Source organism: Mytilus edulis, chromosome 6 (assembly GCF_963676685.1).
Source record: "Mytilus edulis chromosome 6, xbMytEdul2.2, whole genome shotgun sequence".
NCBI classification, from domain to species: domain Eukaryota; kingdom Metazoa; phylum Mollusca; class Bivalvia; order Mytilida; family Mytilidae; genus Mytilus; species Mytilus edulis.
Window position 1 is genome coordinate 14,922,046 of NC_092349.1, and position 144,179 is coordinate 15,066,224.

Sequence of the window (144,179 nt, forward strand, 5' to 3'; positions counted from 1 at the left end):
GAGCGTATGACCATTATATTCATATTAGTTTGAAATGACAGTAAATGTAAAGCAAATCACCTACAGTAATTACTCCAACTGAAGGTTGTCAATTGAGTACTACAATTCGACCGAATTATATATGTTTAATCGATGCATCAGTAGAACTATCTTTTATTATCTGGGGTTAAAAGGAAATTGTGTTAGTGGTATACTATGCCTAAAAGAGGGCATCTTTGTATATGAGGGTTTTCAAAAGGTGGTTTTCAATACATGACAGTTTACTCTTTTTTATATCAAAGGCCAATGTAGGAAGGTCAAGCCGGTATACAAATATTTCTTTGTGAAATGCTTAATAAAAAAATATAACTTTCAGTTATTAATGCAAACAAAGTCTAAATCATAATTGTCTGATGGCAAAGTCATCTTTTTCTCTTATGATAACCTGTTCCCATAAACAAATACACGTTACTAATTGTAAGCAATGACCATGTTGTAGACATATTTCATAATACGTTATTGTTAATTTCTGGTAGGCTTCTGGTCCAAACTTTCTAAACTTTTAAACTTTGTTTTATGTGCACACCGATACATGATTGCTAAAAAAGATTTCAAAGTTTTAAATCGTTCAAACTGTAATTCATGTATCTAAACGAATGCGTTCAATTTCACGTTGTATTACTTTCGTCTACTGTGACTTTTAATACTATCATTTTGTACTATTGCATGCGGAAAGCGTTGCATATCGATGAGGTTGATCTTACACGAAAGGTGCAAAGTTCTTAGTAGTCAATATCAGTATGGGGTACAATATTAAATGTAATATATTGTGATATAAAGTATATCTGTTTCTAATAAATTAATATTTGTTTTAGTTATTTACGTCTCAGCATATCATACAAATTATGTACAACCCAAATTGTTTCACCGATTAGGAATTTTAACAAACAATTACATAGTAAAGTAAATATACAAAGTTTAACAGGACAACCGAATAATATATGTCAGGTAAATGATTATTTATCACCTTAATACAAGAAGGTTTTACCCATGACAGAAGGCTGATATATGCTTCGCATCAAGGCGTATGTCAGAGTAGTAGCAGACTTAATATTGAATACTTTGAAACTTTTTAGGAAAAGAATAAGGACCTAAATTGCACTTAAATATGCATGTTAAATGTCAAAATTAGAAGTCTATCAGCATTACTTAAAGATAAAATTCTTGTTTATATAAATATTATTTTAAATATAAGATTTAAAGCATAATGTTAGATAGTTTGAACAAAATTAGGCCTTCTTCAACCCACCATTTTTTCCTTTAAAAATGCCCTGTACCAAGTCAGGAATATGGCCATTGTTATAATATAGTTCGTTTCTGTGTGTATTACATTATAACGTTGTGTCGTTTGTTTTCTCTTATTTTTGAGTGTAAATTCACATTGCGATAAGACGTGTCACGGGACTTGTCTATCCCAAATTCATGTATTTGGTTTTGATGTTATATATATATATGTTATATTTGTTATTCTCGTGGGATTTTGTCTATGTGTGATACATTTTAGTGTTATGTCGTTGTTCTCCTCTAATATTTAATGCGTTTTCCTCGGTTTTAGTTTGTTACCCCGATTTTGTTTTTTGTCCATGAATTTATGAGTTTTGAACAGCGGTATACTACTGTTGCCTTTATTGATCATTCTCTTTTCGAATTAATGAAACAACTTAAATGTGCTTTTCGTGATAGTCGTAATAACAATATAATTCCTTATTCCATGACATAGAATGAGACTTTCAACTTGCATGAGGCCAAAATCACCCACATTTTTTTTTGTGAAGGTCGTGTTACTCTTTATTTTGTAGAAGTCAGGTTTCCAATGATGTATTGTTGGTTGTACCCTTTTTCTTCTGTGCTGCAACTGTTCTGATTAATATTAATCAACTTAAATGTAGAAGAAAAACGACTCGTTTGATATCAGCAGTATTCGAAACTTTGTCATGCAAACACAATTTTAAGTTACGAATAACCTTACAAAGTTAATGAAATATGCATTTAATTACGTGCATCTTCAAAAATTAATCATTCTAGCTTACGCACATTCCATATTAAGGTTACGTGTACGTTCATCATCCAAATTTTTTCAAGATCTATATACTTTTGTTTTAAAGATGCATATACTTGGTTAGGTATGCTTTGATTTTTGCACTTCATCAAACTCAGCTCGAGAGTGCTAAACTTTGTTCCAGCTGAGAAGTAAGTATCGCGAGACGTGTCGACGTTTTGTCGCAGTTGCTCTTCACTCTGGTGTCTTGCCTTCGTCTCGGCAAAAAAATCAGACGCCGTAGCATATTGATTCGATGTTCCTGTCTGAACACTCAAATTTGGTGACTTATCCATGAGAAAGCCATGAACAGCTACGAAAGCAGCAAGCAAAGAAAAGAACTTATTCGCCATACTTGTTTTTATAAAGAACGCAGCAGGTTGTAACATATCGTTTATTGATTTGATGATAAATTGTAACTATTTATTAACATTATTGTTTGAACAAGTTATCAATATTTATTTAATTATTTAACTTCATGTCACAAGATTAAATCCCATTAAATGCCTAATAGGCTGATATGAATAAAAACTAATACCGTAAATACGACTTTTCACGTTGCAGTTTGTATGCATTTGTTTGGGCACCATTTGCTCTCTTTAAATTGGAAACTACCCTCAGTTTTTGGGTGGGCTCGTGCTGCTAAGTTCCGTGGTGTGGAACAGGAAAAAAGTCGGCATTAACCATAACCCTTTAAAGGGTTGACTTGGATCGTCACCCCTTCAATTCATTCCTAATCTGGTAGATAGCAACGACTGGTCGGGTTGAATAATAAATGAAATAACTTCGAAAAATAAAATTAAGCAAAGGTAAATAGACCAAAGTGGATTGACATCTATTAAAAACTTTAAAATAATTATAATGTTAATAAATGTATGTCTACGACGGTGCTTTCCTCATATAATTAGAAATCAATGTGATCATTTTCAGGATGAATGCTGAGCATATAGTTACAAGATAAATGTAATGCTTACAAGCAAACTATCTATCCAACTAAGTAAAAGTTTTTAGTCGAACTTCTGTCAAAATACTGCACTTTGAAGCGACTCTCACACAAATGAAGGTCAAGGTTGTGTACTAAGTTCAACATGTCGATCGATTTAATATTAATGTTAAATCGTTGCATCATCATATACTTGCAATTATTATCTTTGTTATAAACGTAAAATATGTGTGTGATATACTTTAATTAAGAGAGCATATTTATTTATCGAGATTTTTCCAAAATTTGTTTTTCAATACATCAAAAAATATTTATTCTTAATTCCAATGTGAGACGGTTAAGCACATATGATTTTTTTTCTTCTGAAATGTTTTCCTAAGATAGTTCATATTCAGTAATTAATTGGAAAACATTCTAATACATTATGGTTTATGACAAAGTCAAGATGTTGTCCTAATAATTGGGATCGAGCAGCCAATGAAAAAGGAAACATACATAACAGACACACAACACAACTAACTATTTACATATAAAAACAATTGGAAAGTTTACTAGAATTCCCACTAATTATAATTTGACTTAATTAATTATGTTACCTGCAGTACAATTAATAATATGATGTCATTCAGCTTCGACTTTATAACTGGACATTTACCACAGTCTCTATTATGACAAGAAACACAACAATATATTTCTATTTTTATTAATCACGGAGTTTTCTGAAACATATACTCTTTTCTTTCCGATATCATCTCCGGAGCCAAAGTTACCTTACAAAAGCAAAAAAAAAAACAACAAACACTTAGCTTATCATTCAACTGTAAATACTGTTTTAATAACGATGGCTGTTAACGCCGTTGTGTTTGTTATTCCTATAGGTTGCACTTTGTAAATACAGCTTTTTCTCAAACCACGCCTCTTTTGGGGAGATTTAGAATATTCATAGAAAATTAATTTTGTTTACATACTGGTTCCAAGTTGTGCTCTCTGTGTTCCATCTCATAGAGACATAACTTGGGAATGTTACCAGTAAATATACATGTGCATATGGTTTACATTGAAATTTGTGGTAACCCTTCATTCGAGGTAGGGGTAATTAAGTTAGGATGAGTTCCTCTGGGAAATTGCATCGTCAATAATAACAGCAATGTAACCTATATAGGGTGAAAAAAGAGAGCATTCAGAATTTAACCAAATTTGCTTTATCTCACAGATTTTAAAGAAAATAACTCAAATATGAAGTTTTATAAATATTTCATGAAGATTGATAGAATCCTGGGCCTTAGATATGATGACTCAGCATAAATTCACAGTTTACAGTATGCATAGTTTACAAGTCCTCCATACAAAATTAATTCATAATATTTGCATAATTGTAGGTTAAATTGTTAAGAAGTGCTTATATTTACTCTTCGCAGTCATTAAAACTCATCGATCCTTCCTGAATATAATTTATGGGGTGTTTGTGTCCTGTCGATAACCCAAAAGTATGCCGTAACACCTAAATCTGTTTTTTTGTCACCACTGCATTAAAATACAAGCTAGAAATACAAAAGTATCTCAACAAAACTAACAATAGTGTGTTCTATCCTAAATATGTACTAAATATTCCATATTGCTAGAAACAGCAGAATAATTTAGGAAATGTGATGCCCAATTGGGCAAAAAACATTGAAAATTGCCTAGATAATTTTAACAGATAATTTTACTTGTAAATGCTATGATTGTATGATTTTCAAGTTCTTGATATAGAAAACAATAATTATGCTTGGAAGTTATGCAATTATCAGATGTTAGAAGTCATCTCTATAACATTGTAAGTGAATTGTTTTTTTTTTTTGTTTTTTATCTCAGACTGGTATTTGCATACATACAACTATTGCAAAAATGGCTTTGTTTGAACACTTCTAGTATATTTATTAGGTAAATTGTGTCAGATATATGGTTACAGATGATACTGTTGTGACAAGAATTATAAATTGACCATTTGAGGTAGAACAAGTGAACTTTAATTGACAAACAGGCATACAGTAAGATGTGGACTGGACACAGAGGCAGGATTGGATATTTTATATAACCTTGAATGTTGTAATGATTGACTTCTAAGCATAATATGTATAGTATTGTGATATGCTTTCAATGTGTTATCAAAATAGTGTAAAACAGGTTCTAGACATTTTATATAAGAAAATATGCAAATAGGATAAGCTGGCAATAATTAAAGTCTTGTTTTCAAATTCTTTTAAAAATTGAAACAGGGGAGGGGTTTAAAATGTTCAATAAAAAGATTTAGTGCACATGTATATTTACTGGTAACATTCATATGGTAACATTACTATGCTGGAACTTGTTGCCTTTTGTTGGCTGTTGTTCGTGTGATTCTTTGTCAATTGTGTTCTCCAATTTATTTATATTGTAGTCCTGTGTTGTCATTTTGATGTTATATTTCACATGGCCATAAAAGTGCGAGGTTTGGCATGCCACAAAACCAGGTTCAACCCATCATTTTTTCCTTTAAAAATGCCCTGTACCAAGTCAGGAATATGGCCATTGTTATATTATAGTTCGTTTCTGTGTGTATTACATTATAACGTTGTGTAGTTTGTTTTCTCTTATTTTTGAGTGTAAATTCACATTGCGATAAGACGTGTCACGGTACTTGTCTATCCCAAATTCATGTATTTGGTTTTGATGTTATATATATATGTTATATTTGTTATTATCGTGGGATTTTGTTTATGTGTGTTACATTTTAGTGTTATGTCGTTGTTCTCCTCTTATATTTAATGCGTTTCCCTCAGTTTTAGTTTGTTACCCCGATTTTGTTTTTTGTCCATGGATTTATGAGTTTTGAACAGGGTATACTACTGTTGCCTTTATTTAGAGTATACACAGTGATTTCTTTCCGGCTATAATTCTGATAAATGAGTATTAAAGTGAGAAAAAATGCTTTTAGAGAGTTTCTATTTGAATAAATGTTTGTATAGGTTGCACTTTGTAAATACAGTAGTTTTTCAAACTACGCCTCTTTTGGGGAGATTCATAGAAAATTACTTTTGTTTACATACTGGTTCCCAGTTATGCTCTCGGTGTTCTATCTCATAGATAGGATAAGATTTTTTTCAAAACTTTATAGTAAAAGTGGAACAGGAGTTCCAATGGGAAATTGCATTGACAATATTTACAGCAATGCAACCTATAATGTGCTTGTATATTGATTTTGCTGAATGTATTAAAGGGTGTGTTCACTTTTGTTAATCTGCAAAAAGTAATTTACTTTGCAGTTCTAGCGGTTTCCACAATTTCTAATCTTGAGATTTGGTTCATCTATGTTGGATATATAAATACACAGCCATGTTCAGCCGAAATAAGGCCGTTGAAATGAATATTTCGTATGAAAATGAATGTATCGCTATCTGCATATCAGAAAAATATCTAATGAGCTCATATGTTGCCTGTTCTACGCTCAGATGTTTGACCTACATGTATTTCCTATCTTTTTTTCCTTTGGTAGTTAAAAAATTTCGCCCTTAGTTCCTGTCGACTTACTTTACAGAAAATTTTTAATTTTTATATGATCTTGTCTTGAAAATATTGGCAATATTTGCCAAGGAACCTTTACTATTAAACAATAAAGTCAGAACAAACATTGTGTAATATCCTAAATACGATTGAATGAGATCAGCAGTTACAGCTGTCTACTGTTATATAAAATACTCGGTATTAACAAGGAACCATACAACACCGATATGTGAAACTGTTTTAGAAAATTGTTCAATTGTTGCACTGCTTGGTCACATAAAGGCAACGAAACACCAAATATGCAGTACAGTAGGCAGAACGAAATGAGATTGCATTTATTAAAAATTGTTCAAAATTTTAAGAAATTTAATTAATTTGTTCAGTCATTATAGATACGGTTTTAAAAAAAATGTCCTTAGCTTTATTTCTAAAAATAATTTACTGCAGTGTTAGCTGATATGTATTCATTTTATTTTGATTATCGTTAATGATGACTGCAACCCACCATAAAGATAGAAAGACCCAGGAGTATACAACCAGACTTGATCATTTGGATTTAACTCCCGTGTGATAGTCACTGCACCAGTATGTTTTTCATTAGTATTACTATTTTGTGCGATGCATGTATCTGAAATAATAGTTCCATTCATATAAATATAGAAGTGAGCACCACTGCTTGATGACATTACAGAAGCGGATATAATGTACAGTCCTTCCTGTTCACATGTAAACTTTCCCGTGGTCCTGTAGGCTGCAAGGTTGGTTATACCAACACTGTACTGCACCTCGTAGAACTTCATTATGGTTCTGGTTACTGATCCTGACGACAAGGGATGAGAGGTTATGGCAACTGAAATATTTTTTTATAAAATTAATGCAATTACATCTAGTATTGAAATGTGAACTATTTCTAAACACTTTTTTCGAACTATAAATTATATATCTAGTTGATCCTTTGAAAGTGAAGTAAAATGAATAGTTGAATACAAAAGACGGAACATGTTAATTTAGCATCGAAAATGTTTTTTTTTTGGTGAGGAAGAGTGGCGAAAGATACCAGAGGGACATTCAAGCTCAAAGATCGAAAAAATAAACTGACACCGCCATAACGAAAAAAGAAAAGACAAACAGATAAATTTTAGTACACAAGACTGTGACACAAGATTGAAAATTGAAGACTGAGCAACACGAGGCAGATCACAAACTGAGGGTGATCTCATGTCTTTGGAAGGGTAAGTAGATCCTTCTACACATGTGACACCTGTCGTGCTGCTAATGTTACAAACCTGGTAAATAATCTAACTATCAGAATTGCGCTTAACTAATTATGACACTACACTTCGGATATGTTTATCAAATTCAATGAACAAACATTATTTCAAGAAAGTTGGAGAATATACATACCGCGACTTAGTTGACAGTTACAGAGCATTTATATTATCATCATTGTGAAACAATAAGAATTGACTGATTGGTTTTATTAAAAAGAAAAACATCCTCTTTCGAAGGTGATTTCCTCGGTTGGCATTCCTGTTTTTTGGTATTTAGGGTCGACTTCGAACTGATTAAATAGAAAAAAAAACAAGCTTTTTTGTCATCTCTGACAAAAATACCTTTAAGTTAATCAAATCCGCCTAAAAGGCATATTATATAGAAATTTCTATTTTCTGCCAGCGCTCGCAATATCAAAGTTTTTATTTTGCCGCTTTCTTTATAAAGAGATAATTTTGAATATTTTTCTTTAAAAAGTACTACAAAAATGTATATAATCAACACAAATAAAACATATCATAACAATTCGAATTAAAAACGAAAACAATAATAACAATGATTAATATTTGAGATCATACAATCTTTTAAAAATATTTCTCTTCTTTCTATGAAGGATTTGAAGCGTTTACTCGATTTTTTTATTTAACTGTCTAGCGCGCTTGCGCAGATACGTAAAACATTTTACCCGAGTAACATGTGTTAATCAAATTGAAATCGACCTACGAGTCACTGAACTTACGAGACAGTTGTCTTTTAATGAGGGTCAGACTATCAAATCCAAATAGTTTTGTGGTGAAGTTTCCAAAGCACATGAAACGTGATGCTAAACAAGTTTATCTTCACACTAAAAGTTGCGGAAATTGTTCATATTGGGAGAAGATAATACAACGTATAAAAAAGAAGTTTGACAACATGTATTGAGGCAAGCTCAAATAATCTCAGGAAAATGGAAAGTTGTAATTTATTTCCTGATACATACTATGCAGATATCTGTATAAAAAGGGATTTTTTTCTACTTATCTATTTAAAGAAGATAACAGTTATTCACTATCAAGTAAAGCAGTCAAAATTGTTTTGTTTTCAATAAAATTTTGTATCAAAATGTGTTCTTTTAAAAAAAAAAATACAGAAGCTATCCCTAGATTTAAACAGCCAGCATTTCGCTATTAACTCTATACATATAATTTTAAGCTACTGTTCTTGCAGTGATGTTAAATTTTAAATGTGGAAATGAAAACAAATAACTGACTATGTAGACTAACCTCTTTCTGCATTATTGTTTATCTGCTTCTGTACCATCATCAATGTCAAATTATCACGGATTTCCTTTGCGTCTATTCTAGTGATTATATCAGCTTCGGTCGAATTTTTACTCTGCTCAATTCTTAATAATTTTGGTTAGTTTTGGTTTCTAATTCTTTTAACTGGTTCCTTATATCAGCAGCTGTTGTATTTTGACGATGCTCAAGATTAAATAGTAGGCTACTAGTTTTTGTTTCAAATTCATTTAAATGGTTGCTTGTGTTCGTGGTAATTTTGTGTAGCGCCAGTTTTAAATCTTTTGTCATATTATGCAGCGCTAGAAAATCCCGACTTCGTGTACACTCGTTTAACGACAAAAATGTGTTTGAGCAGAAAAAGTCTGAACTGCTTGTTGCAAAGCTTGAATTTCCTGTAACGGTTTAATGTTTACAAGTTGTTTCAAGATTAAAACATCGTTGTTAATTTGATTCGTTTTGTTTTCTAATGTCACAAGTTGACTTTTTATCATATTGAACTCATTACTCACTCGCTGTAATTGAGTATAAAAGAATCTTGACTTGAACTGCTTTGATTTTCAGACTTTATTAATTTCTGCTCGAGAGAATCAAAATTGTATTGCTGTTTAGAGTCAGAACAGCAATAGAATTGTTTACAAACTGTCTTAAATGTTATTTTTTTTGGTGTCTCGCCACAGTCTCTTTTATAAATTCGGACGCTGTCACATATTGCTTTGATGTTACTGATTGACCACTTGTACTTCAAGAATTATCCAAGAGAAAGCAATTAGAATGTAAGTAAAAGAGAAATAACGTTAAAAACTGCATCGTCCAAATGTTTTTGTTAAAGAATTAAGTAGGCTCTAAAATCATGTACCTAGACTTAATGGAGATTTTTTTCATTTAAAAACGTCATTTGAAAAACAATAAACATATGAACAATATAATATATTCAGCGAATGTTTTTATTAGCAGTTTTCGAAAACAGAATTTAATCTTGTTTTAATTTTGTATAAGAAATAACCTTTTTTTTTCTTTTAAAACAAGATATTTGCTCTGGTAAGATAATATGAAATGTTTATTTTTGCGTTAAAACAAACGCTAATAAGTTTGTTTTATACAATTCAAATTTAAGGACATGATTTATATTCATTTAAAAAGTCAGAAATCACCAAGGAGATAATCAACCACTGGTACATCATTTACAAGTCGAGGAACAAAGACAACAATAAGAAAAATACCAATTAGATTCAACCCGCAAAACGTTACACATGATACATTATATTATTCAACTCACTGTTTTCAACCCGTATCTTGGCAATTATAGAAAACAAACATGTTATTTCATTCAGTCAGCAGTTGTTTTGAAAAGTAAAATTTAAAATTAGAACCATATAATATATGTTGTGTACAAGAAAGAGATGTAAGTTTGAACAAATTATAATTTGTACATCGTTTTAGCACAACTTATTGTTTTTTGACACCAAACGGGTTATACAAGTTTATCACCCAAAATGTATCAGTTTAATGTCTTAAATTCAAATTCACATACTTCAACTCAACATTTAGTGCTATTCTCATTTTCCTAAAACTTGAAATGAGGATACCTGAATGATTTAATTTATTGTTTTCTTTTTCTCCGTATACCAAAACCATGTCCATAAAAAGTCGTTTTGTGTTCTTGTAATGTTTTTTGTATCAATGTTCAGTTTTACAGTGTATTATGTAGTTGTGAAAATAAGAGATAGATATGCAAAATAAAAGACTGTGTGCTTGCATCATCCATTTATGTAAAGCGGTTCATAAAACACATATAAATTGTACAAAAAAAAAATATGTACAAATTATAATTTGTACTATAATTTGTAAAACACTACAATTTGTAGACAATATATATACATGTATGGTTGAAACTGAAACTATACCTTTTTAAATTTTGTATGTAACTACATGTCCTTGGTGTATTCCGTGTGCATGCAATATGTGTAAATGAAATCACGTGTGTCTATGTTGTGGTGTATTATGTATTTGTTTATCAAATATTGACTCTCAATGAAGTTGAATAGAATTGAATTGAATTAACAGGTCAAAATGTTAATGCCTTAGTAGGTCAAAAGACAACAAGTCAATGGACTGCTTAAATGCTTTTTTGCCAAAAATACAGTTTTTGTCCTCGAGGTCAAAGTTTAAGGTCAAATGCCTGTCACAATTTTACGGGACACATCACCACATGATGATACATTAACATGTCAAAGTGTAAATGGCTATATACAAAGACGAAGAATAAATGGTATGGTTGTGTTTCTTACAATAAATACATTAAGTTGTCCTTGGGGTCGAACTTGAAGGTCACAAAACGGTCATCATGATAAAAGACATTTAACCTCATGACGATGCACCTTCATTCCAAATATATAAGGACTAGATCAAAAGACAAAAAAAAATAATGGCAATTATGTATCTAGCAGAATGGAGTCTGCTCTTATTTATCGAGCCAGTTTTAGGATGCGTAATTTAAACTTAAATACGAAAAAAATCTAGTGGTTATTTTTTTATTATTTTTTTTGCAAGAATAACAGACTAATATACACTATAAATCTTCTTCAATTACAAGACCAATCACATTAACTTTTAGGAGCTGACCCTAATAACCCCTGTTTTGTTTTAATTCAGAATTGTTTTTTAATCTACAATTCGCCTAAGTTATCACTATAAACTATGCTATTATCAATTCGGGATTATTTCATTAAATATTCGAGTTGCAAACTCTTTAAACTTATAGCTCAAATCTTGTAGTCTAACTTAAGACATCATGTTTCTAAAACATCTTAACAGACATTTAATTTAATTCCCCTTATAATGACAAAATTGGATTCAGCGACCAAAATATAATTGATATTGTAATCTGATAATAACAGGCAGGCAGGAACAGAGACCTAGTGAGTATATACAAAACACAACACCACTAACTATAAACTTGTCAAAATAAATGTTCACTAGTCCACCCGATAATGATCATTGACTTCATTCATTCTGTTAGATAAAGTAAAATCAAAAATATGATGTCTCTCAGTTTGACCTTACAACTAGATATTTACCACAAGTTCTATAATGCCACGGAACACAACAATAGATGCAAATTCTTACACATTGTAGGGTTTGTTAAACAGATGTATAATATTTTTCTTCCCGATATCAACTCTGGGTTTTAAATGACCAGTTCTGGTTATTGTTTCTATACTTTAATGGCTCATTCGCTTTACAGAATGTATAACTGAATTAATGTGTGTTTAGAATCTTGCCAATCTGCAAAAGTCATTTGCTTCGCAATCCTTGCAGTAGCTCTCTTACTTATCATGAGCTATGGTTCGTCTGTAATAAATGTATGAATACACAGCCAAGTTCAATCGAATTGGGTAGTTAGAATAAGAAATTTCGTACAGAATGAATATATCCCTGTTTAACCCAGCTGCATTCTTCATGTATTTGCCTGTCCCAAGTTAGTAGCCTGTAATTCAGTGGTTGCCGTTCGTTGATGTGTAACATGTTTGTTTTTCGTTATTGTTTTGTACAAAAAATAGGACGTTAGTGTTTCGTTTGAATTGTTTTTCATTTGTCATTTCAAGGCCTTTTATAGCTGACTATGCAATATCGTGTTTGCTCATAGTTGAAGGCTGTATGGTGGCATACAGTTGTTTATTAATGTGTCATTTGTTTTCCTGTGGAGAGTTGTCTCATTCGCAAACATTCCACATCTTCTTTTTTTATATCACGTTTTCTGCATGCCAGAAAACTTTCATAGGGTCTCATGGGTTACCCTTTCTTAGCATTAATGTATGACTTATCTTTTTATCCTTTGCAAGATAAAGTATTCCGCTCTTCATCCCTGCCGAATGACTTCACAGAACAGTCTTCTTATTTCAATTTTTTATTTGATCATGTCCTAAAATTATTTGACATATTTGCACCTGAACCTTCGCCATTACACAATACATTGAGAGTAAACATTATGTAATATCATAATTAAGATTGACTGAGATGACCAGTAACAGTTTTCTACAGTTACATGTATATAAAATATTCGGTATAAATTATGAACCACAAAACGCAGACATTTCTGATTGATGATTATCAAATAGTCCAAATATTTCAATGTGAGGTTACAGAATAACAATGAAACTTCAAATTTGAGTACATTATGCAGAATAAAATAAGACATGTTCAAAATTATCAGAAAGAAAAATAAACTGTTCAGCTATTATGCATATTGATTCTAACAAACGTCACCACATGTATTTCTAAAAAAAAAGAATGAACTGTATAGTTTTTGTTGTTTAATGATGTGTTTCACTTAATTTTGATTATTGAAAATTTAGACCACAGGTCACCGTGAAAATACCAGGACCCAGAAGCATACAGCCAGACTTTGTCATTCAGATTTAACTTCCGGGTGACAGTTACTGCACCAGTGTGTACGTCATTATTTCTGTTTTGGCTGATATATGTTTCAGAAATATAATTCCCATTCAAACTTATAAAGTATATTGCACCACTGGTATACGACATCACAGAAGCTGATATAATGTAAAGTCCTTCATGTTCACATATAAACTTTCCCGTGGACTTGTAGGCTGCAAGGTTGGTAACACCTTCACTAAACTTTACATCGTCGAACTTCATTATGGTATCAGTTATTGTTTCGCTTGTCGATGAATGAGCTGTCATGGCAACTGAAATAATTCAAAAAATAAATGCAATAAGTATTGAAAAAGTGAACTGATTTTAAAAACCTTTGGCGAACTATATACTATATAACTTTTTTATCCTTCAAAGGTGAAGTAAAATGAATCGTTGGATATAAAAGACGAATATGGTGATTTAGAATTGAAATTGCCTTTAGAATTTCACTTTATTTTTTTAAAATGAATTTTGTCACTGAATTTTCTCAAAATCAATGAACGTACAGATATAAAATCAAAAAAAGTTAATGTCTATGCGTACCGTGACATACTTGGATTGTATTAAAATGTTTGCGATACAAATAGAATTGACTGATTATTTTAATTAAAAAACAATAGCCAACATCATCTTTCGATTCTGATTTGCACGAGAAATCATTTTGATATTTAGGTGTCACACAACATTTTTAGCCAAGGCGTTGTCAGTTTGATTTAGATTTATGAGTTTGACTGTCCCTTTGGTATCTTTCGTCCCTCTTTTAGATCCATGATTTCTGACCACTCTAATATAACCCACCTCGTATACTTCAACATATCAAAGATGAAAGTTAATCGAGATTAATGATTTATTTAGACATAATTACTAACTGGACGTGTGGGAACTATTCTTGTCAAGCAATCAAAATATGACTACAGGTATATACATGTAACTTAAAGAATCTGTTTACGTAGTGTTGTTAAGTATCAAATATTGTTTATGAAAAATAACACATTATTTGGTCTTACCTCTTTCTGCATTGTTGTTTATCTGCTTCTGAACTAATGTCATTGTCAAGTTATCGCTGGTTTCCTTTGCTTCCATTCTGGTTATTATATCAGCTACTGTCGAATTTTGACTCTGCTCAATTCTTGATAATTGTTTGTTAGTATTGGCTTCTAATTTCTTTAACTGGTTGCCTATATCCGCTTCTGTCGTATTTTGACGATGCTCAAGATTAGATAATTGGTTACTAGTTTTCGTTTCGGAATTTTTAAAATGGTTGCTTGTGTTCCAGGTTAGTTCGCTCAACGCTCGTTTCGAATCTATTGTCATATTATACAAAGCTAAAAAATCCTGACTTCGTGCGCGCTCGTTTACAGACAAAGAATGTGTTAGGGCAGAAACAGTTTGAACTGCTGTTTGCAGGGATTGAATTTCCTGTAAAGGTTTGATGCTTCCAAGTTGTTTCAAGATTAAAACATCGTTGCTTAATTGACTCGTTTTGTTTTGTACTGACACAAGTTGACTTTTCATCAAATTAAACTCAATATTCACTGGCTGTAATGCAGTATATTTGCGTTCTAATTCCGTATATTTGTGTTCAAGATCATTAAACTTTTGTTCTAAAGGATCTTGATTTGGACTGCTTTGATTTTCACACTTTATCAATTTCTGCTCCAGAGAATCAAACTTTTGTTGCAGTTGAGAAGTAAGAACAGAAAGAGCCTTGGTGACAAATTGTCTTAATTGTTCATTTTCCTGATGTCTCGCCATAGTCTCGTCTACAAGTTCTGACGCCGTCACATATTGATTTGATATTCCTGATTGACCGCTACTAATTGGTGTTTTATCCAAGAGAAAGCCATGAGCAGTAAGGAACAAGACGAAATAAGGCAAAAAAATCATCGCCTTACTAGTTTGACATAGATTTAAATCGAATATAATAGAACACTAGATCACACAACTATTTGATTTACTTAATGACAAATAATATTTGTTTAAATATGTTTAAATGTTTACGTAAGTTATCAATTACTACCAATATGATATTGCGTTGTATGTAGCTAGATTGAAAAGTAACCATTTGAATGACAAAAATTGAAAACTCAATCTTGAAAACATTCGTATTTCAAATTTTGTGTTGTACTGTTGAAAGTGTGATACCTTTCAAATAATGTCGTTTGATAGTGCAAACATAAAAAAATCCTTACTTATTACTACAAGTAAATGTATGTATACAATACAATATACACGTGCTGATTGTTCAACGTATACGTATGAAAAATTTACAATTAATAAGTACAATACACTAAATAAAGATTATTATTGGATGTTATAATAATAGAACAGTGAGAAGACGGTGTTATTAAGAAAATTACCTCCTTTACTAGGTAAAAGTAAGGGTTGTGGCGATTAAAATTCGTCATTGGCGAAGGAATTTTTCGAAAGAAATATATATAACGATTTATTTTCAACCATCTTGTCTGTCTACTTTTTTCTGTTTTCTCGCACTTTACCTGATCGGACAATACTCGGAATTCACCTTGAACTCGTTAAGATTTTGACAGAAAATCATTAGTCAGCTGATTGCTTTTTATAGCTATCGACAACAAAGGACTAATTAATGAAGGTGTTGATTGTATATTGTTTGACAAAATGATATGCTTTAATGGCGTCCGTCACATGTTACATAAAGGATGTATTTACAACTTTGCGACGCACGTGTTTGAAGCAAATTTTGTAAAGTCTCCTCTCCTTCTTTTAATGATAGTCAAGAAAAGAAATCTGTTATTATGACGAAAAATGTTCAAAAGCAAGAAAAATCTCTGATTAAAAACTTTATCCTTTGATTTTGATATAGATTATTGACTTCGTTTCAGTGACACACGTGTTTCAATCACAGTTTACTTCTCAAATTTTTCATTTGCAATGGTCCAGAAAAAAAAAATTGTCGTTATGAAGAAATATCTTCAAAAGGTTGGGAAATTTTTTTAATAACCCCTCGAGTGAGAGTAACCCATCAATGTACATGTACACCTTAAACGAGGGATCAATTTCTAGTGATAAAAACTTTTGTTTTGTTGTTAAAACCACTTCTTATTACAAAAGGGTACTTATTTTTATTTTGAAGAAACCTTCCCAAAGAACTGTACTTTTTTTCTGGTATTATATGGTTAAAACATGTCCAAGAATTTTGTTATATTCCGGGACTTATATATTTCTTTGTTTTTAAAAGAAAGTTGCCCCCTTCTTTTAAAATTTTTCAAAATTTAATAAATGTTCCCCCTTTTAAGTTAAAAATAAATTTCTTCTTTATAAAAAGTAATTGTTTATTTTTATTTGTTACTATGCAATGGCATTTATCACTTAATTTATTAGGGCATGGACATCACTTGGTTTTCAGTAGTAAAATTAAGTTTATTTAGAATTTAAAAAAATGGGATGTGTAATATTGTATCCGTCAAATATTGTTTTATATTATCATTCCTTCTTTGTTTAAAAAATTGGTTTGTATTAGAGGACACATCAGAGTACTAATGTTCAACAGATGACTCAAGATGAAATAGAATATAATTGTTCAATTGTGAACACTTATGTATCCTGTAATAACCATCTTTTAGAAGAAAAGAACATACATTACACTTGCGATATCATTATTCTACTATGGAATAGACCAGTCTATATCGGATCAACTGTTACATGTTATATGAAAGATAAACAGTACTCCAACTAATACATGCAAGTAACGGCTAGTCAACCCGACTTAGCACACACTTGTAACTCGAATAATATTGTACAAAATCGTAATATTTGTATAGATATATTTAACATTTATCTGTTTTAACCACTGTTTGAAATATTTATCAACGACCGTAAAGTATGTATTACAATTCATGCACAACACAAATGATACAGAGATTAGACAAAGCCCATAAACTGACCTGATAGATACTGAAGGTAGTCTATAAATATGTCCTCCTTTCTGGATACAATACTGTTAGTTAATAACAGCTTTACAACATTGAGTTATTAATATTGAGAGTACACAAATGAAAAAAATAACTTGCTTTTTTTAAGAAAAGAAAAAAACAGTTGATGGGGAATCAATTGAGATATTTGTTACTTAATTATATGGGGACGAAGTCCCCAACAACAGTAGAAAAATCAATAAAAAAAATTTGGAAAATTTTCATTGTACTAATGAAATCAAAATCGTTCAACTTTTTTTATGTCATGTTTTGAATTCCCGCATCTGCGCAGAAATCTACAATGTACTTCCTTTTTTCGGTCTCGTTTGTATGAAATTTTGAGTAAAATAAATATTCATCAGTCTAGTATAAAATAGGAAGGAACACAATACCAATTTCATTTTTAATAATTCCTTGATGTGAAAAAACGTTACCTGATGATAGCGTTTCTTTGTTTACATTTCATGTGACGTCATAACTTAAATAACGTCACAATTAAAATCCCTAACAACAGAACCAAAATCGGAAACGTTACGGTTTTTCCGTTTCCTTTTCTTAACATATATGTAAGTTACAAAAAAATTCATACAGACTTCGTCCCCATTTACAGGTTATGCCTGCCTCATATTATATATATCACGGAAATATTTTCATAATATGCCTTCTGTAATTGATTTGGAATACTCGTATACAGGTTAAAGTATTCTTATTTTAATAACAGATTTGTTTCTTACTATCAATGCGAGAGAAATCTCCGTTCCAATTGTTAATTATGGCCAGTTACATAGTTATCAAAGGTACCAGGATTAAAGTTTACATTTATGTTTGTAAGAATGAAATGTTATATATTTTTGACAAAATCAAATCGTTATCATTTATTATCTGTATGCTTTGTAGAGTAAATGTTCGACTTTTGTTATTAACAAGTCTAAGCGTATCAAGCAGGGACAAATAAAAGACAAATTGCCTATATGTGACGATTCGACTGTACAATATTATTGCTGTTCAATTCAAGATTAAGAAATATTTCATTTCAATGAACTTTTAGTTAAAGCGCATTGGTAATTTAAATCAAAAACAAAATATATAGTATAAACGATTTCGAAGTTTCCTATCATATCTGACAGTGAGTCAGTACATTTGATTTTTAAATGAATGATTTGTTTTAAATGTTTGTTATTGGCTATGAACTAGTTGTTTTAAAAGAACTGCTAGTTTTCGAAAATCTATATTAATTTTCTTTTTTCACTTTTTTATGGAGAGGGTTGGAGTGTAAAAAAAATCTGCAACATCAAGTTTCTGTTTTTGTTTTTGGTTAATGTTTTTGCTTTATATCAATGTGATAAAGTTAAGTCCTTTTCAACTATACTAACTTCTCAATATTCTGTATGTGCATATCCAATTTCTTATGGGTGTTGAAGGCGGAATGGTAATCTATAGATGTTAACGTCTATAAAATAGATTTTTTTGTTATGGAGAGTTGTCTCTACATGAACATTGAGATGACTTTATTTTTGCCGAAAGGTTTAGTAACGCATGTCCCAATGGTGGCGCATATGTAGTGCTATGACTGAAACTATACATCTAAGAATAGATCGATACACATGTTTAGCGTTTCAAAGACAATAACAATCAAAACAAAAGAGTAAACAAAGACTCACAGAACCAAGGGATATTTATATCAACAGTTATAAAAATAAAATTAAAAAAAAAAACACGTTACACGAAAGATTCATATGGAAAAATGACCCGAATAATTAAGTCTGTATATTCTGCTGATCTACAATTACTTCATTAACCTCACAAGTAGGAAAAACCGATTACGGGGAGGTACTGATTTATCCGGGTTACTAGAATTATTGATATCACATACAAGTATATACGATTGGATGTTTAGAATTACAGAATGATTGTTTTATCATGGAATCATTACATTAAAAATAGTGTTGTACAATCTAAAACTCTGTTGAATATCTTTCGTTTTGGCAATCATTCAATATCTAGAGAGAAGTCTAAAACGTTGACACAGTTTTTAGTTTTATTATCTCAGGTGAGATTTGTCATTAGAACCTGTGTGAGTATTATCCAAAAGCGACCTGTGCGACATGGACCCCAGAACCTGCAAAATAAACAGACATTGATGGGATGACTGCGGTGCAAAAAGCGTCCATCTAAAAGATGAAATAAATATTTAAAAGCAATAAAACAGGAACACAGATTTTATTATGAAACAGTAAATAACCAAATATCTACATCTCATTTTAAAAAAGCATACTCACTTCAGCATTTACATACATGATGACTGTTGCAAATCAAAGCATTTGTGTCAGTATACTTAGAATTGAACTTGTTATGTAACCCTTAACACATTTCAATTTTTTTAAAAGATGAAATCCTTTTTTTATATTTTTTTAAAAGGAGAAGGGTTTGTTCCACCGATAGGCATAGAATCATGATTTTTTTATTAGTTGTTAGTGGCTTTAAACTAGCTGTCAGATAGCTGCGAGTACTGTCAGATCTGTTCCTGCTGTCTTTTTGTTGTCGGAATGTATAAGTTAAATAAAGCAAAATTAATACTTTATTTCTATTAGAAAACAACCTCAAGGGTATTTAGTGTGCATTACTTTTTTGTAAGTTCTTCATAGAAAAGAATGTTTGTTCATACATTCCGTCAGTGCTTGTTTCGTTATTTTGAACATTTGGTGTAGATGGGACACCATTGGATGTGCTCGACATATTATATAGACCTATTTCTATGGTTAAACATTTTCCCTCCAGTTGACTTCATGGTATATTATGGGTTTTTTTTGTCTGCTAATAGATGCATGATTGCAATTGCATTCAGTTTTTTCCCCTATCAAACACTATTAAACTGAGGGAATTAAAACAAATGTTAATACTAGTATTAAGAAAGTTTTACCTGTTCCCCTGATATGAAATGTTGGGTTTGCGCCATTATTGTCTAGAGTAAAATTTTCAGTATGAATAACTGTATTTTGATGGAGTAATGTCAACTCGTAATCTCCTAAAAACCCTTTGGCATTTATAGTCGAAGCAACTGGGTGGACTTCATTGGTACGCCAGGTTTTATGAAACAGTTCTTGGTACTTCCTTCCTGCGGCATTTGGCTGTTAAAACAAGAACCACAAGATGAAAAAAAATTCAGAATGTAAATGAGGGACATATCAAAGAGACAACAACCGGACCAAAGCGCAGATATGGTACAGATTTGCAAGTGAGTTTACTTGCTAATTTTAAGTGAGTATGTGTAGAGTGTTGTTGGATATATTTAATATGATGCACTAGCTATTCCTTTGATCGGTTGGATTACAACGAGGGTATGGATAAAGATTACAGAAGAGAGAATACTGCACAACAAGAGCAGAATAAAGCGCTTAAAAATAGGGGGATTGAAGAACAAAGAAAAGGGGGTGCTAAAATATACAAAATAGAGAATTACAGGCAAAACAAATAAAGAATTGGGAAAACTAATCTAAACAAATAAATAGTTAAAGAAATTAGGGATCTCCACTAGATCATCAAACAAGCTAGGAACTTAATAAACTATCAATTTCTTCTTTAAATCCTGCTTTTCAGATGTAGTCATTGTATCCCTTTTTAATCTTAAGTTGCAAAACTCAGAATTACTTTTTTAATTACACTGTACAATAATTACTCTGGTTTAAGACCATTATACATTGTTGCTGATAATCTTACTGACCTAGTTGAAACAACTGAAGTTAAGATAAATTATGTTAAATAAGATAACAAGTTTGAGTGTAAAAACATTTAAATAATCTCTAGAAGAATTGAAATTTTAAAAATAAAATTTACTCACCACAATGTCGTTTGACGTTAAGGCTGCAGCATGATCATGTATCGACGAGTCTTGAAAACCCCAAAATACAATTCCTTGAATGGATGAATGACTGAAGTATAAAGTCAAGATGTCTTCCAAGACGGTCGCCTTTCTGTTTTCGTCTACCTCGTGAATTGTCAGTTCGGTAATCCAGAGTGGTAAATTAGCTTCAGCTATCTTATCTAACCGGTACTGTGACAAATAAATAATAATTTGAGAGGTTTAAAGTTGGATTACTAGAAGAACGTCACCTCAACACATTGTAGACATAGAAAAGGTTTCAGTAAGCATGAAATGTTATAATCAAATTTTGGAGTGTGGTTGATCGACAACCATCCTAATATACAGACACTTTTCCTTTGTTGAAGATCGAAAATTACCCTTTTTGTATTTCAATTTATTTCTTGTTTGTTTGTCTCGTCGGATTATACTCGATATGTTCTTATAGTCACGTCTGATCAATATATTATAAGCTTAAAAAAAACACAAGTACATTAATGACAACGGATACACCAGATAGATACACAAGAACCATGATTGTACATTTCATACACATCAAATTAATTGAAAAAAAGTTGTGATTTTAAAGTATGAAAATTGTACACACACATACGACAAAGTCAAGATGCATATACCTCGTGTTCCATGTGTCCAATGAATCAATGTTGTATTTGTTACCTTTATTTGCCCTTTATTTTCAACTCCAAATTTAAGAGTGTATCATAGTATGATATCAATCTGATTGTAATTCAAAACATTTTTATTAATAAAAAAAAACCTTAACCATAAACATACCTTCACCACGTCGATACTTTTTGGAACTGAATGAAAGTGACTCTGTACACCAAGTCCATAAATAGGTACACCAGAAGTTTTGAAAATTTTACCCTGGTTTCTATACGCCTGAATTAAAGACATTTTTGTTAACATGAAAGAGTACAAGACGAAATACATCAAAATTTCAGACCAATGCATGTATTTTTTGAAAATAGTATCAAATTTTAGGCAACGGTAACTTACATGTCATTAATCTTATACAGTCATTTATGTCAAATTTAAGGTGAAAAAACAACATTTTAGAAGTAAGATGAATTATTTATTCTAATGGTGTGAAATATGTTTGAACTCAGCTTCTGCATTTTGAATTTTTCCAATTCTTATCCGCAAGTTTTAAAGTTTTAAAATTTTCGTTTTCATTTTCTATGACTTCACATGTCATTGTTTTTCATCATACATTGTGTAATAAAATCACGGAACGCTAAATATTATTCGTTATGAAAACGTGGCGCTTGCTAAAAAAGGAAGCAGAAACTGATTACTTTTCATTGTTTTTGGGTTGGTTTTCATGATGAAACAATGTAAACTCATATTATCATATACTTAGACAAAAAACACATAATTTTTACTGTTTGATAATAGCATTAAATTTACGTAAATTCCATATTTTTCGAATTGGTGCTTAGTGGGCTGATATGAAAAGTTTATCACATGCTTCGATTGTTATCACATGCCTTTCCGTAACGTTAACGCATGGCATTCTGGTGATACTAGGCATATTCCGGAAACTACACCTCAATACTACGTTTTCAGTGAAAAATATTACAAAGTAGTGTACGAAACAATTATTTGGATACTGAAAAGTATATTGTGTAAAATAATAATAAAATATGAAAAATAAATAAAACATTAAATAAATGCATTTTTAAAAGTTTCAAACATAATTTAGAAAGTTGCTTTGGACATGTTGGAAAAGTTGACTTTTCTAAACAGTGTTCATTAATTATATTGTTGAATTATTTTACTTTGTCGATTCGTCCAGATCAATATGCTTTTCTTCTCTGTTGAGGTATATGATAGAAAGATTACATATCGAATGTACTAAATTTTGGGTCCGACGTCCGTGAACTTTTCACTCTTTGAACTTCTATTTGAAAACCACGGAAAAGGTTCAATATATGAATCTGTTACTTTTCGCCATTGTTGAAGCATATGATAAAAACATTATAACATGTCATTTTTAATATCGCATGTATCATCAGCCCTCGGTCAATATCAGCCCTCGAGCCATGCGGCTCTTTGGCTGATATTGAACTTGATATGGTTTGAGTGTTAATGAGACAATTCTCCATCTAGGTCACAATTTATACGAGGTATATATATGCAAGTACGTACTGTTGTCGCAGAAGAATCCATTACGACGTTAAATTCGTTCAAAAATAGTTTCATGTTTTTATCTTGTAATCGCATCCATTCAAACATTTTCATAGTAATGTTAGGATTAGACATGCGTTGTTCGTAGAAATCGCCGTGCAAATTCTCATTGTTTACGTCCCAGTGTTCAACTCTGAAAGGGAAAGTCCTTAAGTATACTAAATGGAATACTAATACATATGTATAAGTTGTTTAAAAAGAAAACTGTGTTTGCATGATATATCAAGGAGGTGTTGGATCGTTGAAAGTCGTACGGCAACTTATACATTACAAAAAATATATTAGCCAGCATCTACCATATCTAGTCTCTTTATTATATATTATTAGCAAAAGTATGGCACAGTTGTTCTTGTTTTCTTGACTAAAGCCTACGTTTGCATCTGTTTAATAATTGCCGAATTGCTAATTAATCAGAGATACGAAGACACTCATCAAAATATATTCAAGCAGATATAGACCGACAGATCGTTATTCATGTAAGTGTAATAATATGATTTCCGAATGGTGCTAGGGTGATCGACAGTATACAGTGCTTTTATTGTAAACACTAGATACCAGGCTGTTTCGACATTTATGGACAGACAAGCATCTTTCCTATCTAATATTCATCCCGTCTTTGCATCGTATATTAGGTTTGTAAGCATTATTTAAAAAATGAATAATTGGTGAAGATGAAAGGAGCAAAAAATATGTTTTTTTTAATGCGTTATTAATTGCATTGTTAATAGAAAAGAACTGTAATTATTTAAAAATATTTCAATGAAAAGCACACAATATTTTTTTATAATAATACCTGGAACCTAGTACCGGGAAACAGGATATTCTATTTGCAACTTTGTTAAAATGATACGTACTTTCCTGTGGTATGAAGCATCATTCCGTGAATTCTAGCATGCATGGCATTGTTCAGATCTGATGAAGTCATATTCAAAATCCATTTTGGACAATTATGTTGTACTCCCCAGAACATATTGTGACCTCTGACCTTCATTCTGAAAATGTCATACGCAAGTTACTTAGAGATTAAATGTACATTAACGATGCAAATGTACATTCAATAGTGTATGTTTAGAAAATACATTTAAAATAAATAACTCAGCATACAAATGGGATAATGTTTAAAGTGTAACATCGATGGTATTGTGGAGAATACGGAAGTTGATTGGTTGCACCCCTGGCCAGGATAAACCAAAAACTTGAAAATCTGTATTTGCATTTGCTGTCTCTCCACAAACCACGCAGTATTTAGAAAGAGCGAGCATTAGTCGACTCGATGTCAGAATGAAGAATCCGAGTTCGGTGATATGCACTCCTTTGTACTGTTACCTTGCTAAGTAGCACTTTAAAATGTTTACTAAGAGTGTCGCGGTCTAGTAAAACATTATCTATTTTATTCTAAATTTTAACTACGAATGACCTATGACGGATTTGACTGTCTTGTTAACGAGTTAATGGTCTAACATCTCGTCAAGCCTTTGGTGTCATATGTTCTTGTCTTTGTAAATAAGACGTGCACTATATATCAGCACGATTTTATACGTCTACTTGTAAATGTGGACCAGGATTTGTTTTCATTTCCGGAGCACCTGTAAATCATCCTAGTTTTTAGTGGGTACTTCTATATCGTCTGCTTTCTATGATAAGTTTCATACACTGTTTTTTATGTTTTTTCACCTTGACATTGTCAGTTTATTTTCGACTTATGATTTTGAGCGTCCCTTTGGTATTTGTCTCTCTCGTTTACCAATCACTAGAAAAATCAACTGGACCCATGTTGTGTTCACTTATCGCTACACTGACTTAGGTGTGAAGCTTTAGATAGAATTGGTAACCAGTTTACTTGCAATATTGCGCTACTGATAAATACTTCCTGTTCTTTGAGATAACAACGCACCGGATGTTGTATATATTTTTCGTCCTTTTCGGGAGGATCTTTTCAGTCTTCAACGTTTGTATTACCAATGGTATTTCAACGGTTAGGGTGGAGCTTACGTTTAAATTTGCTTAAGGACAGTCTATCTGAAGATGTGTGTGATAAGGATGATTGCCGTTATAAGTATTACCGATTTCTAATCACCTATCAGTATCAACAAAGGAATTTACAAAAGAATGACTGGACACTTCATTGATGAGTTTATCCTATAACACATATCTATAGATGGACTGTTTTTTTGTGAGCGAATCGGTTAAACCCCGCCAAGTCAAGTGAAATAAATCGAGTAATATTAGGTCTAAAATTTTCTAAGAATCTATGCTTCGATCATCGCTGAACGGAAATTAATCGTCGGAATTCGTATCTGCTGTGGTCAACATTTTACCGGTTTATATCGTTATATCAATGTTTACTCCTTTTGAAAAGTATCATATTATATTTTATTTAGCCTACCCTTTAGAACGGAGAAGGTTCAATGCTGGAATTCCTCTATTCCAGATTGGATGACCCTGTAATATATATTATTTTAAACTCAAATATAACAGGTATAAGGTACACACTATTTCGATGTGTAGTAATCAGATCCTTGGACCTAATTGTATTAACACATTCCAACTAGTATGACCCGGAATTTTCAAACCTTCATAAAATGAATTGCCTTTCAATTAATGAGGGGAAAATGAATAAAACAAACACAGTAAAACAAGTGTTGACAAAAATCCATAACCTTTCAGTAAGTATTTACATTATATGTTTAATGTCTGAGTACAGAAACCCTAAACGGTTTTTTTTTTTCATGGGCTGGACATTTTAAATATAAATATGTGCCTAATTCTGGTCGTGAAAATTTTCTTAGACGGATATAAGAAGACGTGGTATGAGTGCCAATGAGACAACACTTCGTCCAAGTCATAACTTGTAAAAGGTCAAATTTCATTAAATAATGTCTGTTCTCAGAGAGGATTATGTGGTGTGAACATAGCCATATTTGTCAATTCCTACTGATGAATCTGAACAATAGCTTAACCAATGAAATATAAGTAAAAAGATAACACTATGTATCTAAATAGAAAAGAACCAAAAGGAACATTTGATCGAAAAAAGTCCAGAAAGCTGCTGGCTTTTTTTTTAAATTTAATAAGATTATTTTCGATCATCTAACAATGATTCGGTGGTTGTTAATATGCGTAATTCGACCGACATGATTCGCGTTGACAAAATTAGCTAAAATGGTCTCTTTGTAAGTCAGAGAAAATAGATTTATCAGAAAATGAAAATGATTAATTAGACCTTTTTTATGTGTACTCCCCTTATAGTAATAGGGAAATTACAGCATTATTTGGCAACACAAACATCGGTAAAATCAATTCTATTGTGGGGTTACAAATATCAGACAAAGCTATCAAATGAAATATTTTCATGCGAAATAAAAGTATACTGTTACAGTTGTTTACCTGTGTAAACTCCATAAGCCTCCATTTCAGATTGTTTGCAATAGTAGCCCATTCAAAGTTGTTATACACGAAATCATGATACGCCTTTTGGTTCTGGTCCATCATAATATCTGCACGGACAGCCGTACCAAAGGCAAAACTACTCTTTACTTGTTTGATCTAATAAATGTACATGAAACAAAATTCCATATTACAGTAAAATGCATAGAATGTGTAGGTAATGGTATTATATTTGACTAGTTTGATAGCTGGCTAAACCGTGAAGTCATTATAGGTAAGGTATGCTACCCTCCATGAAGAGAAGATTAGTCCGACAAATAACCAATCTATCTGTTTTAAGGACTAGACTACTCCGATAGGAAAGTGGTATACTTAACCTTATAATGGTGAATGTACCTATACCTACACACTCAATGCATTTTTCTGTTATACTATTAACTTTAAGTTTTAGCGTTCCCCATCTATATTATTTACTCCCACATACATTTTGCTTTTCACGGCTCTGATGTATCATTTTCAAGATGAAAAGTTTCCGTTCTAGCTTATTCCAAACGTCTTAAGTTTGAATAAAAATTTAAAAAAAAACGTGTTAAGAACTCATTGTATTTAATAGTTATCCCTCAAGGACGCGTTATGTCAGTGTAAGATCACCTCGATGGCGGGAGGCCAGAGGGTGATCTAACACTAACACACCAAGTCCGAATGGGTTAATTATTTTACATCCCAGCTGTTTTTTCCAGCCGAAAAACCGTGTACAATTCATAAAATCGAGTTTAGAACGCCACAGAACCATTATAATATACTTTATATATAACTTTATGATCTGGGGTGATCTGGTAGGTGTGATCCGGCTCAGATCACCCCTGTTAGAACAAATTAGCTGGAATGTAATATTAGATATATGAGTATCAAATACATAGTTTTTGTTCAATTACAAAGTTTTGGCTTTTTGACATGATGATTATGATTCACGTATACTTACTTCAATCTTAAAATCACTTGTATCAGCATTGTCATGATTCTCAATCCTAAAATTGATAAAAACGGTCAAAAACTTAGTTTTCTTTTGTAGTTAACACAAATATACAAAAACATTGCATTGTATTTAATACCATTGGATTGACTTTATATGAATTTTAATTAATTCACATCTGCATTATGAGAGTAATGATCCTTATTAAAAATTAGATTAAAAAATCTGATTTGTTTTGGATTTTTTTTAGTTTTTATATTTTTGATTTTCTAAAATAATAAGGAGAACCCCAAAAAACAATCAAGATTAAATTTAGAGACAGATAAAACCTTAATAACATTGCAAAGAGACAAAGTGACTTTCATGACTTTGCAATTGATTTCAAACATTGTAAAAGACGATTTGGCACTTTTGTTCAGCCTTTGTGATCGTTCTAATAGCAAAATGGAGGTTAAGTATCGCTCAGGTAGATTAACTTTGTATATGTCGTGTACATTTTATTATTTTGTACAGGTTATTACTTGTACAAAAACATTGTATGAGTAATTACTTGTATGATGCCATCATACAAGTTATTACCTCTACAAATATAATTGTACCAGTAATTACTTGTACAATTTTTGTTGAGAAAAAGATAATAACTTGTACAACACAAAATTAAATCTCTGAGTTGTATGTGCTTGTACCTTTTGCTTTAAACAAAATTTTTCATTTAAACACCTTTCTTTGAGTTAGTAAGACTGCCAGTGGGATTGTTTTCTCAATTGTCCGTTACTTTTTTCTTTTACGGTTTCCTCGTGTTTATTTATTATTTGATTATTTTTGTCAGCCATCGACTTTAGTCGAAAAGGCGATACATAAAGATCCAACATTACGTCGTCGTCTGTGATTAAACATTTTGAAATTTTAATAACTGTCTTAAACAATGCTGGATTTCTACCAAACTTCGTCTTGTTTATGATCCAGAAGTAAATTTTGTAAAAATGAAATTCCTGTTTTTCCGTATTTTACTTATGAATTAGTTTTTCTGCCGGGAAACACTACATTTACTCTGTGGTTTAAGTGTTTAGAATTTTAATTACTTTCTTAAACATACCAAACTTGGACAAAAGTTCGTTTATGATCATAAGTTAGTATCCATAAGTAAATTTGTTAAAAGCACATTATTTTTTTCCGTATTTGACTTGTAAATGGACTTATCCTGGATTTTAACCAAACTTGGACAGAAGCTTCTTGCAATCAAAAGATAGGATCGAGAGGAATAATTTTGTTGATCTCTTTTACTCATTTTTGTTGAGCCTTCCATTAACAGAAAAAGTAGGCGAGAAACCACTGGGTTCCGTAGAAACCTTACATTTTTTTTTATCATAAAGCGTATCTATTTTTGAAATCTATATTTTTAAGTGTTTTTTTTTTTTTTGATTTTTTTTTCAAATTTGATTCTGTATGTAGTGGGATGTTTTTTTTTGTTGTTGTTGTATGGGATATACAAGTATCCGGCCACGTCCACTCTGTGTAGAATTTTTGATAGTATCCATCTGATGAGTTAATTTAGCCTCTTTCAACTGATTTTTATAGTTCGATCTTATGTTGCGATGTAACACCACTGTCCCAGGTATGTTGGAGGGTTGGGTTCCTGCTTACATGTTTAACCCCGCTAAATTGTGTATGTGCCTCTCCCAATCCTGTCATTCAATGGTTGTCGCTTGTCGGCGTGTTACCTATTTTTGTCGTTCATTTTTGTACATGAATAAGGCCGTTAGTTTTCTCGTTTGAATTGTTTTACATTTGCCATTTTGGGGTCTTGTAAAGCTGAATAAGCGGAATGGGTTTTGCTAATTGTTGAAGGCCGTGTGGTGATCTATAGTTTTAATTTCTGTGTCATTTGGGTTCTTAGGGAGAGTTCTCTCATATTGGCAATTACATCACATCTTCTTTTTTATTTTAGTATATTTTGAAATGTTAGAAGAATTCAGACACACAATGCACGCAGAGTAACAACATAACCTAGCATGAGACATTGAGCAAATCTAGCTTAACAGCTTGTTGCCACTTAAATAATGACTACATATTCAAAGTGACAAAATCGTTAAATTCAAAAATAAAACTTTTCTTCAATTTATTTTCAAAAATAAATCATGATAAAAAGATAATTGCATAATAATTGTCCATTGGAACTTAACCAAATAGATCAAAGTAGAAGCACATAAAACTCAAAGATATTGTGTTGTACAAGTTATTATCTTTTTCTCAATAAAAGCTGTACAAGTAATTACTGGTACAATTATATTTGCACAGGTAATAACTTGTATGATGGCATCATACAAGTAATTACTCATACAAAACTTTTGTACAAGTAATAACCTGTACAAAATAATAAAATGTACACGACATATATACGGATAAATAATGGTGTTTCGAAACTTTGACGATAACGCTGATTCAGTAAATTTCACCTGAAAGTCATTTTACAATTAGATATTGTTGTTTCCACGTGATTTCTTTATTCTGTACTTGGTTCATTCTGTAATCGGTATGTTATTCTTGAATTTCTTAAGTTATGCTTTATTCTTTTGAATGCCATTATTCACTATTCGTTTTCTTTTGACTGACTTTTCTCTATTCATTCTTTTGGCCATTATAATAATTCTTTATTCTAAAAATCGCATCCAGACATTCGTTCAGAGCCAATTTAGGTTTGCTGAAGCACAAAATGTTAATACCTGATTTGTTTCCTCTAATTTTCTCCGCTAACCTTTCACTTTTCCTTTCATAATTTTATTACATATATTTTTAAAACCCGTCAATGAAAATTTTATAAAATCCTAGTTATTTTTCATAGTTTTGAAAGAAAGAAGGTTCTAATTTTGAATGTAAAAAAGACTGGAGATAATCATTTATTATAACATTCTTTCGAAAAGTATTGTATTTCAAAACAAAGTAACACACATAAAAGTGTGAAACTGATCTAGTATCAAAACAATGTCTTCTACTTTTTCATTCTCATTTCCCATTTTCAATTTTCCAATTTCTATTCTCAATTTTATGGATAAAGTAGATCTTTGTTGTCACATGCTTTCACTTGTAGTTGATTCGTTTACCTAAAATAAGTTTTTCCTCCTTTCTGTGTTACTTCCAAATTTAAAATTTTGAATAATGAACATACTTAATGTTGAGAGGAGCTTTCCTGATTTTTTCAATCCTTGCTTGTGCTTCTGCTTTCCAGTTTGTGTTTGGTGTTATTTCTTGTAATGTTGCATCGTCCAGTAAATAGTTAGCACCAGCCTCGTTTATTTCAATATATATTGTTATACTGTTCACACCTAGGAATTTAAAATTATTTTTTTATTATGCAAATTTTGCCTATGTAAATTTTAAAATTGTTTGCATGCACATTGAACGACAAATTTATGTGACGTATCAAAAACAAATTCTGACGTCAGACACACAAATCAACAAATGTGTTTGTAGATAGATGTTTTTGTGTTCTGTTAAATTGTTCCTTTTAAAATTGTTATACGATGATGACTGATGTACCGATATTTTGACTATTTTATTTATTGTGTCTGTTTAGTTTACGCATCAGTGTAAATATAACGGAATTTGACGAGACTGTCATCAAAGTGAGAGGGTTAGCGCTATAAAACCAGGTTTAATCCACCATTTTCTACATTTCAAAATGCCTGTACCAAGTCAGGAATATGACAGTTCTTGTCCATTCGTTTTTGATGCGTTTTGTTATTTAATTTTGCCCTGTCATTATGGACTTTCCGAATTGATTTTCCTCTAAATTCAGTATTTTTGTGATCTTACTTTTTACCTAAATCGTCGGATTTTGTGAGCTACCATTCTACTTTGAAAAGGGGAGGGTTTTTGAATCAGAAAATTATTTTTGTTTATTTTTTCGACGCTATCAGTTCAAAATTTGCTCTATGATATAGGGGGAAAGTCTGAATTCAGAAACATTTGGTCATCTACTTGACCACAATATTTTTTCATAGAATTTTGGAACAAAATATTTATTTTAAGAAAAACATGTCCACCATCCCCCCCCCCCCCCCCCACCCCCACCCGTTGAAGTTAAGTGGTTATTTCCGTTTAAAAATAATTTGAAGGAAACACCAACTTTCAATGTTTTTATTGATGCATTTTATAATCGAAGGTCAAGGAATAAGTCAAATAAAGCTATAATCATTATAAAACAATGCATGGTATTGTGAAAAGTATAAACCACACATATATCATAGAATAATTCTTATATCATTTGCATATCTATAAATACTTGAATTGGATTGGTCAAGTAGAATTTTTCTCTTGGTTTACACTTCGATAAACCATGTTTCCGAAACTACTTTTGTAATCTATTCATGCGCGATACACATTCTTGCAGGGATACTGGGATTTTCAGAAAGTTGAGATTATAAGACAATTGCATAACAGTTGTTTCGATTCTAATGCATATATAACCAACAAAAAAAAAGAAATGAAATAAATACACTTAAGCTTCGAATATGTATAAAAATAAAATTTTAATAAAATTCCGGGAAATTTCACGAATGATTTGGCGAATTTACGTCATTGCAAAACACGACGTCATACGATTGAAAACTTTCAGACGGAAGAATATTTCGTTACTTGTACGCTTCAAATTTAGATAGTATCTAATTAAAATGAATTTTTTGAGGTAGGTGCTAGTTCATTTTAGAGTCTGTTGCATTTATCGAACATTTAAATTGTTAGAAAGACAAGATGGCGGCGTAATCCTTAGTTACGTACATATAGTAGCCATCAAAGTAATAATGTAAATTAATAAGCGCGTATGTTTGGCTGAAGAATTATAAGGATTAAACACATTTTTTCTAGAGGTTATTGATGTGTAAACCGGGACTTTTATTCAGTTTGTGAGTTAACCGCCCCGGTTTACACATCAATAACCTCTAGAAAAAATGTGTTTAATCCTATAATAAAAACGTAGCTAAAATGACATTCGCATAACATTCAATTATATTGACAACGATCTGTGACTATCCACTAGCAATCAAATGAGATATGTGTTAAAAATATAGGCCCCTATACGTATTTAATTACAAATAGCAATTACTAATATCTTAACTTTATGGAACACTTTTGAAATTCTGTTTATAAAAGTTTAAAAAATACTAAGACCTTTCTAGAGTAAACTCCAGTATGTCATTTAACATTCTGGTGTTACCCCTGTGACTAAAAGTAATTCATTTTTCAGAAGATGATCATTTGAATTTGCCATACCTTTTTAAAAGTTGATCATAATTTGGAATTTTCATTTAACTCGTTTTCGTTTCTTTCGAATTTAAATATTTACCATTCGGAACATGAAAATCTCCGCCTATTTCTTGATAACCAAAACTGACTTGTTGCATCGGTGAGTAACTTATTCTGACATAGTGAACGTGACCTACAATAGAACATATTATAGAGGTGTACAGCATATTATTGTAAGAACGATAACTCTTGGTGTTTTTGTTGTTTTTTTTTGTTTTGTTGTGTAAGTTCAAGAATTACAAAACCAGTCTGACTTGTCGTTTTTGTTTCACTCAAAATGATTTCCAGTAAAGGCATGATCTGAAATGCATCCGGGCAAAATACGAACGAAGTCTGTTGATTTTTTTTTATTATTATTAAGGGAGTTACTACAATGTGTACTGACTGTAGTTTTGACAGCCCTTTTTAAGATTAAACTAATTTTTTTTCATTAATAACTTTAGATATGAAGACTTTTTCAAAGAGTATGTTATAATTCAATTAAATTATTTTTTTGTATTTCTTGAACTTATACAAAGTCAATAAATAAAACGATAAGTTTCAAAAATGAAAACGAATTATACCATTTTCATTACTTGTTCCATTTAAAAAATTAAACCATAATTTGGAATTTTGAAGACATCATACATCATATGCATAAGAAGAAAAAATATCTATTTTTTATGTTCATTTTCATGTGAACTTTCTTTGATTCCTATACAATAATAATGTATAATTAATATGTGCCGTCCAGTGGCTAATATTACATAAATATAAAGTCAAAACATATAAATTTAAAATGAATATCATTCTGCTTTGTACTTGACCGAATTTGACACTGGACGTTATCCATCGAACACTCAGTCAATCAATTGTACTAGATCGACACTCTAGATGTTAAAACATGCTAGCCAATATGGTTATAGGTTGGTCCCCTCCGTAAAACATTCAGTATGCCTTCGGAATATACAAATATTGTCAAGAATTTCAATAACGGCCGGGTTTGATATGTCATCCAATCTAGTCACATGTTTTGCATCTCAGACACTAACTTTTGTTAAAACGTCTTTACGTGTGATAAGCGCAAAAGCAAAAATACAAACTTTTTTACGACAAAAGAGATGATTTCAGTTCATGATTTCATCGATAGATAGTTGCTGCTCATAAGGAAGCTATAAAACCAAGAGTTTCAAATGGTGAAGTTGAAATCATCCCTTCGTTAATTGTAAGGACGCTATCACAAGTTGGTTGGCCGTTACGGATATGTTCCTTATGTTGTAACTACAATCACGAATATGACTAACGGAATAAGAATATTTACCGGGTTTGTTATAACATGAACAAAACGACGGATGCCACATATGAAGCAGCATTTGCTTATTCGTCAGGAGAACCTGAGATCACCCCTTATTTTTTCATTGGGTTCGTGTTGCTTAGTCTAAGGTTTCTATGTGGTGTCTACTGTACTATCATTTGTCTGTTTGTCTTTTAATTTTAAGCCATGGCGTTGTCAGTTTATTTTCGATTTACGAGTTTGACTGTCCCTCTGCTATCTTTCGCCACCTCTTTAATAAGTTCGATGCAGCAGGGTCTCGAACTGTAGAATGCCTTCACTCAATGCTAGCTAGCAAGCTAACACGAGATCACCGAGCCCAATTTAAATCCCTAGAGGTCGCCTTTTTTAAATCTTAGAAAATGCTTACTGTTCACTGTATATTTGAACTTTACACTGATATGGTGATACATATGTCCTGGGACCAGGTTAACGAGTTTTAAGTGTACATTGAAGAAGTAATTATGATTTGGTTGTACTTGCACTGTCTGTTCAATTCCAGCCCATCCGGCTCGCCTGAAATATTCAGTATGCCACACTTATGATATACACACATGTATATTAACGGTACAACACTTATACCGATCTGATAAAGAAATTAAAAAAAAATGTTGGTTTTTTTATGATTTTTAAATTGTTTTGCAATTCGTTTACTTGCACATATATTGTTAAATTCAGTGAGATTGTTTTTATCTTTTCAGCTTGAAAGTCACTGTTTGTAGATCTCAAAATACTACTTATATCGGTACCTTTCGGCCTTGTCACCTAAACAATTATCAAAGAACTTAATTAGACTGATGATTTACAAATATCCACCTTGCCATAGCTCTGCAGTCAAGGTTGGATGTACATGGAAGAGCTCGGAGTTGACATTATTCTACCTTAACGGCATCAAATTTTTAACGATTGTTTAAAACTTAGGATGCACTAGCAAGTGGTTGTACTGTCAAACTTTTTTTTTCTGCCAGTGATTCTAAAATTTTTCTATAATTTTGATTTGATGATCGACCGGTCCTTTAGCAGCTAGTGCATACAGTGTACGTTAAGGGGGAGGAGTTTCATACATACTAGTATTGGCTTGAGGCAAGCAAATACGTCTTGTTTCTATCTGTTTTATATTCCTTATGTAATACATAGTTAGGCTGTTAGTGTTTCTCGCATGTTTTTTTTTTTTTTATCATTTCGGGTCTTTGCTGACTATGCGGTATGGGCTTTTTCTCATTGTCTATTTTTTTGTTTTGGCAAAGGTACGAAAATAATCAGTGCACGGTAATATTGTCATATACCAGTGATAATGAAATGAGGAATGTGTCAAAGAGACAACAAACCAACCAAAAAGTAGAAAACAGTCCAAGGCCACCAATGGGTTTTAAACACATTGGGGAAAAAGTAGTTTCCTGAAATCCTAAACAAATAACGTTTACCTAAATTTCTTAAATCAAAATAATGATAGCATGAAATGAAATACATATCGTATCATTTATGCAAATATATCATGAAGACTTCTTTCACATATTATTACTCCTCGGTCCCCCACAAATAAGTACTATATATAATAATTATGATAAAGTACAAATGTGTCACTTATAACAAGTTGTAAAGTATATAAAGCTATTCGTCAAAGCTAAGGGTGGGATTGAGCATACACTTTAAGTTGTTTAATTGATATACAAATTAAAACAGTACCTGTGAGAAATCATTATACTTTGCTTCCCATTCAAACTGTCATGCGATATACTGGCAGTGCAGCCATTACAGTGCCATGGGGCTACTGATGCACCCTCCATATTTGCATTTTGCACAATTTCTGCATGAGAAGCAGTGCATGCGATCGCTAAAATCAACAGAGTAAACATTGTATATATACTTAGCCTACAAATTGTGATCCAGATCCACAATAAATAGATAAGTAAGTTGTGTAAATGTGATATACATTAAATGTGTGCTTACTGTTATGGAATGCTTATCTGGGTTGAGAATATATGGTCATATAGGTACTACGTTGATTTTATAGTGTATACGCTCTTGTTTAAACTATGTAATTTTGCGTTTTTTAAATATTAAGGTAGCATTTACAATAATTTTCTTTTATTTGAGTCAATTTGACATCATATCAATAGAAACATGGACCTTAATATTACGCAAAATGCGGTTGAAAAGTTTTGTGCTGTCATTTTCTTTGAATGGTTAATTTCATACATCAAGTCCCAGGCTAATGCTCGGTTGATGTGATAAAGTTGCGTTTTATCATCAAATTTAAAACTTGGTAATTTGGAATTTTTTAAGGTTTTGATTTGTCGACAGAATTACCACATTTGTAAACTCCTTATAAACTGAATTTAAAATTGCGATCCCTTCGTTCTCAGTTCGTAATTGGGGAAAACAACACAAAAGTGATCGTAAAGCGTGTTAAGGGGCCTATTATTTTTATCTAGGAGAACAGGAAACTGGTCAACTTGCAGGGGGGGGGGGTCATTTTTTTTTATGTATGTGGAAAAAGGCCAACAAAGGAATCTAAAATCGCGTATAGCGTGTTAAGGCTGCACTATAACGATCGATCGATCCATGATAAAAAATAAAGGATTCAGCACAATTTTTCCTTTGTCATAAGAAATCCAAATCTTGACGCGTTGATATATGCAGTTGTAATAATGAGACACTAAGGGAGTTACCATTTGATTTTTAGGGGAGAGGGCTACAGAAAAATATTATGTCCTGCATCTTTTTTTACTCTATTCGGTCTTGCCTTTTTTATAACTTTATCCTGACATTTTTTACACTAAATGTCGTCAAGTTGCAGGTGCTCATCCTACCCATTTTTTGCCAAAAACGTCAGTCCTGCCTTTTTTAAAATTTCATTCTAGCCCCAACCCTTCCCCCTTTCCCTTCCCTCAAAAATAAATTGGTAGTTCGCTAACTATAACTGTGACGTTTTGAACGTTGTACACACAAAAAAAACACCATAAAAGATAAATACACTATGAGTTGCAAGTGCGTACATTGTATTACATAAAATTAGTATCAACTGATTAGATAAGTGATCAATATCTTGAACAAGCTGCAATCTTTTTCCTTGTTCCATACTAACCTAATTTCTAATATTAGGATCTTCAGGCGGATTTATTCGTAATCAAGTAAGTGTAAAAACTAATAGTTTTTGTTTCCTTTCTTGTTTTTATCTTTTTAATTTTTCCCTATATTACACATATAATATTTAAAAACTATTTGACCAACAAAACATGACCACGGTTTTTATGTGCGATCACAATTTTCAATCTCTTATTCAAATGACAAGAAGAGATATTCGTCGTTTTAGTAAATTTTTGTGTAGACCTTTAAAAAAAAGAAAATCACTTGGAAACACCCTTATATTGCCCACATTAAAAATTTTGAGTACGCCATAAAATGGCATTGAACGTAATAGTTGTCTGATTTTTTTGTCAGTATGAATTGAAGTCGTGTGGGTGAACTACCATTTCATTTTTCTCTGTGTTTGTATGTGTGATAGGGAGGAGGGGGTGCTAGTAAAAAACATATTCTTACTATTCAGTCCTGTCTTTTTTCATAAATTGTCATCCTGCTTTTGTTTTTTGCAAAGTGTGTCATTCTGGCTTTATTTTTTACTGAAAACTCCTGTCCTGTTTTTTGTTTCAAATATCACCCTAACGTATGCGTTATTGTGTACGTGACGTCTTGGTAAAATTCAGCAGTTATAAACAATAATTAATATAAATAACACATAGCTGAGAGAGTGCTAGAGGAGATTGTTACCCTCGAAAATCATTATCACCCTCGGCTTTGATTTAATGATTATATAACACCACATACAGAACATTGTGATGATATACTGTCTCTTATTAATAATAGATTCACTTAAATTTAATATATCCAAGTGAACTTGAAATTAAGGATACTACCGACACAGATAAATCTGCTTCATATTTAGACCCTTTCTCGAAATGACTACTGATGGTAGGTTGAATACTAAAATTGATGAAAAACGCGATGATTTTAATTTTCCCATGGTCAACTTTCCATTTCTTCTGTGTAGCAACATCCAAGCGGCACCAGCATATGGAGTATATGTGTCTGAATTGATACGTTACTATAGAGCTAGCTCAAAGGACGTTGATTTTTTTTTAACCAGGATTACTGCTTTCTCAAAAGTTGCTAAGACAGGGTTATGAATCAATCAAATTAAGGTCATCACTTTTTACGGTAGCCATTATGAGCTGATTTTCCATTATGACAAAAGTGTGTCAGAAATCATAACTGATACTCTTCCTCAGTCATGATAACCTTCCATCATTACCGAATTGAACAAAGAAATAACACGACGGGTGTCGTATACGGTGCAGGAAATGCTTACCCTTCCGGAGCACCTGATTTCACTTCCGGTTTTTAGTGGAGTTCATGTTGTTTCTTATTTATTATTTATAAGTGTTGATGTAAATGTCCTTTGGTTTTTTAGTCTTTGTTTACTCCTTGGTTTTGATTGTTATTGTCTTTCTCCATTTTATTATATAGAAATTCATTCCTTTTGTAAAAAAATCCACCATCACTGATGTCGACTATGGTCACTGTGCTCATGTTGTGTTGTACTGTGATTTTGGCAACTGCAGGTAAGTACAATAGCATAAGGATAACAGTTAAACCGAAGAGTTATAACAAAAATATATATATGTAAGGGCAACTTTATTCAAATGTCTTTTTTTACATTGGAAAATACCTGTACCAAGTTAGGAACATGACAGTTGTTGTCCATTTGTTTATTATGTTTTATCGTTTGATTTTGCCATTTGATTAGAAACTTTCCGTTTTGAATTTTTCTCGGAGTTCAGTATTTTTGTGAATTTACTTTTTGCAATGCATGAAGAATTGACAATCCTTTCTACTATTCTGTAACATATGCGATTTTAAATTCACAGAGAAAACAATGTTCCCCAATTCATCCAAAGTTTAAGTGTTAAAAGTTAGATTTCTGCTAATGTTACTTTTCTGTAGAGTATAATTCAAAGAAATGAAATAAAGAATTAGAACAGGGAATGTGTCAAATATATCCGACCAATGAGAAGAAAAACAGCCCATGGCCAAAAATAGAACATAGGGGTAAAATGCATATTTTTTCGATTATTTATTTTAAAGTTATGAATAGAGAAAATCTGAATAGAACAAAAAATGTTCAGCATAATGAGATTTACTAATTGGCCATACTAGTCATAACTGTAAGATATTTTTTTGTAGCAGCAATTGCCCATGAATGACTAATTGCACCATTTTTTTTTTATTGTTGCCTATTATCATAAGAACTATGGTATTTAAAGAAGCACATTTTCCCCTGTATGTCTTAAATGATTTAAATTGTAATAGTTAAATTAACACCCTGGATCACAAAAAAAAATATAAGCAAAGATGGAAATATCAAAAAGTATAAGTTCGCAGATATTGTTAGTAGACTGTGACGGTAACTCTTGAAAGATTTTCCTTGCTTGACGAATGTTTTACCCTCTTTTGCGTTTTGAGCAAAAACTTAAGAAGATAGAGAGAAACTAAATAAACAAAACACTGCTAAAAGATTCCTAGTACAAGATCAACAAAGCATCGATTTTTGTCATGAAGTCTATTTTGTCTACAATGTTGGAATATGGCATGTGTTTGATATGCACAAAGACCAACGTGAGCTACACAGGCCCTTTAGAGCCTCTAGTTTTTGTTTGACATAACTCTAATACTGAATTATTCACTTCCTCATTAATATATATCTAGGACAAACAATCAAGAAATTTGCAGAGTTGGAAAATGCAGCTGTTTGCATTGGATATACTGCATATTTCTTATGTGACATTAATGGAGACCCAATGCCTGATTATGATTGGTTTCATGATGGCGTGAAAATAAACAATACCATGCGTTTCAATATGAGACGAACTCCACAATATTCAAGGTAAATATTATAAGTAACATAGTGTGCTAATGTAGTAATGCTAGTAATCTATTACGATATATATGGGATTTACTGACCTCAAATATATCTTATTCGTCCGCTAGCACAATGTTCCACGAATGTATCTTATCGACTATCTGAACATATGGCAGTTTAAGACAAGTGGTTTATCGAAATGATCAAATCTTGAATATTTAGAATCTACTTCCATTGGTGTATACAGAAACAATTGCGTTCATCATCAATTTCTTAGTCTGTTGTAACCTTTCAGATTTTTCCTCAACACCATGTTGTTTATACCAAGGGATGTTACATCACAATATAGCTACTAACCGTGTTTTGAAACAAGTTACGTCTTCTAACCACATATGAAATAAACACGGTATAAACACGGTTGCTATTAACCAATCATATTCCTAGAAATGTAAATGAGGCAAGACAACTACAAATCCGAAGAATATCTTCCTCGACTCGATATACCAATATAACAGATTAAAATTAAGAACAGCAAGATACCCTTATTCTGTAAAGTTTACCATTTGTTCAGGTTATTTTCATTGTTTTGTAAACTCTTTATTTGTATTGAACCACATCGACTTGTGCAGAATTAACAGTGAAAAAAAAACATACTGCAAACAATTCAAATATAATTATAATTATCTTATATTAAAATAAGGAAATGTTGACTGATTGCTGAGACAAATCCGTAATGGGGCCATTCAGCGCAGTTCATAATTAAAACTAGAAATGTGTGCATCGTATTATTTTTTATTTTCTTAAAATGTGATAGAAATTCAATAATCTTTATGCTAATACTTTTTGTATGTATTTGTTCAATCATGTTACATATGCAGTCTTTATCATGTTTATAATAGGCTGAGGATAATTAATACGATAATGACAGATAGTGGAGAGTACATATGTAAGGCCTTTAATGCAGCTGGAGTTATAACAACGTCTGGTCAACTTCGTGTTAGAACAGGTACTTGTTTGTGAAGTTGTTGCCAATTAGTGCTTTTTAATATTATTAACATTTTACTGAGGTAGAAGGTCTGAAATTTTATACTAAAAAATTCAAATGTTCATGTTGAAGGTAAACTATATTCATATAATTTAATTTTGAAAATTACGCTTCTTCTGATTGGCTGACGTTGTTATGTTTATCACCTCATAGACATTATTTTGTCATGTGACCCTGACGTCATCAGCGTTTTTTCATTGTTTACTACGGTTTAAAATGAAATTTAGAATTAAATTATAAGAAATGACTGTAATACTTTGTCTGTGTATTCGAAATAACATAACAAATATTACAGTCATTCTTTAAATAATTATTTGATATAAAAACATTAGAGTAGTTTTGGAGTAATGATAACGACGAATTCGTAAAAAATAATCGTTCGCAGTTTACCTTCGGAAAGCTCTATACTTTAAGTGCAACTTAATTTTAGTAAGATAATTTCAAGAAATGTTTAGCATTCGTCAAAACCGAATGTAAAGGAATACATTCAATTTAAGTTGTTTAGATACAAACTCTTAAAAATACATGTTGATATTTGTGCTATAAATAATACTTTATTTGAATATTATCAATATCATGATGATTGATTTTAATCTTCCTTCAGATTGCTGATGCTATGAATTGGGAGAAAGTAAAGTTCCGCTTCCCTGATTAAGATTGTGACGACGACCACATGATAAATATTATAGCATAATAATTAGTATCTGTGATGAGTAGTCTTAGCAATGTTCTGGTATAAATTAAAGGAAAACAAATTCTTAAAAAAAACCAAAAAAACAAACAAACAATCAAAAAAACAAATACAAAAAAAAACAAAAAAAACCAACAAAAACAAAAACAGTAACTTGTTTCGAAATCTTAATGACATTGAATGAATATATGAGAAACACTTGAAACACACTTTCAAACGCTTTATATGCTATCATTGGAAATTAGTGATTTGTAACTATGCTACAAAGTTGGAAGCTTTATGATCAAAAGCGACATACACATAATAATGACATTCATGAAATGTCCACTTTGTCCGATGGAGTTGGATCCTTAGTTTCTTAAGGCAACGATGCGGTAGGTAGTATGTTATCCTTTGTGAAGGCAGACAGTATCAACAGTCCTCAATCAGTGGTATCGACCTAGACTCAGTGCTAATAAATTTATTAAACACTTTATGCATTTTGTGTGTTCAGAAGGTTTATATATATATAGATTCTACCACTGTGTTGAGTGTAATACGATCTTCATCATTTCGAGAGAGTTAAATGTTTTTATTCAAATTTCAAAACATGAGACTCGCTGAATGTTTTGAATGTTAAACATTTAACTGTCAAGAACGGGTATTGCACAATATTTGGTGATGAAATCTGTGTCTCTAACAATTTTCAGACGATATGCAGTCAATCTTCTTCCTTCTTTTCGAATGATCTGTAAAAAGGTGTGTTCTTTTTTTACGTCGACAGGCACGGTCATTCTTGATCATGACACCTCATTAGGAAATTCAGAGAAAAACAAGAAAATTTGACGTAATACTCGATTTTGACCGATGAAGAACTGAATAAAAACGAACCATGATGAAATTAAAATAATCGACAAGTCAGGACGTTGATAAATCGGCAAAAGAAAACGATAATAGTCCGTTGGAAGGGGACAATAAATGGCTGTCCCGTGTTGAGAGGATGCCATATCTCTTGAACGTAAAAGATACCTTGTAGATTTCGAAAGAGAGCAGGATAATGCCACTACAAGGCAGCACTCGCACCCGCAAAGTGGAAAGGGATAGATTTAAGTTGCAAAACTTGTTTACAAATCCACTGGAATAAATATGTTTAAACTAAATCGGCTAAAATAAGAAAAAAAATACATCCATTAGGAACGCTTAAACCTAAACATTTGAAATCTAATGTTAAGTAAATAAATAAAATAAGAAAACATCAAAATTGATTTTAATGAAAAACATGAAAACTTTCAAAAAACTAAAATAACATCACCCAAAATTTCATCAATGCAACTTTTTTTTAAGAATAAACCATTTCAAAATAAGGAGAATAATGCAAAAAACAATTAAATCAAGTTTGTGATTTTGAAAAGAGTAACAAACGGCAGAAGACTAAACATTAGTGCATAAAAGTAATGGTATTATTATTTGCATATAACGAATGATCCCGCTACAATTGTTTGCACTTGTCCTAACTTAGGAATCTGATGTACAGTGGTTGTCGTCTGTTTAAGTGGTTTATACGTGTTTTTCGTTTCTCGTTTCTCGTTTTTATGAAGATAAGAACGTTGATTTTCCTGTTTGAATGGTTTTACACTTGTAATTTTTAGGCCCTTTAAAGCTTACTGTTCGGTGTGAGTCAAGGCTCCATGTTAAGGACTGTACCTTAACTTATAATGATTTACGTTCATAAATTATTACTTGGAAGAAGAGTTTTCTCATTGGCACTCATAACACATCTTCCTATATCTGAATAGGCAAACAATCATACACCATTGAACTTTATCAAAATAAACTCATCATAGATATTATTTATAATTTGATATTTACGCCAGACGCGCGTTTCGTCTACACAAGACTTATCATCAGTGACGTTCAATTCGAAATATCTTAAAAAGACCAAATAAAGTACAGAGTTAAAGAGCATTGTGTTTGTTTTTGATTTACCAGTTTCCCTTTGGTATCTTTTTAAAAAAGCGGTATATTCTATCTTTTTCCTACATAAGACCTCAATGGTTGTAGAGAAATAAATAAGTAAACCATAGCTACAAATATGTTGGACTTTCTGTTGGTTACGAGGTTACAGAGCATTTAACAGGTCGAGAACTCTAGATTTCCTGACGTCAGAATATATTTGCATAGTAATTTCACAAACGCAAGGCCAATACGGCCTTGAAAAACTGACCAATCGACTCAATGAACTACAATGCATTGTTGGCTACTACGGATTGACTACAACTTGACCACACATGGAATTAGTGGAAAAACTGTCAACTAATAAAGTGTCTGGGACTTTCAAAATAAATTTGTTGTTCTGCGAATATGTTTATTGTAAAATACATGTATATAATATAATCCACAATTTGCATGCTCAGATTAAAAAAATATCGTTTACGGGCTTCACGATTCGACTTTCTTTTTTTGCTTTGTTGATTGATTGATTGTTGGTTGCTTAACGTCCAGTGGCAAATATTTCATGCATATTCAGGACGAGAACAAGTTCACAAAAAATACAATAGGTAGGTGGATACGATAGAGGCCATCTGGAATGATGGTCGGGGAAATTTGGACTGCCACTGGAAAATGAGGGTATATTGGATAGGGACAGAAATTTTGCCTTGCAACAGGCCACCTTCGGACCCCTCAAAGAGTTGTTGCAAGGGTTCTTAACGTGCAAAGAGCGTGGCACTCTCTTTACACGAGGCATCGGATGTAACGTCCCCCTTCTGACCGGACGTGACTGCGAACTTGATACATCCCGCACAGCCAAACGGACGCCCCACTTCGGCAAGCGTTTTACTGCCGGTCGGGAGAAGACCAAGTGACCATATTTCTATACCCCAGTCACCCTTGGGTTATTTTTTTTTTGCCTTGTAAAAGTAGTTGAACAAGTCTTTATTATGCATTGTATTTGTGAATAATTTCACGGCGTGTAACGGTGAAATTTTAGATAAATTGACCAATGTCTAGTATGATTAATTTTTGAGCTTTTTTAAACCTGTATAATGTCATTCGAAAAATATTTCTGCCTTAAAACATGAAAACGGACACTGAATCACTTCTATCTATACTGGATGTGTAAACTATTTTCATCAGGACCTCAACAAAAAATGATATACAGTATGCTAAAAATAAGTGTAATTAAAGCGGGGACGGTCAATAGCTTATAAAAAATTAGATATGGTTTGATTGCCAATGAGACAACTCTCCACAAGAGACCAAAATGACACAGAAATAAACAATTGTAGGTCACCGTAAGGCCTTCAAAAATGTGCAAATCTCATTCCGCATAGTCAGCTACATGTATATAGGCTCCGAAATAACAATGAAAAACCATTCAAACGAGAAAATTATTTATAAAAAAATTGAAAAATAAACGAAAAACAAATGTGTGACACATAAACAAACGACAACCACTGAATTACAGGCTCCTGACTTGGGACAGGCACTTACATTAACAATGTGGCGGGGTAAAACATCCCCCTTACCTGAGACAGTGGTTTAACAGTACAAAATAAGAAAGAACTATAAAAATCAGTTGAAAAACAGATGGACAAAAATGCATACTTTGTATAGTTTCATCCATCGATAATGTCCGTCTGTTGCTAATTTTATACCAACATATACTTCAGAGGTATTCTTATCGTTCGGTTGCTGTCCTATTGACGTAGGCACAATATCTCCAATTAATTATACCCTCTTGATCATAGTGGGTTCCATATTACCTTTTATTTTTTTTTCTCTAAAACTTGCCTTGTATATAGAAATAAGAATATGAGGTATGACTACCAAATGAGACATCTTTCCATCCAAGGCACAATCTAGTAAAGTAAGCAATTAAAGTTTTAATTCTAAAAAGTAAGCCATTAAGGGACCAACAATTACTTGTGTAAAACAATCCAAACAAAACAAAAAACACAAAAAAGGCCTAATTAAATATACTAAAGGAGAAAAAATGTAGCCAATAAACATAATGAATATAATAGCTTTATTTCCAACTCTGCAATGTTCACAAAACATATCAATGCTCCCCCCTTGTCGCACATAAAATGGATAACATCACGAACGGTTTTAATAAAATGTACCAGTCCGTTAAAAAAAATCCAATGTCACCATTAGAAAAAAATCGAACTTTGCAAAGACGAAAAACAAAAAGAAACTACAGTTGCTGCTTTACTACCCTCAGAACAAAAGGAACAGTTTGAAAGTCCCAAATACTGAAATATGTCAAAAATAAATTATACTTTTAGTTATCATTGTCAGACAAGAATTTAAAAATATCTTTTGCAGTTTAGATGAAAAATGATTGATAATATAGGTTTTGTCCATGTTTTGTTTTATACCCAATATGAAATATTACTCAGTGTTCTACAGACGTCAGTAAATATTTCATAATGAAAAACCGAACTTTCTGCAAGATGTTTGTATACAAAAATAAGGAGATGTGGTATGATTGCCAATGGGACAACTGTCCATTTAGACTAAAATGAAGTGGATGTTAGTAGTGATAGGCATCTGTAATGCCTTCAACATAAGAAACACCCATACCGTATAACCGGCTATATTTGGACCCGATTGTTGAATATTCGTTGTTGCTTCTTAATTTTTTTTAAAACAATTTGCACGACAATGCAACGACAACTACTCAATAGATCTTCCACGACAAAAAATAGTACGATCGGTTGTGACCGCGGCTTCATTACAGACAAAGGAATAAACATATTTTTTTCCTCGATTTAAATGACTTTTGAATCATAAAAGATGGTACAATATCATGAAATAAATTTTGTGAAAACTTAGAAAGTTTAGTGATCTCATCAGATATTTGACAAACTTTAAGTCTTCACCTTTTTACGAAAACAAAATTCAAGGATCATATATTTTTCTGTAAATATCTAACAGTATACAAAAGTTGCTGCCCTCATGAATATTAGCACCGGTTATTATCGACGGCTAACTTTATTAACTAGTTTGTTTGATGGGTAATAGTGTTTTTCACTGTTGTTTCGCTGCTGTCTGGTGGAAGAATACCTGAAATTGCCGTGTCATTATCAAACATGTTAATGGCTGTATATGGGGTAATTCAAACACTTGTTTCTTCGCATAGCAAACACTCTTGGTTAATCTGAGCATGGAACGAATACTTTATATCACGAACTATAAATGTTGATACAAAAAATGAAAAACTAAGCGAAATTGTTAATCCCGGATTGTACGAAAAAAGGTTATATTTCAGTAAATAACACGCGTGTTTGTTTTGTTGTAAACACATAGTATTCCATCATGCATTGTTACTCATTAAGTGGATTGGTCAAAAACATAAATTGCGTCACCCGTAAATAAACAATTACATGTGAGAGGACATGCTAATTCATGCATTTCCATATAAGGTAGTGGTCCCGACCTGTTTAAGGGAGTAAATGCTTTAAAAGTTAGCTGATTATTTAAATCACGTACTACTAATAAAGAGAAATTAAGCTTTTCGTTAATCAAAATTGGTGTTTGTCTTGATTTTTGATAGTTTAATCAACAGGTCAAAGTACATATTTTATCAAAATTTTATGAATTCAAATTTAAACAAGAAGTAATTGTAACAGGATGCTGTTACGAAGTCTCCCAAACAAAGCTCCCATAACTCGCCATTCATATGGTCCCATATTCATTTGATTTGATTTTTTGTCCCATACAAGAATATATATGGCTTAAGGGTGGGGATCTCCACCATTTACAAGTATTTAAACAGGAAGGGGTGGTGGTGACCCCCAGGTACTTTACGTACATTTCATTTGATTTGTTTTATATTGTCCCATACAAGAATATATATGGTTTAAAGGGGTTGATGATGTTAACCGTTTACAAGTTTTCAAACAAGAGGGGGTGGGGTGACCCCCTCAGGACTTCCCTTTTATTTCATTTCATTTGTTTTATTGTCCCCTACAAAAAAATATATGGTTTAGGGGTGGGGATGTTGATCGTTTACAAGTTTTCAAACAAGAGGGGCTGGGGTGACCCCCTCGGGACTTCCCTTTTATTTCATTTTATTTGTTTTATTGTCCCCTACAAGAATATATATGGTTTAGGGGTGGGGATCTGGACTGTTTACAAGATAATAGCACATTCTCAAATTGAACGGGGTAAGGGTAACCCCCAGGAACTCCCCTTTAATTTCATTTGATTAGTTTCATTGTCCCATACAAGAATATATATGGTTTAGGGGTGGGGATGTTGACCATGTACAAGTTTTCAAACAAGAGGGGTGGGCTGACCCCCTAGGAACTTCCCTTTTATATCATTTCATTTGTTTTATTGTCCCCTACAAGAATATATATGGTTTAAGGGTGGGGATCTGGACCGTTTACAAGATAATAGCACATTCTCAAATTGAACGGGGTGGGGATGACCCCCGGGGACTTCCCTTTAATTTCATTTGATTTGTTTTAACGTCCCTTTCAAGAATATATATGGTTTAGGGGTGGGGATTTTGACCGTTTACAAGTTTTCAAACAAGAGGGGGTGGGGTGACCCCCATCGGAACTTCCCTTTTATATCATTTCATTTGCTTTATTGTCCCCTACAAAAATATATATGGTTTAGGGGTGGGGATCTGGACCGTTTACAAGATAATAGCACATTCTCAAATTGAACGGGGTGGGGATGACCCCCAGGGACTTCCCTTTAATTTCATTTGATTTGTTTTATCGTTCCATTCAAGAATATATATGGTTTAGGGGTGGGGATCTGGACCGTTTACAAGATAAAAGCATATTCTCAAATTTAAGGGGGTGGGGATGACCCCCTAGGGACTCCCCCTATATTTCATGTGATTTGTTTTATTGTCCTATAATCATTTCTGAAGACTGCATGTGTCTATCACCTACAGTTTTCAAGTTATATTCATTTGAAAATTTTAGAAAATAAAATCCCATAGGGTTCTATAGTAAACCCCTCCCTCCTTTCTACCTCCCAAAATACCCCTTAATAGACCCAAATGCACAAACGAAAGATTGATGGCTCACATAGACATATTAGTCTACCATTCTATGAAATCCTAAGTAAATCTGACAAGCGGTTTTAGAGAAACGCTGCGGACAAGTTCATTTTTAAAAGTGGCGGAAGAAAAAGAAGAAAAAGAAGAAGAAGAAGAAGAAGAAGAAGAAGAAGAAGAAGAATAAAAATAATAAGAACTGAGCAAAAACAATAAGTCTCCAAACTTTGTTTGGGAGACTTAATTAGATATTACAAATATATATATTTGATTGTACATTTTCGGAACTGACTGAATGAACTAAAAGTGAAAAACCTAACGAAGAAAACATAGCAGTATTTATTCCACGTCGTATAGTTATCAAAAGTACCAGGATTATAATTTAGTACGCCAGACGCGCGTTTCGTCTACACAAGACCCAACAGTGACGCTCAAATCGAAACATCTATAACGTCAAACAAGTACAAAGTTAAAGAGCGTATAAGAGTTATACATTTGTTTTTGGAAGTGATAATATTTTTTATCGTAAAAAGGTTGGAACTTTTCCCCCAATTGTTTGTTTCAAACTGTTAACACTTTTTCCTGAGTGTGACGTGTAGAATTTGACTTATCACAAGTTTGCACTTGCTTGAGCAATAAGACAGGTGCCACATATTCAAAAAGATCTACTTACCTTTCCAGGGCAAATTCGATTTCAGACTTATCACCAGTTTACACTTACTTGAGCAACAAGGCAGGTGCCACACATTCAGAAGGATCTACTTTACTTTCAGGGCAAATTCGATTTCAGAATTTTAATTCGTGATTGTTTTTGTGTACTGTTATTTGTCTTTTGGTTTTAACGGCTTTTTCGTTTGGGTGTCTGTTTACTTACGGAATCATGAGTTTGAATGTCCTTTTAATATCTTTGGACACTCTTGGACAAAAAAGAGGCAAAAGATACCAGAGGGGTAGTCAGACTCATAGATCTAAAATAAACTGACAACACCATTGCTAAAAATTAAAAAAAAACATGATTCATAAAATCTCAACTTCGTTTGAACACTTTTGAAGTGAATACAAGGGAGTACGTTTGTAATACGATGATATCTACATTTGAAAACAATAATTTGCGAAGTCATAGTTAAACTAAAAAATTAAATTTGAAGTTTAATTAAATGATTAAATCATAGAACATGATAACGTTCTATATAAACTAAATAAATAGTTTGCTATGGCTAAGGCTTACATATATACTGTTGAAAATTGTTTTAAATTATTCCATAAGGTGAAATGCATTATACATGCAACAGTATTATACCGCTGTTCAATAGTCATAAATCTACTCAGCGAAATTAAAACCTTGACTCGAACAACAACATTCAACTATAAGAGGAAAAGTAACGGAAAAACAGAAACACTGAACTGTAACTTACCAAATACTAAAAGAGAATACAATATGGGATAATAAAACAAAAGGTTGTGTTTTGGATATGAACATATTTTTTATTAAAAAAAACTTGTTCATTAATGAAATCCTATTATAAAAACGATTATATACTTGTCAGCAAAAGAAACGATACACTTTTTTTTCAAATCAAAGATGAAGTCTTTTGTTTAAAGGACCGATATTGAAGTTAGTAATACTTAATGACCATGGAAATATAAATCAGTTTTGAAAAAAAAAATACTTTTGCTTTCATGACGTCATTTGGCGATTTTTTTTTTGCGTAAAAATTTACATAAAACGACAATTTTAAAATCATAAATTCCAACTAATGATGCCAATCTCTCAATTAAAGATAAAGACAATGTTTGCAATCAATTCTTTTTTAAAAATTATACAGTTTCTTCGTTTATTTGTAAAGTACACTTCGGCCCCACAAGAAATCGTAAATATGTATACATCATCAATTGATTTACCATAGACAGAATCTAAAGAACCATCGGTTATTTCATTGTTTGTACCCCAAAATGAAAGTAACGTCACGTCATTGGTTGAATTTCTATTGTTTATGACATGTTTAACCAATCACGATGTTTTGGTGAACACTTTTAAAAATATTACCAAGGATGCATTAGATTCTGAAACGGCGAATTATATATTATTAACAATTGACGTGCTTTGTTTTTAAAAAAAGCCGTAAATGTAACTAATTAAGATTTATTTGGTCAACCAGGCAAGATAATCATTGTTATAATATTTATACCTTAGGACTTAGATGGTTGGTTGTCTCATTGGCAATCATACCAAATATTCTCATTTACAAGACAAGGGCTATATAAGTTATATATATAATGTCTAAAATAACTACTAGCGTTAATCAGTTTGAAAATGTACTGATTATATTGACAACGATGTGTGAACAAAACAAACAAAAACAATAGGTAACAATGTCATAAATAGGGGTAAATAGTCTAATTCGGTAGGTCACATTCGTGAAAAGGGAACGGGATTGTAGTTACGACATACGGAACATATCTTATATCATCTGTGAAACGGATATTCCATAACGGTCAACCAACCTGGACGGAGTCCGTAAAATTTACAAAGTGATGATTTCAATTTCACCATTTGGAACTCTTTGTTTAAAAATGAAAATTCACACAATTTAGAAGCTGAAATCATCTCTATTGTCGTAAAGTTTTGTTTTCAACCGACCCTCATAGTCAATTTCTAGATATAAGTCATAATCAAATGGCAAAATCAAAAGCTCTAACACATCAAACGAATAGATAACAACTGTCATATTCCTGACTTGGCACAGGCATTTTTTATGTAGAAAATGGTGGATTGAACCTGGTTTTATAGCTAGCTAAACCTGTCACTTGTATGACAGTCTCATCAAATTGCATTACATTGCCAACGATGAGTGAACAAAACAAACAGACACAATAGGTACAAATGTCAAAAATAGGGGTACAGCAGTCAACATTGTGTTATCATCTTAATCACTATAAAAACAACAAATGTAACGAAGAAGCACAAAAAGACATACATCAAATTTAACATCCTCATTTTGCTTATATTATACGATTTTATTTATCTATGTAAAGTCCACCCATAAAGGATGGAAGACAGTTGTTATCTATCTGTTTGATGTGTTTGAACTTTTGATTCTCTTATTTGCCTAGAGCCTTTCTGTTAAGAATTTTCAATGGAGGTCTGTATTTTTTGATATTTTACTTTTTCGAATTTCTTAATCAATTACAATATCTAACAAAAAAAGTACACTTCTTCCTATTTTATTTAATCTCACATAACAGGTTTTTATATAAGTTATCATTCCTCAAATTACCCCTGCAAGAGAAAAAAGATTGTAATTACATTTACATGTATAGTATATCAACTATTGGTTGCTTTTTAATAACCTCAAAAATGATAGTACAATAGTTTAATGGAAAAAAAACATAGCGTACTTTATTACTTGGATAGAAGAATGACAAATGGGAGAAGTAGAACATTAATTGAATAAGTCAAATCAAGTCAATAAGCTTTGTCAGAATAAAATGTAATACAACTACAAAAATCAGATTATTGAAAAAGAAAGATACTAATCAAAGATCTTAAAAAAAGGATTTTCTTCTGTTTTATGCCTTACTCAAGTAATCATTATAGGATTACACACATTTTTTCTAGAGGTTATTGATGTGTAAACCTGGGCGATTAATTCACAAACTAAATAAAAGTCCAAAAGTCAAAGGACTTTTATGTTAAGTTTGGGAATAAGAGCCCCGGTTTACACATCAATAACCTATAGAATAAATGAGTGTTATCCTTATACGTGTTATAATTCTGAAACATGTGATATATAGTATTCGCGAATTTATTTAAAACATTGTTTTGTGTAATGGCTACTATAATGACCATAATATGCACAATGGATAGGTCGTAACTAAGGAGTTGACCACCATATTGGCTTTCTTAAATCCATAAATGTTCAATAAATGCAATAGAATATTTGATGAAATAGCATCTTTCTCAAAAAAAAATATTTTAATGAGATATTATCAGAGTTGGAAGCGTACAAGTAACGAAATAAGCTTTCCCTTAAAAGTTTTCATTCGTATGACGTCGTGTTTTGCCTTGATGTTAATTCGCTAGATTATTCATGAAATTTCGTGGAATTTTATTTAAATTTTGATTTTATACATTTATTAAGCTTGGATGTACTATTTCTGTTTTGATACAATATTTTTTGCATTAAAAAAAACGACTGTTATGTAGACTCTATTTGTTATTCAATCTCAATTTGCTAAAAAGTCCGGGATCCCTTCATATGTATCATCGCACATATATAGATCTCGAAAGTAGTTTCAGAAACATGGTTTATCGAAGTGTAAACGATGACAAAAATATTAATTCAAGTATTTATAGATATGCAAATCATATCAGAATAATTTAATAATAAACCGTGTACATTAGAATTTTTAGATGGAAATTACTACAACATATTCTACCTACAAAGAAACTTTTATGCAGGTGGAAAATTGTAAACAATAATTCTCGTAATTTTTGTACACAAGAAGCAGATTATGATCATTTCTTTATACTGTGTCCGTATTTAAACAAATTTTGGAATAAAATAAATGAAGTTTTAAAGAACAGTAAAATAACTTTTAAGATTAAACTAAGACACTTAGTATTTGGATATAAGACTTCTCAGGAAGAATATTTTGACTTAAACTATTTTTTAACAATTGTGGTTTTTTTCAATTTACAAAGCCTACTACATATCTGATCAAAAGACAAAAAACGTCAACGTTTTCTCAATTTTTTTCAATGAGTTCAATAGAAGAGTATGTTTGAAAATCAAAAGTAATGTTTTAGCAACTATTAGAAAACATATTAAGTGATATTATTTAATATATATATATGATGTAAAAATGTAATATGTAATTTACAACTAATCACTACCCTGAGTGATTAGTGGATTGTAACAGGGAACCTCAGGAGGAGCTTGAACTCCTGAATGATATTGTAGCAAGCCAATATTTGAAATAAATATGTATTTATGTTGTTAAAAAAACAAAACATTACAAGTTTTTAAAGAGAAATGTCTGATAAAAGTGGTATAAGCATATATACCATGTATACGTTATGAAAGTTTATTTTCTTGAAAATGCACAGTCACTTGATTGGAATGTAGTCAAGATGAGACATGTCCTTTGCTCTTCTTGGATTTAAAACAAATTTTACAACGTTACTACGGACTGCAGACCCGATGTTACAGAATCTAAATCAATTTGAAATATTTGAAAAAAAATCATGTTATAAATAGAATAAAAGCAAACCTTGGTCTTCCATTGTTGTTATACTTTCAGATAAAACATTCACATTTCTTCTTGTTTTAATCATTTTACATTCTAAAGGTATTGTCCAATGTTGTGCTCCGTTGGAAATGTATGTTATATTGTTGTTATATGTAATATAGCCATTTGAAATCTATTAAATGAAGAAAAACATTTACTTTGTTCATATGAATTTGTATAGATTTAAGGGGGTAGACCTTGATTCAGGGAGATAACTCTTTAAATTAGTTAAGGGTTTGTTAAAGTCAAGTTCATCAATGTATTTTAAGCATTTACCTGAAACAGATTGAAAATAATCTATGTAACCTAGAAGCTTAGCATATATTTTGAAAATGGTTGACACAAACGTACTGATGATTTTAAGAGTTATTTCCCTTAACCTAGGTCTACCTCCTTAACATAGACAGACGTCGATCCTACTACTCACGGCTAAAATATGTATTGGTTACCAAGCTATTGTTAATTTTGGTTTAATTGGGTTTCTTAACAAATGGCGAAATAAATATACATAAATATCTAATTCGTTTCAACCAGCTATGCTTCTAAAGGCTACGAATAGGTTCATGTACAATATTCATCAGATAACAATTGTTTCGAAGCAACAATCTCTAGTAACAATGCAAATCCGTTTTATGTAAGGCTTAAGCACATGACAAGCCAAAATATTTAAGACCACAACAAAAACAAGTGTCTATCGGTAGGGTTTTGCATATTTGTATAAAGTAATCAACTTGAAATATTCAATAGGAATGTATTATGTAGCATGTGTAAGTAAACACTTAATTAAATTGATCGCCACCCGTTAAGAGATACGTGTGCCTTCGGAGACTTCAAAGTCATACAAACTTGCTCAGCCTGCTGGTAGTTCAAATATTTCAATCATATTAAATATTTCCGTCCACCCAAAGTTTTGCCGTGTCCATCATATATGAATGACATTAGGGTTTCTTTTTATTGATTTCAACGTTTATGGTTGTGGTATATAGTCAATGTTTATTCATATGATCAATGTTTTATTCTGAAAAGTGTTCAAACCATATGCATACTTAGACATGTAAGACATAGCTACAATTACGAGTAAACTGCAAAATAAAACCTACACCCTACAAAGTATGAAACTAATTGCGTTAAATGTCTAAATTTGAATACATCAATTTTAAAACATTCTTGACCCATATATATTAATTAAAACAAAACAAAAAAATCTCCAAGAATTGAAACGGCACATAAATACATAATTATGTATTTGTGTATGATACTGTGGAATTATCTAATTATTTGTGTGGATACCTATTCTTGTGGATTAGAAATAATTATCTTTTCGAGGGTATGTACACATTTGGGAATTATCTATATTGATTAAATTCACAAAACTTGTTATGAATTATTATAAAACCACTATACGCTTTTTAAACATATACACCGACAAACAGATGTATACAAATGCAGATAGAAACACAGACGTAAGAAAAATTAGACTTAAAACAATCGTGTAACACATGGTTTAACCACATGCGTTTTTAAGGGTTTGTTCAATTACTTGAAATTACTTCATTCGTTGTTCAAAATATCGGAAAACGAATGTACAAGTCTGGTAAACCCTGACAGCATTCAAAAATTACAACTCATGTACTACAGAAAATCTGTTTTTTTTAAAATGAAGTCATTTTGTTTAATAACACACGAGTGTAGTTAAGACATAAATGTGTAATAGAGAGGCGAAAGATATAAAAACGAAGGAATATATAAACTCATAAGTAGAAAATAATAAACAGACAACGTCATGGCTATATAGAAAAATAAACCAAAACGAACATCAATAAAAACTGTAAAATATTTACCTTTTTTGTTGACCCACATCCTGTGTATTGCTGTCCAAACAAAAGTAAATCTCCGATGATCTGACCGTAACAATCAGGTCTATTTGATAACACAATATCTGAATAGTTTAATTGTTGATGTACCATTTGTAGTAATGTTATATTGATAGCTGCACCCCATCTGTCAGGTTCACAGTTTATGGTCACTGCGTCTCGTAAAGAATATGCTGCAAAAGGTCAAGGCAAAACAAACTGTCGTAATTTTCTGAGAAACGAATAAGTAACATGATACACATGGGAATATTTCATTTTTTTCGTTTTTTGTTGTTGTTTTTTTTATTTATTTTATCGGAACTTGCTTTTGATTCAATTATGAGCTTGCATATATTGTTTAACAATACCTATACTTGGAATAGCCCCTGCATAATAAAGATATATTAACAAATCGTGTATCTGTCTAAATCCATAATTAAACCTCAATCGTGTAAAGAATTAGCTTAAACATTTGTGATTTTGTATTTTTTAACAAAATGTTTAACAACAACATAAGACAAACTTACTTTTTGGAAGATGATGTGACTGATAATTATTTTATTTTCAAAGGTATATTGTACTAGCTGCCACATGTATTTTCGTTGTCAATTGATTTATGGTTTTGAAATAATGTGTACGCATCGAAAGTTATATCATATATAAACAAGAAGTGTCATGATTGCCAATGAGACAACTCTTCACAAGAGACCAAAATGACACAGTCATTAACAACTACAGATCCTCAGAACGGCCTTCAACAATGAGGAAAGACAATACCGCATAGTCATACTTATGAGATATGTATTATTTGTTTAGTATTATAATTTTTTGAAGCATCTACTCACGTGACCAATGCAGTTTGAATCCTCTAGCATTGCCTTGTCCATTGGTTTTAAACCTTATCCAAAATTCATCCGAAACAGCAGCAGCTATATAGGATGACGTAGAATAGTATCCAAGTTCTGTTCCAAATGGCTGACTTCGTAACTACAAATACTTTCCAGTTAAAATGGTTTGATGTCTTACACTCATGTCTTTATATCAAAGCCTCACTCAATTAACAGTGTTTTGTAATTGTTTCTGTACATGTTAAAACAAAAAGATATATGAATTTCCCAATTAGTTTGTCCATAATTCGAAATTTCGCAAATAGGTTTTAAAGAATCAGCCATGTCTTTGATTAAAACTTATTGACAGAAGAAGTTGAAGTTGCAGCTTTTTCTCTCTAAAGACTTTCTTGATAAGAGTCGCACATTATAGTTTTACGATGCAGTATATTTTGCATGTATAGCCATGAAACCAATTTATATGCAGCAGAAACAAATCCACTTAGTTCAGGACTTTACCTTTATGTTTTGAATTAAAACACCGTAATTTTTCGTTACATTGTTAGATATACATATACAATTATGAATGATACCTCAAGAAAATCCCCGTTGTCAGCCATCTGTAATACATCTGTAACCAATGAATAAAGTCCAGGTGGAGGCTTAATGATATAAAGACAATCTGTATTGGCATTGTATGGTCCAGGATAGTTAGCTGACGCTATACTCCCTGTAGTAGTCCTGTATTCTTTAATACAATCTGAAATAGAGACAATATGAGTAAGTATTGAGTCCCACATTGTTTGTTTGAATAAAAGATAATCAAACATTTATATATAATATATTTGAAAAAAAGAAACATCTAAAATGTAGAATAAATGATTATATTTCAAGAACAATTCTTGGACTATTACATATATTAGTTTCACGTCTGCAATAAATAAATATAATCATATGATCTTATAATCTGTTTTTATTGAAACTGTTTGACAAAGATCTCAATGTGCTATCTATATAAGATATGTAATTTGATATAATTTTAATCTTTATAAAACAATAAAAAAAAACAAAAGACAAATGCGAGTATAAAATGACTATCAAATTCAGACCTGTCTCCATTTTATGATTATAAAAACTCCAAATGTTATTTTTAGAAAGCTTCTTTGGAGTATCTGTGACTTTTATTTAACAGCAACATGCTATTCTTATTTTATCTATCCTTACTAATTAAATATTTAGGAGGCAATTTTAATAAAAAAAAAAAAAAAAAAAAAAAAAAACATTTGAATTGGTATTTAGATAATTGGATACTTATTTTGTGTTTTTCATTAGATATCAGTGTATGTTTTAATGGCTTTTGTATCATGTTGCATTGGATAAGCAATAAAACAAAAACTAAAAGCCATATACTTGTTCTTAATGACATCTGTTTTAATGGAATCATTTGGGTTTTTCTTTAACGTTGATGGTTAAGTTTGATGTATCGTTTTTTATGTATATATATCAAAATAGTTTATCAGGAAAACAAACAGGCTAATGTTTGTTCCTGTTTTGGCTGATTATCGACAAAAATATTTTGGTAGCATTCGTGTAGCAAGTTATTTAATTATTCTCTAAAGCTTTTTTTATTTTATTGCACTGTTGGTTTCTTCTCTCTCTATTTGGATCTTCAAACTACGACTTGTGACAAAACATGTCGTATAGCAACATTTAAGTGTATTTGATTGTCATGCGCAATAGTTGGTATCAATTCTTTTCTTGACTGGTCAAAAACGTATAAAGATGTCAGGAAATTATAAATGATCTGTATTTTTAACACGTATACAAGGTGGTGATTTACATGACATAAATGTATTAGGTATGCAACAGTGAAGCTAGCTATATCAAAACATGTTTTTCTTACCAAAACACCTGAGATGAGCGTAACGGTGATTACAGTTAGCAGTTTTTGTATATGTACATTGTGATATATGTTCCTCCCATCCATTGCAGTGTATCTGGTCAATACCAAAAGGCGCCGGGTGTAGTTCCATAGTAGGTAGATGGTAGAAATACGGTAATGTGTCGCTAAATCAAAAGATACTAAAAGTTCAATTATGCTATTTTCTCCATTTATATATTTTGACAAATATAAAATATTCAAAGTAGACATCGTTATTTTAGGTAACGGTAGTATGTCTGTCTCACCATATTTAAAGATAACATAGCATATATCTGCCTCTGTTCGCAGTCATATTTCTTGTATATTACTGACCCATTGACATAAAATCAGACAAATTTACTATATCTTTGATTTTTTTATACACACGTTATTTAAACTCCATTCATTTAATTATTACGATATATATAAGGGGTTCTTTTCATTTCAAGTTCAACTATTATTTTCCGTTATTCCCCTTAAAATGAAAACAAACATTGGACCATCTGTTTCAGTGTTTATGAATTTTCTAGCTTAAAGAGTTCTGTTAGTCTTTTTATGATAAAAAGATGAGAATAAATGTTTCAATTGCAATGCTGTTTTAAATCACCTTTTATTCAGCTCTCTGGTCGTCCGACTTTTTTATAGAGCATAACGCAAATTTCGAACTCTAAAGTAAATAAGAAAATCTTCAGTCCAAATCCATTGAAAAAGGAAACTTTATAATGAATCAACTAACGATTGTGAAATGTAACGGCTCTCGCGTTTTTCATACAGAGTCGCTGCACTTTTGTGTGATGCATTATACTATTAGTACTTACTGATATCCCATCATTGAACATAAAACTTTGGCCTCGGTAAATCCAAAGTTTTTATCACACAGGCTACCCCATGCCCCACCATCAAGGATATCAACACGACCTTCGCCTATCGTTTTTCCTCCACTGAGCTTTAGTTCAACTCCACCTTGAATAAATGTTTTAAGTTTTAATGAGAAGTGCAAAACGTATGATTTCCAAAAATGAGCTTGATTTCTGTAAGTGTTATAGCTATTACATTGAGATGAACTCTGACTTGCATCTTATCAATAATCAAGAAAACAATTTAATAAAGAAAATAATTTTGAAGTTATCTCAATCCATCACCCAATTCAATTAAGATCCTAAAAAAGTGTAGGCATGGTGAACACAATTGCAATATTAACAGTCTAAATGTCTACAATCGCAAGTGTTTTTGCCATTTTGTTTTATGTTTGATTTCGACATTTTATGATCCCTTTTGTATTTTTTAACCGTTTAAAATTTAAATTATTAATCTTACGATACGAATTAACTAGTTTTTTTGTGGGGTTCGTGTTGTTTATTCTTTATTTTTCTATGTTGTGTCGTGTGTGCTGTTGTTTGTTTGTCTTTTTCATTTTTAGCCATGGCGTTGTCAGTTTGTTTTAGATTTATGAGTTTGACTGTCCCTTTGGTATCTTTCGTCCCTCTTTGACTTATTATCTCAGAATTGTTGATAAATGTTTCAAATACATTTCACATGTCAATGTTGTATGTACAATTTTGTATTTGAAAATAATTTAGACACTCAGGTGAAATAAAATTGAATAGGATGAATTCATGAGGAATTTTATTGCAAACTAACATATAAATATATGGATGTGTAAAACGTGTTGAATATAGCATACTAAACATTCATTCAAGTACACAGAAGTGTACATAAATATGTTAGATAACAATTTATAATACCTGTACAATCAATTCCGACAACGCTGTCAGTGCACGATGTTTTGTCAAAGTCCCCTTTACACTGTCCAATATCTGTCTCATTTCCATGACATTGAATACTACCAATTAAAACTGCAGAGGAGTTCCGGGGTAACGAAAAGGAACGTCCACTTATATTTCTAAAAACATATTAGAGATATATTAATCATATGCAATTCAATAAAACAAAAAATATAACTTTTATATTTTTCTAATTACTCATAAATACATTTTAAATAAAGCGTACAGTGTATCTAACATTTCTGGAGCTCGTAAACATTGTATTTAATGTCTGTGTCATGTTCTTTTTTATATTCTGACTTTCTTCGCATTATGGTATTGATAGAGCCTTAAAACGAAATTTAGCTGCAAGTGTTACGTCTTTATCTGAGAAATTTTTAATCATACCAGAATTATCAATACACTGGAATGGTAAATTTCCTCACCTGAATCCAAGCATCCGACAAACAACAGCGGAATTTTTAGAGTTCCAGAATGAATCACATATAGTTCCCCACTTGTTATTAACTTTTAGCTTCAGTTTACCAACACCATTTGTGGTACCATCAACAAGTTTAATATTGTTTCGTCCTAGATATAAATAAGAAAAGCATAATCAGGAAATTTGATACTAAACCTAATATAAGGAAAAAGTAAAATCACAAAAATACTGAACTCCAAGGAAAATTCAAAAAGGAAAGTCCCCAATCAAATGGCAAAATCAAAAGTTCAAACACATCAAACTAATTAATAACAACTGTCATATTCCTGACTTGGTACAGGCATTTTCTTTTGTAGAAGATGGTGGATTGAACCTGGTTTTAAAGCTAGCTAAACCTCTCACTTCTATGACAGTCGCATCAAATTCCATTATATTGACAACAATGTGTGAACAAAACAAACAAAAACAATAGGTAAAAATGTCACAAATAGGGGTAGATAGTTTAATTCGGTAGGTCACATTCGTGAAAAGGGAACGGGATTGTAATGACGTACGACGACATAAGGAACATATCCGATATCATCTGTGAAACGGATATCCCTTAACGGTCAACCAACTCGTGATGGCGTCCGTAAAATTGACAAAGTGATGATTTCAACTTCACAATTTGGAACTCTTGCTTTAAAATGAAAATTCACGCAATTTGGAAGCTGAAATCATCTCTTTTGTCGTAACGTTTTGTTTTCAACCGACCCGCATAGTCAATTTCTAGATATAAGTCATAATCAAATGACAAAATCAAAAGCTCAAACACATTAAAAGAATGGATAACAACTATCATAAATCACTGAATATTTTATTTATCATGGGAAAAAATGTTGCGTACAATTGTTCTTTATGTATGCATAGATTCATGAGTTTCAAGAGTTGTAATATTACTTGGGCTGAGTTGGAACTTGTTTTAATCGTTACCAATCAACCAATTCACCAAAAGCGTGAATTATGTTACAACTGTTTAAATTATATATCATATGATGTTCGTGATGTAAGTTATCCCATTTAGCAAGTATGACATGTTACTCTGAAATAGAATATTTTTTGTGTAGAGATAAACAGATACCGACAATGATTTGAATATTTACAGCCGTATTGACTGTTCATTGGTATGGCTAGAGTTTAACTTTGGAAGTTGAGTTGGTGTAATGTGGGTATTGTAAAAGTTAAGGAAAAGATGTTTTTTTTTATTTCTTAATATACATGAGTATTTATATACCTAAAGATGTAGGTGCGCATTTAACTCCTATGTCGTGTGAATGTGGACATTCGTCTCTTCCCCATGGCTTATGTAAATTACAAAATAAAATATTTTCTTCTTCTCCAGTGCACTCTGGTTCCAACTTAAAAGATGTACCATTGCCAGGTCCAAACCAGGAGTCCTTATACAAAGTTGCTGAATTACTCCTGTCGATGAGATAAGTTTGAAGTTAACAATCATGATACATATATATTCTGCTTTTCTTTATATCATATGAATAAAAGAGGAGGGTTAATGTGTGTTTTTTTTTCACGTTCTAGTAATGGTGAGTGTAAGAGTTTTTTCACACCAGAATAATTTTACGATATCGTTCTCATATACTTTTTTTTCTCTCATTATATTCGTTTTGTTTGTGTTTGACTGTTTAATCTTGTATTGTGACCTGAATATTATAAGGTTTGTTTTAGTCCATGCTCGGCTTCATTTTTGTTCTTTTTTGTTCTATTAAGTCTTCAATTTTTCTTTAAGGTTAGTGTATACGTCTATATATATATATTCACGTGTATGCAGTAAAAATCAAAACAGAAATAATATTCAAAAACTACATTAACACATTACAATATTGTATTCATTTATAAACCACTAATAAGTTTAACAGTGTTTATAATGTATAACTTACCAATAGCCTAAACTTTTACAAAGTACCGTAGCAGCTTCTGTGTTCACGTTCTGATCACATATACTTCCTTGCTCCCCAAAGCTGTTAGTCAAGAACGTGCCTTCCGTTAAACTTTGCCCAGTCAAGGAAGATGTTGATTTAACTTTAGGAATACAAATAAAGTGTTGTAATACTTCATATATTTCAAAGCTGCGAAAATTAACCAGCTTATGGGGTTTTTTTCCGGAGAGGTGGTGAAACTTACATGGTCCTTATCTTAGTCTTAAAAAAATCAAAATGGAACATACCTTTTGACATAGCAAAATCAAACAGATCGTTGGTCTTCCAGTTTAAGTGGATTTACATTAGTCATTTTTGGGGCCAATTATAACTTGCTGTTCTGTGTGAGCCAAGGGTTAGTGTTAAATACCGTACTTTGACCTATAATGGTTTACTTTTACAAATAGTGACTTGGAGGGAGAGTTGTCTCATTGGCATTCATGCCACATCTTCGTATATCTACTAACAAATGTCAAACAACTGTGATATTCCTGACTAAGTACAATCATTTCCTTATGTAGAAAAAAGTTAATTGAACCTGGTTTAATAGCTAGCTGAACACGTCACTTGAATGACGGTCGCATTAAATTCGAAAATTTCTCTATCAATGGCGACTTTCAAGATAGGAGACACAACTTGCATGTTACCTCTTTGTTCTTTTTCTAGCTATGTCGGCAATGTCGTTTGGACAAAACAGTATAATCGATCACTCAATAATGATGTTGGCATAATATGGTTCCAATGGGTAAAGTGGTTTTAGAGGAGAATATTGTTAAAAGTGAACGAACGCGTGCAACGAAAATGGACGCCAATTGATGCAATTTCACTTGTCTCTTGTGGATTATATGAACTAAAAATCATATCATGCCTTTATGATGAATAAAGAAACGTATCAAAGTTACAATTTACCACCAGACGTCTTTTTTTTAATGAGACAACTGCATTATACTTGTCATCCTGATATTATTTACACGAGCATCATATCTGGAGCAGGATATGCTTACCTCTCTGGCACACCTGATAACCCTGGTTTATTATGGGGATCGTTTTCTTTAAACTTTAGATCGATATGATAAGTTTTGTAAACTTTTAACTGTCTATTTTCGTTTTTCGGTTGTATTTTTTCTTTCGTATATAGCTTTGTCAGATCATTTTGGACTTTGACAATACTTTGGAAATCTTCCGTCTTTTTTTTAAAGTCTGCATTTGCTTGATTTTCAGGGAAATTTCATAAAATAAATAACTCTCAAACTCCATATAGTTATTTTATCTGATAATAAGAATAAGACTTTCTACAAATTTCCTTAACACAATGTATAGATGCAAATGTTTACTTACTCATACACGATATGCCAACATCCTGTGTGTGGTCACACTGTGGAGGTCCTCCCTGTGTCATGTGACAGTGTAGCAAATCTATTTCTGTACCGTCACAACTTACATTTGAAAACGTTGCCAATCCTTTGCCATTACCAAAATAACTGTTATGGAAAACTTTTCCCACAATATGACTGCGAGAAAAGGAAAAGAGAAGCCATAAATAATCAAAAACTTTCATAGCTCAAGTTTTTGATTATCAAAAATATCAAGAAAAAGATATGATAGTCAATAATGAAAAGGGGATCACAACATAACTGCCATAACTAGAAATTGTCGACGTTCTCTTAAATATTGGGTTCCTTATTTATTTTAATAATTTTCAAACTATAAATATAAACCAATGCTTACAGACTGATAGGATGAGGTGACAACAGCTTGCAGACATAAGTAGCGTCTGCATCATTGAACTTATCATCACATATAGTCGACCATGTTCCATTGGCCTGGATTTCAATTCGGCCTTCCATTGTATGAGCTCCACCAGTAAGACGGATATTTTTAGATCCTTTCAAAAATAATGATTTATAACTAGTTTTTAAATGTCATCGCCAAACAATTTAACTAATCGCCTTCATGTTGACCCCGCCACATTATGTATGTATGTGCCTGTCCCAAGTCAGGAGCCTGTAAGTCAGTGGTTGTCGTTTGTTTGTTTGCTACATATTTGTTTTTCGTTCATTTTTTAAAAATAAATAATGCTGTTAGTTTTCTCGTTTGAATTGTTTTACATTGTCATTTCGGGGCCTATGCGGTATGCGCTCTGCTCATTGTTGAACGCCGTACGGTGACCTATAGTTGTTAATTTCCGTGTCATTTTGGTGTCTTGTGGAGAGTTGTTTCAACAAACACTGTATTCAGATGTAAAACGCATAGCTGAATGCCAATACAATTTCAATAGTTGTCTTCCATACCCCCGGACTACTTCCCATGAATTTGACGAATAACCTGTCAACATAACATATAAATGAATACGCACTGCATGTGACACCAGCCTCTTCATAGTTGGTACAGCTATGCTTACTCCATGCCTGTGTTCTACAGATATTTATATCTAATTCGTTACCATAACAAGATAGGTTGTCTAAAAGGATGCTTTTATCACTTGTTCCAAAGAAGGATGCATTTTTTGGTTCTGCAGTAAACGTGCTGAAAACAAGAGGATAAATCTGACATATCAATTGTATTTATGTTTATTTCCAGACTGCATAGTGTTATGAGCTAGAAAGCCCATTGCTTAGAAATAACGAAGTTCTTTGTGAAAAAAATATCATAGACATATGTATGTTCTTCTCTGTTTGACCCTGAATGCAAACAATTCAACAAAATCACAAGACATACTAGAAATAGATTCCAATTAAAAAAAAATTACTATTGTGAACTGTCGCTGCGGGCAATCTTTGCATGGTATTTTACAGTTTAGTTAGTTTATGTTATTTAACAATATATTTAATCATACCCTGGTTGAAATCCAACCATATTACAAATCACAGCTGCCTCTTTGTCTCCAAAGTTAGTGTCGCATATGGTACCCCACTGTCCATTGTGTTGAACTTCAACACGTCCTTCCCACGGACCACCACCATTCACAAGACGTACTGGTGTAGACACTAGAAACCAAAAGACTTAGATATAGTAGAGGTCGGTCATTTAAAGACGTATCAACCCTATCATACACGTTGATGTACACGCATCTGCAGATATACCAAAAACAGTATGTGACCTCGAGCTTCAATATTGTATATATTTTCAAAAATGCAGATGGGCAACTGATAAGTGTCCAATGCTAGTATTTAATTGTTGATCGGACTTAATTTCTCGGGTAAAATAAGCTTATAAATAAATACGTAAACTGGTCACATGAACTGATTTTATATTATTTTCACGTGAAACTCGCGTATATATATTTTTTTCACGTGAAATTCACTTGAAAACAATTAGAAATATCTATGGAACAATGTAATCCGACTTTTAATATTCAAAGGTTAGTACAGTTGACGGGCATGATAGGAGTGAATACGGTAAAATCGTTTGTTTATGTGCTCGTAGAACTTAATTGGTGTTTGACGAATAGAGCGATGCTCAGTTTGTTTAATTTAATTAGTGTCACTGCCCCACAGTCGCTCCTTTTCGAGAGCATGCATGAGTCGTTGATAGGCGCCCTTTTCCACAAAACACCATCATCGCAAATATTGAAAGTTTGTGTATGATTGTTTTGAATGGGATCCAATTAGGTAAAAAAAAGTTGAATCACAACTTATTATAGTCTTTAGCTCGGGATCACATATTAATACGATAATAATACGATACGGTTGATACGTTTTTAAATCACCGACCTCTAGTACTATTAACATTGGTAGATGAAGTCTTTAATAAAAAAAAATTGTAAAACGTAATACATCTGTTCCGTGCTTAATAATAAGCCATCATTATTCACTACTCTTTACGATCATGATATGACGTACGAAATTGGTTTTGTATCAAACATATGTTGGGTCATGACAGAAGAATCAAATCATACTAGACATAATATATATTGTTCATGTTTATAAATGAGGTCCATGCTATTACAAAGTAATTAATACCTAACATTATTAGTAATTAATTAACAAGATTAGTTTAATTCCTAAATTCTACAGCAATACAACAAAAAACAAAATTACCTTGGATTCAGTATGCTTAATATATATCTAAGATAGCTGCATAGTTTGATGAAAATCCAAGTTGATTTGAAAAAGTTATAAATAAAATTAAAGATGCCTATCTGAATTTAAATAATAATTTTCATTTTAACCTATCGTAAAATTAAAGTCTCTTATTTCACAGCAATAAATCAAACTACCAAATAAGCTTGAATTTTGTAAGATCAATTTTTAATTTAGTTCGATGGGCTTATTTACACCAGTCAAAACTAAATTTGAAGGTGAAGACTAGTCGGAGACAGGTCAAGACTGGTTGAGACTGAGTCGAGACTAGTCGAGACAGGTCGAGACAGGTCGAGCCTTGGTCAAGACCATTTCAGACTACACCAAGATCATCAAGTACTGAATCAGACTAATTAAGTAAAGTCGAGACCTAGTCGAGTACACTTAAGTACAGTTAAGTACAGTCGAGACAATGTCGAGACTAGTCGAGTAAAATGTGTGCTCGATTTTACTGGTCGAGCACAAAAACTGCTCAATTCAGACTCTGAGCAATTTGTAGTGCTAGTACATGTAGTATAAGGAACATCATAAAACACACTATTATATTTAGGTTACGAGAGGGCGGGTTAATATTTTACTCTGTAATCTATCGAAATCTTTGATCGACGCTTCAACTCGAAAATAGATACATTTTATTGATAAAAGAACTAAGTGTTTACCGTGTGAAAACCAATCTTGAAGTGAAAATTACAGGTATTAGGTATTGGAACAGCACGGACATATAAAATGTAAACATGGTGATTAATTTACATGAGCAACACGACGGGTGTCACATGTGGAGAAGGATCTGCTTACCCTTCCGGCGCACCTGAGATCGCCCCAAGTCTTGGTTGGGTTCGTTTCGCTTAGTCTTTAGTTATCTATGTTGTGTCTTCTGTATAATTGTTTGTATGTTTGTCTTTTTATGTTTAGCCATGACGTTGTCAGTTTATTTTAAATCTATGTGTTTGACTATCCATCTGGGTATATGTCGTCCCTCTTTTACAGTAATTTAGATAACAAACATATTTTGTATATCTCCCCAATTAATTATTTTGAATGCATCCATAGTTAAAACCATGATGAAAAGTATTGAATATATTCCAATATTAATTTTGAGATTAAAAATCATTTGAGAAACGGAATAATTACCACATGATATACCAACTGTATTGTTACATGTGTTGGCTTTCCAGTTTGGAAGACATCCTGAAATATCATGTTCTGTTCCTGTACATGACAATTGTTCCAACCAAACTGGTCCTGTAGACTTTCCAAACTTATTATCCAGGAAAACGTCTTTGCTATGAAAATGTAAGGTAAAAACATTGAGAAAAAAAAATAATCTATAATTCAATTTTTTTAAACTGTTTTATTCATTCGGAACAAATGTTCAGTTGAATTTATCACCTAAATATGTATATCTAAGAAAAAAAACACCAAAATTGCTCTTGTGTGTAATCGTGAAAAAAAAGTTTGTCGTGCTTTATACTCTTTTATACTCTTTTTTTTACTCTTTAATGTGGTTAACGTTAGCGCCATTTTACGTAACGATAGGCCCCGCGATAGGCCCCGCGATGGCCCGCAACGTCGTCACTTGCCGACGTCTCTATGTATATCATTGACTCCAAGTTAAGCATACAAAACATTGAAGACGTCTTATAGCCACTATTCGCCAATATTATATATACGTTCAAAACACTATGCTTTCCGTGTGAAATGGTTTTACTGTTGTTTGTCAAATGAACGCTTTTCTTGCAACCATTGATTTTTTGTGATATTTCGTTAAAGTTTTTGTTTATATCCTTGTATTTGTTTTCCATTCTTTTTTTCTCATTTTTACATCACTTAATTTTTCATTAGATAACTAAGATAATACCTGTCTGTGAATCCAAGCATTTTGCAAATGACATCAGCATCGTTTTTCTGAAATCCTTTGCCACAAATTGATCCCCATTGTCCGTTATGCAGTACATCTACGCGTCCTTCAAATCCCATTTTACCATTAACAAGTCTAATTGGAGTTGTTGCTATAGATACAATTATGGAAAATGCATTTAAGGCAGGACTACATAGATTGTCTTTTCAAATCTTCTGATATTTCTTTAAACCCCCACCATTGGACATCATTTCTAACATTTTCATGAATATACGGTAACTCTTTCTCCTTGCTTTACATCAATTTTTTATTTCAACAAACACTCTTTTCACATGTTATTGCATAAATATGAATCCAAATCAGGAGACAAAAGATCGTATGACAAAATGTGTAGCGTGTTTAATTAAGGTCAATCGGAAATTATAAAAAATGTTTATTCTTTCAAATATTTTGATATTTATTTTAAGGAGGAATGTAAACAAAAGATGTCCGTAAGTGGTTAATGCATGTTATGATGAGGATAATTATGTGTTATGATTCGAGTTTTTCTCTCAACAAAATTATAACTAAACATTTTACTTACGACATCGTATACCCTGATAGGTCCTGTTGCCGCATTTAGATTCGAATTCATTCACGTTACAAAGTCCAATGTCTATTTCAGACCCTGTGCAGCGAGTTTTTACCGGATTCGTATTCAGTAACGTTGTCTGGAATGACGTGCTTTTGAGTAATATTGGATCTGTACTAAAACTGAGATGAAATGGAACAATGTTTTACGAGGCTTCAAATATCATATGGAAGAATTGTTCTAGTTTAAATAATTTTGATTGATTTATATGTTTCAGAATTATATGTGGCGTCTATTACACTTAACTAGTATACATATTAGTTTTGGCAAGCTGAATTCCATCTGCGGTTGCGTAGTTTTCTCGCTGCGTTAAAGAACTGATGGTTGGCTTAAAGCTTTTTTCTGCTCTTTTTTCGGGTGGTTGTGTCTTAGACAAACTCTGTGCTTCCGTTTGCAATACTACTAGATGTTTGCTTTCCGCTATTTTTACTTTCAAATTTCTTGTTTATCATCAATAATCTGTCAACATTGTTGAAGTCATATTCTAAAATTAGAGCACCTGTGAGGATATCTTTCTTATTAATATTTATGACGCTTACTAGTAACGTTAAGTTACTCTCATTGCATTGATGCCTTTATTTGTGAACTGCAAATTAGCCATGGTACTAACCAGTGCCGACTATTTATATAGCTGTTATAATGACAAAGTCTTACCTTGATACCGTAAACCTTATCAGTGTAGGTTGTCAAAAAGGTAAAAAAAAATATTTGAACTTTATTCCTCGATTAATGTTATGCATGTGTAAAAGTCCTTAGAATTTTGTTTCATGTTTCGAACGAAAAGAACGTACCTTCTTCTTTTGCACCGGTACTAATCTCTTGAATGCAAATTGAAATTGATAAGTTGGATAAATATGTCATTAGAGAAAACACTGACTTAACACGATCGAATATAGTTATCAAAGGTACCAGGATTATAATTTAGTACGCCGTCGCGCTTTCGTCTACATAGGACTCATCAGTGACGCTCATATCAAAATATTTAAAAACCAAATAAATACAAAGTTAAAGAGCATTGATGATCTAATTAGAAGTAAAACATAATGTTCATAAGTTTTCAAAAATGGTACAAAGGTCGGGCGGTCTATTATATTCATTTTATAGCATTCTACCTTAAATCAACATACCTCATGGCAAACCCTAAACTTTGACAGATGACCCTTGCAGTATCCATACTGAGGTCGTTAGAACAGACAGGATGCCATTTGTTACCATTGTATATTTCAACTAATCCTTCATTTCCAACTCTACCACCTCGGAGTCGAACTTGTGTATCTTGACCTAGATTATTAAAGTTGCGTTAAATTATGTGCGTATAAGGAGTAATAAGGCATGTTACATGTATTAATCACATATATATTTTTTAATCAATAGAATTGAAATACAATGATTTGATAATCATTGCTGACAAAAATATGTTTAATATACATGTAATATATTGCATGTTGTTCAAAGTGGAAATGTGCAGTGTTTACACAGAATGACAAATATTGAACAAACAAAACCTTTTTAAGAAAAAAGTTAAAACAAATAGTATTTAAAAGTTCTAAATGGTTTGTTTTCTATTAAATAGTGCAATTGACAAGCTTTGTTTGGCATACTTTTAGTTAAAAATTATGAATCGCTATTGATAACCTACCTTTTATTTTCTATTTATAGATATAACTAATAATAAACTGACCACAGAATACAGCTGCTTTCTGCTGTTTGCAATTTTTTACTCCAAATCCATCTGATTTACAAAGTGCAACATCTTCCTCGTTACCCATGCACTGTAGTTTATCTAACCAAACCAGTCCAGTACTGTTGGTAAATGTTGAATTTGCTACTATACTGTTCCTAAAAAAATAAGATTTAATAAAAGTGTTGTTTCTCTACTGGACAAGAAGTCTTTTCTACCATTCAACCGATCTTATTGTAATTAGAGATTACATGGTTTAATTATAAACTTAGGGAAACACCTTAACATTAAAACAACAAAAAACAACTTTTGAATGCTACCTATTTTGATGCTAAAACTTATTTTTTGTTTTGTTCGACATAGTAACAATTACTATAAAGATAAAAAGTAAAATAGTGAAAATACCGAACTCTAGGAAAATTCAAATGGAAATGGGAAGGTCCCTTATCAAAAGCGATGTGTAAAACAACTGTTATATTCCCGACTTGGTACTTGCATTTTCTTATGCACAACCTGATGACTTAAACATGGTTTTATAACTAACTCTCACTTGTATGACAGTCGCATAAACTTCAATTATGTTGAGACTAAATTGAAGATAAATGAGACTACTTAAAAGTATTTTCGACATAGGCTCCAGACACACATATGTGATAATAAATTGAATAACTAAAATCTTAAAATAGGATAGAATTTAAAAATAATTCATTTGTCTTAATGAAGATATGGCTACTTATTCTGTAGACTTGTACACACCCTTGTTTATATCCTAGCATTTTACAGATGACAGCGGCTTCTTTGTCATCAAATTCATTGCTACATATTTCGCCCCATTTGCCGGAATGATATATTTCCACAGTTCCTTCAAATGGGCCTCGTCCACCATACAGCTTGACCTTGGTAGCTTTATTATGCAAATTATATAAGTAAATTTAAAAAAAAGACAACCAGAGAAAATTTAAAAACAAATCATTTAACAACACAAAATATATACATGTAATAACAATGATTCTCAATTTTAAACAACTTGTAGAATCTAGAATCGTTCATGTATTAATGAAAAGGAAGAATCATTTTTTCTCATTCTTGAAAACACACCGAGGCCATTTTAACGCACATCTCATTCGAACGGCAATAGTGAGTCTTTTGTAAGTGAAAGTCGTTTTTTGTGTTCACCTTCTAAGTCTATTATCGTTAATGTTCCTATGAACTTGAACAGTATAAATCACGACTTTAATGATAAATTACGTCATGATGAAGAACTGTAACACAATCTTACCACAGTCGATTCCGATATCGTTAGCGTGGTTGCAATGAAAATTTTCCCAATTTGAATAACTGCAGTCTTCTATATCCATTTCCTGTCCAAGACAGTTGATATTTTCAAAATATATTTTGCCTTTGCCTGGCGATATCACTGGTGTTTTCAATATATTAGCATCCCTGTAAATACCACATTGAATTGAAAAAAGGTGAACGATATGTAACTTTAAAAAAGAAAGATATGTTTTCGTATGATATATTCACTTAACTGAATGTGTCCTGTGACTTTTAGTAACGTTTTTATTAATTTGTTTTTGCCTAGATATACTTTCTCATGAGTTGATTCGAATGTCGATAATCGTGGTGCATTGCATCTTACATTTTCAAATTAATAAAAACTTCTCCAGTGTTGTCATGGGTATTTAGTTCCTTTTTTAATATTATACAAATCTATAGAACAAACACTTTTGCCGTATATAGAGTATTATTTTTCTGGGGACGATACCTGTCATTGCGCTGGTATAATGTTTTCTTCTTAGAGCTTCAATATGCATGTTGTATATCATATATCTGGTATAAACAGTCGTAATCAATATGTACCAGGCCTGTCCTAAGTCAGGAGCCTCTGGCCTTTGTTAGTCTTGTATTATTTTAATTTTAGTTTCTTGTGTACATTTTGGAAATTAGTATGGCGTTCATTATCACTGGACTAGTATATATTTGTTTAGGGGCCAGCTGAAGGACGCCTCCGGGTGCGGGAATTTCTCGCTACATTGAAGACCTGTTGGTGACTCTCTGCTGTTGTTTTTTATTTGGGCGGGTTGTTGTCTCTTTGACACATTCCCCATTTCCATTCTCAATTTTATTTGATATATTGAACACAAGTTTCTGTCGTCTTTATAATTTAATTTATTCTCGTATGCCTTAATTTGTTACGTACGAGTTGTTATAACCCAACATCCGGCATATAACAGTAGCATGAGCTGCATTGAATGACGTGTCACATACTGTACCCCATTCACCATTGTGAAATATTTCTATTCGTCCATTAGATGGTTTTGTTCCATCAACTAGTTTAACCATTGTATCTAAAAGAAAAAAATGTTAAGTCCATTTGCCTTTCAATATAAGAACAAGCTCAAAACGTGGGAATTATTATTTGAACCTAAATTAAACTGTAAATGTGTTACATACAGGTGCAATTTTAAATGATTTAATTAGATAAAAAAAGAAAGTAATTGTTTTTATTTCATATCAATCTATATTTTCGTTTCCTTGAGTTTTGTTATTTTCTAGGTCTGGGTAAATATATATGTATAAAACAGACCTAAATGTGACTGCGTTTAAAATTGAGATGTTGTTTATCCTATTGCTAACATTTCCAAACTTCGAATATTAGAGTAAAATAGCTTCATGTATATGTTATAGAATTAGGACATGTATAGTTAGAAATATTGCCATATTTCACGAGATTTTGAATGCAAATATTATACTGTTCTGGTCAAAATTCTCAGTAGAAGTGCATTAAATAAATGCTTAAATTATATACCGCTGTTCAAAAATCATAAATCGAGTATTAGGTATCTGCATGTTGAGATTTAAAACTATTCATATGCAGACAACCTGAGAAATGGTACATATTCCTTGAAATCTGGTATTGGTTCTATAATGAACGTCTTCAGTACGTTATTAACTCCAATGAAAAGTATGGAATGATACATCGATAAGGATGCAATTTTTCAAAAATATGGCAAAATGTGTAGAACTTTGACACAAAATAGATACAGTGTATGTCAGATTATAACGTCAAAAGAATTAATATAAACAATCCACATTATCTGTGACATCATGACATCATGAGATTGTTCGCACTGTGATTGCAAACTAATTTTACTATGATTATAGTTGACGCTAGAATATAATGTTATATGAATAAAGGGAACTTACCACAAACAACAGAGACATCCTGTGAATGTCCACACTGTGATACACCCCACCCTCTTGATCCACATTTACCAATATCGTCTTCTGAACCATTACATGCAAGCTCATCTAACCATACTCTATTTGTACCTTCTCCAAAGTATGCACCACCAATGAAATAAGGGTTGCTGTTAACCCAGGAATGAACCAATAATGAACAAATGAATTAAAAAACATGTGACAAATAGGAAATAAAATGCTACTCAGTTTCAAAATAACCAGCATTCCATAACTCTAGTATATGTTTATAGATGATTAATAAAGGAACAAAAAAAAGTTAGAAGAAAATATATTGGTTAATGTGCTTGATTTCGAGATATAAGCAATTGAAATTTTGGCGGGACAATATTCTCTCTTGACTTTTCATAGCTTTATAATTGACTAGTTTAATTTCTCAAAACCTATTTGAAAATAACAAAGATTTTATAAGACTTTTACAGATGGCTTATATTCATTCGTGTAAAATATTTATAAAAAGAAAATTGGGGGTTAATTGGCAATTTTGTTTAAGGCATTCAAATGGTAAACAAACAGATGATTCCGAAAATCTGACAAAAATACCAAAACATAACATCCTTAAGTATATAAAGACATGGAATATTATTTCGTTTACTGTGCAAGATTTTTGATATTTTATATCTCGTATATCTCGTTGTTGTCACTTAAACTTTAACAACTTTATGCAAGATCATTAGTTTATTTGCATTTTTACTAAAACTAATAGATAAAGAATTAAGATCAATGCAGCTATTAACTTCACCTGGAAAATAATTAGAGGGTGTTCATAACAGCTGTTATCAGTTAAAGCGTTAAGATTTAGAAGAAAAGCCGACATAGTTAGATAGTGCAGTCAGTCGAACGATTACTTATATAGTTCTATATTAATATTATTGTAATTTATATAAAGTACATCAAATATCACAAGAAACCTCACATGTTGTCTATCCAACTTTTGAAAATATACCTGTGAAGTTATTTTTTAGACGTTGATACATTCGTGTGACACACACACAGTTCATAATTCTATCATGATTTATTTTTTTTTAGTACTGTTCTAATTTATATTTTCTTAATCGTCGTTTTTCTGTGGTGAACATGTCAAATGTACTGTTACATTATTGATTTATGTATTTTTCTGTCTTGAGTGTTCTTGTATTTATTTGTAAAAATATGTCTCGTACCAAGTCAGGAATACGGCTGTTGTTATCTAATAGCTCGTTTATATGTATGTTGCATTGTCGTTTGTCTTTGAGCTAATTTGTGGTCCTCAATGCTCTTCAACTTCGTACTTTATTTGGCCTTTTTAACATTTTTTTATTCGAGCGTCACTGATGAGTCTTTCGTATTACAAAACGTGCGTATGGCGTATATAATTTGTTTTTAATGCTGGTGTCTATGATGAGTTTATTTTCAGTGTCTGTTGTTTCCTTGTTGTCCTATTGTAGTTGATGTGTTTTCCTCGGTTTTAGTTTGTTTCCCTGATGTCTTTCTTTTAATCGACTTATGACTTTTGCACAGCGGTATCCTGCTGTTGTCTTATTTAAAGGGTTTTAACGTGCAGATATTTTTCATAATTAAGTAAAATTTTTAACCAAAGACGTTACCAGCTCTTATTTACAAAAATAGAACCAGTATACATGTACATTTCAGGTAAATGAAATTAATGATTATTTTCTGTACGGCATGGCTTTAAAAGACCAGTTTACCTTGTATTATATCCTAGTATGTGACATATAGTAGCAGCATCTGTGGCGTCAAAGTGATTATCACAAACTGTTCCCCATGCATTGTTATGGAAAACTTCTAACCGACCTTCTGATGGTCGAACACTGTTTACTAGTCGAATTTTTGTTCCGCCTGCACAAAGGGAAAAAATCTAATAGATACAATATATAAATTTGAAGATAACTGTATTGTATTGCTAAGAAGAATTTTATTTCAGATTTCGTTTTCAATTTCATATCTCAAACTTACAAAGAACGCGTGTAGGCATTTGGAAATGATTTTTTGGGGAAAAGGTTGAAGTCAATTAGAACTTGTAAAGGGAATACATGGTAACTGAACCAATGGTGGCAAAATTTCCCGTTTAAGGTAGTACATAACACTACAGGGAGATAACTATGTAAAATCAGCTGAACGTTTTAATTATATCTATTGTTAAGGAAATATTAAGCTTCACAAGGATCAAAATTTGTGTTAGCCAAACTGCTATATGTTCAATGAAAATTTTCCGATAAAGTATGTTGTTCAAGTTTTTTGAAATTCTAAAATTTTGTCAAAGGGTCAAATATTTTGGCATAACAGATATTAAGCACCAGAATCTTTTTATAAGACCTGTAAGACATGTTTTCATAAACGGATTTTGCACCCATTTGTGCTTTTTGTACCTTTTCTGATTTGTGTTTTTGTGATGGGTTAGTGCAATTTATTTTTCGTTTGTATTCCTTTTATGTCTGTTTCGAAGGTGAGGGACGTTACATTATTTATTTTTCGATATATATATTTGGTTAAACGTTTCTATTTCGAAAAATCAAACAGGGACATAAATGGACAATATTTGGTTCACTTAAATTTTTCTGATAAACAACGAGCCAATGTAATACTCGTTCAAATATATTATGATCAGAAAATGTGGTTAATAGTTATTTTGTGGTTGTCCTTTATCTTATTGCACCAATTTGTGAAGCATTTTCACACAATGATCATGATGATAATTTAATTTTGTAATAGTTGCTTTCTTTTATTAATAACTGTATTGCCGTTGATAGCTGCTTGTTATAGTTATGCTATTGTATACTGTATATAGTTATGACGAAATAATCACGAACATCATTTTTCTAATATTCACAATCAAAGCATTCAAAACTAAATACCAATATAGCAACCAGACAGTGTGATTGTTAGCAAAACGTGTTAGGCATATGCAAAACTTCAAGAAACAAATAAAATGATTGATGTTCGTTATTATATGCGTTAGTACATGAATTAAACATTTCAAAAATGCAAAGTTTAGAAATATAATATGTGTTAAGACTATACCGCAAATAATTCCAACAGCATGGTCTTGTTTACACGTGATGTGTCCCCAACCGGTAAAATTACAGCCAGCAATGTGACTCTCTGTACCAGTACAATTTAATCCTGATATTTTCACTTCTGAAGTTCCGCTTCCAAAGTAAGCAGAAGACAGAACTGTTACGTTCCTATCAGATAAAATGTTTAATTACATAATTATGTATCAACTGTGTCAAAGTAAGAAGAACGAAAATTATTCTATATGGAATTTCACCATCTTTGCTGGTGTGAATATTCTGAACGGTCACTTCGATATCAATTGGTGTAAATGATTGGAAAGAATATAACAGAGATGAAAATGAACGTAAGCTGGAACGTCTCGTAATTGCCTACCTTCTTCATTTAATACAAACATGAAATTTAAAGTTGCAGACAAACAGAATCAAGGTATCGGGTAGTTTAATGCATGTTTAATTAAATAGTCTCATAATAATGCTCTTTAACAAACGCCCTTGATGGCATTTTAGGTACGTTTTTCGGCACAAATCACTGAGCATAAAAAAAAATACAAATGCTATCTAAATAATTAAAAGCGAAAAGGAATTCTGGTAAATACCCACGTAGCAACATTGATGTTCCATACATATGCATCGCTTTCCTGTTTAATCATATCTTTTTGTTATTGGAAAACAATATTTTATATAAAATGAGGTATTTACTCAGTATCTAGTCCAAGCATTCTGCAAACAACTTGGCCATCTTCAGAATTGAATGTGTCATCACAAAGTGATCCCCATTCATTATTATGAAATATTTCGACTCGTCCTTCATTGTAGGCGGATCCATTCACTAACCTCACACCAACCCCTTAAAAACATTAATCAATAAGGTAAACTAGTGGTGTTGTTAGTCAGTTATCTTGTTTATTGTGTGTCACAATGTAAATATGTTTGTGTTGCTATAGCATGTAACTACTGCTTTGCAAATAAAGAATTCATTCATTCATTCATCTTATTCCATTCATTTGACGATATCGATGCAATCGATGACAATATTACATTTATTTTCTTCATCAATTTTGAGAATGAAAAGTAACAAATATCAATATGACAATCAGAAAAAATAAATGGTACGTAATACTGTCTTTTATTTCGAGTGTATGATACACGCATACAATCTTTGTGGAAAAATATATATACAATTGTTGGTGTCATGGACAAACGTAAAGCATAGCTATAGCTCAATCTTGCTTTTGCGAATATGCATTATGCCCTTTGTATGATTAACGTACAATGTAATTAGCTAGCAATGCTTCTGTAGTAGAGAGTAATTGATCATGTTGATGAAGGATATTTTCTTTGAAAAGAACAAGGTGTATGCACTCTCAGACTTACTTGTATTTACGCATATTAGAATATGGTGTTATTATTGTAGTCAAGTGTCGTGTTATCCCGAAAATGATGCAATTTCTTAAACTTTTTTAAAGTTATTTAACAAGTAAAACCAAAATTTGATACACATTGAATAAAATTTATAGACTATGTATTAAATGAAGCAGTACCATATTAAGGTATTCACTAAAAATAAATAGAAAACACCTATCAAACTATTACAGTCAGAGCTCAGTAACACAACTGGAAATAATACGAGTAATTTACCACAAGAAATTCCAATATCTTTTGAATGATTACAAGTATTATGTCCATATTTGTCAAATTCACATTCAGCTAAATCCTCCTCTGTACCCCAGCATTCTACATTATTCATCCATATTGGTCCGTTACCAGGTAAAAAACGTGAATCTTTGTAAACCTTTGGGTATCTGAATTATGAATTGCAAAAGGTTAACATTTGTTCTTATTGTCATTATCTCGTTTGCTATACATGTTTCATACACTTGCTTTTGTGATAATTCCTGAAGCATCAAAATGTGACGTTATAATACGGCTATATTGAGTAACTGCTTACTTGAAATACCAATGTTCATGGATTAAAAATGCTTATATTAAGTCAATCAGGTATTTGAAAAAAAACAGTATAACTGTTTTTCTTAAAAACATGTAGAAAATAACTTTTAACTCATTGGCATTCTTTTATGTTGCTTCACTAAGTGAATAATTGTTCAGATGACCAGTTTTAATCAAAAACGAAACAGTGTCTATTGCAGCAAACAGTGCATTATTACGAGGCCATTGTGGATTTAACCAGTCATTATGATATCACACAATAAACCAGATTGCTTGCTATTTTTAGGGAACTCTCTTGATTATATCGAATTGATAATGATCGATATAAAAAAATTGAGATTCGCATATATCTTAATTTTGTTTAAATTGTCTGAATTATTAATAATGGATTCAGATACTGTAATGTCACTCAGCGTTGCCAACTAAATCAGCAGACCATGGCCATTGTTTATGAAAAACACCCATTAATTAAAACAACATACTTGTTCGCCTCCTTGTCACTTCACTGTCTCAATCATTTGCCCAGTAGCTAGAACATTATTACTAGCATATGAATATTTTCGCATTTTAAATAGGTATTGCGATCATACATGAACCTAGATTTTTATTCATAATTCGAAGACCTGTTATTGACGACTCAGGGATATGAAAATTAATTACAAAATTGAGAAGAAATCTTATAAATGTAGGCAACAATAGTAAACCGCTGTTTATATACTAATTAAGCGAAATCAAATTCTGGTCACAAAAAGAAACAGAGATAATCAACGTAAACTATAAGAGAGAAACAACGTAACAACATAAACACTGAACAGCAACAAAAACGCAAACATACATGAAAAAGGACTTATTAGTAACAACTGCTATTCCTGACTTGTTGCAGAACATTTTTAGAAATTGGTGTGTTGGACCTGGTTTAATGGTTAGGAAACCATCCAGCTTATATGGCAGGATGCTGCAGTATGATAAAACGTCACGTTGGCTTGGATATATTAAAGATTCGATAGAACATACCAAATATATCTTTAGAAAAACTTGTATGAAAAACGTTGATTTTCGTAATGGAACCCAACATTGTATACAGATTGATTAGGATTCATTCACAGATTAACAGACTTCAAACAGTGTACAAAAATATGTCCGACTATTGAAGAACAAATGGTACAGAGATACTACTATACTTACAATGGGTCGAAACCAAGCATATGACAAATAACACTTGCGTCTTTTTTATCAAAGTTATCACTGCAAATTGTTCCCCATTGATTGTTATGAAATACTTCTACTCGTCCTTCCGATGGATTAGCACCATTCTTGAGTCGAATTTGGGTCCCTTTTTATAAAATAAAAATGAAAGATTATGTACACTCAGTTGCATTCACAGTCAATCACGTGTAGATTGTAAAAAAAACTTTATTTTTCACGACTAGGTATGTATCTCGTGTACTGTATGTGTGAATCCTACTAAAAAGTAAAATAACAAAAGTACCGAGTTTCAACTAACAATGAATATAAAAACAACATATATCTGCAAATGCAATTCAAGACAAGGATTATTATATATATATATTGAAAAGACTAAAAATAATATTGTGTATAAAAAATGCTTTATAAACGCTCAAGAACCAGATCATCTTACAGATAGTTGTTTTTCTCTTATGTATTATCAACTGTTGAGAATGTTTGAGTAACATTCACTGACTTGTATCTTTTTTGATATTAGCACTTACTACATCTTACTCCTGCATCACCCAGACAGGGAACGTCTTCCCATTTAGCTATGCATTGAGAAATATCAGACACATCGTTTGAGCAGTTCACACTGTATCGAGTTGAACTAACATTAGACACACCAAAACACGAAGAACATATTTCTGGATATCTAAAACATACACAACACAACGCGATGTTTAGTTATTGAAATATTATTTGATAAACACAAACCGTCCACGAGAAAAAATATCAAATAAAACTCAAAGATCAATTTAGACACATACGAAAAACCTATACTCTGTATATCTGATTTCCTTACTTAGATATAGTTTATCCAAATCAAAAGTATATAATAACTACTTTTCTGCATGGTTTGTTTTCCTATCTTTACATATGTTCTTAAAACGGCACTCTGCCTATCATTTTAATATAATATCGTATCTCTACTGACATTCCTTTTAACATTTAACATAATATCAACAATTGTAACAGACCTTAGCAGCAATAGTTATGTAAAGGTACATGAACTAGATTGGCTTTATGAAGTTACATTAACTTCTAGAAAAAAAACGAATAAATTCTATTTTCATCAAATCTTAATCTTCAAATTAGTATGAATTAATATAGTCTCCAAAATCGTTAAATATCAGTCTCTACAATTATTTTAAGAAACCTTAAGATTTTGCAACAATAATCTAACAGATCATCATGGAAAACCCATTAATTTATAATGATTGACAGTTCTTACTTCATGTATTGTTTCATGTAAAAAACGAAGAAAACAGGTCGTTATGGTAAATACCATGTAAATTGTTTTAAAAATGAAATCTGTGAGAATGATGAATAGTCTCTTTTCAAAAATTTCTAAAAACAGTAAATTTATTAGCCTATACGTTATACTTCAATAAAGATATACATACTCAGCAATAATAATACTGATTGATCATTGCTGAATACATGTATCTATTACACCTGTAACTTACGGGTTATTATATCCTAACATAGAGCACACAATTCTAGCATCCTGTACAGTAAATGTTTGATTACACACGGATCCCCATGTACCATTGTGTTGTATTTCGATTTTGCCCTCGTTTGGATATCTTCCACCCACAAGTTGTACATTCGTTGCTACAATAAGTATAACCAATGCATTAAGAAGCTGACAAACATGTATCTAAATGACAAATGTATTCTCCGGCTTTACGATTTTTGTCGAAGCGGATAAGGTCTATATTAATATTTGTTTGTATATATATATATATATATATATATATATATATATATATAGAAATATTGTTTATGTCTCGAATGAGTGTAATGTGCCATTGAGACAACTCTCCACAAGAGACCAACATGACACAGAAGTTATCACCTGTAGGTCGCTGTACGCCCTGCAACAATGAACAAAGCCCACACCACATAATTAGGTTTTAAAAACCCCGAAATGACAAAGCAAATTAATTCAAACGAGAGCACTAACGGCCTTAATTATGTACAAAAAAATGAACGAACAATGAATATGTAACACATAAACAAACGACAACCACTGAATTATAGGCTCCTGACTTCGGACAGGCACAAACATACATATTGTGGCGGGGTTAAACATGTTAGCGGAATCCCAAACCTCCCCTAACGTGGGACAGTGGTATAACAATACAACATATGAACACACTATAAAAATCAGTTAAAAAAGGCAAAACTCATCAGATGGACAAAAATACAAGTGGACGTGGCCACGCCTGCATTTCTGCAAAATGATATAGCTTATTCAAAGTTATTAACACAGAAGAGCTTAATTGTTTCCTTTTTAAGAACAATATTTCAAAATAAACTTCCAATTGCAAGACGCTTGTACAACAAGTTTGACTGTTATAGGTTGTTTTTGCTCTTTTTACATGTCATTCTTTCAAGTCTTCATGATGTACAGTCAGGGGAAACACAGAAACAGAAACATATAAATGTGTATGTACAACGATCTATATGTAAAATGAAATTAAAACTTACTGCATGATATAGCCACTGTGTTATTTGGTGAACATGTTGTGTTCTGTGAATTACTTATACTACAGTCTGCTATATACTGTTCAGAACCGGAACACCGAATATCATCTACGGCAGTATGATCCTGGCCTTCATCGATTGAATTCATGGTTATTATTTCTGGTGCGCTGCAATTATAAAACTTTTACACATTAGCGTTATTAGTCTCAAACCAATCAGGTTTTAATTCCGTACGATACTTAAATAGCATTTCAGTCATTTAAAACGCTAATTATATGTATAATCCCGTCGCTCGTAACAATTTTGCTTTCAATGTCAAATAAATAAGTCCACATTTGAATACAACGGAAATCATGAAATGAAGAGTCACTTGTATAAATTGACATTTGAACATGCATATTACATATTTCATGAATGTCATTTTTAATGAAATAGCCAAATCTTGGCCCCTGCAATAAATGACAATCTCTAGCATTTAATTAATCTGATGAATACAAGTTTCAAGACAAATGGTATAAATAGTCAACTATAAGTAAAAACAAATATTTCTAAATAAAATTTCTACGTTTGAATCGTGAAACCAAATTTTCCTTCACCAAGTAATTTTAAACTTCTTGATTTGAAAACAAAAAGTAAGGAGTTGTTCGTATTCATTGAGGTGATTACTAGAAAGTAGCAAACGGCAACATCAAACACCAGATAGAAGATATCTTTTTCCAATCAGAATTATTGATTATGAACCACTATTTCAAGGCTTTTTAATATAGAATTATAGCAAACATCTAATGGAATCTGACCTCCAGAAAAACCACATGCAAGATGATCAAACTGTACTATACGATCAATTAATTTTAAGGTATTTTTTATCTGAATAGGAAAGTGTTATATTTATTTTATTTTCTACCTCGCACTTGACATTTTCATTTTAAGAAATATATTGCTCAAAAATATTTGGAAATAACTGATTATTGTAAACATCAGAAATTCTTGTAGATTTTGATAAAAAAAAGCAATGTGTTAACCAAAAAACAAATTACGCATTTTGATATCCAAGTGAATGACAGATCACCATTGCAGCGTTCTTGGTAAAACTATGATCACAAACACGTTTCCAAACTCCACTAACTAATAACTCAACTGCTCCTTCACTTGGTTCCCTACCTCCATATAAACGGACTGGTATATCTAATTTAGAGAAATCAACGCATAATATTATTATGTTGAAGTATATTTTTATAACTGTCAGAAGATTTCTATATTTTCCACACTCATAAAACTATTAAAATAATTATTCATGGAAAGTAATGTTACTAGTTGATAGTATGTTAAAGATGTAATTTGGTTTTTACTTATAAGGATTTATTCATATTTTCTACGACTATATCAATCCCCAATTTTGTAATTATCTTTACTACGAGTGCTGTTGTTAAGAGTTTAATTAAACTTACGATAAAAGGAGACAAAAACCAAGTTGCATATGTGACATCCAATTATTCCTGTTATAACGCAAATCAATGGTAAAATTGTAAATTTCTTGTAATGTTTAATACACTCCTAGTTTAATGTTATTTATTTGCAATACATACTGCATTTTACACCAACAGTGTGGTTATTCGTACAAGTACTTGGATTCCAGCCTTGGTAGTTACACATTGATATATCAGACTCCGTACCGCTACAGTGGAGGTCATCTTTTATGATAGGTGTTGAACTATATCCATACTTCGCTACGCCTGCATTTCTGAAAATCAATGAAGATTATTCAAATCATAAACAAAGATGAGCTTAATGGTTTCCTTTCAATAACAACATCACAAAAAAACACTTCCAATTAAGAGACGCACATACATCAAGTGTGTGGTGTGGATTGTTTTTGTAGTTTGCTGTTGATTTTACATGTCATTCTTCAAGTCGTCACGTAGTCATGTTCTTCAGGTAGATGAAACACAGAAACGTTTTCCACTATTCTTATTAAGTTTCTTTAAATATTTATATCATAAATTAAATACTCAAGGTGTGACTTTTGAAAGATTAGCTTGTCTATATAGATGTCTGTTATATTATGTGCATAAGGCATGATTATAAAAGACAATTGAATTGTCTTTTTTTCATAATTCGTCTTTTACAAGAACACATTACTATTTATCACGAGGTATAATTCATTTTAATACGAAATAAACATACCTTTCTTCAAATCCAAGCATTCTGCAAACTACGTTTGCCTCAGATTTGTCAAATGTATCATAACACATAGTACCCCACTGTCCATTGTAACGAACCTCTAACTGTCCGTTAGCAAAACTAGTACCACCAACTAAACGAATACGGGTTTCTGTAATAGATACAATGAATACATTATTTTTTGTAATACTATTATCATTTACCTAGTATGTTCTATATGTGAAAGTAAGCATAACTTGGAATAAATTAAGCCACATAAATTATAATTTGCTTTTGAACAACGCTTTGGTTATTTAAAACCAAATGTAGAACTCCAAGTGGAAGAATAAAACCACAACAAACATCTCCAACGGGGATCCTGGTTCGCAGAATACATTTGGATATTATTAAGGTCCAATATTGTTGAATAGCACCATACAATTTGAAAATTCAAAAGCGAGTTAACATTTACTCGGTATCCTCGGATAAAAACAGTCAGCCTGTATAGGTAACGACTCAGTGGTAGTAATATCAGTGACAAATCGTAAGAAAATTAAAAAAACAATGAAATGGCTGAGAGTCATAAACTTTAAAACCACTATAAAAAAAAAAAAAAAATTTCGAAAACTAATCAGAACATAATATTTGTATATCATTCATTAATTTGTAGCAAGCCTTTCATCATAAGAAGGGAATAAATTGTTATCTACACATTATTATTGTTTTAACTGAATTCATGAATAAATATGACGGTTTTCTTTCATTACAACAACCGATAAATAAGTATGTAAAGAACATTTAAAAAAGAGGATGATAAGTGAAAATAACTTGTTATATATAATATGGAGGCGGGGTTGAATAACAAAAAGCACAAAGAAATAGTTACCTCAATAAATACCGTAAATAGTTTTTGGATAAAGCAGCAAACATTACCATATGATTTAAAATGAACAAGTGATAATATGTTCATGGATAAAAACAGGCTTCCGACTCAAATTCTTAATGATTAATTACATCAAAAACGAATTAACTCAATCTTTATCAATTGTTTACCAGTTTTACAGTGAAAACACGCTATTAAAACACTATGATTATATCTAACCACATGAAACTCCTATTATTGATGAATCTGAACATGTGCGAATATTCCAGCTATGTCTACAACTCCAAACATCCTTTTCAGACCCACCGCAGCGAGCGCTATACATTACATATTGTCTGATACCATTCTGTTGCAACTTGTAGATTTCTGCATATCTTAAATATAGATATGAATAAACGTACAATTCATAGATAAGCCAAGTCTGATACAATATATTGAAAAATCATGGCAACTTTAATGTAGCTATACTCTAAGTAAATCCTATGTCTTGATATTCTTTTAAGCAGCAAAATGTAGAGGCCTGCTGATACCTTACATTTCATAAACACTAGAGTTATTCATTCTAATGACAGTTTACAATGGTTTCATGATACACAAAAGACTGTTCCTTCTTCGTGAAGGTGTATATATGAGCTGATAACAATTCAATTTAGCAAGTGGCCGAATTTATATTCAACCACAATACATTTCAAACTGCAGTAGATGTTTTCGAAACTCGTCGCTCATTTTCAATACGTGAAATAAGAGAAAAATCACTGGGTTTTATACAATGCAAGACTACTTGAGTCGTTATTATAAATCCCACTTTGTTTTGTATGTTACTCGTTAAATCATAGTTGAAACGTGTAATCCCTTATTCTTCAAATACGATCGTTGAAGTATACACTAAACAGTAATGATGCTTGAAGATATCAGTATTTTGCAAATTTTTGTTGTTTTATAAACAATAGTTTGTTAAAATTTTCAATTTTAGACCAGCTGATATTGTCTGCCGTTATTTTCCTCACCATTACGGTGTCAAATTAAGTGCGGTCATTTGCACAATATCGTCAGAAACAAAACTCTTTATTATGTTGGAATGTTATTGCTAAGACTTGTTAGAATTATCGGGCTTACTACAGTATAGACAAATTGTTGTCTTTTTAAAAACTCATTATTATCCACATAATACATACTCGTCAGTATTTCCTAATGATCGGCAGATTACTTTTGCCAAATTGATGTCAGAATTGCTGTCACAAATTGGTCCCCAATGATTGTTTTGGAATACTTCTACAGCTCCGTCATATGGGGTGCTGCCATTAACCAGTCTGATATTTGAAGCAGGTGCTTGACCTAAAAGAGTGCAATGCGTTAACAAAGAGAGTATATAAAGTGAATTGTTCCTTTCTCAAAACAAGATATTGTTTATTTTGTTTTGCTTAACGGTTCATTTGGTTGTCATTCATCTGGCATATATTTAGCACAAATAGAGACTTGCAAAATATTTCTGTATTTCAAATTTATAAGCATGTCCCAGGTAAATGGTCGGTCTTTTTTTGTATCCCGATAACATGTTTAACCCCACCATATTCTGTACGTACAAATGTATGTGTCTGTCCCAAGTCAGGAGCCAGTAATGCAAGGGTTGTCGTTTGTTGATATGTTACATATTTGTTGTTCGTTCCTATTTTGTACATAAATTATGCCGTTAGTTTTTTCAATGTTTTTTTTTACATTAAATTTTGTTATTTCAGGATCTTTTATAGCTGACTATGTGGTATGGGATTCGTTCTTGTTGAAGGCCGTACGGTGACCTATAATTGTTGATTTCTGTGTCATTTATTTTCTTGTGGAGAGTTGTCTCATTGGCAATTATACCACATCCTCTGTTTTATATTTAAAGAATTGTATGTTGTCAGAATCCTTAAGATGAGAACTCACACAAAGTTATGTATGCAGCATAGTGTGTTCAGACTTTAAAAGAAGGCAAAAAACAAGGAGATTGAATCATGTTGGGTGCCACCTGTGAAGAAGGATCCGCTTACCCTTCCGAAGCACCTAAGATCACCCCCAATTTTTGGTGGGGCTTGCTTTTCTAAGTCTTTAGCAGTTTAGTTTTCTTTTTTAGCCATGGAGTTCTGAGTTTATTTTCGATATATGAGTTTGACTGTCCCTCTGGTATCTTTCGCGCCTCTTGTACTTGGAATCTAATGCATAACATTCAAAGTCCCAATGCTTTATCTTTTCTTAAGAACTTAGTCTATACACGAACTCATATTTCTATATTCCCTATTTACTCTGTAAAGGTGTACGTACATGTACAATGTATGAGTGTTGCTGATTGCGAAACAATAAATGTTTCATGTAAGAAGAGTTTTTTTCAAATTGTTTTCAAGAGTCTGATCTCCTGGTGTGTAATAGCAATCAAACACCAATTAATTCAATATTAGGAAAAAGGACAAAGATTATCCAAATTATTAAGTAATTAATGAAGTCACAAATGTGATCTTTTTTCCAAATCTAGAAATTTTAGTTTGATACAATCCGAATTTCTTTGAACAATTTGAAAGAAACCAGTTAAAAAACGTATATTTTCAAATACACCTTCTAATTATTACGGAAATCACTAATGTATAGTGAATAGGTGATCGACAGATGGCAACATTAAAAGCGATGTTCACGTTAAACTTTATAATAATGTCATAGTTTACACATACTTTTTTATATAAAGTAAGGTTTACATTGAAATAAATGTAATTATGAGACCCTATTTAAAACTTTTTACAATGTAAATCTTTATTGAAACAATACAACACGTCAAGAAAATAAGGAAGATAGCTATTGTGTCAAATGGTTATTTTAGTTAATTATTGGTTATTAATCGGACTTTTGTCGTATTCTAAGAATTTGTCACGTAATTTTCGCTAAAAAGCCGTGACAAAAACTATTTGGTATTTCTTATGTAAACTATATATACCTGTGTATTTATTAAACGTATATAACATTGTATATATATTTTTTTAAACAATTTAAAATTCAGTAGATCAATTCGTGGTACATGTATCTAACGTGTTTCAGTAAATAATATAAGTGGTAACGCAGAATCTAGTTGAAACTTATAGCATATAATGGACCGGCCTATAACAAAGACTTTGACAAATAAGTTAATGCGATATAGCATTGCAGTATAAAACTAAATGCATAAATTGCCAATAATAAAACGTGTTAGTGCGATCTTAGGAAACACGGAAAAATGCAAGCCTTTTCGAATATTTCACAAAGTATTTTTTTTAAATCAGTTATACTTTAATAATTTTACTTACCACACTTCAAAATAACTTCATAGTTCGGGTAACCATATCGCGCACCTCTGCAGTAAGAGGGAGAACCGTATCTTAATGAACATTGTGAGGGTGACACGGCATTACTGGGACAACTTCTCATAGCTATCATGTATCCACTGCCCCTGAATGCACCATATTTGGGTCCACTTGTGATGGTAGGGTTCCTTTCCAAAACAAAGCATAAATGATATAGCATTGGTAATAGTACATCATATTTTAAAATGATTCCAGAAGAAAGAAGACACCATTTTGAAATACAGTTAAAAGTTTAGAAGCCCATGCTACTTTACATCTTTACACTTGAGTAAAATTCGTCAACTTTGGTTGATGTATTTACATACAGTTTCATTGCTAAGCATCTTATTATATTTAACAGCACGTAATAACCTTTAACTGGTTTATTTTTAAAAATACATTTAGAAGTTGTTAAAACATCACATAAATATAATTGCATACGGTTGAACGAAGTGAATTCGTGTGAAATTATTTTCTCTTGTCTTTTGTCAGATTGTGATTGATATTAATTTTGGAATTTGACGAAATCTAAGAATAGTTTTACATTCCGTAAAGACAACAAACCTCTTTCATATACAAAACTGAGGGAGCTTTTTATTGAGGTTTTTACTCCGTTTGTGCCGAACATAAAATCATTTGGTCTCCATAGTCTGAGAGCAGGTGGAGCATCTGCAGCTTGTAATTTTGGAATTTCTGATAGACTGTTAAAAGGCATGGACGATGGAAATCGGAGACTGCGACAGATAGTTATGTGAAGGTCTCTTTTTCCGATAGAATGTTGGTTTAGAGCTAAATTTGGGTCTATAGATATATTTTTGAACAAATCTCCATTTTTGTATACGATTTTCCCGTTCTTTGGCACAGCAACGGCGTTATCGTGTAGCTTTGCACTTTAATTATGAGTTTTGTATATTTCATACTTCATAGTAAATGGTTTTTCAAAGGCATACATTATTATGAGGTGTCGTACACGAGACTAGTTTTATGTAGTGAAGTTTATTACAGAATGGAGGTTGTTACAAGAGAACTTGAATATATAGAATACGATACTTATATGTTCAAATAATTGTATGTTTAAATGATATTGGTCTTTGAAAGGAGTATTTATTTCAATTTGTACTCCCAGTATCCACAAACATTTAAAATAATAGTATTTGCAGCGTTCGTTATCTGTACATGTTCCTTAACTTTGTTTCTTTAATAACTGTAGCAAGCATTTCTTATAACAGAAATATTTACAAAAGTAAGGGTATGTTAGTCCTTAATCGACTGTTTCATTTAATTGAATAAAATAAATTCTTATGCCATGTGGTGCTTAAAAAGCTGAAAGGCCGTTAACCCTGTCGACCCAATTTGGGTCTTGCGATTTCATGCGATTCTTTCTGGTTATCTAGTGTATGTTCTCCTTAGGGTGCTACTTCGTAATTTATTTATGAGTTTTTAAGATAGGAACAGTTGCCTCAAATCATGTACAGGTATATGTTTCAATTTCAAAGAATGGTTTTTTACATTACAAATATTTACAACATTCAGTCGGCTTTTCCAGTAGAATAGTAGTCTTGAAAACGATTTTTTAACGTCTTTTTTCAAATCGTAACATATCGTGTAATAGCTACGAGCAATATGTGTGGGTTTTGTTTTTAAGTTTCTAGAAACTAAGAAACAACTCACGTGTCATCAAGTCCTAAAAGTCGACACATTACTTTGGCTTGTGATGTTGAAAAGTAATATTTGCAAACAGTACGAAATGTTCCACTGTACATGATTTCCAGTCGACCTTCATGTCTACTACCACCAACAAGACGTACTTCAGAATTACCTGCATCTTAAATGTAAATTAACAAATTTAATAATAGGATTTGTTATTTCTGATTGATTAGTAGTTAAAGGTTTTGTGAGTCTACAGACATATTAAAATCATTCACAATAAGAACAGGATGGGGACTAAGGTTTCCCGGTGCTTGTTCAAAATGAGGTACTTCGTCAATAGGTTGTCGTATGTCATATCTTACTTTTTTTTCTAATTTGGAGTACTTTAAAAGATACCAGAGGGACAGTCAAACTTATAAATCGAAAATAAACTGAAAACGCCATGTCTAAAAATGACAAAGACAAACAGACAAACAATATTACACATGACACAACATATAAAACTAAGGAATAAGCAACACGAACCCCACCAAAACTAGGGGTGATCTCAGGTGCTCCGGAAGGGTAAGCAGATCTTGCTCCACATGTGGCATCCGTTGTGTTGTGATAATAAATCAGGTAAATAGTCTAATTCGGTAGGTCACATTCATGAAAGGTATGGGGGTTGTAGTAACGACGTAACGAGAGGGGGAGTAAACAAAAGGGTTATTCAACCTCATAAGTCGAAGTTAAACTGACAACGTAATAGTTTTTAACAAATTGACGATTTGATAATGTGTTTTATAGGCTGATGTTTGTTGGTTTTTTTGTCCTTTTATGTTCTTATCATATCGCTTAGTCATTTGTTTTCGACGTAACGTCACTGCACCATTATTGCACCGAGTAACAAATATATATACCCACTAAATATAAGAAAAAAATGCAAGATTAACAAAAAAATTATATACGTTAGATTTTTTGATACACGTTAGATTTTTTTATTTACATTAGAATTTTTTTTATATACGTGACCTTTCTGCATTAGAATGTCCAGATTATAGTTACCTTTTTATCAAAGAAATTAAACATCATCTTGAAAGGCCTCACATTTTTTTAAACATTTAACAAAAATAATGAATTGCATATATCATCAACCCAAGTGAAGGATTGAAATACTAAAAGGAAAACGTTACATTAAGGATATGTAATGCTTGTCGTTGAACTGTTTTGTTAATTTCAAAACCAATTAAGAAATCGTTTTAGTTTGGAATACGTAACAATGTTCGAAGTACTTTTCATCAAGTACATTGAAACCATTTATTATCATTTTGGAAATAATCATTGTATATACTACCACATGATATTCCGACATCTTGGTTATGTTGACATGACGTCCTTCCCCATCCTGCGAATGAACATGTACTGATGTCCGTTTCTCTTCCTGAACATCCAAGACGATCCATCAATACTGGTCCTGAAGTTTCTCCAAAATGACCGTTTGGATATACCTTTGGTTTACTTTTTTAAAAGTAAATAAGTAGTTTTAATAAGTTTTACAAATATATCAACTAATAATATACACGTTTCTTAAATTTGACAGATAAGGTAAAATATTACATTTACCTATATTTGATTTTTTTGGTGTCTGATGGATAATTGTCTCGTTTGAAATTTTACAACATCCTCATGTATGCGTAATGTATACTCAAATGTAATTAGTTGATATGATGATTTAACGACAACACACCAAAACGTAACCCGCATGTATTCACTTATGTTTCTTTCCGACCGGAAGAAACTCATATCAACGTTAGCGTTGTCAGTGCAGGATGTATACATTTGCAGCCACGTCCGGTCAAAACGCAACGACTGTTTGAACTGTTGAAAGGCCTGAATTTTCTCCCTATCCAATAAACCCTAATTTTCAAGTGGCATTTCAAATTTCTAGCCATTCATCTAGTACAATCTCTTTCACGGGATCTACGTATTGATTTTATGGTAAATTCTGTCTAGCTTTGATCATGAATGAAATATTTGCCTCGGAACGAAAAATAAAAAAATCCAATCAATTTGAACATTTTGGAAATGTTTCTTTGTTGTGTCATGTGTACTATTGTTTCACCTCTGTCATTTTCCTTTTTAGCCATGGCGTTGTCAGTTTATTTTCGATTTATGAGTTTGACTGTCCTTCTGGTATCTTTCGTCCCTCTTTTAATCATGCTAATAAGTTGTTTTGTATATTTCTAATGTAACATCGCTCATATCATCTAATACAGCCAATCATATTTTATCAATGAATAGTTTGATATTGTATTAAAAAACCTTTTTTGTTTTTACCTGTTTTGAAAACCAAGCATTGAACAAACTACCCTTGCGTCGTTTGTATCGAAACTGGTACTACAAATTGATCCCCATTGTCCATTATGTAGGATATTGATAGTACCTTCTTTCGACGAACTTCCACCAGACAGGTATACCTTTGAATCTAAAAGAACATTTATCTTTTTAACTAACAAACATTTTTATTAATTTATGACATCCTTTCTTAGGAATGGCTTTGTTGATGTTACAATAGAATTTGCAAGAAATATTTATAACATTAAAATATACTAGTGTAATTATGTACATTTACTTGACATAGAAACATGTTACGTTAAAGATCTTGCTGATAATGCAAATACCTTCGTTATGTTATCATCAATCCGATTAAGGTTCGAGTAAAGGGATTCAGACGTTAAAACAGAGACAATTTGGTAAGGTGAAAAACTGGCATTAATCATTTGATATATTGCTTATATGAGAACTGCAATCAAAAGGTAAAATACAAAAATACTCCAAAAACAATTCAAAACGGAAAGTGCCTAATCAAATGGAAAAATTCAAAAGCTCAAACATTCCAAATGAATAAACAACATCTGTGATATTACTGACAAGTACAGGCATTCTCTTTATTAAAAAGTGGTGGAATAAACCTGGTTTTAAAGCTAGCTAAACCTCTCACTTGTATGAGAGTCGCATACAATTGTATTATATTGACAATGATGTGTGAACAAAACAAACAATCATTACAGGTAAAAAGTTTAAACATTGGGTTTCAGAATTCAACATTTATGTGTAATAATAATTGTAAAAAACAAACAAATATGTTAACAAATAAATTGATGCAATAAAATGATCAATATAGAGTATCATAAGGCTTTTTAAATATACCATTCGTATCAACCATAGAAACCAGTATAACCCCAGGATATCTGCAATTTTGAATACAAGTACATTTTATTATATTTATATTTCAAGTTGATGTTCTTGTGTGGCATGACGTCATACAGATAGGGTGTTTTACAGGACTTCATATAGATAAGAGGTTTGACATGAGTCATACTGCCTGGGAGTTTGATAAATAGTTATCAAAGGTAACAGGATTATAATTTTTTACGCCAAACGCGCGTTTCGTCTACATAAGATTCATCAGTGATGCTCAGATCAAAATAGTTGTAAAGCCAAATAAGTACAAAGTTGAAGAGCATTGAGGACCCACAATTTCAAAAAGTTGGGCCAAATACGGCTAAGATAATCTATTCCTGGGATAAGAAAATCCTCAGTTTTTCGATTAATTCAAAGTTTTGTAACAGGAAATATGTAAAAATGACCATATAATTGATATTCATGTCAACACCGAAGTGCTGACTACTGGGCTGGTGATACCCGCGGGGACGAAACGTCCACCAGCAGTGGCATAGCCTTTGCAACAATGACTTAAATTAATGAAGTAACGTCATATACGTTAAAGGTATTATAACGCCTTTTCAACCGTGATAGATGACAAAGCACGATTGCTATTGAGTGTATTACACATACAACATGTACAATGTATCTGTATTTACTACTAAGTATATAATATCTGATCTATGTTGTCCTGGATTTTAAATTTCTTACCACAATTAACATTTACAATACCACTACAATTCCTAGTCGACTGTCTCTCATTTTGACAGTCTCGAACATCCGTTTCAACGCCAAGACATCTCATGTTGTACATAGTTGGATTGGATATGTTTGTATTATAGCTTGTGCTATGATAATTATTTACCCTGAAATTTAAAAATTGAAATCCTGTAGTTAAAAGTTATTTGTAATGTCTTCTTGAAAAGATATATTACATACAAAAAAAAAATAACCAAAAAATTAGATTTCTAACAGGCATTTTTTATATAGCAAATGATGATTGAACATAGTTTTATACATGTAATAGCTATCTAAACCTCTGATAATACTTTTTTTTTCTTGACAATAATGTGTAAACCAATATGCTTTATATGTGTTGTTTATGTTTATGTCTGTTTGTTATATGAAATAGTTTTTATCGCCTTAGTTCATTGATATTTCCTTTACCATCCGACGAGTGCCACATTTGGAGCAGGTATCTGTTGCCCCTCCTTTCCTTCCACCATTACCAAAATCGTACACAACATATAACCATTAACATTTTTATAAGATTAACTAATAAAATGAACATATTTTAGATAATTACTTATTCTTTCGTTTTCTATGTTTTGTCATGTGTACTATTGTTTGTCTGTTTGTCTTTTTCATTTCTAGCCATGGCGTTGTCAGTTTATTTTTTATTTATGAGTTTGGCTGTCCCTCTTGTATCTTTCGTCCCTCTTTTAAAGGCACTACGCCTAGTCCGTGTTGTTTAAACGCAAACAACCCACACAAACATTAAATTGTTTGACAAGAACGACCGGCTGCAAATTAGCAGCACTAAGATAAATATCGTAAATGATTTGTGTTTCTTGAATACTATTTTTTTCTTATTCATGAAGCTCTCAATATGTCAAAAGTGCAAGGAACTTTTCTTCCCAGATCGACACTTGAAAATTTCTTGCAATGGCATATATTAGTGTAAGACAATCCAGAAACAACAATTGGAAAGGAAATCTACTAGATAAACCATAATGTATATTGTTTTTTTTTAATTGTTGAAACATGTAAGGGATGTCAAAAATCCTTTCATGTTTGATTGGTCGTGTATTCGTTGACTTGGCTTGAAAAAATCTACTTTGCCAACTAAGTGATACAGCGGATTACATGCAACATAATAGACACATTTAATATATGTAATACAAACTTACCCAGTATGATAGCCAAGCATTCTACAAACTACACCTGCTTCCTCCTTCTCGAATCCGTCGCTGCAAATAGGACTCCATACACCGTTGTGGCTAACTTCAACACTGCCAGATTTTGATTGCGACGACTTAGATAGTCTTACATCCAGATCTTTAACATGTTTGAAACAAATTAATATAATATGTATTTAAAAAAAGTTGAAAAATTATCTTGTCCCAAAAAAAATTTCAGTTAAAGTAGAAAATATGTCCAGTTTGAAATAAACCCCCAAAAAAGAAACACATTACAAAGTTGACTCACTTTATTAATTTTTAAGTGCCTATTGAATGAACACGAACAAGCTCAAAATTCGAGTGTGAGCAGTATAACCCTGTATCAATATGTTATCCATTAGAGACCTGTCAAAATTTGGATAGTTTAACAACAGTTGTTTTTTTAATCTCATTAGAAAACGTTACTCACGACATGTAATAGCCACAGCTTCAGTGTAATCACAGTTCGATATTCCCCAGCCTCTAAAATGACAGGCAGCTATATCTGTCTCGTCACCTCTACACTCAAGGTCATCCATTAGTATAGGTATATTTCTTGATCCAAACGGACTCTTTTTGTAAACTGTTGGATAACTGCAAATATAAACCGATTATAATGGTGTTTGAACCAATATATATCACCATTATATTATTATCATGATATTAAGGAGCACATGTTGGTTGGCTTTTCAAAAGTACATGTTTAAAGATTAACAGTAAGTTGATAAATTACTTTCTATCAAAAAAGTAGGTGATACTGGTAATGTCATTTTCTGCGTATAATTAAGATAATAATGTGTTATTTAGTATGATGACCATGTAATTATCTTACGTACGATGTTGATAATCCAAGTGTTCTACACACAACCTGTGCATCACTGATATCAAACATGTCATCACAGATAGATCCCCATGTACCGTTGTGATAAACCTCTACTCTGCCCTCAGACGGAGACTTGCCATTTGACAATCTTATTTGGGTAGCTGTAGGAAAAAACAAATGTGTCACAATACAATAAAAAAAAACATCATTTAAATTTTACAAGTCGTCTTAAATGTTCATTTCTAGACAGACATATATTTTGTAGGAATTTTTCTGACGTATAACAAGTTCGTTTCTTTTGATATGTTAATTAATACTCTGACAAATAGACTATATAGCTATGGGATTTGCTCATTAATTAAGCCCGTATACTAAATTATGGCTGTTAGTCTTTGTGTCATTTGCGGTCTCTTGCTGGGAGTTGTTTCATTGGCAATCATACCACATCTTTTTTTATAGAACAAGATTAGAAATTGACGTATTGTATAGATAGCTATCAATTCTTGACGAAAGCTTATAGCATTTTACATATTATTTGTTTGCTTTTGTAATTGATTTTTTTTTTATCTCTTAAATCTCATTTCTTTTATTTATATTGTAAGTGAAGTTTCACTTTTGGTGTGTTCGTTATTTTCGTTTTATTTGTTTTTTATACATTGTAATAACTCTTATCTACAACAATTTCCTGAAATCGATTAGGCTCAGTCGGTGTGACTTCAACTACTGTTTCAATCTATCGATTTATATCAGGTATGAAATACTGGACGGACGAAAAAACAATCAAATGATGAGTACAAAACACAAAAGGGACAATTGAAAAGCATTTAAACAGGCGAAAAAGAATGATTTGTTGGCTAATGATGCTATGAAAAAAAGTTTCTAACCAATCCGAAAGATATGAAACATATATGTAGGCCTCTAAAGTGCGATGGGGACGCTACAATGCGATGGTCATGCTAAAGTGCGATGGTCTGCGTTAAAATGCGATGGTTTGATACGCTAAAGTGCGATGTTCTGTCTTATTTAATGAACCACGCTAAAGTCCGATATCGAAGTACGCTAAAGTGCGTTTTTCCGCGAATACGTGTTAGTACGCAAACGTGTGGACTTTTGCATTGTAACGCTACAAGCCGTTTGAACATACACAAATGGACATGCTGGTAAACAAAAATGTTTCTGGAAATGAAAGTTTTTTACAAGACAAGAAAACAAATACAAATGATCAAAAAAAATGTCAGTTGGTGCTATAGAAGATTGAGTATGCGGAGGAGTCTTTACCAACAAAATAAGTTACAGTAACAAAAATGAAAACCTTTGAGCTCGCTGTGTCGGCGAGAACAAACGTGTTTATGTCATGGTACTCGATAAAAGGACTTCTCATAAACATAGAAAACTGACGATAGTAAAAGAGTGAAACATCAAAATACAATAAGTGTCAAAGGATTTTAATATGTCCAAATTGAATTTAGAATCTCCCTCTATGTTTTAAATCCAATTTCATTTACTTGCTTGAGATAAAAGCTACTTTTTAACTTTCTAATTGAATTGTTTTATACAATATATTTTTTTAACAACATGCATTGTCATGTCTGTGAAATAGATGGATATTCGTCAACAAGACAGTAACATACCAAGCAGAGGTGTAGTATCATAATATAATTGCCAATAAGTCTCTATCTAAAACTGAATGTTATTAACTATAGTATATCGTATGGCTAACGCGGCAGATAGTATTTTTAAACAATTTAAAAGAGAAAAACGGACTGATTTATAAAAAAAAATTAAACAAATAAGAAGATGTGGTGTAATTGTCAATGAAACACATATTCAACAAACACAAAATGTTGTTGATGTGCGCATCTAATAAATGTACGACCTAAGGCGTAGAGCCTCGGCTCTAGTCGAATAGAAAGTTATATAAACCACGCAATAACTCTTGTACAACAATTTAAAATAGAAAGACAGCGGAACGATTTATAAATAATAGACGAAAAACTAATATTAACACAGCAAAAAATAAAAACATTGTCTAAACCCCATTCTCGTTACACCATCGCACTTAAGCGTGTCATCTGATCGCATTTGAAAACAAACAATCATCGCATTTTAGCATCAGACACAATCGCACTTTAGCGTTGATAATCGCACTTTAGCGTGACCATCGTACTTTAGAGTACCATCCCACTTTAGAGTCCTACATATATAAAGTGCTTATGAAGAGTATATAGTTTTTACATGGTAGTATTGTCCACTTGATAAACATGATAAATATGAGGAAGGATATATATATATATATAAGACGAGCTTATCATAATAGAGTGTAAAAATCATTTAAATACCTAGAAAATGTGATCAATTGGGTCGATATCTCTCATGTGCCCCAGATTGAAGTCTACCAAATACCGTATATCGGGTTATTTTCGCGGGATGTACATTTTCGCTCATTTTCGCGGATAGAACAAAATCGCCAAAATAATTACCGCCAAAATATTTCGTATACCTTATTCGATGAAAATAGCGAAATTTTACATCCGCGTAAATAACTCGCCATACGGTATAACATGATAACAATTTATTTTGTGTATTGAAATTGTAAACACGTGACTTAATTGTCTTAACCATATGAGCAGAGAACGCTATCCACCATAAGGGTGTAATAAGGTTATTGTATGCATTCCAATATTTAAATTTCCAGAGTTTTTCTTTAGAAACCACATCAAAATATGCAAAAAGCGTTGTTCGTGATATCCCCTATTATAGAACATTAAACCCCACTTCGTTCACCTACATGTAAAATCAAACCACATATGTAAAAATGCATCTGCGTAGAAACGGACGATCTTACATATCCTTATTTACGACAAGAGCATAGAAAAGGGGATAAATGTTACCGCTACCTTCGGACTCACTTCATGAATATGACCTACCGAATTAGACTATTTACCGGATTTGTAATCACTTAAGCAACACGACGGGTGCCACATGTGGAGCAGGATCTGCTTACCCTTCCGGAGCACCTGAGATCACCCCTAGTTTTTGGTGGGGTTCGTGTTGTTTATTCTTTAGTTTTCTATGTTGTGTCGTGTGTACTATTGTTTTTCTGTTTGTCTTTTTTATTTTTAGCCATGGCGTTGTCAGTTTGTTTTAGATTTATGAGTTTGACTGTCCCTTTGGTATCTTTCGTCCCTCTTTTACAACTTACCACATGAAATTCCTACATCTTTATCGTGTTGACATCCAGTGTGTCCCCAGTCGTTAAAGCTACATCTAGTGATGTCTACCTCATTTCCACTACATGACACATTGCTCATCCATATATCCCCTAGTCCCTGTCCAAACTTGGATACTGGATAAAACTCTGGAATTCTTCAAGATAAAATATTCCTTACTCATCTATCACTCAAACATCGTCTTTATAATTTTCCATTGTTTTTTTATTCGATTAAATCGGGACAAATTCAAAAATAATAATTAGCTAATCTATAATAAATATTCTAGCGAAATATTCAATGCAAGTTTAGAACAATAACTTTACAATGTCAAACATTTAATGTTCAGTGCAATAATTTAAAATGAAACGTGTGTCTATTTAACGCTTTTGTTTTCATATATTAGATTGGCCGAAAAATGCATATCAAATTTCATACTTCATTTGTTTACATCTTTTGATCTGTTTTAAGGACATACGATACAGTTTTGAATCCATTTTTAGGTTTTGCTAACTATTCGCATAGGCTATGTTTTGCCTTATCAAATCAAATATGTCATAAAAAATATACCTTCATGTGCTTTTTTGAGTAAAATGAGGTCCAAATGTTGTATATTTGCTAAAAATTCGTATTTGTTGACGTATTTTGCCTTTTGACAGAAATACATATCATACTATACTTTCTGCACATAACATTTAGATATGAGCAAACTATGTTATTCGTTTCATTTTTTAAATGTTCTGCACACGCAGTAATAAATATGATTACATTTACATTGTATCGGTTTGATAGCAAGAGTCCTAAACCTTCCACTGAACTTCCAATAAATACAAATCTCCATACTAGAAACATTTTATTGATGCTATTACAATATATTTGTCAAATAGGAATTGTTTACCTTTCAGATGCGCTATTTTTAGGCAGGATTCATGTTACCCAATTAACTAGAATATTTGAATTGTTTTGTTGATTCTTGATTCTTGATTGCGCACTGTGCATTTATTGTTTTCTTTCGATTTGATTAACACTACATTCTTCTGTTTGGTTTGTAAATTTGTCGTTTTAGATTTTCTATAATATGGATAAGCTCTTCTATCAATTGAAGCTTACAGAAGTGACCCGTTACAAAACACACACGAGAATTGTCACATATATACATACACATCTTTGTATCCCAACATTTTACATATAACCATTGCATTTTGTACTGTAAAGTTATCACTGCAGACAGTTCCCCAATATCCATCATGGTTTATTTCTACTCGTCCTTCTGACACAGTTGTACCATTCGATAACCGCACCATTATATCTAGATGAAAGGAACTATAAATGTGGTATCAATGATTACAAAACCTTCTATAGCTAGTAAGTACTTCATCAGCCCTGTTTGTTGGATTTTCAAATTTTGCTGTCGACACTGAGATCTTTCCGTATGATATAATGAAAGTTAATGAATTGGAAAGTTAAAACATGTAAATGCTGCGGGCGTATTATTTTTGTTTTAAAGGTAAGAACAATGGTGTTGATGTTAAACTAGTCATATCCTACTGATGTTATATTCGACGACGCCGACGTAGTCATATTCCATAAACATGCAATTTATTCGATGGTATTTTTACCTTAATATGATTTCTTTTAGTTTACAAATGAGAAATATACTTAAATTTCATGTTTTGTGTACATATAGTTACCACAGTTTATTCCAACGTCATCACCATGCTGACATTTTGTCATACCCCATCCTCTATTGGTACATAAGGATATGTCAGATTCATGCCCGAAGCAATCAATGTCGTCCAACAATATACTTCCATTACCCTTTCCGAAGTACGCTGATTTATATATAATTGGGTGCCTGCAGTATATGGAAGACTTTAATTTCGTAAGGTTATTGAGTTCTTTTTTTTTTTTTTTTTTTTTATTGTACTTTCCTCTTGAATAATGTATAATACGAGTACATTTAAGCTATTACAAACGACTTCGATGCTAATTTTAAACCCAAAACATTGATAAAAATGATTCATATTATTATTGACTTTATTGTCAATGACACATCATTTATCAAGTATGCTAATTTTTTAAGGTCGTACTCTGGGGACTATGAAATATTTCTTCTGTTTCATTTGAACATCTCTTTGGGGGGAGGGGTAGTATACGTTTATTAAGATGAATAAAAAGGAGTTTTAGAGTCAAATGGTTCCGAACCTAATAGTCAATTTTGTCTCATAACAGTTTTTCCAGCGCAATTATATTCTTATTATTAAAGTACTAAATTACAAAATACATTGAACAAGAATTTAGTCAAAAGATAAATGATTTAATTAAATTGTGTCATTAGCTATTTCTACGGTGCACCAGTTTTATTACTTACAGTTTCTTGCTATGTATTTTATCAAATAAATTAATCAATGTAAAAGAACATAAGTAATAAAACTTATATTTAACACTTCTTTTATAGTATATATGTATTAATTTTTATTTGTTTTCAGCTTACAGATTTTCCTTTTCAAGCATTCGACAAACTACACGTGCATCTTTTTCGTCAAACTGATGTCCACACACAGTTCCCCATGCTCCGTTATGAAATAATTCTATTCTGCCTTCATACCGACTTTTACCGCCTTCTAAATGTATTGGAGCTGCAAATAAAGATTAAAACTTTGATATTGTCTGAAGTGTAGTTTTTACATAAATATACATATGTTTGATGCAATAAATTAAAATATAAATTTATTGAAAATATTTTATGCATCATTTCAGTATTTAGCAATATATTCTTTTGTTATAGGGTTGTGCATTTATCGCATTATTTGCATAAGTATGATTATCGCTGTTTTACGAAATTGTCCTTTGACCTTGCTGGCTGACTTTCTCAGCGGAGTCGAGTGATATGAAAATTATCGCTAGAAGCTAATGGGGCACGTGGCGTTGCTAATGAAATTGATATGAAATTGACAACGTCGTCATAGGTTAAATAGCGATAAACAGATTAAAATCTCAACTTGATTGCTTTTCTCACTTTCGCCGTACCGGCTCATGGTAAAATATCAAATGTGTTGAGATGATCAACGATAATCTCTAAAGCTTGGTCTTTTTGTTTGATAAAAGTAATAAATTTCAAATATATTGAAACATGCTCAAAACGAAGACGATTGCATATTCATTCGAGAACAGAAAACTGCCAGTTTACTTGACAATGGCCAAGTAATCATATCATTATGTTTAAAAGAAAATTTGAAAAAAAACTAAATTTGAAGATGTAACATATACATTAATTGGAATGTCGGACAGTAAATTGAGACGTACAACTTAGTATGAACAACACTCTATTTCGCTAATTGCTTTGGCCTCGTTTCTCTAGAGAAAAATTTACAAAACAGAATCAAAATTACTTATTCATTATCTTTAACTTACTGTGTTGTTGTGTTTCTTGGATGACAAGTAGAAGTATACACTGTAAATAATTTGAATCTCGTTAATTGATTATTTAAAAACATGACTACGGTAATGATAGTTTTGAGAGCTGTATAACTTACATGTAATTTAATATATCATCATATTTAGCATTATATATTATATACATAATATCTTAAATACTAGGCACTTTAATTCAAAAATTTAATGAAATGCATTATTTCAATCAACATGATCAAATATATCAGATAATATGAATGGATGTAAATAGAAAGCAAAATGATTTTACTATACCTGAACTGTAGCAATATATATGACTTTGTGTGATTTCATTTTATTTGTCAAGTGGAAGGTCATTATATAACAATTGGCTTATCTGACCTGGAACAAGACGTCTGGGTGATAGGTGCTTAGTATTCTATTCTTAATTCAACGTGTGAGAAACCTTATCATTCATGTGTTACAAATAGTTACAAATATACATATAAACGAAATTTTGTTGTGTTTCTTTTAAGATCGCTTCTTTTAAATAGCTTAGCAATGACTTCATTCTAAATTGTACTCTCAATTCAACTTGTCAGACAGCTTATCATTTATAAGTAATACATAAACATATATACTTATTACTAAATTAAATTTCTTTAAACAAGCTTAACAATGACATAATTGTAAATATTAGGTTGTCAATATGTGAATGTGTCATGAACGCAATTTGTGTCGATATTTTTACTTACAACCCTGAGTAGATGTTACGAATACCGATTAGACAACTTACCAACTTATGGCTCGCTCCATTGTTTTCAAGAGAGAAATAAAAATAATAAAAATTTTCGAAATTACCTTGAATAAAGGATTATATTTCCTTAGTTGACCGCTCTGATTCCTTGCCAAACGGTTTTCCTTTATTTGTTTTTGTTATAAGCTTTCCACCTTTTTAATTAAGGAATGACTGTAATATTTTTTCTGTCTATGAAGAAATAACATACAAAATTTGGTGCACACTGAATAACGCGCGTAGCGGGTTATTTAACAGTGTGCACCACATTTTTTATGTTATTTCGAATAGACAGAACAAATATTACAGTCATTTCTTATAATTTAATTATAAATTCCATTTTAAAACGTAGAAAACCATGAAAAAACGTTGAAGACGTCACGGTCACATGACTAAACTATGTCTATGGGCTGATAACAAAATAACGTCAGACATTCAGAAGACGCGTTACATCCAAAATTAAATTATTAAGCTGTGGATTTTATACAAATTTGAAATATTTCTATGTTATGCACACGTTACTATTTTGTTTCTGTATAGTTTCATTATGTTATTGTTGTTGGCTTTTCCCTGTTTTCAATTTCTTTTGAGTGTTTTCAACTCCATGGAAATTTAGATATGTTCATCTCTAAATGTCTAGATTTTTATTTACTGTGTCTTTGACTATGTCCAAATCGCAATATGAGCTGACAGTTGATCAAATCATGTTTAAAAAGACACAGCAAGGGACCAAGAAGGACAAAACAAATGTCCAGCAAATGTTAAAGTAACGATGAAAAAGCTAGTTAAAGCCAATAACAAGTAATCAAAATGTATGTGTCTAAGACAAAAAAATAGAAAAGTAATTTCGTGTCGTCTATTTCCTGATTTTTAATTCGCCATGTTCTTGCTTTGATAACGAGTTCGTATTTACTTTTACATAAGAAAAACATGCTATAACAATAAGAAGACTAACTAAGATGCGTGTTGATTATCGGTCTTTTTTTTTAACAATTAACATATTTTTTGAACGAAATGTCGATCAAAATTGGCAGTAAAACATTTGTGTTTTATAAAGAAGTGTGCATTAGGCCTTAAATCTTTTTTATTCATGCACGTTAACATATCCTTCCCAGCTGTAAATAGTCGTGTTTTTTTCTGTATGGGTATCTAAGTTTTCCAGATCTAGTTTAATACTAAAAACGTATAGATATCCGATATATATATGTGAAAATTTTCGTTAGTTTAAAAATGTGTTATAATATTGATAAAAATGATAAATTATATACTTTTGTTCGATCATCTGTCTTCAAGTAGACTTCTTCCTTATTGAATGATAATGCTATAGCTTAAGATCGGTCTTACACATGGTAAAAATAATCCGAAGCTGTCAGATGAATAAAAAGGTTTCTCATATATTTTATAAATTATGAGATAAGTAACATTCAATAAGTGTTTGGTTTTTCCATTGGGGAATTTTAGACAAGATAAACTGATTATAAATACAAAACACATATCTGTAAAACACCAGTTTGTGTACGGCTTGGGTTTGAAACAATGTATTTAAGAGTATATTGTGCAGCTATATTGCTAGTTTCTGTTCTTGAAGCGTTTCTATTAGAAACAAATTTTTCACACATTGGAGATCAATATTCAACAAATCGTCAATTCGTGACGGTTTCCGAATTTCACGATGTAAAACAGGTTTTACAACACGAAGATAACGAAATACGTCAAAAGGTTATTCAAATACAGAGTGATATGAATCAAGAGTTTAAATTATTAACATCGCAGTTACAAACCGAGCTATCCTCCCTAAATAAAAGGTTAACTGTATGTGAACAGAAGAATAATTCCGAAAACGGGACTTTTGAAATAAATCGAAAATATCGAGAAATTGAAAACAAATATAGCAATTTGCAGCTCAGTTTTGAGAACCTAAAACGACAACATGAAAATGATTTATTAGTCTTCGGGAATAAGACTGTCCATTTAGAAAAGGAGTTAGAGGATATAAAACAGTTAAAATCCGTAAACCAACTATTGGATTTCCATAGGATGCAAACAGATGTTCAACGATTAAACACAGAAACACATCAGTTGATCGTCAAGGAGCACGCAAGAGGTCAGGACTTTTTAGCATTATTAAACCAGACTATAAGGTACAAGACTGAACTTGACAAGATGCGACAAAAAGGTACGCAATGTTTATTACTTAGCAACTTATTAATAATTAGGCGAGATTTAAAACGGTTTTAATTATCTGATACGTTATTATACAATTGATTGGGTTTGCTACCTATACAACAAGATTCAATCCACCATGTTCTACATAGAAAAAAGACGGTACAAAGTCACTTTTCAAAAATACGCATCAACCAGAATTGTTGTCCTAATCCCGACTGGGCATGACTTTGAATCATCTATTCCATAGGCAAAGCGGACGCCCGTTCATGTATTTAATTACTGATTCAAAGGAGTACGTTCAGTAAGATTCATTTTTGGCCCCAAAATATAGCAATTTTACAAAATTGTGAAAATGTAATCTTTAAGCTATTTATTGGAAAGTAGAATGTTTCTGCTACATAAATATTGGCTGTTGTTTGACAAATCAATGTACATATATCGGGTAGTAGCATCATTAAGTCATGCTAAATTACTGAAATATTCAAAATTTTAGCATTTTAGTTAATGTTAGACGGTTTCCGTTTAAAATGAAAGTTGTCGCATTCGTGTTCTATCATTATATTGAAATGTAAGTTATATTTGATGATAATACATAATATATAATAAAGGTTGAGGATTCGGCCATTTTCATTTTTGACAAAACAATCATCTAAAAAGTGACGTTTTTTGGCATATTTGATAGATTTTTCATATCTAAGCTTGAATCGGAGTGTTTTTAAAGATTAAATCAGTTAAAATATTTCACATAAACTAATCGAATCAATTGAAATAGACACAAGTGTTTAAAAAGTTTCTTAAATCTTTTGTTAGATGAACCTGAAAGTTGAGGCCAAAATCGGCCCTTATCGGACCTATATGTCTTGAACCAATATAATAATTTGGTTTGATTTATTTAAAAATGATAAACACATGCATTGTTTAAATCGATTTCTTGCATGTCTTTATACCAATAGTTCAACGTATATTTAATGTAATGTAATGTAATGAATGAATGAATGAATGAATGAATGAATGAATGAATGAATGGATGAATGGATGAATGGATGAATGGATGAATGAATGAATGAATGAATGAATGAATGAATGAATGAATGAATGAATGAATGAATGAATGGATGAATGGATGAATGGATGAATGAATGAATGGATGAATGAATGAATGGATGAATGAATGAATGAATGAATGAATGAATGAATGAATGAATGAATGAATGAATGAATGAATGAATGAATGAATAAATAAATAAATGAATGAATGAATGAATGAATGAATGAATGAATGAATGAATGAATGAATGAATGATACAAGCATAACTAACTTTTATCATTCGACACAACGTGCGACTGTTGTAAACACTGTTATAACACTGTTTTCTATTATGAGTGTAATACTTAAAAATTAACTATACATGTACTAATATTCGATTTTATATTGTCCTGTTTTGATGATTTAAACACCGCGTGTTTTATTCTGTAATGACTTATCACAGTACGTTATAATTTGTGAGAATTAACTTGAAACATTAACCCGGATGTTTATGAATAAAATCTTTCTTTTTCAGTTGCTGTTTTTGCTTGTGCTCCAAATGACTTAACGTACTCTACAGGAAAAATTATCAAGTTTCCGACGATTAAAACACAAATAGGGATCGCAAATATATCTGAATTTCAAATGACCGGTAAATTTACGTGTCCGTCGGAGGGACTTTACTTAATTTCTGTGGAGATTTTATCAAAATCAGATCCTTCTAATATGTATGTCTATAAGAATGATCTTGAAGTACATTATTTTTACTTCTCAAATGACATCACACACTGGAACACTGGAACTGCAATTGTGGCACTAGAATTACAAGTTAATGACACAGTCGATGCACGTTCTGCCAACAATGTGTTTGTCGATAATGAGGGTTCGTGCATCACAATTATAAAAGTAAAATAAAGTTGTATATTGTGTCCTCTCATATTTAATCATGTAACATGTCTGTGTATCGTTGTTCATATAAAGATGATATAATATAACTGCTGTGTTATTTATGTTTTTATTATTACCTCTAATAAATCGTACATATCTGTATTTTATTATTTATATGAAGAAACCATAATATTACTGTTGACATGTTAATGTTCTTATAATGACTTTTTTACTTTATAAAAGATTTTTTTTATTTAACATTATTTATTGAAGACAACACGAAGAACACGCTATGAGTTAAGGCTTATCCGAGGTAGCTTTGACGCTTGACAGTCTCTTTCGTGGCCGTTACAGATAAAAAGATCTAAATCGGTGATTCAGACTTAAGTGAGACAAATGTTCTTTTGTAGATTTAAGAAGATGTGGTATGAGTGTCAATGAGACCACTCTCCATAAAAGTCACAATTTGTAACAGTAAATATTACAGGTTACAGTACGGTCTTCAATACGAAGCCTTGATGTCTGATTCAAAACTATGATCGTTAAAATATTTAGTTTCAAGTAGATACACAATTCGCTACCTTGTTGACTTTACTCCACCAATATGAACTATTTACCTGTATATTCCCTGTAATACAAACAAAATATTGATTACTGTCCAAAAGGAGATATCGTGATTTTTGCGTCAAAACTTTGCCTCCCCAAAAAGGCGCGGTATATGAAACAGATCCAAGTATATCAAAAGAATGTATCCTTGTCTGAAGCCATTATATAAGATATGCTTACTACAAATGCTTTGCATAATAATTCACACAAGAGTAGAAACAGTAAAACCGACTCTAAAACTAATAAGGAGAAATCAATTTAAAACAAAGGCGTTATACATACTTGATTTTATTCCCACCTCAAAACACAAATGGTGTACGTCAAATATTCATTAATTAGATTCCTATTTTGAACAGTGCTTTTCCCAGGTTATATGTGATAATAATATGTATGGTTAGCAGAATCGTTAAATCAGATCGGGAGACTAATTCCACAACTGGCACGGTGTATTAAACATTATTTATGTATTTCGTGAATAGCTTTTTTGAATAATGAAAATATTACTTTACTTATTAAAATACATTCATTATCATCTATGATATATTTAGGTCAAGATATCTCGCCTATCATTGTCGTAATTAACAATTGTATTTCTGTTATATCAAATGTAAGTTTCCAATTGCGGTTTTATCTTAAAAATGAGAATTAAGACAACATATTTGAATATCTCGTTCAAAAACCTGATTTGGCATATCATCATTAAACAAAGATGTACTAAGTATTATTTTGGGGTGCCCAACACTTTGTGCGTTACAGTCTTACATATAACCAAATCTTTAAACCTGATACTTAAAATTGAAAATGGAAATGTTGACAGGGTGAAAATCTCAGGTCAGGCTTTAGACTCACATATTTCGGAAATCAATGTGCTGCTTTCCAAATACAAAATATAATCAAGATCCACAACCAAAAGACTTCAGTGTGCATACATATATATCCGAAATACTAATTACTATATGAAAATATACAAATGGTCGGATATTCATTTAAAGAATTATTGAAAAGTTCAAAACGAAGTATTTGTCACTACGCTCGAGCTCCCTTTGTAACTCACGTGCATATAGTGCATGTTTAATACCACTGACAAATGATAAACAATAAACTTTCAACCTTCATTTTCAAGACTGCAATAATAAGAACACAGTGAAGTCTATTAGTACGGTGACCAGACCCAATATTTTTTAGATTTAATCGTCAAACATACTATATGGCTATATTATATATCATTGGATTCGGAAACATGAGTACTGTTGAAATATCGATGTCGTCAAAAAGAAATGTGGTAACAGTTTTGCATAAAATGAGGTCAAAGATCAAATTCTGTTTTTATTTGTTTCTTCCATACTTTCAAAATTTGAAGAAATATACAACAATTTTGGTTAAATTCTAGATACAGAATTTTTTTTATATCAATTTTCAATGAATTATCTCGAAAATGTTAAAAAAAAATGAATAAGAAATCGATTTATTCTGGAAATTGGCGTTTTTCAAATATTTGTTCTATAACACAAGATAAACACATATTCTGTTAAAATTACAATAGTTACCTTGCCGGCTGACATCCAACCTCATCAATCAATGATGAATATTATTTTTACCTGCATCCTTCTGTCATGAAGGCATATTTTGCATAAGATCATTCATGAAATTCATTAAAACTAAAAAACACTCAATAATTCGAAAATAGTTACAATTCAACATTCCAATCAAAGAGATCAACACAACAAAATTATATCTTCTGGTTAATTGTCAAGGAACATGATTTGAAATTTCTACATAATTCTGACCCTTTACAGGATCAAAGCCCCGGACATGTAAGGTTTTGTAGTGAACAAACACATGACTCTTCCACATGCAGATTTCCTTCAATGAAGACACCAGATCCTGCAAGAATTCTGCTGAAAGATGCCTTTTCAAATACACGGGGTGTAATGCATCATTTTACTCTCGCCAACCGTATTCTAAAGGTGACCGGATAGGGGTTTAGCGATGTGTAATGTGGTCCTAATTTTTTGTTTGAAATGAAGTACGTAAAACATACTGTTTCAGTGCCGTCTCGCAGGAAGGTAACCTGACTAAACTTACATCTTTACTTGTGGCAAACTTGAATAATTATTATGATGGAGTGGTTTTAAAGAGATAGTTCTGATCATGAACCTTTGAATTTATCTTTCATGCCAAAAAAGGGCTTCATAATTGTCAATATTACCGAAACTCTAAACACAACTGAAATAGTCGTGCGTGTCCTCCGAAGTCTTGTGGACAGTTTGTATACCTACTCCAAACAGAGACGAAGTTGCGTCGTATCCGACATGTGCAGCAGGCAATAGTTTACAAATTGTTGGAGAAAGACAGACACATATATAGTTATTGAATGGGTGAAAACTCCGCACATCATTTACACTGCTAATGTTCCACATCTGCAACCACAAATCGCTTGTATGTGTCCTATTTTTATAGTAGCGAACACACACAACAATTTCAATTGTAAAAGAGGTCCGTATGGTTGTTCTTCCACTCTTTCACATTTCCCTAAACTCCGTGTCAAAGTTTAAGGCATTGGGTATAGGCCTTCTCTTGAGTGCTGAACAAGTTACGACAGCCATGAACTGTGTTGTTATAAATAACTAAGTTTCAAACGTTCTGACTATATAAAGCTCACATCAGGTGGAATCTTATGGGATTTGTCAAGGTTTTCCAGTCAGGAATACTTCTCCGCTCTATAATCTGATACACTTTCATGAAAGCTGTAGTCTCTGTGCGGCGTTCCCTTTCGGCAGACTTTATAGAGTTGTTCATGTCGAAGCGGTCAAAAACATGTGCTACTATGTGCGCCATAGAAATTCATTGGTACATATTTTTTTAACAGTAAGCTGCAAGGTCGCCGCATGTACCTTTCTTAGCATTAATAAATTGAACCAATGCCATACCATCTCTTATGTAAGTTGTGAGTGATGATATAAAGGAAGTTAGGAAAAGTGCACAATAGACTTAAGATTCGAATTGCTTCACAAAATCCGACTTGTATGATTTTCTCACGGTGCCGTCATTTTGAAAAGGGGATAATGGAATGGGTGCGACAACACATGTTCTATGATAACATCATCTCTACATTTTGCCGAAATCAGTGCACGTCTAATTACAAGTTATGGATTTATGCGACCTGAAAGTATTTCCCCCGATTTATTTTTCAGGTTTGTGTTTGACTTTGATATTGGACTATAAAAACTCCTTGTGATCTTCAGACAGAGCACTAATGATAAAATGTTTAGACATTGTCAAGCAAAGAACCTCGAATATGTCTTAAAGCATGCATTTAAGAAGAGATATTGATAAGACATTGAGGTGGGATTCCACACCAAAGGGATCAGTCATGGATCATTTATATGGTTCACAATGGCAATAACATGTTCTTCATCTCTTTTCATTGCTGTTGGCTTTGTTTCTTACTGTGAATTTGCATAATTTGCAGCATTTCCATCCCTTTTCAGTATTACACTTTTGTTGTTATTGGTTTTGGAAGGCGGCTTACTTATGTAGTAATTGCGCCTTAGATTCATATAACATAATTTAAGATATTATGTATATAATTATACTTTCAGTCTTTAATTTATTTTTAGTATTACGTTTTGGCGAGTAATCTTATGAAACTTTGACGAACATGGTTGCTGAATTACTAGAAAATATATATATGTTGAGAGACAAAAAAAAAACAATAAAAAAAAAAAAAACACATATCAGAAGGTACATGTACTATGAAAATGAAAAAAAAATCAAGAGCAAATGATAGTCCCTAATGAAATGTACATTATTAATTGATAGGTGTCATAAAATTGTTCAGAAAATTTATATGGTTGTTCACCTTTGTGTCGTCTGTGATATACTTATATACATGTATATAAAAAAAAAGTATATTTAGAAACCGGTAACAAGACATGTGCTAGTTATATGCTACCAATGTAAGGACGTCTCCCTCGATTGGTGTAGCAAATAAAGAATCCTTAAGAAAGGATTGATTGTAGTTTTTCCTTTTCCATAATGGTAAGTTGCATCAATTTTTTCCAAATAAATTGCCAAAGACATACTGGTATTTTGTGATTCCTCATTCCCTGACAAGAAAAAAACACTTCTGTCATTGAACGAGAAATCATCCCTACCTATGCCCTTAATCGCCTATTTAGATTTATATATATATATACAGTGTATAATATATAAATGGAGCAAAAATAGAAAAATATGAAAAAATTTAATACCAGTATATTATTTAAACAATGACATTGTTTGACTTTATTTTTAGTACAGAGAATGCCAGCGAAACATAAGTGCTGGGATGTGCATATAAATAATTATACAATAATCTGTGTATGTTTGTCTAACTGACATCCTCTAGTACAAATTTTAGAATTTATCATTTTATTATCATAGAAAAGGATTCAACTCTAAGACTTGTTTCTTTTCTAATAATGTATGAGCGTAGTGATTGTGTTTGTTTATTTTTCTTAATTTCTATCAATAAGAGTATGACTATAGTTGTCAGTTTATGAAAATCTGAGAGGACATATTGTATTTTTGTTTAAGCTTTAAAGACTTTTAACATATAACGTTACATAATTAAGATAAATGTTGGTGGCACTTTCATATAAAAAGAGGCCTGTAACAAATGTTTCTATTGTTAATTATCTGAGCATAGTGCGATGAGTTTGTTGTTTTCATATCTTTAAAAAAAAACATGACTGTAATTGTCCATTGTAGAGAATCTTAATGTGATGTTGTATTTTCCCTTAACATGTACTGTTAACTTATCTAGTATAATAATCTTCAATAGATCAGAATGATTAAATTGAATGTCGATACTTGTTAAATTTAAATGCGTGCATTTCATGGTCAATTAGTACTGGTGTTTGAAAGGTGAATGATTTACTGATGTATGACACAGGTAGAAAAAGACTGTTTGATTACGCTCAAAGGACTGACACAAAGGTGAAGTGTGCATTGCACTTGTGACTTGCTTATGCTAGTTCTAAATAAATTTAAAAAGGAAATTATTTCAAATTCGGGTGAGTTTTTCATTTATCTTTAATCTTGCTGGTTGTATACTGAATTAATGAAATATTTTAACTTAGCTACCATCTGAAAAATAATTCATATAGACTTGTTCCAAATACATAATTATTTGTTTTATGATCTCTAGACTAAAGCTAAATAGCACTTATACATGTAGTTGAGAGTCTTCCTATTTCCTTATAAGTATATTAGTTTCCCGTAGATAGTTATGCACGGGACTGAAAGTGTGTGTGTATCCGGATAGAAGGTGTTTCAACGAGATATCTACGACTCCGTTATTTTTAAGCATATCAAACATCTGTTTACGTTGCACATCATATTTTGAGCAGACTAATAGGAAGTGTACTACATCGTCTGTGACTTTGCAGTTTTCACAAATTTCACTCGGACTTTTCCCTATTTTGTGTAGATACTTATTGACATTAATAGAGCCAGATCTTAATCTGAATATTATTCGTTCATTTTCTCTATTCATTTGTGGTATAGTAATCTTAAATGATACATTATTTTGGAAGGAGTGTAGTAATCTACCCTTTGGTTTGTCTGACCACTGTTTTTGCCAAATTTGTTTTAAAATGTTTTTTGTTAAACATTTTATGTCTTCTTTATATAGGGGAATATGACAATCTATTGTACCTTTATTAAGAGCCACTTTGGCAGTCTGGTCTGCAATTTCGTTTCCTAAAATTCCGACGTGGCTTGGGATCCACTCAAATATTATGTTGCTGCCTAGTTTGACTAACTGGTTGTATAAAAATATAATGTCGTATAATAAATAATTGTTTACCTTAAATAAATTACTCTTTAAGGCTTGGAGAGCTGATAGAGAGTCGACAAACACAACGACATTATTTGGTTTAAATTCTTCTAACCACATAAGAGACAGAAATATTGCCATAAGCTCACAAGTGAAAATTGACATATTCTTAGGCAGTTTGAAACCTTTTTTTATTTCCATTTCAGGTATTGCGAATGCACATGAGGTTTTATTAGAATTTTGATCTTTAGATCCGTCCGTATATATTTTTAAAAACTGGCGGTACTGCGTATCAATCATGAAGTTACTTTCACTTCGAATTAAGTGTGGATTATCCTTTTTCGAGATGAGACTTGAGAGTTTTGTACATACACGGGGTTTAGTCAAATGCCAAGGGGGTGTCGGGAATTGTATGTATTTATATATTTGATTAATATGAACATCATGTTGATTAATCATATCTTTTGAAACAATAAAATATGGTTTTTTATTCTGTTTTATTTCCCTGGAGTAGCAGAGAAATGTTGCCTTTTTTGCTAAACTTTCCTTAGTTGGATGGTTGTCTTCATGACTAGATATATTTAAAAACGATTTTGTAATAAGGCACTGCCTACGTTCTTCGTAGGGTGGGTCACCCATTTCTACTTGCAGTCCACTTGTGGCTACATTTTTATATGCACCTGTACAAATTCGAAGTGCTTGACTTTGCACCCGGTCCAGTATTTTCTTTACAGAATGTGAGGCAGAATTATATACTTCACATCCGTAGTCTATTTTGGATCTTATAAGAGCAATGTATATGTTTCTAAGAGAATGGCTGTTTGCTCCCCACTTAGTACCTGTTAGAAGTTTCATGCAATTTAGGACTTTACTGCATTTTGCCTCTATATATTGAATATGTTTTAACCAAGTCAATTTACTATCAATAATTATTCCTAAAAATTTCACCTCATTGACTACTTGTAATAGACTGTTACCTAACGTTAATAATAACTTCTCAGACTTTTTCTTTCTACTAAAGACAATAGCTACAGTTTTAGAGGGGGATATGAGAAATCCCCATTTATCACACCATGATTTTATATTGTCAAGATCTTTCTGTATTCTCCTTTGAATATAACCAATATTTTTACCACACAGCCATATTGCACTATCGTTTGCAAATTGGGAAATAGAACAATTATTAATACATGAAGGGAGATCGTTTACCATAATATTGAATAATTTCGGGCTGATGCAACTTCCTTGAGGGGTACCATTTTGGATCGTGAGAATATCAGAGTGTTATTTATTTTGACCTGTATTGTTCTGTTAGTGAGAAAACTATTAACCCAACCGAGCATGTTACCCTTTATCCCAATTTTAACCATTTTGTTTAGAAGTCCATACTTCCATATCATATCAAATGCCTTCTGAAAGTCAATAAATACTCCAATTAAATATTCTTTCTTTAAAAATGATTTTTGTATATCGTTATCAAGTCTAATTATTTGTTCCATCGTACTTCTATTTTGACGAAATCCACTCTGATAAGGTGAGTAAATATGGTTTTTCTCAAGGTACCACCTCAGTCTGTTATTTATCATCTTTTCCATAATTTTTACAAAATTAGATGTTAAAGCAATTGGTCTATATGCATGTGGGTCACTTGAATCTTTCCCCTTTTTAAAGCTTGGAATTATTATTGAATGTTTCCAAGCCAGGGGAAGATCTTGTGAGAACCAAATTCTGTTATATAATAAAAGAAGTACACCAAGTGATTTATTACTAAAACTTTTAAACATACTATAGGTAACTTTATCTTTACCAGGAGATGTATCTGATGTATCAGCAATAGCATCCTGTAATTCATTAAGGGAAATGGTTCATTATAACTCTGAGAGTTTTCAGAAAAATATTGTTTCAAGTTTTCAGCTTCTTTAGACTCAATATGTTCTTTATGTGATATAAATTCTTCTGAATAGTTACTTGAACTACTTACATTGGCAAATGCTTCAGCTAATATATTAGCCTTTTCTTTAGTAGATTCATATATTTTATTTTTATAAATCAAAGTAGGCAAAATTAGAGAATTAATAGTTTTGCCCATCATTCTCTTAATTGTATTCCATACTTGCCCTATATTATTATTATTATTCAAGCCACTGCAGAAGGTTTCCCAATATTGTTGCTGTGTTAATTTAATAGTATTTCTACATTCCTTTTCTTTTCTTTGTATAATAAATAATCATGTCCACCCCCCGTATGTCTGGCCTTGTTACGAGCTTTATTGCGTTCTTTTACCACCAATGTACAGTTTTCATTCCACCAGGGTACTTCTGGTTTATTATTTTTCCTTCTTTTCTTAGAAGGGATGTGCTCACCAGCAATTTTAATGATAGTGTTAGTGAGATGAGTACATGATTCATTAATATTGTCAGTAACCATGTTCTCACTAAGTTGTTTATGACATGAGCTGGCGAACCCATCCCAATCAGCTTTTTATAGTTCCAAATCAACTCTTGTTCGCTGTTTGAACAAGACGAGGTTTGATTCAATGTTAATTGTATTACAAAATGGTCACTACCATATAAAGATTTATTATCTACTGTCCACGTTATTTGATGTGCTAACTGTACACTAGACATTGATATATCAATACATGACAATTGTAGATCGGAGGGGTTTTGTCTAGTACCTGATCCATCATTTAACACTATAATATTATTGGTACTAATAGCATTGTGCAATGAGTTACCTTTAGTGTCAGTTTTATTACTACCCCATAGATAATGATGAGCATTAAAGTCACCACAGATAATAAATTTACCATCAATTTGATTCAAGAGATTTATATAATCATCTTCTTTTGTGTCTGTTGATGCATCATAAAGGCTAATAATGGTGACCATATCACTGTTTATTAATATTTGAATTACAGAAGTTTCAAATTTTGAGTTTATTTCTTTCTTAGAGTATGGGATGTCTACTTTGACATATATAGCAGTGCCTCCCCCCTTTATACCGTCTCTAACTGAGAAATCTGCAACTGTGTAACCGTTAATTTCAATTAGATCAGTTTCACTTTTAAACCAAGTTTCTTGTAGACATATTACATCTGAATAAGTAGAGGAATTTGATAAATTCCATATATATTCTGGACCATTGCTATGAAAGCTATGGCAATTCCACTGATGTATGACAAATGAACTAGTCATTACTGTTATAATATAATTATAAAATACATAATGTTAGTAATGATGTTCTTCAAATTAATATTCTTTAAGTATATATATATATATATATTATTTTGGATTTTATATTCTGATGGACTGGCTTTTCTCAATATAATGATTCATTTGATCTGTGTCAACAGTAGACAAGTTTAGAGTTTTGGCCACTTCACTGATGTACTTTACTACATTCTCAACTGTAATTCTCTCCTTTGGAGCATTAATTATATGAGTTATTGCAACAGTCATTATAGATACCATTTGGGAAGCAGTAATATTTGCTTCACCCAATATGGTTTTTTTGTGGGTTTTTGTTTTACTATTATTACACGACTAATGGATTCTATGAAATGTCTAGTAAGGGTCCATCTAACAAGCGCAGACTTTTGATTTGTTATGCCTACAGTGCCATCTAATCCCCTTGAGGCTTTTATAACGGTCTTTTCTGTTGCCATGTCATAGTAATGTTAAAATGTCCAGGGATCTGTCTAAAAAGCAAAGTAGCCATCTATAAAAGGTGATCAAATGTTCACAGAAAATTGAAGCATATCGAGTATGTGAAATGGCATCCACCTTCGTGGAGTACGATTGGTTACAAAAATATAATTTTACATTTGAGCTGACGATCTCAAGGAAGAGACCAATTTCCCTCTCGTTCTGCTCTAACATTTGACAGCTAAATGTCTACTACTACAGGGAACATATCCCAGTATGTAAATGTAAGTAATACATCACATCCCAATAGCGTATATATATCTATAAGAGGCTGTATATGAGCTTCGAATAGCTCCGTCATATGAGCGTTATGAATTATGTCTGACTTGAATTGCTGAAATAGTGCTTCTGAGACAAATGAATTTGATAGTATTGATTAATAAAGGTACAAATGTATGAAATAACATATAAATGTTAATTATTTTACATTTTGCGTTAAAAAAATTATAAAATTAAATTAGAACGTACTCTATTAAATGCAAAGTATTCGTAGTGTTAAATTTTTACAAATACTTTAATAACGAATTAATTTTGCCAATATTTCTTTGAAATCGTTAAAATAACATGAATAAGGTGTAACAACAATGTATATAATAACATAAATCATATCACGGATGTTATTTTACAATGTTGACCTCAAAACTTTTCTTAGTGACTCCTTACTTTATACTTGTGTGACTAAGGAAGTTTTTTCACTTTGGTCGAGTGTATGTCCCAGTTTAACACGTTCAGCTTTCAACTCGATATTGCCGATCAAATAATGTTAGTTTTAATGAGGTTAAAACTTAACTTAATATTTCAAGATCTAGGCCGTAGGTTTGGAATTTCTGATAGCCTAGCATGCAAAAAAATGATCAACTCTTGGATCCCATTGTTGGCAGATAAATTGAAAGCTCTTATAATTTTGAAGCATGAAGAGACTGCTACCCAGCAGAATCTTTCACAGAAAACTACCCTCGAACAAAGAGCATAATAGATTGTGCTGAAACTTTTATCCAAAGACCTACTAATTTGAAAAAGCGGGGCGAGACAAATAGCAACTATAAATCTTACAATACGGCTAAGTACATGGTAGGGATATCTCCTCATGGACAAAAAATGTTTATATCAAAAGCGTTTGGTGGACGTGCAAGTGACAAATTTATTGTTGAAAAAAGTGGTTTCCTTAATTATCTGTTAGCTGGTGATGAAATAATGGCCGATATAGGCTTTACAATAGAGGACTTACTTTTCCCCTGAAGGGTTGAACTTAATATTCCGTCCTTTACTAAGGGTAAGCCACAATTGAGTGCCGAGGACGTCACTTCTACACGAAGGATTGCACGTGTAAGAATCCACGTAGAAAGAGCAATCAGGCGACTGAGAGTGTTTAAAATCTCGAGTGGTACAGTACCTGTGTTTTCACTAAAACTTTTTGACGACATTCTTATTGTTTGTTTTGCACTTGTGAATTTAAAATATGATCTCATTCGAGATACATGTACAGAGGAAGACACTGAATGAATTAAATCAAAACCAATGTTGTACCGTATATAAGTTTCTAGTCAATATGAATTCGTCTAATTAAAAAATGTAATTGTATTGTTTTGTTTTTGTGTATACATTTGTAAATATTTGTGTCTTTGTATTTTGTTTTAAAACTTTTCGGTACTTGCACATCATGTACAACGTAACATGTACTACAAATGACTAGTGTACCAAACATTTTTAAAAAGATGCATATATGTGTGTACTGTGTAATATGTACCAAAAAAAACAACCACTGTGTGGATAATAATAATGAGCCAATTACCAAAAGATAAAATTTCAACTACAATATTCTCATCTCAAGACACCTCAGATAGTTATGACATAACATGACACAATTAAATGTTACTTCATCAACCCATTAAATATCAACACTGTGTAAACATTGTGTATCATTTGATCTCCAAGATCAACTTTATTGATCTACATGTATATTCGTACATACTCAATTATCAATGGAGAAACAAAATGCCATGATTTTAAAATTGCAACTTGTATGAAGACAAATGGAAGAATAGACATATATCCACTTGGAAGATGCAAATTTTGCATTGTTCAAGAATTTATGATACAATGAATTGACTAGTGTTTAGTTGATTGATTGTTGGTTGCTTAACATACAGTGGCAAATACTTTGTGCATATTCAGGATGATACATGTAGCTTGATTGGTATCTTTAGTTGTGTTGATTCGGGGCAGTTCACAATTAATTAATGTTTTTGTTTATTTCAAAAATATTGATTTTTAAAGTGATGCAATTTTAAGATACATATATACATGTACATAGATATAGGAAGATGTGGTGTTAGTGCCAATGAGACATGTATATTTGATATTGAAATTTGACATGACAAGAATGAATGCACTTACTAATTTCTGAATTTACAGTATTAAATGATTTTCTTGATTATATTGGCAGCAAGAACACTTTGAGGGGATTCATATATTTTTTTTAATTCTGAGGATTTTTGAAATAATCAACAATCATAGTATGATACATGTAAATAAATATGAATGTTGTATCTACATTTTACATTTACATGACTTTTGTATATATAATTCATGCAAAATGAAGAAAAGAACTTGGTATTAATGTTCTACTTGATTAGTAAACATAATGAAAATACTAAATGACTTTAAATATTATATTGCTAATGAAAGGAGTAGGTCCAGTAAGACCCCTTTTTGGCCCCAAAATATAGCAGTTTTACAAAATTGTTAAAATGTAAACTTTTAGTTATTTATTGGACAGTAGATTGCTTCTGCTACATACATATGGGCTGTTTTTGACAATACAATGCACATATATCGGGTAGTAGCACCATTAACTCATGCTAAATTACTGAAATCTTCACAATTCTAGCAATTTAGTTAAATTTTAGACGGTTTCAGTGTAAAACGAAAGTGGCCGCATTCGTGTTCATCCTTAATATTGAAATGTAAGTTGTATTTTATGATAAAACATAACATATATAAAGGTTGAGGATGAACACGGATGAGGCCACTTTCATTTTTGACAAAAACCATCTGAAAAGTGACATTTTGCGACAGATTTGGTAGATTTTACATATTTGAGCTTGAATCGAATCGTTTTTAATGACTAATTTAGTTAAAATATTTCACATCAATTAATTGAATCAAATAAAATAGACACTAAAGTGTTTGAAAAGTGGTCAAAATATTTCGTCAGATCAACCTCAAATTTGAGGCCAAAATCGGTCCTTACCAGACCTACTCCTTTGTATGATATCACAATTGCATAAATTTTATAAAAGCTTTGCTAAAAACTAATCTATCATCTTCAATTTCATCAACAATAATATTCATGATTTTCTTGAAATAAAATGTGCGCAGTCTAGCAACATGCTCACATACATATTGTTCATCATATGGTACTTCAATGAACTAAAATTCATCCGGATTTAGCCAAATTAAAAGTTTACATTTTCTTAGTCCAGTGCAAAAAATAGTTAACTGAATTTGATTAAAAAATCCTCGATTCCCTTTCACTTTTAAAACTCAAATACCATTGTTATTCATATGAACATCATATTTTTTACCTGTGAATAGTTCATTCAATGTTGTCCACTTGGCAGAAGGTATTTCCAGCAATATGTCGTCATTTAAAATGCAATCCGGACTTGAAGATAACCAGTTCTCTTCTGATGATACATACGTTTCCTTTTCAACGACACGGTATCCATTTGTCAATAAATACTCCTTAATTGCAGTTTCACCTTCTTGGCCGTGCTTTGAAAATTTATTACCTACACATTTTGGATGTAGATGGTCACGAATAAAGTTTGTACAGTCTGTAGTTTCCTTAATCGGAACTTTGCTTGCGCTGCTTGCAGATATTCTAATTTTTCTTGCGTCTTTCCACAGAACACTCTAGCTCTGGTTAATAGTGTCAGTTTGTAATTTTACAGTACGGGCCAAGTCGACAGCAATATATTTAGAATAAAAGGATGAGCACCTTTGACAAGAACTTAATGAATCACGTTCACCATGGTGTTTAGGAATGTTCTCCTTAGCGGCTGGTTTGCTGACGACACTTTTATTAATTGTTGTTCCTTTTAGTTTGAAAAAGGGGAGAAGGGGAGACTGTTCTACAGCTGTTCTAAGTTTTTGGGAAGAACAATTCATTGGTGTGTCATGAACACCTGGAGCATTTACATTTAAATCTTCAAGTAAAGTTTCACACTGTTTTGGTTTTTTGAACACTATGTTTGACAAAGGCCTTGGCTCAATGTTTCTCTTGGTACCTCTATTCCACATGGCATTGTCATCTGTATAGCTAGCACCAGTCATGTTATTCCTGACTGCATGTTCAACCTTCCAAAGCACTGCACCTACATGACTACATAATAGCCCTTGCCTGCCGTACAAGTACACCATCCTTGTTCAACGGTTCCGTCCATAGAGCAAATTACATAGGCTTCGTTCACCCGAATTACTGTTTGGGAAGCACGAACATCTGCTTTCAAATACATTCTGGCATCCGAGAGAATGTTATGCAAAACTTTGTCAACATTGCCGTTCTGAAAATAGGTGTAGCTTTGGAGACTTTTGAAGTTTTTCATTTCTGCACCATCCCCGGCTTTTGACGATATAAAATAATTAAAAATGTCCCCGTACATGATGTTTGGCCACTTTCTCATGTCGTCAATCCACTCCGTTACATTATTTAATTCTGAGGGCATTAATCTTTTCACCTGAGTAGTCATAATACCGGTAATAATCCAACAGTTTTTACACACTGATTCGCTGTGTTTACAATTTCTTTCACTAATGCAATGGCGGACTGCTATCGTGACGCGCAAGTGGCAGTTATCTTATCAAAAGGCGATAATTGAATAAATCCGACTATATTGGAGGAATCAACAGAATTACAGACAACAGATAAAATCGAAAATAATCCGAAAATAGGTACCGGAGAAGCGTGAAGATGAAACGAAAAATCTGAAAAGATACAGCCTTGCATGTTCAGTTCAACCCAGCAGTTCTGTTCATAGTATTGCGACATCAAGTGTTTATTCCAATGTAACAGTTGAAGATCATTAGAACCATGTGACATAGTATTTTTCATTCTTAAATAGAAACCATCTTTAATAATAGCGGTCTCTTTTCGAAAAAGAACCGTGTGCCTAATTGTCACTTGGTTTCATAACAGAAAAACGGTATGAAAAAAACAAACATGACCAAACGAATTTCCGGGCAATCAAAGCAAACATCTTGATACCGATTCAATGATGCGACCGTAACATAACCGCAAAATGTATTAAAAATCAATAATGAATATTTTGTTTCCTTAGGACGTAAACACTCGACACGGACAAACTGTTTGACAACAATTAGACTAATGGGTTCAAATATAGTCAATTTGTACCACTCAGTTTTGTATGGAAATTAAATTATGTTTTAAGAAAACTACTATTATTACAACCAAATCGTTTAAATAAATGGAACGAAAGAAAAAGGTTCTATTAAGAAAATTGGAATGTTGTGGGATACTCCACAGGTACCTCACGTCAGAAACATTAATATTTTGTTTGAAGAAAGACCCATTTTATAACAGTCAAGACTCGAGTAATATATTGAAGGATGTAATAGAAAAACAATTTGTATTTGAGGTAGGTCGGGTGTCTTTTTCTATCTTGGATTTTGAAAAAGCAGATAACAATCGGTCTAGATCTCTAATGAAATGTGCAAAATTTGGGAGTAGAATGTTTTTCATGTGTAAATCTGTTCATGTTACATAGATATGTATGTGTTGTATCATATATACGTCTGTATTTTACAAAGAATCTTTTTCCATATAATGGAATTAACTCAGATTTAAGGTGAGGTAATTCAATAAAGTAACTTTCATGAAACAAAATGTGTTTTATTATGTAGCAAGAAAAGGAGTTCTGTGACCCCATGAATTTTGGTTCTTATCTGAAAGCATATCATTCGAGCTATATTCTCAATGAGTCAATTAGACATTTTAGTACATGTTATGCAGTCATATGCTGATGACATATTCTTTCAGATAAACCAACCAATACAAGGATGTTGAAATGAAAACAGTCATCATTGCATATTTAATACTGTCAGAAATTATAAGAATTATAGCATGCCTGCTAGTTTTGTTTCAAACTGTTTTGTTTGGGTTAGTTTTTAGAATTATATGGTTTTGCGCAGTAAAGAGTTTGTAATTCAACTATTGTTCTTCCACTTACCAACAAACACTTCCTTTGTCATTTGGTTGAGATTTAGAAGAAGGTTGCTGGAACCTACTAAATATTCTAAAAAACAATAAATGTAAATATATTTTATGTGAAACACTTACCCTGTTGTTATCTCTGTAGTCGAACCTTTCTAAACCTGATGACGTATCTATAGAACGCCAAAACTGTCTTGTTATGACCATTTGCATTATATGATGTTCCTTTACCTTTTTATTATGTGTACTTGTCTTTATATGATATGCAAACACCTTATCTGATGTGTACCTATCCTTGTATGATGTACAAGCATCTTTATATTATTGCACATAATATTAGCATATTTGCACGTCATATATAGGTGTTTGCACATCATATAATTACAAGTGCACATTATATAATGATAAATGCACATTAAATAATGAAAAAGGTCATAAGATGACAGTTTTGGCGTTCCATACGTATCTATTATATAAAATTGCTTTGTTTGTTTGCACTTTATAAGAGTTTCTGTCGTTGTTCTACCAAATATAAATAAATCAGTTGTATCTCAGTTGGTGCCCTACTAAGCATTCTACTACTCCTGATAAAAGCTCATGAATTAATTATGATTATATCAATTAACCGTTTCTGACAACATGTTAAAAAAAATATCACTTAAGCAGTAAACCAGGAAAATATGTTCAGTTATAAAAAGGATTACAAAATAGCTCGATTTCTTTGAAAGGCGGAACACATGCATGACATATTACGCATCGTATAAATTCAGCTCATAGAAACCACTTATTGATAATTTGTTTAAGAACAAGCAATTGAAGTCAATCCTTTTACAATGTTTTGCGATATGACAAAAATAATTATATCTATCCTATTTCTATATATGCAAACTATCATCATTGTTGTATTAAGTGAGTCCAGAATTAGATTGATCTCAGCATGCTATAAACCTGGATATGACAACAGCTACTGAGTAGAGAACATAATCTGAGCCTTTCATATGGAATTTGTACCATAATGTGGTATACAATGTTTGACAAATAAGCGATGCTTATCATTCTTCTACATCTACCTAACACTAAATAGGTACGTGTATTTAACACTCAAATCCGTTCATCTATACTGTGTTGTCATTATCAGATAAAGGGTGAAAATTTCACCTTTAACAGGAACGTAAGTATTATAACTTTCATTATGAACAATTCGCCGTTTCAGAATCTAATGCATTCTGGGTAATATTTTCAAAAATGTACACAAAAACGTCGTGATTGGGTGAAACGTCCAAAACAATGGAAATCCAACCAATGTCGTGATGTTATTTTCATTTCGAAGTACGAACAATGAAATTACCCAGTCTCCTTTAGAATCTGAAACGGCCAATTACGATGTATTTTTTTCAGTTTGGTACAGCGCATTATAATTCTATGAATATTCGATTCATTCATTCAATACGCAAATCATAATTCTGAATGAACATTCAATGTCACACGAACGACCGACATCAAACTAACATGATTCGTATTATCAAATTCATATTCAAATATAACAAAAATATCGTCAACAGTTGTTTATTTATTTTAAAATTGTTGTGATCTTATTAAGTTTACACTTGTAAATATGTTTTCTACAAAAACAGTATGCTGTTTTATTGAATTATCGTTGATTAACATCATGCATATTCCTCTATTCTTGATATTAAAACGATTTATTTTTTCAATACGGAACTACTTTAACTATAGTAGTCGACTTCTTATAGTGAAGTCGACAAAGATAATATAGAATTAGAAATTTTTGCAAAATCTTCAGACTTCGGGTTTCTGATTTGTTATTATCCAATGTAATGTGTATTTTGTACTAATAATAACTTTTGTTTGATTGCATAATAATAAAATAGCAGATTATCAAAAAGTTGGTACAGCAATACTTGTTTAATAAAATTTGGTTCAGAAATTAAACATTCAGTATTTCATTTATTTGTACTCAATTATTTTTTTACTTGACTTTTATCGCAAAAAATAAAGAGTAACGCACATCTATCATTGAGAAATTGGATTTGACATCATTGTTTTGTTTCATTTTTTTTTTAGAAAAAAAAGCGCTGGCAAATACAATCGGTAGACGGTGATGGTTATATATTAGTATATATATTTTAAATAAAAAAAGTGAGGTTAAAACACATAGTTTGACGGAAATTGAAACATTGACGTGATATTTCCCATATTGTTTGTGTTAAAAATAGATGGTGAGTGATGGATAAAAGTAAAAAAAAATACTTGTCACTAATTAACACGAAGAATGAAAACATATAAATCGGAAACTTCACTGTTACATTTGTAAATAGTTTATCTAGAAATTATCGAAAAACATTATAACGAAAATACCAGGTGACATGATAATAGGTCATTAAGATATGGAACCTGTTTGGTTTTATGAAGAACCTCTGGTAAAATTTTTTTTTTTTACCTTTTACCTGAGATTAATTAGTGGTCTTATCATGCTTATCATAAATTAGAGGTAGAGAATCAAACAAAAAACGAAAGTAAAGAACATTCTAAACCAAGCATTTCAACAGTTGTCCCAAATACGAATAACATCATATATGCTTGACTAAATTACCTGTCGAAAATTGAGACAAAAAATATAACTAAATGTAGCTATAATTAGATTTTAAAACCGTTTGTTATAAGGAAACACAACATTAAAATAAACAGATAACTAAGAACAAAAATTAAAAGACCAAGATGGAAGGTTTGCAAAGGGTTCTACTGTCTGGCTAGAAAACCGGCTAAATGGAGTTTCCGTCTGGCAGTGCGGAAGTATAAATATGCAGATAAGTCCTGTGAGAATGGTACGTTCAATTGTTCGGGAGATATTTAAATACAGTGTACGGTAAAAAAAAATAGCTGTAGTAAGCTAAAGATAAGAAGGTAGACTGCCTCTAAACTAATTTCAACTCATCGTAATTTTACAGTGGCAATGCAAACTTACCAATGTTTATTTAAGCTGGCCGTATTTTATATATTTTCAGAAATCATGTAGTTTGTTCGAACTGTTTTCGTCTTTAATATTGATATTTATAACTGAACTTAGTACTACTTCCGTGTTTGATTGATTGTACTATTTAGCTATATTTAGTCTTTTCTACGGACGCAACTGACAAATGCTTACTGTCGAATGTCATGCTGTAACATTAACAATAACAACAATATCTATTGAGATACTAGTTTACTTGAAGATATGAGTAAATAATTATATTCGATTTTTATATGTTTTTGTGTTTCTCTTCTGCCTACGCATGCTGCTACATTGGTTATATGTTTCTTACTTATGCTCAAGTATGAGTTATATGTCGTCATGATAACGTATTAGTTCTTATTATGTAGACTCACGTACGGTTACCTTGTTTTCCATTAATGCGTTCTGATTGTGTCTACTCCAGCGTTCACGTGATCGCCTAGCACGTCTGTTTATGATCACGTCATGGTCGGGTCTTCTCGTGCAGATTGGAGGTTTACTATAACAATTTCCATTATGTCATTGTTTAAAATGAGGTTTAAAGGTACTACTTTTATCAAATAATAAGCGAAATAATGTTTGTGTTATTTTTCTAGAGACCGTTGAAAACTGTTGCATCCATGTTATAAACATTTATGCAAGTATATGCAAAGGAAGTATCATTTGTTTTGCTGATATTCAAATACACAGATTTAGGAAAAATACCAGAGAAACTGAAGGCATAAAGTATCAAAATTTGGCATCAAATGTTCATATGTCCACAAATTACTGAAAATGTGAAAATGGCTATAAAATAAGCTATGCATTAATTTTTGGCATACTCATTATACTGTTTCCTTACTATATATATAACCATTTTCATAATATATGACGATTTATTGCAATACTGCATCATATGAACTTTCAATATCGAAGAAAAACAATAAGCAGGATGCAAGTGGTCCGTTATAACTTGATGTGCATTCACCTTGAAAACAAGTCGGTAATCGACTTTAAATAGGCAATGTTTCTATCAGTAAACGTTTTGTAAAAAACTTCACACTTTTATAATGATTTTTTTGCAAAAAAAAAGCCGGCCTATATTCATAACGAAAAATATTGATTAATTACTGACATCATGAATATCAAGTTGAAACTAAGATAGTTATTTACTGAACCTTCCAGTGATAATTAGCGAATGTGTTATACATGTACTTGTGAAATTCTTTTTTTCAGGGCTTATGTTTACCAACACTAATCTAGACAAGCAGACCGCTGACCGACTTCACATGAAAAGAAAATCAGTCGGCAAGTCGTCATTGAGTTCAGCACGCACTTGTGCTGAGTTTGAGTTGTTTGAAATAGCAGTTTGATATAATAATTGTCATGACAGAACAATGATATCCAAAGGAAAGTCTTAACAATACTCATTTCACGGATATTTACCTTTTCTACGTTATAATGAGGTATTTTATGATGTCGAGATTGATTACAGAACTCCACTAAAACCCGGGAGTGAAATTAGGTGCTCCGGAAGGGTAAGCATTTCCTGCACCGTATACGGCACCCGTCGTGTTATTTTTTTGTTTACTAACAGCACATTTTAGCATTTAAAATGTTTCGTTCAGACTTTTACACCAACATAAAGCTAGCAGGAAAGAAGTTTTAAATGTATCTAGAAGTATACAAATTTACCTATTCTGACATCGGTTTCGGCCTTCTTTTTAACTGAGTATTACTATGCGTATTGTTGTGTGTTTCTTTTTACTACCTTGGCTAGATGTATAGGAGGAGGGTTAATATATCAAAAACATGTTTAACACCACCGCATTTTCGCGCCTGTCCCAAGTCAGGAGCCTCTGGACATTGTTAGTCATGTATGATTTGAAATTATAGTTTCTTGTGTATATATAAGAGTTTAGTATGATGTCCATTATTACTGAACTAGTATACTTTTGTTTAGGGGTCACCTAAAGCACGCCTCCGGTTGGGGTGTTTCTCCCTGCTTTGAAGACCAATTGGTGACCTTCGGCTGTTGTCTGCTCTTTGGACGGATTGTTGTCTCTTTGATACATTCCCCATTTCAATTCTAAGTTTTAAATTTCTATATTGTATCTGTTTATCGTGATGATAAAGCACTTTCGTATTAAAGATGCAACATTCGAATATTAATAAAACGTAATATGATACATAATCCAGATTATTTATTTTCAGTTTTTCATTTTTAAGACTGGAGAAGAGTTTAGTTAAAAGAGATAGGAGATACCAAGGTGTCAATACAAAATCATAAGTTGCAACGGATGCCCTGAAAATAAAGGTTGTAAATACGAAAGTGTTTTTGTAAGTTTAACACATTATGAATTGCACCCAAGATAATTATCTGAACGGTTGACATACGAGCCAATTAAGATGTTACCAAGATTTTTTTTTAACTAATCGTAAATAACTTTCTGATCGTTTTCTTTGAAACTCCATATAAATATGAGCCGCTACTACTAAACATGAAGACGTCGAGATTATATTAACCTCGAAGGTTTGATTCAATATCGTGTGTCCTATAGATTCGAAAATACACATGTTGTGCTAGGATCTTTTCTTGTAAAGAAAATCTACAGGTGATACGAAGTAGAAGCCAAACTTTTATTGCAAGCACATACTATTAGATATAAAAATTACAGGCAATTACATTACTTCTTATCCATGACTAATAAAAATGGGTTACGACAGTCATTTTATAAATATATATGCATGTGGTGCTAGGGACGACATCAAGAGTTTAATGAAGGATAAAAACTTAATTCACATAGTTTTTTTACTGACCCCACACCCCCTCTTTAACTAAATTTGAAAAAAATGATCAATATGGATATATGTAAAAATCGATGTCGAATTACCAAAACATGCAGCATTTTAACCACCACCCCCAAACTAATTGATTTTTTTTTATCCTACATTGATCTTTTGATGTCGTCCCTAAAACAATGGTCAACATATGGTCAAATGTGATGTTGTATTTCATATTTCTAGTCGCACATTTTACAACTTTTTATTATGGCTGACCCCCCCAAAAAAATAGAAAAACTTTCATTTTAAACTAAATTTAGATAATAAACTATGTAGCCTACTATTTTCAATTGTTGTGGTTTTTTTCAAATGTAAGCAATCTCAAAGGAACATTTGTTTCTCTATATTTTTGGTTTTCATTTTTTTATTTACAATTTCTTTTTTAGGGGGTGATATAAATTACTTTATAAAGGACTGTTACATCTGTGAATGACATTGTAATTTTAACGTATATGAGTACAAAGTCTCACAAAAAAAAATAATTACGATAATTGACCAGGTAATAATTAAAAAGAAATTGCAAAAGTAGTTTTTCAATACTTCATTTGAGGTAGAGCATTCTGGACTATTTTAGTAAAGGAGGGTTTTAATGCTGTACTCATATTTTGACTATTTTATTTATAATGTCTATTTATTTCAAGCATCATTGTAAATATAACTGAATTTGATGAGACTGTCAACAAAGTGAGAGGTTTAGCGCTCATTAACCAGGTTTAATCCAACATTTTTCTATATTTGAAAATGCCTGTAACAAGTCAGGATTATGACAGTTCTTGTCCATTCGTTTTTGATGTGTTTTATCATTTGATTTTTCCATGTGATTAGGTACTTTCTGTCTCTCCGTCTTACCATCCGTCCGTCCGTCCGTCTGTCCGTCCGTCCGTTCGTATGTCCGGATTAGGATACATTGTTTGTTCGGTTATCTCCTTTTAAAGTATAATGAAGTGTGCATGGCCTCAGGATTTTGATTTTTTTTTTTAAATATTCTGAAAATGACAGGTAGATGGACTTTTTTTGCACTACCTGTATAAAGAGATAATGGTTTGTCTGGCTATCTTCTCTTACTGTTTTGAAGGTACAGCTTTAACATTGTTTAGGATGTTCATACACATAATTGACGTGTGAATGGCCACAGGATTTTTATTTTTTTTCAAATATTCTGAAAAAGACAGGTATTTGTTTTCAGTACAGGCTACATAAAAAAACATAGTATGTCCGGCTATCTCTCCAACAGTTACATCATCATACATAATATTAAATCTATAATTTCCTAGGGTCAGGTGGGGGCATCATTTGTGTCTTACTTGCCGAATAATAATGTCGAGTTGTATTCAAGCATAACTTTTTGTCAAATCTAGATTATGTGGAACTTTACACATACATATGGCAGAGCAGAAGGGAGGGGGAGGGGCATTGTCCATATATAATTTCTGATTTAAATCAAAAAGAAATTAGACAACATCAAATGTTTTGGTACGAAAACTAACTTCTATACTTTTGGTTTCATTAACAAATGTAGATCTCTTGCTCATTTCTTAATAAAAAAAACATGCTAAGCTAAAATTAAAAAAAAAAACCGCTATTCCTATGCATGCGCAGATGCATAGTTAGATAAAAAATATCGATTCACCTTGACACAACACCGCATTAAATACATTGAAGCTTAAGTATTCAAGTATTCATTATAAATATATACAATCAAGTAAACTACAATGTTATATGACAATCACATATTTCATTATTATTATGTACATGAGCATACATTACAAACCGCTAAAAATTGCTAAAATAGCCATATATTGACACAAACACGTGATCTTAAAGTCAATACACCTTGTTATGTTCACCATTTTGAAACTTCTGAAATATAACAACTGTATCATGTTTCGACAGAGAAAACACTATTTGTCAGGAACTATTGTAATTGTTAAATGTGATATACAACATTGTGGTTATCTTTTCTAACATTGGTAGTTTATATTCAAAACAAGTTTCACAATGTCATACAGACGACATACCATTTCGTAAACTATAAAACTTAGATCGGTCACTTGGAGAGAATGATATATAAGTACCATTTTTACGGTTCATGTCAGTATTTAAAGACCAATTTGAAATATATTACCGATAACAACTAAAATATATACATATATTATTACTCAATTAAAAAAAAAAACATATACATTTACATATAATCCATTTTACACTCGTTTGTTTTAAAAAACAAACATTACTGTAAATGTCACATCACCCATTTATTTACCACGACAAACCAAGTTACTTAGATTATAACAAAGACAGATGTGTCCAAAATAAGCAATTTTCAAGCAAATTTAAAAAATTACTGTTTTCTACCTATCTTTAATAGTACTGGACATGACTGTTCTAGTTTCCAGTGTATTCGATTAATTCTTTTTGCGGGAATTTACAAATTTTTCGGAAAAGCAACAAATATTTATACTTCTTTCCTACTTTCATTATTTCTTATTAATCAATTAAAGGTATCGTATAACTACGATTGAACGTTTACTAATAATGGATTATTATTGTAGAGAAGATAGTCAACAGTAAACATGCTTGATGTGTTTTTCTTACATTTAAATTTTACAAGTTGCTTCTTTTAATGAAATAGTGTACAGCAAAACAATATGTTGTAGCCTTACATTTTATTTGTTAGTATTATTGATATTTTTGTTGAGATTTCTCCTTTGGTGTTTTGATTGATTTAACTTTTATTAAAATTTACATTTGTATTGCAGACATATAAACGGTAGAATATGCTGATAAAAAGATTTCATTATTTAAAGATAAAGACATAAATATTGGAGACAGATTATTTTTCTAGATATTTATCCTTTAAGTACTCCAATCCCCCAGTATCTACACGCTCCAGGGCAAGCATTAACCTGTATATTGTAGGTTTTAATTCTTTTCTTGATGATTTCCATTTTATCAAGATGTCTGAAATCTGACCGTACATATCCTTATGATGCCGTACCATTGTCTCTTTTATCGAGCTTATAGTAATTCCTAGCTCGATTCCGAGCTGTATTGCGCAGTTACCAATGTTCTGTGGTAACCCATTCAAAACCTCATCATGTGGAACTTCTTGTAGTCGGACATCTGCAATATCTATAAACATATATGTAGACAAACTCATCATAGGTAACATGATTGAACCCTAGTGTTTTAGTTTTGTTGAGGATATTTAAAATGCAAAGAACAAGACACAGATGAATACCAGAGTTTAATTTTAGTTTGTCAAACGTGGTATGTGATAACAAAGTTGGAATTTATTAACAAGAAAAATTCATAGACACATTATATCATGCCTAAAAGAAAAGATAATGGTACAAATAACATTAAAAAACATTGCATATAAAACTTTAGATTTAGCAACACATACACACCTAGTCAAATGGCAGGGTTAAAATCGAGTGGTACAAAACTCCAACTTCAATGTTGGAGGAGTTGTGATGCAGCCACATGACAGTTTACAATTATGGCCCGTATAAAATTTGAATATCAAAGATAATCAAACCGAAAAGCATACTTTATTGAACAACGTTTATGCTCTTCAACTTTGTACTTGTTTGGCTTTATTACTTTTTTATCTGAGCGTCACTGATGAGTTTTGTGTAGACGAAACACGCCTCTGACGTATTAAATGATAAACATGGTACCTTAGATTACTATTATTAGATTTTCATAGCTTCTAAGGAGTCACAGTTTGTATTGTATGCCGAACTAAGGTGAAAGAGCCTTCTTGACCATGAACAAGCACGTACATCTCTTTTTTACTGTACCAAATTTTCAAAACACAAGTTTACGTTAGAAAATTGCATTTTGTTTAAGAATTTCTCCTTTTTCACATTGAACATGTTTAAGGTAGACTTTTTCTATAGAATATTAATGACTCTATAAAGAACCGTTTATGAAATATACCATCGGCACTAATATAACATGCATAATATGCAAGACTTGATTAACTCGTCACTTATTTAAACTCTATTACAAATGATGTTTTGCACTATTCGTGGTGTTCTAACAAAAGTAGGTTTTTGAGGGTACTGTTTACTTATATATTATCCTTGACTTTCACATGTTTGGGTTCAAGAGTTTATATTGCATCAGACGCACAAAACGTAATGTGCTGTTTTCGTTTATTAAATCAGTGCTGGTGGACTGATAGTCCACAAGGGTGTCATCGACTCAGTCATTAGTGATGTGGTATCACTGACATGGTTTATAACAAAATCGACTGAAATTTTCCGTAGATAAATTATGAATTCTATCCGACTGACATAAAAGCTAAAAGATTAGCTAGCTATACAACCATGTTTAATCCACTATGTTCTACATAAAGGAAATGCCCGTACCAAGTCGGGAATATGACAATTGATTTCCATTCGCTTAATGTGTTTCAGGTTTCTTTTTGCCATTGCATAAATGACTTTCCGTTTTGAATTACCTCTGAAGTTCGGTAGTTTTGTTATTTTACTTTTAATATATAGAATATCTGTGACTTATTGTTCTAGCCTCAAAAATAACTTAGGGCCATGTATAGAATATCAGGTGTCATATATTTATAATATCCGTGGGTCATTGTTGTGACCTCAATAATGACTCAGTTTATACAGAATATCCGGTACACACGGTTTAACCCTCAAGTATAATTCAGTGTCATATATAGATAACTACTCTAACTACTTTGTATGTGTTACCTAGCAGATCCGTGTCTTCTCTGAATACCTGAAAACAAAAACAAAAACTGATCAACGGATTTCTGAAAATCTTAAAACTTTTTAGTATAAATAAATAGATTGAATAGGGTGTAACCAAATAATAGTTTTAAATAAATCATATACCGATGAGTAAAATGAGAAGCAGTCTCTTAATTGTAAAACCTCGTTTTGTCGATGAAAAGATTAAATAGGTTGTAACAAAATGATAGTTTAATAAGAATGTCATATTCAAGAATATGTAAAATATTCTAAAGTAAGCTTTAATAACATTCAGCTGACTTTAAAAAAAAAACGTAAACAAAAAGCAAACACTATCAATAACGCATGCATTGCAATGTGATCCTCTTATTGACACAACTGTCCAAACCTTGCAAAGTAAATGCCTTTCGTCCCCAATGGCTTTCATCGCATCCTTCAAATGGCCAAAAGATTTTTTTGGTTTTCCTTTTATTCTTTTTATTTTCCATGAATGTAACGCCATTATTTTGATTATGAGCGTCAATCCTGTGTAGCAGGTCTCAATATCTTCCCAATCCTTCTGTTCTAACCCAAGATGAAGAATCAATTTTCTACAACTATTGTAAGGAAGTTGATCGGCTAATCGAGCGAGTTGTTGTTCGCTTGGGGAATTTGTCAAGATGGTTTTCGAAAGACCTGAGTAATATAAAAAGATAGCGTAATGTATATGCGAAAAAGATATTCATCGTAAAAATAAAAAAAAATTCCAAAAATTTCCGCATAAGTATAAATACAACATGAAAATACCTTTTAACATTAACACTATATTTTTGCATAGCTTACAAGAGTGTAGCACGGTAAAAAAATTATACAGACGAAGCATTGTCTTTATTTGATATACATTGTCTTTTTGTAAAAGTTCCAATCGATGGTATGCATTATATCTTAGTCTTAATATTTCTTCTCCCACTTTAATTTGAATTGAACGAGCTAGTCACTTTATGGAGCAAAACATGTCTTGGTTTAACAGAGAAAACTGTGATCATTGTTTGATATCAAACATGACAAATTTGCAAGTTCTCGTGTTGCCGAATATCCTGACAGATCGATTTTAACTGACATCTGCATCCGACATATTGTACCATAAGCCCCAGTCCCATTAGACCACGATCGCACCACGCTCACTGCGATCTAAAATAATTTTTGTTCATGGTGAGGTCGCGGCATGAGCGGCATGAAAATGTAAATTTCTGTTACTTTCATGATGCTACTGTGTCCTCATTAAGCTTCAACAACGATCCCGCTACGAATATACCACGTTCTCACCGCGCTTATTCTGCGACATCACTACGCTTATCAAGACCTTTCTACGCTCATCACGTTCTAACTACGACCATACCACGAGTTATCCAAATGCAACACGATCTTACCACGCTTCTACTGCGATAATAGCACGTTCTTATCACAATTATACTACGTTCATACCACGATCTTACTGCGTTCTAATCAAAAACGTCAACATCGTGTTCCATATCAATACAGTTCCATTCCTTCTATTTCTGATTAAAACGTAGATGTAGCAGAAAAAGTACAGTCATGCCACCAAAATCAATTAGAACACGTGGGTGTTGTGGTAGGGATTGGTGTAGAGGCAGAGGGAGCTCTGATAGTAACGAATCCTGATCAAGCAGATATGTCGGACCGACCAATCCAACCGAAATTACAACCTATTGCTGGTACATAAAGCTCAAATGACGATATTTTAGTGAAAGATAGCAGAGAAGACACAGATGTGTAAATACTAAAAAGATATAGGAAGATGTGTTATGAGTGCCAATGAGACAACTTTCTATCCATTTAACAATTTATAAAAGTTAACCATTATAGGCCAAGGTATGGCCTTCAACACGGAACCTTGGTTCACACCAAACAGCAAGCTATGAAGGACCCCAACAATTACTAGTGTAAAACCATTCTAACGGGAAAACCAACGATATAATCTGTACAAAAACGAGAAGCAAGGTTGAGCCGTTACAAAAATGGACAGGAAGTCTAATAACATGCAAACAAGCAAAACCTGGAGTGATTTAATATGTTTTATGTGCAAATGACAATGAGAATGAGGGTCGTAGTATCAACTAAGTCATGGCGCAAGAAGAGCGTGACGAGGACGGCAAGAGCGTGCCAGAATCGTACTTTTGTCTTGAAAAGCGTGGTGTAAATGTGGTATAGTCGTAGTGGAAGCGTAGATTGGTCGCGGTGATAACGTGATGGTCGTAGTGAGGTCGTAATAACAACGCTGTGAGATCGTAGCGCATTCTGTCCGAATATAATCACGCTTTCGCTGCGCTCTCGCTATGATGTTTCAGCGGCCTCTGCGAACTTATTATGACCTACGTGCAGTCTCACTACCCTTCTACTACGACCGGATTTCGCCACGAACGCACCACGATTTTATTTAGTATGTTAAAAGTTGGCCACGCTCATCACGATCTTAAAGACCTGACCACGACTATGATACGACTTTACTACGATCTACACGATGTACTTCGATCATCGAAATCTACATTTTTTTCACAGATCGTTGTGCGATTGTGGCCTAGTGGGACTGCGGTATCATATAACGTTGTTGAGACATCAAAGGCAGCATAATAGGAAAAATATGATGAAATTGTACAGATTTTACTTATACCATATATTGAATGATTATTGACACATATATAATCGAATGCAATGTGTGCCTGGTGTGTTTTTCGCAAGGATCAAAATTACGGATTACACTAGTAGAGTATCATATGTATATCTGGAATACTTTAGTTACTTACTGTTTTTGATAAGGCTGCTCAATATTAAGTTTCTGTGTCGTGATTTTAGCTGTTGTTTCGTTTTTTATGGATTATTGCAATGGATAATCTGATTTTATCTTTGTCGCTTTTGAGTTTACTTTTCTATATACATACATCATATTTTGAAGTCGTATAAACACCTCAAACTAAATTAATTTACCTGGACAATGAGCCGGACAATCTGCCTGTATCTGAAAAAAAAATGTGGATTGATTTGGAAAAAACAATTTGAAATTAGCATGCGTACGGTGTCTTATGATTTACAAAAAAGCTTTAAGAAATAAATCACCTTCTTGATAACAGCAGGTTTTTTTTTTGTTTTGTTTTTGCTGGATACTAAATGCTTTATTTTGATTTCTTTATTTTATCCATTTACAGTTAACATTTTTAGAAAAGGTAAAAAAAACCGGTTATAAAATAGTTACTTATATGTAAACATCTATCAACATTTTCAACAATCAAGTTTTTAGCAGAAACAAATGCCGTTGTAGAAGGGTCTGAATACAGCCGAAATAACAAGCCAAACGATATATATATATAAACATCAACCAAACAATATTAGATCTGTAAATTTGCTTTCGCAAACTTTTTGTTCTTCCCTCGCCGGGATTCGAACCCATGCTACTGAGATATCGTGACACCAAATTGCCTGCACTGTAGCCGTCCCGCTAGACCACACGACCACCTGGGCTTCAAAATGAAGCTTTCGGTGGTCGGTTGTTACCTTTCCATGTCAGTTTTAATCTAGAGTCGTACTACAGTACATGATATATAAGGCATGAAGATGTTATTTTTACAGATCAGCTAAATTATTTTTAGTAAACGATCTTAACAACTAATGTAAGATACAGTCACAGAAAATAATTATATTTATAAGTACGTCTGAGCCAGTGACAACTCTACAACAGATTTATCCATCAGATCACCAGCAGTGATGGTGATGCATGACTGTGTACATTATGTATATACAACTCGTATAAACGTCAACCCAACAATGTTAGATATGTAAATATATCACTTTACTTTCGCTATATATATAGCAAAAGTAGATAAATACGGTGTACAGTATATATACATTAAAATGTTTAAATTCGCAAACTACATTTCACATCAAATATTAACAGTTCGTTAAACTATTGTCACTAGCGATTTTATGCCTTATTGCAATCTTCAAATTCAGACGACGTTTTAACAATTTCCTTGACGACACTATCGTTACGGTAAGGGGAGATAAATCAAACGTGTTTACGTAGGTTGATACTTCCAAAAACACAACATAAAACAAAGGTCATTCCGTTTACATAAGGTTAACTGTAAACAGTTGTATTGTTTTCGTTAAGTATACTCGACCATAAAAACAATCTATTGTTGACTTAACTTTATGACATTCAAGTTTTACATAATGTTACGTACCTTGTTAAAAAACCAGAGTAAAGGATACCTCGAGGAATGTTCATTTCCACTGTCGCACACCCATTTAGAATTTCGTTTCGCCTTGGAAATGGATACCACACATGGCGATCTTCCACAAACTACCCCGACTTCGGTTTCAAAGAGATTTGACAAGTTGGCTCTTTGGTGGCTCTTTCCAATGCTGCGTTGATAGAATTTTAAAACAACTTCTAGAGTCGAGGATAAGCATTCTTGAATGCTTGCTGCAATATCTGGAGATATGAAAGACTTACATGTCGCGTGTGTGAGGTAGACGATAACTTTTGCGTCCGCTACAATTATTCGAAACTCGGTTTTGACGTCCACACATAACACAGCCGATGAATGGTATAATAATGGCCGACCGTTCAACTCCATGATAGGCCATATACTGCTTACCGCTCCAATTAGTTTGAACGAAAGAGCAGACGGTATGCATGACTTCTGTAATCGATAAACCAGAGATAGTGTCCGGCTTGCAAATGATTTGTCATCCATAAATGACATTGGCATCTTTCTTTTGACTGTGCATGGAACTAAAAAATAATCTACATGTGCATCACTCTTGTTTGAATATCGTTTCGGCTGGACCAATACATCAAGATGTACAAGCACGTGAATAATAAAATCTTTGAAGTCATCATCTGGTATGTGACTGTGGAACTTCTTCTGTTTCCAAAGTTTCAGGAGATCTGTTTTGTATATCTTTCCAGTATCCGTCATTCTTCTATGGATGTTTCTAAGGGTGTCATCCTCGGGCCAAAACATCTCATCTGTGATGAAAGACCTCAGGATGTTGACCAATGCAGGTGGATAAAGAATGATGAAATTGTTCAGTTCTGGTTGATTAAAGTACATGATTTTTCCCAGTTCGTGTTGTGTTAAGAGGAATTCATCTAGTTGTTTATCAGAGAGTGCTAGATCTCCATTCATCGTGTTTGCTTCAACCAACTGTGTTTTAAGTGTAATGTTGATGTTATCTTTTTTCATATTAGAGATCAAAAGCTCGAGAGGAACCCAAATCATAGGCCGTCGTACGCCCCAAGATGGTTGGTTCTTGGCAATATTGACAAGTTGTTTTTTCAAATTCTGAATTTCTGGATCATCTGTATCTGTACCATTTATAAAGAAAACTGGATCGAAGATAATGTGTTTTTTCATTTCATGGGTACCAAACATCTCAGTGACTTTCTTTGCAAACATAATTTTCCTCTCCTTCTGCATATTCTGAAAGTTATATTGTAATAAAGGAACAGATTAGCAGAAACAATACACGGATACAAACTTCAGGCGGTGATTTGTATTTACTCGATAATAAATATGTATCAACTATCAATGAAAAATGTAACTATATATCAAATGTAAAGGCTTTTGTACAAAAACAGCAGCATATGAGACCGCATATCCGTTAATAATGGTGTTTTCGGAACGCTGATATTGGCCCTTTTTAGGCAAATAAGTGAAAAATCACCGTCCTCATGTCATCGGTTATGTGAGTTTGATAGCATTTCGAATGAAAATCGAATACGCTAGATAGTTTTGGATGCAAACATTAATGTATAAGGCACGTTAGGGTTGTTTACATTCAAAGTATCAACCAGATTGAACAGTTATCAAATTAAGCCTACACGCAATTTAAAGTATATAAAAAGCAAACTATTACTGACAAATTCATAAAAGTATATTGTTTGAGGAAAAGTAGAAATCGCTGTACGGCGATGATACATATTGAATACGTTGCAAGGTAATCTAGCTTTAAAAAATCGAAATGAGATCATTTGCATTTGAAAATCTGGGTTTTGGTACAGCGTAAAGATACTAAAGATATAAACCCCATTAAATTATGTAACCGACTGAGTTCTGCTTTGAAAGTGTTTTTTGGCATGTTTGATGTTTGAAGAACGGTATTTTGCGGTATTTTTTGTTACTTTGTTAATAAATGTGTCTTCGATATTTGATGGTACTTCATAATTAACCAATTTAAAAGCTTACCTTCGAAACAAGGTCGCTATGCGTTGCAGCAAACAAGATCATAGGCATAACATCACTATCATCAACACAGTAGGTGAGTATTGAATTGACCCAATGATGCACAATAGCTGGGGAATGAATATAAATCAAAGAGAAATATCAATAACAAACGTAGGATAACAACATACTGACAATTCCAACGTAAATTTGTTAAACTGTTTTATTTCTAGCATAAAACTCTGATCGTATCATAATTTTTAACTACATTACACCATCAAACAATCTGTCATCAAAATGGACGATACTAAACAAATGAAAAAGCTACGAATGCAAAAAAAATAATAAACCGACATTATTAGTGTGAACAGACATAATATAAAGAAATATCAAACAAAAAGAGAACAAGATATGTTATCCATATGCAGGAGCTGTCCAAGTCTTGCTACACCAAACGTAAAAGTTCAACCTCATGGAACATGTGAAAGTAACATCAACCCTACTGTCGTATAGGTTTGCTCTTAACCAGCCCCTCTTGTCGATACCAAGATAACAGTCAAAATGTAACTGTATGATGTGGTTTCTTTAATTTCAAATTCGATGGGATAGATGCGTTTTATAGAGTTTAATAGTTGTTATATAGCGAATGATCAGGTCAGAACTGAAACGGAACAAAGCCTGAATTTATTAATTATCAATATTTGTTATATGATAAATGATATACAAAAAAGATTTGCAGACTATATATAATTCTATCAAAATTAGTGTGATGGAATTTGAAATGGAACGAATAGTTTATGACTGATATGAAAGGATAATAGTGGATGCTGAATGTGGAATGCTGAATATGGTAATAGCATATAATGCTGTTAGCGGGATACTTTTACAATCCAAATACTGTAAATACCTTGTTAGTTTCATGAATTGCGCCTTCACAACGCATAAAATTGTTCACTTTTTGGTCATTTTCATTGTATGTTGGATCATACTTACATTCATTAGAAATATCTCCCGTAGGATATTCCTTCAGTGGTTCATGAAAATCCTTACTACCATCAAACATCACGACAAATGTCCCACCGTGCTGAACAAATAACTGATGGGTCATATCATACGATCGTTGACCACCAAAGTCGACCAGATCTGAAGGAGCAATCTTGATTTTATATTGACCACTCTTCACTTCTTTCAAAATGTCGTCATGTATAGCGTAAGCCTCAATTTTGGTCATCTTAGGCAAACTAATTGGTGCAGTGTTTTTCATTGCAAATGAGATGGTAGTACTCGGAGACTTTTGTGATTTAGTTTTAGGCGCAGCTGATGGTTCAGATTCTTTGGACCTGGAAAAGGTATTTTTCGTTATTGCCAGATTAATTGGTTCCGGATTATTAGTTCCCGTATGCGATTGTACAATGTGATGCTCCTTGTTGGAATCCGAGGGTTGACATACGCTTGTCCTACTATTTGGCTTGCCAATAACTACCTTGGTCAAAACATTTGGACCTCTAGCTTCTACAATCAAAATTAACATGTTTAGTATATGCAAAGTTAGGAATATAGACTGAGGACAAAAATCTAAGAAAATGAAATGTAGAAAAAATAAAGAAAAACAAAAATTACTCACTTATATATCCATTTACGAAATATTGCATTGTAAATGTGGCAAACTAAAGACAAAGGACCTTCTAGAGATATCAAACATAGATACATAGGGTATAATAATGAAAAGGAAATATGATGCTTAAATCTAAGAAAAACATAAAACTCCAGTGAAAAAATAAAATGAAATTAGAACAATGTTGTCTTTTTTAATTTCGTTTGACAGAATTTTGACATAGAGAATACCTTAGATGATTTTAATGATTTAAATCTAAAGAAAAATACTCTTTAACCTACACGATAGTAAGAAAATGTTGTATGATAGTCAATGAGACCCTCCTCCTGAGACAACAGGACACAGAGGTAAACAAATATTGTTAATATACAACCTTCAGCAAATCTCATATCGTATAGTAAGCTTCAAAAGGAATCGAAATGACAAATGTAAAACAATTCAAACCAGAAAAACTTAACGTCTGATTCAATAAAAAAA

At 32.0% G+C, this 144,179-nt stretch overlaps 4 protein-coding genes and 1 long non-coding RNA gene across 5 annotated transcripts in view; 1 reads left to right on the forward strand and 4 right to left on the reverse strand.

The window, feature by feature from the left end:
• Positions 1 to 19,498: 19,498 nt before the first annotated feature.
• Positions 19,499 to 36,432, reverse strand: LOC139527212 (uncharacterized). Its single transcript, XM_071322540.1, has 13 exons — positions 36,211 to 36,432; positions 34,895 to 35,040; positions 33,253 to 33,345; positions 31,078 to 31,234; positions 27,921 to 27,966; positions 26,939 to 27,097; positions 25,938 to 25,993; positions 24,406 to 24,543; positions 23,513 to 23,684; positions 22,136 to 22,243; positions 21,320 to 21,532; positions 20,402 to 20,609; positions 19,499 to 19,600 (listed from the first exon to the last, which is right to left on the reverse strand). The coding sequence occupies exons 1-13, from the start codon at positions 36,378 to 36,380 to the stop codon at positions 19,563 to 19,565; spliced, it is 1,704 nt and encodes a 567-aa protein (XP_071178641.1). The 5' UTR covers positions 36,381 to 36,432; the 3' UTR covers positions 19,499 to 19,562.
• A 1,139-nt stretch (positions 36,433 to 37,571) lies between these two features.
• LOC139525992 (immunoglobulin domain-containing protein oig-1-like) lies at positions 37,572 to 42,198 on the forward strand. The gene is made up of 5 exons (XM_071321179.1): positions 37,572 to 37,658; positions 39,052 to 39,146; positions 40,291 to 40,468; positions 41,344 to 41,450; positions 42,094 to 42,198. The coding sequence occupies exons 2-5, from the start codon at positions 39,089 to 39,091 to the stop codon at positions 42,099 to 42,101; spliced, it is 351 nt and encodes a 116-aa protein (XP_071177280.1). The 5' UTR covers positions 37,572 to 37,658; positions 39,052 to 39,088; the 3' UTR covers positions 42,102 to 42,198.
• Positions 42,199 to 52,392: 10,194 nt separating this feature from the next.
• LOC139526219 (scavenger receptor cysteine-rich type 1 protein M160-like) lies at positions 52,393 to 104,435 on the reverse strand. The gene is made up of 46 exons (XM_071321345.1): positions 104,373 to 104,435; positions 104,079 to 104,118; positions 103,159 to 103,303; positions 102,356 to 102,519; positions 101,826 to 101,973; positions 100,658 to 100,821; positions 97,469 to 97,616; positions 97,063 to 97,226; positions 90,403 to 90,639; positions 87,673 to 87,832; positions 86,717 to 86,871; positions 85,639 to 85,786; positions 85,041 to 85,195; positions 84,492 to 84,639; positions 83,458 to 83,621; positions 82,431 to 82,578; positions 81,465 to 81,616; positions 80,920 to 81,067; positions 79,426 to 79,589; positions 78,487 to 78,634; positions 77,792 to 77,955; positions 76,459 to 76,609; positions 74,717 to 74,880; positions 73,710 to 73,857; positions 72,786 to 72,949; positions 72,263 to 72,410; positions 71,507 to 71,664; positions 70,953 to 71,106; positions 69,778 to 69,947; positions 69,195 to 69,345; positions 68,468 to 68,619; positions 66,091 to 66,241; positions 65,611 to 65,780; positions 64,983 to 65,139; positions 64,593 to 64,765; positions 63,216 to 63,357; positions 62,555 to 62,742; positions 61,286 to 61,430; positions 60,822 to 60,979; positions 59,895 to 60,039; positions 59,059 to 59,222; positions 57,749 to 57,915; positions 57,174 to 57,315; positions 56,317 to 56,522; positions 54,458 to 54,608; positions 52,393 to 52,463 (listed from the first exon to the last, which is right to left on the reverse strand). Exons 1-46 carry the CDS (start codon positions 104,433 to 104,435, stop codon positions 52,453 to 52,455), a joined length of 6,957 nt encoding a protein of 2,318 aa, XP_071177446.1. The 3' UTR covers positions 52,393 to 52,452.
• On the reverse strand, positions 91,515 to 93,943 carry LOC139527213 (uncharacterized). Its single transcript, XR_011665299.1, has 3 exons — positions 93,805 to 93,943; positions 92,822 to 92,985; positions 91,515 to 91,663 (listed from the first exon to the last, which is right to left on the reverse strand). It is a non-coding gene; the product is annotated as an uncharacterized lncRNA (long non-coding RNA).
• Positions 104,436 to 132,714: 28,279 nt separating the features above from the next.
• LOC139526220 (uncharacterized) overlaps positions 132,715 to 144,179 on the reverse strand; it is a 109,468-nt gene continuing 98,003 nt past the window's right edge. Inside the window, exons 11-17 of the mRNA XM_071321347.1 lie at positions 143,081 to 143,599; positions 142,112 to 142,218; positions 140,102 to 141,346; positions 138,849 to 138,879; positions 136,252 to 136,538; positions 135,864 to 135,891; positions 132,715 to 134,271 (exon numbers count right to left, since the gene is read on the reverse strand). Of these exons, the coding sequence (XP_071177448.1) occupies positions 133,973 to 134,271; positions 135,864 to 135,891; positions 136,252 to 136,538; positions 138,849 to 138,879; positions 140,102 to 141,346; positions 142,112 to 142,218; positions 143,081 to 143,599 (2,516 nt within the window). The 3' untranslated portion in view covers positions 132,715 to 133,972. The remainder of the gene's footprint in view (positions 134,272 to 135,863; positions 135,892 to 136,251; positions 136,539 to 138,848; positions 138,880 to 140,101; positions 141,347 to 142,111; positions 142,219 to 143,080; positions 143,600 to 144,179) is intronic.

Excerpts from the sequence above, each read along its gene's own strand:
- LOC139525992 (XM_071321179.1), top strand. The coding sequence starts at position 39,089 with ATGTCGACTATGGTCACTGTGCTCATGTTGTGTTGTACTGTGATTTTG. Across the intron at positions 39,147-40,290 it reads TGTGATTTTGGCAACTGCAG|GACAAACAATCAAGAAATTT; the intron begins GTAAGTACAATA and ends ATATATATCTAG. Across the intron at positions 40,469-41,343 it reads CGAACTCCACAATATTCAAG|GCTGAGGATAATTAATACGA; the intron begins GTAAATATTATA and ends TGTTTATAATAG.
- LOC139526219 (XM_071321345.1), bottom strand. The coding sequence starts at position 104,435 with ATGACCTTCCACTTGACAAATAAAATGAAATCACACAAAGTCATATAT. Across the intron at positions 97,227-97,468 it reads ACACTTGGATTATCAACATC|TTATCCAACAGTTTACAAAA; the intron begins GTACGTAAGATA and ends TTATATTTGCAG. Across the intron at positions 71,665-72,262 it reads ATGCTAGGATATAAACAAGG|GAACAGTATAGTAGCAAATT; the intron begins GTGTGTACAAGT and ends TTATTTTTTTAG.
- LOC139527212 (XM_071322540.1), bottom strand. The coding sequence starts at position 36,380 with ATGTTTACTCTGTTGATTTTAGCGATCGCATGCACTGCTTCTCATGCA. Across the intron at positions 31,235-33,252 it reads AGATTTTCATGTTCCGAATG|GTGTGAACAGTATAACAATA; the intron begins GTAAATATTTAA and ends TTAAATTCCTAG. Across the intron at positions 20,610-21,319 it reads TAACGTCAAACGACATTGTG|CCAAATGCCGCAGGAAGGAA; the intron begins GTGAGTAAATTT and ends TTGTTTTAACAG.